Source organism: Platalea leucorodia (assembly GCF_965183815.1).
Source record: "Platalea leucorodia genome assembly, chromosome: 7".
Classification (NCBI taxonomy): domain Eukaryota; kingdom Metazoa; phylum Chordata; class Aves; order Pelecaniformes; family Threskiornithidae; genus Platalea; species Platalea leucorodia.
The window spans coordinates 5,178,106-5,321,311 of NC_138829.1; the positions used below are offsets into that span (position 1 = coordinate 5,178,106).

The 143,206-nt window shown below is 45.4% G+C and overlaps 1 protein-coding gene across 2 annotated transcripts; it reads left to right on the forward strand.

Annotated features, from left to right (window-relative positions):
• Positions 1–23,574: 23,574 nt before the first annotated feature.
• On the forward strand, positions 23,575–110,872 carry PELI2 (pellino E3 ubiquitin protein ligase family member 2). 2 transcript variants are annotated; one of them, XR_014228784.1, is made up of 7 exons: positions 23,599–23,781; positions 50,305–50,434; positions 89,173–89,274; positions 96,801–96,998; positions 97,698–97,886; positions 101,603–104,372; positions 110,812–110,872. XR_014228784.1 is itself a non-coding variant. In XM_082317850.1 (6 exons), the coding sequence occupies exons 1-6, from the start codon at positions 23,705–23,707 to the stop codon at positions 102,167–102,169; spliced, it is 1,263 nt and encodes a 420-aa protein (XP_082173976.1). In that variant the 5' UTR covers positions 23,575–23,704; the 3' UTR covers positions 102,170–106,976. The 2 variants fall into 2 exon arrangements, 1 of the variants encoding a protein (XP_082173976.1); XM_082317850.1 differs by lacking the exon at positions 110,812–110,872 and having other exon boundaries at positions 23,575–23,781; positions 101,603–106,976.
• The last annotated feature ends 32,334 nt before the right edge of the window (positions 110,873–143,206 follow it).

Here is a 143,206-nt window from a genome sequence, read left to right on the forward strand (position 1 = left end):
ACAATTAAAAAAAAAAAGGATTAAAGAAATTCCTTTCTCTCTCTGGAATATTGGAGACTGCAGGCTGTGCCTCTGCCTCTGCGCTCACTCCGGGAGTGGATGGAGCAAAGCCATCCTCTGCTTCCCACTCCAAAATGCAACAGCACGTTCAAGCCTTGACCAAAGAGGCCATTACAAAAGCAAGTCAAAGCCCTGATTTAAACCAGCTTGTTTAAATATTTTTGTGCTCCCTGCGGTTAGATTCCAGACTTTTTACTCCCTAATTACTTTAGCCTAGAAAAAAAGGCAATATGTTGGAGGGTGAAAAGAAAAGCCTGATTCATTGATGAGGGCATGGCACTGCTGAATATAGGGTGCTACAGTTTCCCCAGGAATGCTTTCGGGTCTTAAAATGCCCTGTAGTAAATAAAAACAACCAAGGATTGCCAAGGAGTGGGGGAGATAAAATTGCCTGACCTAACAAGTGACAGGATTCTGTTTGGGTGGGCGGTGTTCAGGTGATACTCCTTGGCTTCAATTAGCAATCAGCTGTGGTTGCTAATGAAAAACCCTTTCGAATTATTTTTGTTCAGGATCCTGAAGGGACTTTAGGTTTCCTGGGCACCCCATTCCCCACACGTCCCTGGCGAGGGGTTGGGAGGACCCTTCCCACCTCGTTTCTCCCCCTGCAGTGGTGGCTGTGCGAGCAGGAGTGGCTCTGGGGCTGTGCTGACTCCGTGGCCGGCTCCAGCTTCACCCACAAATTATTTATAGTCATTACTGGCTTCCCGCTGCAGCCAGCTCCTGGGGTCTTCGGGGCATCTGGTGCTGCAGAGACGCTCAGCAAGCAAAAACCTCCCAGCCTGCTTGCCTTGATGTCCAGACCCTTATTTTCTTGTTTTTTCTGGGTGTGTTTGCAGGAACCCCTTCAAAACCACAAATTTTTATGTCCAGGGAAGAGACTGGGGAGATGTCCCCCATACCCTACATCTCATGGGCACTTGTGTTCTTCTCTTTCGTTGTTGACATCAGGCCTGGCTGAAAGCCCATCATGGCCACGAGCATCTCTCCAGGGCCATGGACCAGTCACAAGATCAATGTTTTTTGCAGAAGACGATTTTTAGGAGGAAGGAGGCAGCTGATGATGGCGTGTGCTCTTTCCAAACAAAGATAAACAAGGGTGCCCCAAATAACTCTGTTCTTGCTGGCGTGGGGTATTTTTAACTAGCAACACGACACAGAAATAACACAGACGGCTGGAAAAGAAGGAACGGCTGCTTTGCTGGGAGAGGGGTTTGCTGCCTTTCATAGGGAAACCAAGAAGCATCGTTTCTGCAGCCCTCTCCCAGCTCTCCAATAGCCGCTCCGTTCCCAGGAGGTGCTACCCACAGTGTGTGCATGAATGTGGTGGATGTTTTTAAATGGCTGCTACAAAGTCATCAAGGTTGCAAGGTCAGGGTTGGGTAAAAGCAGCTCCCAGGAACCTGCTTTTACACCTTGGCCAAGCCCTAAACCGCAAAAGAAATGGTCAATTTGATGGATCCATTTGTCCAGAGATACCTTGGAGATCTGGATGCTCTTCCTAATGCTGCCAGAAAGCATAAAATATAGCTGCGACCCAGTGTCACACCAAGAAATGACCTTTTTGCAACATGCCTGCCTGCAGCCTGCCTTCCCCATCGTGAAGCAGAGCCGAGGCTCCCCTGGACCACGCCAGGAGCGGGGCTGAGCCTGCCTGTGGCAGGGAAAGGGCTCTGGCACATCCTTTATGGTGATGGGGTTTTCTAGCTGCAATAAGAGCCTTTGTGGCTTTGGGGCAATTTATGTACATGCCTGTCAGTTGGCTTTTCCCTTAGTAAAGCGCAGGAAATAAGCTGGGGTAAGGATGGGATGTGCAGTGCATGGGGGAAGTTTTGGAAAGAGACTTAGACCCCTAGGCTATGCAAGGCATGCGGAGGCTGCCAGAGATGTTACATATTCAGGTGGAAAAGCAGGCGTATCCCCATGTAGGTACACGCACACACAGGCATATGGGACATTAAACCTCTCTTGTGCTTGTCAGAGCTTCATTTGTAGAGAGCAGTCAAGAAAAAGAGCAATTATGGAGGAAAATCACAGCCCATGCTCATATAGCAGCCCCGTGATGGGGAAAATCAAGGCTCCGGTCTGGCCGGCCCCTCTCTGTGTTGCTGTGATGTGAGTCAGCTGCTTCCCTCCACCTTCCCCTCCAGGATGAGTAATTCATCCGTGATAACCTTTAACGAGTCCCGAGGACTGTCACAGCTTCGTATTTAAATGCAGCCTTGTGTTTTATTAGCAGAACCCAGGATGGAGACAAAGTGCCAGTATAGGAAATGTGGAGGTGTCTGCTGAGGGTTCAAAGGAGACCCCCCAAGAAATGCATTCAGTTCCTATAGCAGCATCTGCATTCAGTGGGGAGGGAGCCCTGTAACTCAGCCTTGCTAAAATTGCAGCAACTTCCAGTAAATCTTATTTGTGTTTTAATGCTTAAAAGCTCCAGCAGCTCCGGGAGCCCTTGCTGCAGCATTGCAGCACCTGGAGCAAGCCTCTGCCAAGCTGATCCTTGCAGTGCTGGGGCCATGCCTGGAAGGGGAGGTCTGGCTGCAGCCTGTCCCCGGAGCGACCCGGTGGCGGCAGCAATTCGGTCAGAGAGCACGTACCAAAATGCACATTTTTGACTTAAAACTGGTCCCTTGGTTTGCTTAGGCTGTGGAGTCTTTGCAGAATAGGTTGCTTTCTGGTTCTTTTTATTTGGAGAGGTGAGTCCTGGCCTGTGAGTGGGACATTTTGTGTTTCTGGGGTGCAAATAATGACCCCAACTACTATGGGCTGAGTCTGTGGGTGCTGAGATTTCCCTGAGCGGGTCCTGCACCGCAGGCAAGGGTAACGAAACTCATACCAAGCCCTCTCCCTTTTTGACTCACACATGAAGTATCTATACCACATAACCGACGTGCCATAATTGCACTCAGGTTGGTGAATCAGAGAGGCAAGCAATTTATGTCAAGACGACTCCCCCCCTCCTTGCAAATTATAATGTACTATATTGTCATTATAGGATTACGATTATGTCTAATAAGTAGGAATTTTGGGTGCTGGCAGACCTTTAAACTTTACTGCAGTGACTTCTTTGCCTGTCCAGAGGCAAAGGCAAGCGGCGAAGTCATGCGGACAGAGAGGGCTGTGTGGCCACCCGAAAGGAGATGGCTTTTGGAGGTCAGGATGAAAGGAGCCGTTGTGCATGCATGTCTGCTGCCCGGCATGGGAAGGGCTTGGTGGTCAGCAGGGCTCATCATGTGTCGGCTCTGAGCACAGTTGCTGCCCTTTGATTTTGGGACTGAGGGGTTTGTTTGATCTTCTGGGGTAATGCTCAGCCCCGTGTTGGCCATCACGTAGACCAGGGATGCTTTGGGCTTTGAAGTCATGGGGTTTTGCAGAAGTGTGTGATCGCTCAAGGCAGTGCAAGGCCTTTGTTGTGGTCCTCTCTCTGCACAAGGGGCCTAGAAAGATGCTGGTGGTGATGCAGATGATGAAAAAGCAGATGCAAAGAGAGCAGGATAAGACGATAGCCACAGGTGAGCTGTTTTACAACCCCTCCTGCTCGTAGGTGACTTACATGTGCTGGTCGTGTTGTGCCTTTCTCATACGTTACAGGTCCTATGCTGCAAGGGGCTGTCCCCAAAGATGATGGGTGCACATGAGCCGTGTTGCTTGGCCAGTGGCTGGGTGACTCCTCAGCACCTCTCGCTGCCCATGAGCTGTCCTGGTTAGGGAGAACAACGCAGGGGCTATCTGATACATTAAAATATAAAAAGCCTTTTGGGTACCTGGGCAACCGGTTGCCCAGAGCTTCTTACCTAACTCAGTTCCTCCGCTACCTGCAAAACAACCCTGCATGGGTTATTCAAATGTAAAGTTCTTTTTTTGTAGGTACCGAGCAGTTTCAAAATGTGAAATCTCAAAACCCCAATGTCAAATTAAAAAAAAAAAAAAAAGGGAGTGCTTTTTGTAATCTGCTGATTTTTTCAGTGTCACTCTCAAGATTTTGGGGGGGCTTGGTCTATACTTGAACAATTGCAGTTGGTAAGACAGGATCTGAAGGACTATTATCTGTATATTAAATCTCTGGTATTCAGTTATGTGTCATTTGTATGAAAATTGAAGTCACCTTCTCCCTCAGATCTCCTGCTAATAGTATTGTTTTAATTTGGGCTTGTTAATGGGCTGTGTAGTTTAAGGACAAACCCCTTTTGAAGCATTCCCAATCACTTCAAGTCACTCATCAGTGCCAAGGACTGTCCTGCCTTTGCAGAAGGAGGCAGCTGGAAAAAATAGCAGTCTCCAGAGCCGAACTAGAGGTGGATGTCTCCATCTCAAAGAAGGGGTTATGTATGGGTACATTTGAGTGCCCAAGAAATCGGGGATCTGAGCATGCTTGTGAAGATGCAGCATGTCTTTGGGAAAGTCCATCTCCTTGCTGGAACAGCCCTCAAAACCCATGCTGTTGGGGTAAAGAGTTGGGACAAGGGATCAAGTTAGCAATGCCCAGTTTGGCAGCTGATGCTCCAGCTAGGATTTCTTCTCCGGAGATGTTGTGTCCTGGGCTTTTCCTCCTACAGCCTCCCTGATGGTCTGCTGGGCTCCTTGAGCAGCAGAAGGAAGAGGAGGAGGAGAAGGAGGAGGGCTGTCACATAGTGCTTGCTCTTCTGGGGATTTCACAGCACCCGTGCCTGCTCCCCGAGCTTCCTACCACGTCCTTCTGCTCTGCAAAAGGATCTCACTCTCCGTGCTGCTGTCTGGTCTCATTCTTCCCCCATGGCTCCTACATCACTCTTGGAAGAGAGGTTCTACATCTCCTATGGCTTTAATTTATCCACCTTTCACCATGCAAGACACAAGAGCAATGTTAAGCACATGCACACATCTCTGCTAATTTACGGTCCAGCTTGGGAACTCTGTGGCTTCTAGATGTTGCTGAGTGGTTTTGCAAGCAAAATAAATATCATCCCTCCAGGAATTTGGGCTGATAGCTTTATTTTAGGCATTTTTCCCAAGAGGGAAACATAGAATCTACCCTTTAATTCTTTGCTCATACCTGTTCCTTCTGAAAAATGTTGCTCAACTGAGTCATGGGGAGGAGAATACGTCTAGTTGCAGAGTCTGTTCCCACCACTTGGGATTTATGTCACGGACAACGTCATTCCATCAGGACGTAGCTGCTGCGGGCACCTCGCCAGCGAGATACGAAGTTGCATTTATCCTGTTGTGTGCATGCAAAACAGGTATCTTCATGATAAATCCAGTGCCAGTGCCTCACTGGAGGATTTCATTTCTGTGGTAGGAGGAATCTCATTAACACGAACTTCAGAGGAATCCAGCACTGCCAGCCAGAAAACAAATGCAGCAGTGCTGTCGTCATTTATCAAATGGAGAATGACCTTTGCTATCCATTAGGATGAAATGAAAAGCTTTGGGCTTTAACTTTGTTAAAATGCACATGGCTATCTTTTTAGATCTCGGAGTCGGCGCATCGCTGAGATTAATCAAATTGTGCATTTTGCTAGTGCTTAAACAGTATTGTTATATAATTCAATCTCTGCGTGATTTCAAGACAGCAGGCAGAAGAATTACACTGAGCCTGGCTGCGAAATCATCCTGCTGTGGTCAATGGCTGTGGAGGCAGAAGGGGGTTGGAGCCAAGTGCCAACCTAATGTTTTCAAATCGCATCGCTTGGATTCAAGTTACTTTTGGTCAGAATTAAATATATGTGTCTATACAGCTGTGTGCGTATGCTTGGGAGAGCTCAGCTGAAGGAAACGGGTGCATCTCACTCTGGTCTGCTGTAGATCTCCCCGTTGGAAGAGGGTGTAGGGATGTTTTTTTTCTTGTATTTCACTTTGAAAAATGCTGATGTCCCAAGGAAAGGTGGCCATGCTGAAAAGAGGGAGCATAAGGCATTGCTCTGCTGGCATTAGCCATCAGAGAGGGGGCCCACAGAGGGAAGCGGGGCAAGGGGTGGGTGTCTGTGCCTCTGTGCCCCTTCTTCTCTCAGGGGTGGCTGGGGAAGGGGCTGACATGCCAGTGCAGAACACGTCTGGAAAATCCTCTTTCCACCAGCTATTTAAGCAAGAGGCTTCAGGACATGGGTCCCTCCTCTTTGCTCACACCTTGTTGCCAACAGTCATCTACCAACACAAATTCGGCTCTTCCCTAGGAGAAGGACTTGGCTGGATGACCGCATCCAAAGTGTTGCAGTCAACGGCTCAGTGTCCAAATGGAGATCATTTGGTGGTGTCCCTCAAGGGACTGTATTGGGACCATTGCTGTTCAATATCTTTATTAATAACATAGTGGGATTGAGCGCACCCTCAGCAAGTTTGTGGATGACACCAAGCTGAGCGGTGCAGTTGATACACTTTGAGGGAAGGGATGCCATCCAGAGGGACCTTGACAGGCTTGAGGAGTGGGCCCATGTGAATCTCATGAGGTTCAACAAGGCCAAGTGCAAGGTCCTGCACCTGGATTGAGGCAATCCCCAGTATCAGTACAGACTGGTGGATGAATGGATTGAGAGAGAGCATCCCTGCAGAGAAGGACTTGGGGGTGCTGGTGGACAAAAAATTGGACATGAGCAAACAATGTGCGCTCACAGCCCAGAAAGCCAACTGTATGCTGGGCTGCATCAAAAGAAACGTGGCCAGCAGGCTGAGGGAGGTGATTCTCCCCCTCTACTTTGCTCTCGTGAGACCCCACCTGGAGTGCTGTGTCCAGCTCTGGGGTCCTCAGTACGAGGAATAAATGGACCTGTTAGAGCAGGTCCAGAGGACGCCACGAAAATGGTCAGAGGGCTGGAACACCTCTCTTGTGAGGACAGGCTGAAGTAGTTGGGGTTGTTTAGCCTGGAGAAGAGAAGGCTCTGGGGAGACCTTATTGAGGACTTCCTATACATAAAGGGGGCTTATAAGAAAGATGGAAAGAAAATTTTCACCAAGGCCTGTAGTGATAGGGCTAGGGGTAATGGTTTTAAACTAAAAGAGGTTAGATTTAGATTTAAATTAGATCTAAGGAAGAAATTTTTTATCACAAGGGTGGTGAGATACTGGAACAGGTTGCTCAGAGAATTGTGGATGCCCCATCATTGGAAGTGTTGAAGGTCAGGTTGCTTTGAGCAACCTGATCTAGTGAAAGATGTCCCTGCCCATGGCAGGTGGGTTGGACGTAGATGATATTTAAAGGTCCCTCCCGACCGAAACCATGATTTTAAAAACTCACAAATCCTCCTGAGTTCCTTGGCCACCATCACACATAGCCTGCATCCAATGGCTCCTTGTGTGTGTCTGGCAGCTCTTCTTCTCCCTTTCTCCCCACAAGCTCTCCCCCATTTTTTTCTGGTCACAGCGAAGCCCACCTCCACCCTGGCGGTCATGTAGGCTGATAATTTGGAACCATCTGTGGCCTGGACAACTCTTGGTGTTCTCACATCTAAGATGAATCTATTTTTCTGCATAACCCCTCCAGTATTTCTATTTTCCTAGCAATTCATAAGGTGAGCACACTTCTGCCAAGCAATGCAGGCAAGGCAATAAGATGGTGGCTGAAACCTTCTTGTCTTCACCCAGGAGCTGCACCCAACTCTGCCTCCCTGGGTTTTCAGCCATTACTGCTCCCTGGGAGTCGGTTCCTCCCATACAGCCAATCCCATTCCCAGCTGACTTGAGCAAAGGCAGAACAGGCTTGGAGCAAACAAACCCAACCCACAAAGCCCATGCAGCTGTGTGAATTAGGTCTGGTGAAATCAGTTTGAGGTCTCACCTTACAGGCTTCTCCACGTGGTAGAACTGAAAAACTACGATTGGGTCTCTGGTTAGAAAAACTACTGTGTTCATAGGTTGTAACCCAACCTGTATTTATTTCAGCGTAGGTCTGTGCAGATGCAAGCCTAAAAAGATCTTTTTTTTTCCTGCTTAAGGTATCTGCTTTTTTACGAACATAAATTAAATCTAGTTTAGAGCACATGATGTAGCAGGGTCTTGTACTGAAATAGCGGCAAGCTTTGTGTTCCAGCTGGTGTAGCTCAGCTTGCAGATAAGACCGTAACACTTTTGCATGTAGACAAGCCCAGAAGCAAACATATATATACTTGTAGCTCCACTGCAAAAAGCAATGATCATGAGTGGTGGAGCCTTGTAAATCAACTGAGCACCATCGGCTGGTCTGACAATAGCTGGACAAAGAGCCGCCAATACCTCAGTGGAAATCAATCCGTTAATGGACAGGTTTCCTTGTCTGTTCCTAGAGTTAATGCAAGTCTCTGCAAGAGAGAGGATCTAAAACGATTAGCTAGAAATACATCCTCGTTTGACAAGGGTCTTTGGGAAGTGTATCTTTATCTAAAGTTATGTGAACTTCCAGTCTGCCAGTGACATCGATGCAAATCACTGTTAAAGGAAGACTCAATCCTGGATTTTTGTTATATCAAATATCACGGATATCAGTACACAGGATGTGTCTTTTATTTCTGGGTGCTTGTAGTAAGCAGGTTTGGCTCACTCCATTACAAATCCATACGTAAAAGTAATTCCAAGTGTGCACTATGAATACCTGGAGGACTTGCGTGGCACCGGATCCGGCATCTCGCTCAAGCCTGGCTCTCCCCCGGGAATGCCTCTGCTCTGAGAAACTGAGCTACGAGGCTTGAACGAGGAACAAATGACTAAATATTGACTCAGAAAAAACAAAGCTCCCATTTAGATGTAAATGGAAAAGGGGGGGAGGGGGTGGAGAAGGAGGAAGGAAACAGAAATGCATAAAATAAGAGTCTACAAGCAGAATTATCTTGTTGCAGGATCTGTTTTCCAGACTTCCCTTGGTGAGTTATCGGCAACACTCTACATATTTGTGCAGCCGAATAGCTGCGAGGCACAAGTACATTCTCCAGTAGCAAATAATTCCCTTTCCTGATAACATCTTCAGCAGGGCTTGGCTGCAACGTGCAAGTGCAATGGCAAAGATTTTGCTCTGAAGGTGGGGGAGGACCCAGTGTGCTATTTGTCAGGCAGCTCAAATTCAAAGCAAGACTAATATACACACCCAGGAGGGGAGGCTTTCATAGGCACTGAGGTTTTCCCATGGGAGACGGACACATCGGTGGATGGGGGACTTTTAAGCACCTGCCTTCACCCTTTCTACATAGTCTGCATTCAAACAGCGAAGATGATAACCAAGAGGTGATGGGAGCATTTAAGTTCTTAGTGGGCTGATGCCTGGGTACCACAACAAAGCTTTGGAGAAAGCTGGGGAAGAGACACAGGGCAGGAAAATAAGTTTTTTTCATCTTGCTTCCTGGCTGTGTTGTGGATTTGGGTTGCTCCTAGGGTCCTCTAACAGTATCAGCATTTGGACCTGAGATGTGTCAGGTGTTGGTGCTGCCAGAGCCAGGTCCAGACATCAGCCTTTCCCAGGACCCACCAAGTCCAGCTTCACCCAGCTCCCCTCAGCCAGGCCTGTCCACCCTCTCCATTGCTGACTTTGATTATCTGCAAGCGGACTGTAGCCTTACTGGTAACAAAATGAATGTGCTGCATTGCAGATATGAGCATGGACATCAGCGCTGGGCTGCTTCTGAGTTAGAGCAACGGGGAGATCTGGTAGGGAAACCCTCTGAATTTCATTGAATCACAGAACCATAGAACAGTTTCGGCTGGAAAGGGCCTTAAACATCATCTGGTCCCACCCGCCCTGCCATGGGCAGGGACGCCTTCCACTAGATCAGGTTGCTCAAAGCCCCATCCAACCTGGCCTTGAACACTTCCAGGGATGGGGCACCTACCACCTCTCTGGGCAACCTGTTCCACTGCCTCACCACCCTCATGGTGAAGAATTTCTTCCTTAGATCTAACCTAAATCTCCCCTCTTTCAGTTTAAAGCCATTACCCCTTGTCCTATCGCTACGTGCCCATGTAAAAAGTCCCTCTCCAGCTTTCTTGTAGGCCCCCTCAGGTATTGGAAGGCTGCTATAAGGTCTCCCCAGAGCCCTCTCTTCTCCAGGCTGAACAGCCCCAACTTTTAATTTAACAGAGTACTTTCTTCTTTGCCAATAACACAAGATGCACCTTGGTGTGAAGTGTCAACACTTCAGCATTTGCAAAACAGGGTCTGTCAGACCTCCCTGCACGAACGCTAATTGCTTATACGTGGTGAGGCTGTGCAGCCCAACAGAGAGCCCGAGATGATTCTCGTCCTGGCCCAGCTCCTCTGTGACCCGGGTTGTCTATCGGTGCCACCCATCTGCCTTACTTTAGCTGGGGAGTTGTCACCCCTGGGTCTGAGAGTGTGTGGCTCCAGGAAAGGCTACAGCAAGTTGGAGTAGATCAGATCTGGAAAGGTGGAGTTGACCCGACTCCCTGGCCAGCAGAATGAGTGCTCAGCATGTGCCAAATTATGTTAAAACAATGTAATATCCATTGGTTCAGGCTTTTATTTCTCTTCTGTTGGTGTCACTAACAGTAACTGACCAAGACAAAGTGGAACACTTGGAGAGAAGGGTAACTGTGCTTTCAAGGTCAATGGTTTTTCTGAGCTCCAGCAGGATAATAAAGCATGAAGGACCAAAAGTCAAATCTCTGCTACAATGCCCTGAGCCCACGTCGCAAAATCTTGCCACAGGAGTTCCTCAGCCGTTGCCTACATCAGTCCAAGTGCTTGCCCACGTTGGCTTGGCTGCAGATGTGAGGGGTTACGTGTGTCCTACCCCCACCAAGCAGAAACACCCCTTTTTTCTTTTTTTTTTTTTTTCCCACTTGCTGGGAAAATGGGGGTGAGTGCAAGAGTCTGTCATCTGGATGCGTGTGATTCAGTCGCTGCTTTGCGTTGGAGGCACCAAGACACAAGAAAAATCGGTGCAAGAGCTCAGCCAAGGGACCCTGCTCCCAGCAAGCGCTGTTCATGCCCGTTTTGAATTTTCCTGCAGATGAAGAGCATGTTATCCTTGGGGACACAACCCAGAGCTGTGCTTGCAAATTGAAGTCTTGGGCCCCGCACGCTTGCTGGGAAGCAGCGCATTGGCGGTGAAAGCTCGCAGCGTGCTGTGCTTCACGGGGGCACATCTGCAGGGCTTCGCTGCTTGCAAGGGTCTCTTGCTCCACGGCAGGGGAGAATGTGATTTTCCCGTGGTTTTTTTTGGTTGTTTTTTTTTTAGTGGAAGGCTTTACAGGCTGGGATTTGGAAGCTTTCCCAGGTTTTGCAAATAAAACTGTGAGTCTGTCTGTGGTGCGTTGGAAGAGGAATCTCAGGAACGTGGGAGCGTTCTCCCCGGAGCCACTCTGGAGTTTCTCCTCTTGCTGCCTTGAAATAATCCCAAGGTGGTGGTTGTTCTGCACATCTCCATGTGCTAGCAACAAATGAAAAGTGGGACCTAACAGCAATTTTGTTCAAAATAGGCAAAAAAAAAAGCAGGATTAGGCCCTGCAGTTGCAGAACAAAAAGAAGGAAATATTGAGCTCATATTCTACACTGAGTGTAGGACAGAGTTAATACCAGCAGCGATCCCTGCTTCAGCCATTGCAGTTTGTAAAAGACCTCAGTGCATCCTTGTGTCCTGTTTTTAATGTCACCTCACAACGGAGGCTGTCTATCGGGGCAGCTAACCAGCTTCCTAACTCTAATGCGACTTGAGCAAGCCAAGAGATCTTCAATGAGCTGAGATAAAAGGCTATAGCTGTCTCCCAGGCTGTATATATTAAAACGAGAGAGGTTCCTTTCTTGTTGTTCCCCATCTATATGAAGGATATGATGACTAATCATAAAGTTTTACAGAACAAAAGCTTACAGGCATCATATTCCCTATTTTGTGAGTTAGGAGCCGTGGCCAGTTCAGGAATGTGATGAACCCTGAAAAGAAGAAGTTTTATCTTCTTAACCAAGGACTGGAGCCACGCAGTACCGCCAGCAGGATAATCTATTTCCTCCAGGCTGCTGCCTTAAAAATGTCAAGAAGTTAAAGGGATTTGAGTAAAAATAGAAAACGACATCCTGGATGACGAGGGAAGGCTTCGCGTCCGGCGGGGAGCTGAGAAAAGCAGGAAGGCACCAGGCAAATCCCAGCACCGGCAGGGAGCCTGGATCACACAGGGACCTCCGAGCTGGGATGGGAGGAGGGTGAAGAAATCTTGTGGAAAGTAAAAAATCCACCCTGGCCCTTTTTCTGGGGATACACAGGGTTATTTCTGCTTGTTCTTGCTACTCTGGCATGCACGTGGGATCAAAACAAGATGGGGGCCAGGGCTCGGGCTGGCTCCCGGGGCTGGTGGGGTGGGGGTGGAGGGTGAAGCACCTTCTGCTTCCCACAGCAACACCGGCATGCATGGCAAACCCCTTGATTTATTGCACACAGGTCATCTCGGCGAACAGGAGCTCCTGAAATTTCCTTTTGAGTAGCAGGGGATGGGCAATGCCGGCAAGCCCTGGGATGGAGAGAGATGTGGGGCGGTGGCGAGCTGAGCGGTGGCATTTTTCCAGGGCTCGGTGCTGAAATATCGTCTCGGTATAATTGAGTGAAGAAGACTCAGCCTGTCCTCTAACAGCAATTAAACACAACTTTGTGGGTTTGGTGGTTTGCTGCCAAGTGCCAATACAGCTCCATATTAATAGCTTATGACAGGATTATTCTCCCTGTTTTTGGCAGGAAGGAGCTCTTTGGCCTTAATCCTGCTTGTGGCTAAGGGAAGAAACCCAGCACGTCCCCTGTATTTACCAACGGTGTAACTCTTCACTCCCAAATATCGCTTAAATCCCAAATTTTCAGAGATGAGCAGAGTAGAACAACCCTGCATCAATCCAAAAACACCACTGGGCAATGGGGAGATGCAAGGATCCTTCATACACGTCCCAGCCGCCGAGCTCAGGCTTCCCCTGAGATTCCCCTGCGTGACCGTGGGCACCCATCCTCCCCAAAAAATATAATATAAGCTGTCAGGTTGTTAAATTGAGGGCTCTTTAAAAATTTGTTTATACTTGTAGTGAGCTCAGCATTTAAATGCCTGAAAGGGGAAAAAAAAAAAAAAAAAGGAATAGAGCTGGAAATAGAAAAGCAAAAGAAGCAGTAGGTTTAGGAAGACAAAATACTCAGCACACAATCAGGTCAAAACCTCTTTGCGGGGGCATCTGGATGAAGGCTCCCACAGCATTAATCCTTTTTAAAAATCACAGACTCCAGCCAGGGACCTCAGTGGTCACAGAGAATATATTTAAGTGAAAATCTCCAAATTATACATGTAAAGTAGCTCCCTGGGAAGCCCAGCATCCCACCCTTCCCTGCGCTTGCAGCGATGAGGAACCGGCCAAGAGGCTTCAAGGGCTTGATTTTGGGAGAAGCTGAGTTGCCAGCGCTAGCAACTGAGCTTCATTGGAGTTGTGAACTGGCAGCATCGCTGGAAAGAAAAGCAGGGGTTTTCTCCAAGAAGGAATTTTCAAAATTTGTCCCTAATTGTCGAAGTTTCGACTGGATATGTCAGGATTTGCTGGTTTCTGTGTGGGCAGCAGGGCTGGGCTGGCACTGGAGGCTTTTGGACAGACCAGCACTGGGGCTTGGGGAGGACAACAAAGATACGTGTGTGCAAACCACCAAAAACCTCCAGGAAAAATGAGGACAGCCTTGAATTTTTATAAGGAGGTTGGCACAGCCATTGCTTTGTGCTTCCCACGGACCCGCGGACAAAGTCCCTTCTCACTGTTACACATTTGCAAAGAGCAGGAGGGGAAAAAAAAAGTCAAACTTTGTCTCCTTCGCCCTGACGGTGCCAGCCGTGCCCTGTGGGCACAGAGGAGGTGATGGGGTGGCCGGGGTGGAGGTGACACCCCTCAGCACCAAGCTCCTGTCGGTGCATCCATCAGCGCTGCACAGAGCCGATGTGAATTTTGGGAGGCAGAAGGGTTTATCTCGACTTCATGCTGGAAACTGCATGGAGAAACCAGGAGTCAAAGCATGCATAAATAACTACAGGGGAAAAAAAAGAAGCCTAAAAACCCCAAGATGCTTGAGTCGGCTTTAAAGATCTCACATGGCACAAAACAGAGACATCTGCACTTTTTCTGTGTTCCCTTATCTTACCAAAAACACGGAGGGGCATTTACCCACACGCACACAAAGGTTTCTGAGAGGATCCAGGCAAACGCACGCTAAAATATTTAAATGTAGGACCACGCTCAGTCAATGACCTTTGCATAATTAGAAACTCTTTCTGTTTCTGATCATGGAAATGGCCCGTGGCTTCTGCCTTTTTTTTGCTTGCTATGGTCTCCATATGCTCCATTTGCATCCTGAAATTATCGATCGGCTGCGTGTCTCAAATGTAAAGATTTATAAGCAGTGATGGCAGGGTTGGGGGTCCCAGGTGGTGGACTTGCAGGTCACCGAGGTTTTGGCTGCTGCAGATGGGACAAGCAGAGGGTTTAGCTGCATAGGGCCTCACTAATGAGTTGCAAGTTGGGCCAGTTCTTGAAGGAGGAGGCTTCCTATGGCTCTGTTCCCATCTGTTCCCAAAAATCAGGCTAACAAAACACAAAATAACTCCCTGCTCGCACACAGGGCTGTCACAGCCTGTTCTTCCTCGTAAAGATGTCAGCGTGTTCCTACCGTCGGCTTCACCACGTGCCTGGAAATCAGTGGGTTTAACAGCCCGTGGAGAAGAAAACGGTACGCGTCTCTTTTTCTCAGAGCGGGTTTGGGATGTTAGCGGCGTAATCAGCTTGGCAGGGGGCTGTAAATGCGGCCAAAGGGCCACCTTGCATCGCTTTCCCCCTTTGGAGAACCAGAGTCGTAAGACCCCATCCTTCACCTATTAAGTCAATGAGATTTTGCCACAAGCTCTACGGATCCTTACCATCCAGATGTGGATTTATAAGGCTGCTTTTGCTTTCCTGGATATTTCAATTTGATTAAAACATCTGAAATGGGGAGCCCTTCATTCCAGAAGGCAGATGGCGATTTTTATTAGCGAGTGGTTTCCTGTTCTTTCTGTTCCTTTAATAATGTATTTTCTGTTGCTGTAATTGGATGTATGCTATATATATATATATGATTGCTTATGCTTAGCAATGAATTCATGTTGATTTTCTTTCAGCTCATAGGCTTTTTTCATACATCTTCTGTCTCTTAATGGCAACAGCAGGTATATGTGTGCTCTTTTCGTAAAAAAAAAGTCTCACAATCTTTTCATAGCTTCTTCTAGTCTTTCCATACAACATCTTCCCTAATTTAACATAAGTAGTAAATCTCAGCAGCACAGAGCGGTGCCTTTTCCCTGTCCGAAAGGCGAGGAGCTCTCAACATCTTCCAAGATAACTCAGCTCCTTTGTTAAGGAAAGGCATTATCTGATGAAGTACGAGGCATCTTCATCTCCTAACGATTCCAGCGAAAGCCAGTAGCAATCAGGGGGCTACCAAAATTGCATTTCTCAGCCATTACCTTATTGCTGTGAAATACAGTTTCGGCCATCCATCTGCTAAAGAGCCCATAATAATGACAACTCGACCAGCGTCTTGGCTGATCCTGACAATAGCGAGCCTTTCAGTTTACAAAGCTAATGACTTACTAATTACCCATGCTGAGCAGGCGTAGGAGAAGTGAGCACCTATACTCGTCTACATAGCGAAAGCTCCCACGACCGGGAGGAAAGCAGCGCTTTGCACGTTGACTTAACGGGACGTCGCAGGACGTTGTTCCTTTTGCTGCATCTTCCTGACATCTGTGCCCAGCTGGTGGCTGGGTTTTTCGGTGGGGTGCTTGTTGGTTTTTTTTTCTTTTTTTTTTCTCATGCTCAGATTTCAAGGTTTCGAGGGCAGTGACAACCTTTTTTCTGAGTTTATCCATCGCCTCGCTGAAGGCAGCCTGGAAGCCTGCCAGGAGCACCTGGCAATACACTTAGTAAATTATAGTAATGAAAAAAATGTCAAATGCTAGGAGGTAGTTATAAGGCTTCACTGATGTATATACTTTGAAGGCCAAATGCTGCTTTTAACATATTCAGATATGACCCAGCCCTCTTTACTCTAACAACATACAGCGGAGCAAACTGATTAATTGTTAGGTCTTACTGCCGGTGAAGTCTGAACTCCCAAGTAGTTATTAACCGCAGATCCGAGAGTCCTTAGCAAAATGGTGTTTTTCTTCTCTTCTGAAATCATACGTGTGTATCAACGCTGCAAAGGTTGCAAAAGGCAGTGCTGAGGAGTTTGGGGAGATGAGGTGAAGGGCCCCCACCGGCTCAGTGCTTTTGGCCGCGGAGCTGAATCCTGCTTGGGAACGGCATGGGTTGGATCGCGCTGGAGACGTGGAGGATGCTGCTGTAACCCACTGATTATCTGCTGGCTGAATGGGAGCCAGGGGACCGCCTCTCGTTTCTAATATGCAATCATTTCTAAAATGCATTTCATTCTCTGTAGCAGAAATATGTGAAAATGATGTTTAATTTTAAGTGGCTTTGTGGGTGTTGACGCTTTGCTGGTGGGTGAAATACTTCGGCGCCTGCAAATTGGGAAAGTTTTGGGGCTGAGGTTCACAGTGCTGACATAGCAGCGCTCCCATCATCCTGGCGCTCCTTGAGCATCCCCTGAAAAGCAGATTCCTTGCTTAATAAAAAATGGTTGTGTGATACCAGCAGCGAGATGAGGCTTTCGGCACACACAGGGATCAGTGCAATTAGCTGACAAGCCCTCGCAAGAGGAGCCTTTCATACATGGGCTGGCGTAGCGTAAACCAGAGCCAGGCTGAGACCGCGCACCTGAGTTTTGCCAGAGCTTCAGCGCTTGAAAAGCAAAGCTCTTCTCCTACCTTATATCCTGCGGTGATTCGGGTGTTTTCATTATGTTCGATGGGGGAAGTTTGGTTGATTTATGGATTGGCTGAATATCTCTTTGTGGATGGGGACCCAGCCATCTGCTCTCGAAGCTGCTCTCCTGGGAGGTGGGGAGCATCATTGCCAGGGATGGTTCCTGTAGTAGGATAATGTGGTCCAAGCCTGGGGAGCCAATCTCACCAGCTTTGTCTGCTGGGATGAAGGTCAGAGTAGCAGAATTTCCCCTAAATTAGGTAAAAGTAAATTATAGGGAAACTGTCTCCATCCTCTAACTCCCACCACTGAGTTAAGTCTCAAATGGAGACACAATTTAAAAGGAAAAAGGGGCAACATCTTGGAGAGAGAAAGTCCATTTCCAGATGAGCAACAGGGGCGGGGGAGAGCATCCTGCAAAGAGGGACGCAGTGATTTTAGAGGGGACTCAGGTCTGGGCTGCAGGTCCTCGGCAGGGGTTGGAGCTGCGGACGGACCTGGATCCTCCCGGGGAGAGGGCAGGACAGACGATGCTGAGTTTTGGGTTGCCAGTGCTTCTAATTTTGGCAGACTCATACAAAATGTGTTTATTCCCCCTTAGCTATCACAAGTCCTTCAGTAAAGAAGCTGTGAAGGGAGTGCACAGTGCCGGTGCTCCAGGGAAGATGGGTGAGCTATGGGGCACAGGGCAGAGCGCTGGCTCTGCCCCATAGGAAAAGGGATATGGACCATCCACCCAGAATAACCCATATCGCTGGAAAAGATGTACAGAAGCTTCTTGGCATATTTTATTTGTCTTTTAGACTTAGGTTGATCTCTGAGCTGATCTTTCAAGAGAAGGACCTATAGTGACTGTAAAACCTCAGGATGTCTTTCTTGAATGATAATAGCTCAATTAGAGCCAGTCATTAGACAGATATGGCTAAGGTCATCTTCTCTTATGTACTTTACTTGGACATTTTCTTGCTGGGTCCTTCTATAACTCTTTGCAGTCAGCTTAAAATTTTTGGCTTCTCAGCAAACTTTCCCATTAGAAGTCAGCTGCTGGGCCAGGGCCCCACAATACCACAAAATCCCGGCAATAGCCTCTCCCCACTGTGAAAATGAGAGCCTATTTCTAGCCTTTGGTTTCTCTTGTAGTCAGCTGTTAATCCGTGAAGCCCTTTCTTTATCTCATGCTACTTTTATTGCTTTGACAGCTCTTATAGTGGCAAAGCTTTCATGAAACCCAGGTACGTGATACACATTCAATCACCTTCATGATATTCATTGAGGGCTTCAAAGGATGTGAATGCGTTATAAACTTTGACTTCTTTCTGCAAAAGCCCCCTGTTGCCCTTTCCCTGGTGTATCAGATCTGCCAAATGCATCCTTATATGTCCATATTTACCTATACTTGATTGTATTTTCTACTCCCTTGCCTAGTGCAGGTCAGGCCGATTGGACCACAGCTTTTACACTTCCCTCTTCGGAAACCAGTGTCAAGTTTGCTATTTCTCATCCGCTGTGGGCAAACACTGTTAATTATTCATGTTGTTATATTTGAATCTCTTTACAAGTCTTGGGCCCGTGACATCTCCCCCTGGCAATTTGCTCCTTTCTCAATGTACCTGTTTATTCCAAAATCTCTGTTGGTGACACTTGTATTTAAGCAGCTCATCAGACCCATTCCAGATGAAGAGGGTTTTGCTGTGGGAGCCTCCAGCCCCCATTCCCGGTGCAGGCTCATTTACCCGACCCACCAGGGTTTTATTTCACCCAAGACTTCTTTGACATTTCCACTGCTTGCTGGCCCCAGTGAGTCCCTGGTAGACTTTCTGTCTCTGCTATATTTTTACATGCATTTTTATGCCTCTGGCAAACTGTTCTGTGATATCTTTTTCACTTGCCTTATTGTGGTTTTATATTTGTCAGTGTTTAAGCTATATTCTATTTTCCTCATTTAGATGTAGCTTTTTGATGGCTATCTTTTTTGTTCCTAATAGCCTTCTTCACTCGGCCACTTAACTTCTCTGCTTTTAAAAAATCCTTTAGGGTCTTTATTAAGGAGTGTTACATGTTAAGCTAGAGCCCATAACATATCTTTAAGCTGTGGCCACGATACTTGAAACTATTTTATCCTTTTAGCTCTTCCATTTATTTTTTAATGTATTTCCCCTTTCTAAATTTTAGCTGTTACTGTGAATCAAGACCATTACATGGCATGGTGGAAAATTAAGCCAATAGCAAGTCCAAAGCACACAGACAGCTTCCCAAGCATTGGGAAAAAAAAGCAAATCTGTTTTAGCCCAATCTCTGTTAGGCACTGAACTCCCGAAACACAGGATTTGAAAGGGTCCCGAAAACATGCTAAGCTCAGGACTGCATCATTATGAGAATCACATCGGATTTTTCCTGTAGCATATTTATCAAACCTAATTTTAAAACATCTACGGCTCTTTCTTCTGCTGCTTCCACTTGGTGGCTGCTTGGGGGTCTCGGTCAGCTGCGGGCTGGGGACTTTCCAGCCTGAGAGGTTTGCACCCACCCAGGCGATACCGGGTTGATCCTAACCTTGGAGCTGAGACAGTTTTTCTCCTTTCCTTGGGTTTATTCCCCACCCTGGAGCACCAAAGCCAGGCTGCTGCGACCCCAGAGATCAACTTTCCCAGCCCCAATCATTCGCACCGATGGCTGAACATAAACCCGATCCCGTGCCTGGAAACCTTTCTATTAACAGCAATAACATAGAATCACAGAATCATTTAGGTTGGAAAAGATGAAGTCCATGAAGTCCATGAAGTTCAACCGTTAACCCAGCACTGCCAAGCCCACCACTAAACCATGTCCCTAAGCACCACATTTACATCTTTTAAATCCCTCCAGGGATGGGGACTCAGCCCCTGCCCTGGGCAGCCTGGGCCAGGGCCTGACAGCCCTTTCGGTGAAGAAGTTTTTCCTAATATCCAATACAGGGCTGGGGATGGAAACCTTTACTCCTATTTATGAGCCGATCCCATGTACCGTGAGCTTCACATGCAGCGTAAGCCGCAGGTATGATGCGAGGGTTATTTCCATCTTTCAATACTTTCTCTGTCGTTCAAGCCTGGTCCCTAAGCCCTGATTCATAAAAGTGCTGAAGTACTTACTCCTAGTCCAGCACATCTGTAAGTACTTTGTTGAATTAGACTCTTATTAATCTTCGTGTATTTAAAATAACTTTTTATTACATTTTAAAAATAAATGGGCATGTACTATTTCTTCATGTTTGGTATTTTTTCAAACATTGATTTCAAGGCTCTTCTGGCTTGGCTGGATATTCCTCCTCCATCCAGCCAAGCAGCTGCTCACGCTAAACCTGGGAGCAAACTCCCTCTCGCAGCGCCGATGCTGCCGGGAAAGAGCTCCGACAAGTTCTCTGCGATTCCCACTTCCAGGGGGAAAACAACCAAACCTCCCTTCACCGCCCTGAAAAGCCATGCTGAGCCATCCCGAATCCGAGATCGCAAGGCATTTTGAGTTGAAAAATAATGGAATGCAGCTGTGGGTATGTTTCTCAATTATTTCAATGGATTTTGGGAAAAATGCCAGCCAAGTGTTGCTTGCACCACTTGCAAAAGGAATTTTTGGAGCTGGAGGAATTAGCGGTGCTGGGATTTGGGGCTGCAATCTGTGCGGGACAGGGAGCCGTGCAATATGTACAGCAAAGCTGGTCCCTGCTCCTGGCTCTGTTTCACTAGTCAAAAATTTAAAAATTAAAAAATTAAAAGCAGGTTTCCAGTGCTGGGAGCAATAGGTCCTTGGAAATTGCAACGAGAAAACCTACAATTTGGGAAGAAAGCCCCAGCAGCCCTTAAAACACCTCGTGGGGCTGGGGCTGAGCCTCCCTCTTTGCTTGCCAGCCTAAAAAACCCGGTGGGGAGATGCAGAAAGAAGAGACTGCACATGTACAGATGAAGCACATCTCCAAGGAAAAAAAATAATGGATGAACCCAAGTGGCAGGGGTTATCTCACCATCTCCCACCAAAGGTACAGAGCGGGGGGTGCCTGCTCAACCCAGTGCAGCTCATCTGCCATCAGGTGCAATGAACCCCCCATCAATCCTGCTGAGCTCTTTTTTTTCCAGGCCCGCAAATTTATTTTTCAGCAATGCAAAGCAGTGCATTTTCTGCATTTAATATTTTTTTCAGCAATGCAAACTGGTGCATTTTCTGTATTTAATAATTTTTGCATTTCTGTATTTAAATACAGCAAATGCGCTGGTTTGCACGCTGAAAAAAATTGTGCAGGCTTGGCAAAAGGGTGCAGAGCCTTGCACTCAGCAGCCCCGCCATGCAAGGCTCTTTACAATTTTTGCCCGTTCTCCAAAAAGTGTAGTGTTAAAAAAATGAGAAAGTGGGGCAAAGGGGCAAAATGAGATCTTGAAGGTGGTTGCTCCTCCCTCCATCCCGGCGCAGGGCTGGGGGAGCAGCAGAAGGTGCTGTAAATCCGGTCACGTTTATGGGAGGTTTGACTTACCCAGCTGAGCCGAGCTTTTGGGGAGAGTTTTTTGGAAAAGTATTGAAGTTTGTTTATGCCGTGCGAAAGCCGAGCTGCCACGAAGGTCTCGCTTTCGGGGGGAGAAATGGGAGAAGTTGAAGAGGATGCAGCCAGGAGGTTTGTTTTTCACACTGGTTTCGGGGCCGTATTTGTTTTCTTTGACAGTGACTTACAGCCCAGCTTTCTTTTCTATTTTGTTAGGGCAATAAAGAAGATAAATCTGTAATAATTCAGCTCTCTGTCTTTAATAAAATCTTGTCTTCTTCACACAGCCCCTGGGAAGATCTCCATTTTGCAGTCCTGCGAGATTGGCTGGGTTTTTCCATTTCACCTCTTCACCAGAAACGACAGAAAAATAACATTACCGGGAAAATTAATAGCTAAATACAATTTCAGGCAGAGGGAAAGCTTTCGGCAGGAGGAACAGGACTCGATCCTGAGTCTGACCGTGCCGGCCCGGGGGATGTTTTTTGGAGAAGGCCAGGAGCGGTGTGGCGGCCGCTGCAATTACTTTTGTCTTCGCTAACGGGCTCCCGGGTTGGAGACCTCAAATAAGCGGCTAATGAGAATTTCCATCCTCGACGTGGATCGATGTCGAGCTAATCTTTGTTGGTTTTGTGCTTGCGTCGGGTACCGAGGAGAAAAGAAATTAAGCTCCGAGCGGAGGAGGCGGTGGGGGAGACACCGAGGCAGCAGCGGGCTGGGGGGGAAAGTCCTTGGAAGTCACTGTAAAAAGTTTGGGGTTTGAGGTTTTTTTGCACCCTGATGGCTTTTTAGCCTGGTTTTGGACTGCACGAGGCCTTGGTGCCTGGGCACATGCCCCCGGACACCTGCCTGCCCAACAGTTTTTTGACGTGATGACTTATCTCACCCAAAATTTGTGAGAAAGGGAGGGAAAATGGGGTTGTGCTTGAGCGCTGGGGGGGGGTGGGCTTTCAGGGAGGGGCCGTGGGCTCAAGAATACCGTGGTCACCCCGCTTTCATTCCAGACTTTCTCCTTTTTTTTTATTTGGAAAGGATGTTTTTTGAAGGAATAAAGGAGCCCCGGCCCAGCTTGGGAGCAGAGCTGCAAAATGAGTCGGAGCATCGGAAAGCGGCAGCTTTGTAAAGCTCTTCCCGAAGAACGACGGCGGGGGTGGGGGGGCATTTTTGCAGCCTCTGAAGAAGACAACGGAGAGAAGAGGCTGGAAGCTGGGGTCTGCGTCTCCTTCCCCGGCTCGGGATGAGAGACGGGAGAGCAGCCGTTCCTCGGCTACAAGCGCAAGGTGATGGTGGCCTCATCGCTTGAGACCGCCGTGCTGGAGACTGTGGGGAAGGGGTAGGAGGTGGGTGGTGGTCTGGAGCTCCTTGGAGGGAAACCAGAGCAAAACAGCGATCTAGAGCCACAAGGAGGTGATCTAGAACCCCCCCCCCCAGCTGCAGGCAGCCCAGAACCACCCTCCTGGGTAGGAGGTGGCCTGAAGCACCTGGGGATGATCCAGAACCCTGAGGCGATCTAGAACCCCCAGCCCAGATAGGAGGTGACCTGAAGCACCTGGGGATGATCCAGAACCCTGAGGCGATCTAGAACCCCCAGCCCAGGTAGGAGGTGACCTGAAGCACCTGGGGATGATCCAGAACCCTGAGGAGATCTAGAACCCCCAGCCCAGGTAGGAGGTGACACAGACCCCCCCCCCCCCCGGCGATCCAGGACCAGGCCTCCAGGCAGGTTTGGGTCTAAAGCCCCCCCCCGGGATCCAGACACCCCCCAGGGGCAGGAGGTGCTCTAGAACCCCACACAGTGATCCAGTCTCCCAGGTGATCTGGAACCTAAGACACCCGCCTACCCGGGGAAGTGACCTAGAACACACCCCCACCCCCCCCGCGGTCGAGACCCCTCGGTGATCCACAGCGCCCCCCCACCCCGCTGCTCCCGCCGGAGCGCGGCCCCTTTAAGAGCGGCCCCGTCCCCTTTACTCTATGTTTACATAACACAGCGAGGCCGTACCACTCGCGGGAGGTAAAGGGGGGGGGAGAGAGTGTGAAGGAGGGGGCGGAGCCCGCGGCGCGGAGCCCCGCCCCCCGCGCACACGCCCCCTCCGCAGGAGGTGAATGCGAGCGGGAGGGGCGGGGCCAGGCGCGGTGGGGAAGGGAGGCGGGGGAGGGCGCCGCTTTGCTCCTCCCCCCCCGCCGCGGCCAGTTGGTACGGCCCCCTCGGCGCCCCGCCCTCCGCCCGGGGGGTAGTGGCCGTTGTCGGGCGGCCGGCGGCTCAGTGCGGGGCGCAGCGCGGAGCCCGCTCGGGACTCGGGGCTTCCCCCGGCGGCGGATGGGACTGTAGCGGCGGCCCCCAGCGGGTGACTGACTTGGCCGGCGGCCCCATGTTTTCCCCCAGCCAGGAGGAGCACTGCGCGCCGAACAAGGAGCCCGTCAAGTACGGGGAGCTGGTGGTGCTGGGGTGAGCGCTGTGGCGGGGCTCCGGGGAGGGGGGAGCGCGGCGGCGGTGGGGTCCGTCCTGGGAGCGGCGGGAGCGTCCCTTCCCCTCAGCGCCTCTCCCCGCTGAGGTAACGCTCGGAGGGGCGAGACCCCCCCCGCCCCCGGCGGGGCCGCTTCCCGCCTTCCCCCCGCCCGATCGTGAGGGAAGCGGCCGTTGGGTCCCACTCGCGCCTCGCCCCGCGGCGCGGCGGGGGCGGCCGCCGCCTCTCCCCGCCGGCAGCAACTTTTCCCCGCGGGGGGAAGGCGGCTCGGCCCTCCTCCTCCCGCCGCTCCTCCGGCCGGGTTTCTCCCCTCGCTCCGAGAGACGGCGTCCTCCGTGCGGATTGCAGGGGAGATGACTTCGGAATTGGGGCGGGGGGGGGGGAATGAAGCGCTTATATTCAGATTCGTAGTGGGAATGTTTATTTTCTCAGCTTGATACGGATCTTAAAGTAATCCTCTTGGTATTATGTTCTTGCCCTGCTGTTAGAGCTTGCAGCCTTCCCGCTGAACACCGTAGAAGCAGATGAGAGAGAAGCGTCTAAGCCCTGCTTGCGGAGAGCCCTTGTGAACCTTATAAGAGATGCTTAATTTTGATAGTTTAATATGTAGAAACATACGGCTAATGGTATAATTTCTAGTAATAAATACGACAGGAAGGTTTCAAGCCAGCCGTGAAGCTGAACACTTACAGCCTTGCCGCGTTACTCAGCCTCCCCCAGAGTCTGTTACGTATTTGCTGCAAGGTCGTAGAAAACCTTATTCTGGTTCATTAGGGATTTTCTTGGTTTGTTTTGGTCAAGTCATTTCATAAAGAACTGCGTTTGCCTCTGCAGAATAACTATTTTGAATCTCTGGGAGCAGATAAAAAGAGCAGTCAAGAGTGGGTACTCGTGCATCCAATGGTGTACCTTTTTTTCCTTAAGGGATGCTAAATGTTTCTTATCACGAGACTAGGTCAAGATACAGTTACCAAGGAATAAAATACAGCTATTACCATGAACGTGGCATAGCTGGCACTTGAAAGACTTGAATTTAAGTCGACTAACTTGATTTGGGAGAAATATCCATATCAAACTAAATTTAATAAAGAAACGTTCTTGCTGTTTCAGTTGGGGGAATGGAGGGTAACCTCAGCTGTGCAACACTGTCTCTAACAATAAAGTCATAGTATAATGTTGAATTTTTAATTAAATTAGAGTGCATAAATTGATGTTGTGCTGCAGAGGCTTTTTGTGCACAGCTGGAAGCATTTTCCTTTCTGTTGCTTTACTATTTTTAGCAGCAGTTGAAAGTACAGAAGTATGAAATGTTTTGGCTCTGATCTTAACCTAGCAAAGTCTGGTGTGCTTTTCCTTTAATATGGAAATGCATTGATCTCAGCTTATCAGCTCTGCCAGAGGTCTTGATCTTCACTGCTGTGTGTTGAAACATGCCAATAAAATTTAAATAAACTTTATATGACTGAGTTTAGTTTTTATTTGAGTATCAGCTGTTCTCTAAAACTACTGAGGTTACATCTTCTGGGTGTTACATGTACTAAAAAAGCAAACAAATCCTCTTGTCCTTGTGGTACAATTATGAACAAGACATCTGCAAGCGGGCAGCTGAATCTCTCTGGTCGGTATGTGTCTGTGGGCTACACCGAAACAATAGGGCATTGGCTTTCACAGCTTGCGGACACAATGTGCTTGGTGGACGTGATGTAGAAATAGGTAGACGTGATGGAAGCAGTCCAGGAAATGCCATGACTTCAGTAACTACGTTCTCCATTTTTGGACTGAAGATTGGGGTTTTAAGAGTCATTTGACACTTCAGGAGTCGATTACTGCATTTCCTATCAGAGATGTCTTAAATATTGCATGTAGCACCATAAATAATACTAATGTATCTCTTTCTGGTTTTTTTTTTTTTTTGGTGACTCAACATTTGTGACTAGGGACTCTTGGAACAGCTTAAGCATCTGTTCAGTAATCTAAAAAACCAAATTCTTAATACCTGTTTTGTATTAAAATCTTGTAATCTGGAGTTCTATTTAAATAAGACAATGTAAATCTGCTCTCCTCCCCATAGTGAAACTGAGACCTGTGGACTGGCAGAAGCGTAGCATCGCAGGTCTTGTTACAACTGCTTGATTAAAATTGAGAGAGTGACCTCACAGCTGGATTTTTAAAAAAAAAAAAGTTGTTTTGAGACACTGTGTGGTTTAAAAAAAAAAAAAACAGCATTGATTGTGATGTTGATGAATAACTTCTGTCTTGAGCTGTGAGACTTTTAAATTAGATGGTGAAAAGAATGATGGACAAAGGAATTGGAATACCTGGCAAACAGCCGAGAGTCCTGTTTTTAAGATGACAAAACTTTCCCTTTATCTTTTACTCTTACTCTGTCTTAGCAGTATTAAAGTAGGGTGGTTGTATACTTGACCTTTAAATCAAGGGGAAGGCGTTCTTTCGGCAGTAGGTTGTTCTCCCACCAGAACGTGTTCCTATATTGTCTTGCAATAGTTGTGATTGCTTGTCTGCGCATTAACGTGATCAGAGGGTAAAGCCTGAGGCATTGGAAGTCAGTCATTGCAGCAAATACACGTCTAATAACCTTCTCCCAGTAGTCTGTTACGTATTTTCTGTCAGTGATGTGGCAGTGCATGTTTGGTGAAGATTTTGTCGAGGTTTACGTAATCCATCTTGTAGTGAATAAAACCAGTTTATGTAAATCAAGCCAGACAGGTCAAGATGAGAGATCATCTGCTTGATTGTGAATCTGCTTGTGGAATCTGCTTGGGTACATCTGCTCGTAGCATCATCTGCTCACAAAAGGCTATGGATTTCATGGTGAAGCAGAAACATTCATATTATAATTTTTGTTTTTTGGGGGGGGGAAGCACACTTTATTTAAAGTCCCGTCGAAGTAATGGCCCATTATATATTTCTTGGAACATGGGGCTGGAGGGACTTTTGAAGGAGATACTGAATTACCTGAATCGAGTGTCACAGTGTTAGTACGTTGTTTGTCAGTAGCCTTCGTTTGACTGGTCTGGTATCTGGTTAGCGGCTTGAGGTGTATGTCCTCACCCCTTCCTCCCGGTACCCCTTTTTTCCCCTCAACTTTGAATTGCACTCTGAAGAATTTATTCCGGCGTAGTGGCATTCGGGCCAGCGTGGCTTTGTTTGGTGCGCTGGGCGCTGGTCCCTGGCTGCGTGGGGTAGCTTTCACTGAGGCAGGGCTGAATGGCCTGGTGCCGTTAAATCTCTCTTCCTTTGGGACTGCATGATGTCGACGGGCAGCTTTAACTTCTCAGAAAAGTCACTTGATCAAAATGATGTAAGTTGAAGGAGAAATACCAAAAAAACCATAAGTTTTAGTTAATGGTTGAGTTCTCTAGCGATGAAAGGATTTCGTACCTGACATTAGATAACTTTCGGTGTGGTGTATTGCAACCAATTCTAACGAGTTTTGGATGGGGTTTCTGATAGGCGTGTCTGTGTAAGTGTAATATTTCTTACTAGCCAAAGACTTCTGTTAGCTACTCTAAATGAGCAAAGATGCGCAGCCTGGTGTGTCCTCAGCTGAGGAAGACTTTCTCCTGCAGACTTAATGGGTTTTGCAAATCGAATCAATTTTTTTATCTAACTATAGAAAACTAAGTGCTGTCGCTCAGTGCTGTTACAGTGGTCACTTTGAAATCAGTGTCAGCATGTTATGTGTAAATTTTCCAGAGTCAACCATTAAAATAAATGAATCTAACTTACAGGCTGCAGTGCCCAAAGGAGCCACTATGAATTGTTATGTGAGCTTTGTTTATGTGGACTGTTGGACAGCCTCGAATAATCAGGCTGTAGTTCTGCTTAAATTTAACCTTTTGAAAAAAACAGAATAAAATTCTCATCTGTGTTTACAGTGAGAAATTCTACAGTAACTTTGGGGAAGTTGTTCTGATTGATGGACCACGTTATACTTGGAGCAAATTTAGATTGGAAACGTATCTTTTTGTGTTACTCTGAAGGGACCTCCATTTTTGGACTCCTTTTTCTCATACAGGCTTTCTCTGATGGATCAAAGTTGCTCCTTAACTACTACCTCCTTGATGAGCTCAATAAAGTTCCTGAAGCGTTTCCTACTTCTAAGCCACATTTCCAGTTTTTAACTTATCTGTTTGGCTTTTCATGGAACTCTTGTTAATCTTTTGCTGTGCAGTTCAGGAAGAAGCTGATGCAGTTTTGCAGTAGTGTTGACAAATGCAGACACAATAGGGTGTCTCTGCTTGTCCTTGGTGGCTGCTTGCTTCTGTTCATGGACCGAAGGCGGAGGGAAGGTCATCCTAGCTATGGCATGAAACTGGGGACTTATGTTGCACTTGTACAGATTTGCTGTTTGATATCAAGCTGAAGCGTTGTTTAATGATTCTGTAATTTTCTGCGCTATATGGTGTAGATATATTGGTGAAACTGCTCGGATGACTCTGCTTTTGAGCCTTATTTAAAAATGTACTTTAGGCTTCATTTAAGGGAGCATCTACAGCAAATAATGGTAACCACCCGTTAAATACGGTCAAGGTCATGATTGTCTCTGAGAATCATTTGCTTCAACAGTCATAGCTGGAAGGCTGCAGTTCTGGAGACACTGATTTATTTTTTTATTTGGTATTGACAGTGGCTTCTTGGAGACCTTTATGTCTTATGCTTAGTTTATGATGGATCTTATTTGCTTCATACTGAGAATACGTGATCAGTACCAGTTCAGAGCTTGCAAGTAGATTAATCAAACACCAAAAGTATTGTGTCTGAATAGAACATTAACTGCAATGTAGGGGGAAAAAAAATAGTAGAAAGGGTTATATTTGAGGAAAGATTCGTGGATTTTTTTCAGTGAAAGCTTGCGTGCGACTGGGTAGAGCAAAGGTTTTGCTTCATTTAAGCTAAGAAAGAAAACATCCCCAAGTTGGTTCTCCGTGACTATCCTATTCCTTGGAGGACTTTTGACTTTCTCAGAGTGCAGTTTTGTATCCAGCTGTAGGCTTTATTCACAGCATCTCAATACTGATGTAAAATCAGAGAGCAGGGACTTCAAACTCTAGAAGCTAAAATCTATATTTGTTGAAGCAAATCAGAGCATCAAACATCTGCATGTTTAATGCTTGTTATAAAAAGGAAACCGAGTGCATTCTGGAAGTTAAACTGCAATCCCTTTGACACGTACAGGCAGTAAGTCACATATGTAGAAGTGGAAGACTTAATTTTTTTCTTAAAATATGGGAAACAGACTGTTTACTCCGAGTAAACAAGTCTGAGACGTGTGAGACTGCTGCCTTTGACTGATGCACTTCCCTTGTAGACCCAAATAACTGCTCCTTTCCTATCTTGGCAGAATCAGGGATGCATCGTTTTCCATTTTCAGTTGAAATTTATAAATGAGTGGATACTGTGAGAGTCCACTTGACTCTACTTAAAAATATGCATATAAAACTAGAAATTGCTTTCTAGGCTATTAAGATTTTGTTTTTGTTGCTGAAAGCAGCATCTTGTTTAAGCTATTTCATGCTCCATCTTAACAGCAGGCTGTTTTTCAACTGTGATTACAAGGTTGCTTGAGAACAGATTTTTCCTTAAAAGTCCGGAACTTTTTATTATCCAGTTCAAACTAAATTGTGGGTCTTTTATACTCATTTGGTATGGAGTTAATGCTGCTCTCCAACTGGCTTAGTCCTTATTCCTCAGTAGTGATAGCACGTATCGAGTTGATACTTTGAGAAGATGAAACCTCCTTTTCCTGTACTCTAAGCTAATGAGAAGGTGTGTGAGCATAGTACGGCCCTGAGCCTGAGCCAACATGCCTTGCTGAAGGTAGGGTTTATTAGTTCAGAGTACCAGCAGAGAAGTTTTACAACGGTTTGCAAAATACTATAGACATGGCTGTAGGGGACAGCTGTTTAGGTAGGCTGAACCAGCCTTTGTCTTGCATCGTTTTTCTTGTTGGTAGTGTCTGCACATGCTTTGGTTCTCAATTTGTCTTGAGTATCCGTGATGAGTCTGGGTATGAAACCTTCCAAAGGAGACTCCTCTAGCATGTTGTACAGTTGCAGTCTTACCTCATGCTTAGTCGAAGTGCTTTTCATGATGTCATCTAGGTTTGCGTTTGGTTATTTTGCACTGTCATTCTTGTGGCTTATTTGTCCTGTGGTCAGCAAGGCAAGTGAAGTAGAGGAGGATTCAGTCTGAGCTCCCAGCTTGATGCAGAAACTCCAGGTGTGCTTTGTGCTGTCAGATCTTGTTCTGTTTGTACTGTTTGATGGCCTGAATCTCATTTGTGTTGAGGATGCTTTTCCTTTTATCAACAAATATCCTTATGTTTATTCTCACTCTGGCCCAAGGTCACCACTGAAATGCTCACATGTGACTTGTCACAAGCTTAAACCTTGAGGGACAGGAATGGGGATGCCGGCATAGAGAGCATGCCCGGTTCCAGAAAGACTTGTAAGGCAAAGCTGCTCATTTTGTTTGCTTCATAAATACATTACTAAGTGGTGTCATCACATTTTTCACTTTCTCACCTGCATATGCTTGTACTGGGTTGAAGGGGTCCTGCTTTTCTTTTAGATGACTTGTTTCCCTCTTGACAAGACGCAGCTCAGAATTTTATGCCTCCCTTACCTTTGTCTCATATTTTTTTAGATGTTTGCTGGTATAGCTTTATGGAGGTTAGTACTGGGTCTTGGGATCATAGTGTCATTCACATATTTTGGGGGATCAATTCTCTGGCAAACTGTAAGTAACATCTGGGATTAGACTGTTTTAATCCTGTTACTTGGTGGCCTAGAATAGGTCTCGGTCATCATATTGAGCAAATAGTACAGTCAAGAGCAGTAGGGGCTTCCAAAGCAGCAGGTTAGTGTGCTTTGAACGCGGGGGAATGGCTGGAGCAGTGCTGTCCCAGCTCTTCAGCTGTGGTACAGCGTTGTGCATCCTCTCTGGGTGACCAGAGGTGTCCCTTCTGTGATGGCTCCTACATTTAACCTTGTAATGCGACCTCCTGTGCAAGTGCTCTCTCGCTGGGTCTGTGTACTGTAGATGGCTATATAATGGGTGCACTTCTGGCTGTGTGATTTGAAACCAAACAAAGACTGGGGGAGGGTCATGGCGGCAGGCAGTAAGCTGTTTGGGGGGTTTCTTAACATCCGAGTAGGCATTGTGGTGCTGGGAGTTCAGCAGCAAGAGTAACCTGTCTTTGGGTTTGACTGACTCTACAAAATAAACATCTTTCTACTGCCCTTCCCACCAACAGCACTTGTTGGCTGGAGTTAATAGAGCTTAAGATACAAGCAGACAGTCCTTGTAGCAAATCTTTGCGCAGTGAAGCTTCAGCAGCTGTAATATAAACATTCAGTCTTTGAAAACTTGTTACTGAGGGGCTGTGTGTCAGGAGGACATGGGATTTTAATCTGATTAGGTTAGGAATGATATGTGAACAAGGTGACACTGGGCTTGCATTGTCTAGATGTAGCTTTTACTTGTTCTGATTAGCATAACTTCTGTTCCCAGAAATAGCAAGTATCAGCTGTTTTGCACTGCAGTTTTGTTCAGTGTTTCCAAGGCTAGAATGTGAAGTCCTGCGAGTTCAGTCAGAAGTGTGCGTGCAGCTTCGTAGTAGCGGCAGTTATTAGGTGGTGGTGAAGAAAGAGTACTTCAGCTAAAAGCTTTCCTCTGTTTCACAAAAGAAATGTCATATAGATGAAAGATTATAAACAGCAGTTGTGAAAATGGATACAGACAACATCTACAATGCTGAAGAGTTTGTTGTATTAAAAGCAAAGTGGTTTTGAGATGAGCTCAATTTGATTAGGTATGATATGAAGGTGCCGATTGCTGAAGGACCTATTAGGCATGCTTCTGTCAATAGCAATTTGTTTCTCCTGTAGGGAGGGAAAGTAAGCAAGCCTCATTTTGTGCTTCTGGAAGTGATTTACTTTAGGTGGTTTGTTGTTTTTTTTTCTCCTCGTTTAACAATATCATCTTTAATATTGGACTTAAGCACACTGTGTATCCTGACCTCGCCGTAGATAAAACTAGCATGCTTCAAGGAGGATGAACTAGGTATGGGACTGGTCCTAATCTAACGTAGCAGAAGGCTTCCTATGCTAGGGAAGGGTATGAAGGCCACACATGCCCTTAAGAAGTGTTTGGCAATAAAGACCTAATGTTCATCTGTCACATTTATTGCTTGATATATGAACTATGATATAGCTACATTACTGTGTAGCAACTGATTGTATTAAACAGATGAAAGCAGCCAGTTGCACAGCGAGACAAATACTAACTTAAAATGTCAGTTTACTACGCTGCCTCCCCAAAGGAATGGGGAGAAGCAAGAAAAGTTAGAGATAGCTGGCACGTAGTAAGTTAAAAAGGAGAAGGCCAAGAAGCATTGTGGTCTTCTCCTTGAGTATTGTAATGTTAACTGATCCCCGTGGTTGCAAAATTCTCCTTCTTCCTCTTTACAGTCAAGGAATTGAGGACAAAGGAGAAGTGTTGGCATAGTCTTTCTCTCTAACTGACAAACACTTTTGGTAGGCAATCTTCATATTCAACTGTAGTGATGGATTTAGTAGGCTTTCAAATTACTCTTCACCCCCAAATATGTATGCTATCTTTATTTTGGAATCCAGTAAGTTCATAAACTGTCATGAAACAATTTTATTCTTCAAACTGGATGGCTTTAGTAATGCCTGAACAAACAGGGAGGCTTCAAGCTTATGAGGTGTATCCTCTTAGGGCATGTGAATGTCATGGATGAAGACAAAGTGGTACTGACTGTGAAGACAATTAGTCACTGTATGAAAGTAAGCTACACAAATTGAAGCATATAAAAGCTTAAATCTCCTCTTGCATATTACAAATAAACTGGAGACCAAATGTGCAAACTCTCTAGCACGTGCCTTTAGGAAGAGCGAAAGAACTGTTTAGTCTAGACCCAGAAGTTAATGGGCTGAAGCTTTGATATAAGCACAGCTGTATTTTTTCATGTGCAACAGTATGACTTTATTTTGATTGTGGATGTCTGATTTAGTAATGGTGGAGTTGTAGCCTTTGAAACAGGAGTAGTGTGTGTATGTCCTTCTTTCACAGGAAAGACTGTGCTGTTGAAAGACACCAAGAGCTGCACGGTTCCTGCTTGCCTGCACATCCTGTGACAGGGCTCTGTGTCTCACAGGTGACCGTGTTTTTTATGGAACGTGACTAATAAACCAAAATGTCGCTGTATTTCCAACTTGCTTTCCTCCTGTCCGTGCGAGACTTTTGAGAGCAAGTGGCTGTGAAACTCAATATTTGGGTTCGAAAATCATTTCGGCATTGGAGAGGAATCTTTCAGACTAGGTAGGATTCATTATCTTGTAGTTGTCCTAACCTTTCTGCTAACAGACATGTAAGGCCTGCTTGGAATTACTTTCTGGATCTTAAAATTTGCTGGAATAGTTTCCTCGTGCATCAGGGGGTGAGTTTTGAATTCTTGAGTCTAGTGTGTGGCCTTTTGTCGTGGGCTGTGGGCAGAAGTCCTGTTCCAGAACCATGTGTGTGATGGGAGAGGTTACAGCGCCCTGCTGCAGGTCCGTACCCTCTCTGGTTGGTAGAACAGCTGTGGAGACAGAGGATCTCTTCCTAAGAGTGTTCCCTAATCTGATTCTGCCAGAATATTTCATTAAATGAGCTGCGAGTACCTCAGTGGTTTTTGCCAGAAAACTATCAGCAAATTAGGTGAATGGAACAAATTGGCCTTAGGGCAGCTCTATGAGGAGGCAAGCTTTGGTTGACCTGAGCAGCTGAGTAACTTCTTCCATCAGAGCTAAATCTGGAGAAGGAAGTTTGGCAATAGCCAAACGGATGGGTCTTGCATGGTTTTTTTACTCCTCTTTTGTCTTTATCTGGTCTTCACTGGACTAATGAAGAGTCTAAAACACAAAAGATGCCTTTAAACACCTGTGGCAAGCCAGCAGCTCTTGGGATGGTACTGGTGTTCCTGGAGGTTACAGGAACGTGCCTCCAAGGGCAGTGTCTGTGGAAGCTCAAATGCTTTAGTTTTACTGACTCTGGTGAGATTTTTTTTTTTTTTCCTCCCTAGGTAGGATGTCTTGCTGAAGCTGCCAGGGTAGAGATTGCAAGCTGCTCTTTCGTTTTTAGGGATGTGCACTGTAATTTTTTTCCACAATTCCAAAAGCATTTTTTAAATAACCCTTTTTGGTAGCGAGCGCCGGCACCCGTTTAAAGACTTTGACAGAGCTTTCCCAAAAGCTCTAAATAAGTTCCTCCTTTTGCCTTTGAGAGATAAATAAGCCATTTTTTGTAGGATTTTCAGTCTGCTTGCTGTCAGAGCAAAAGAGCCTTAACTTTTGACTTTTGTTTTGTGTCTTACTTTCGATGTTTGAGCACAAAATACTGCTGTTACATTGCTGGCTCAGCCCTGCCTTATCTCTTCGGTTGCACAATCACGCTTCTAGCTGCAATACTTGAGTGCTATATATCTCGTTTTATTGCAAGTTTTGAGTTTCCAGCATGCAGAGGCTGGTGTAATATAGCAAATACCTTTCCATGTAAGGATGCAGGAAGATTACAAAATGTAAAGTACAATTCCCTCTGTAAGCAAAGCTAGGGTTTAAGTGATTAGCAGGGTCTAAGTCAAGCTCAGCATACCCTCTTAGTTTATTATGTGCAATGTGACTTTAAATTCAATTCAGGAATTGGCCTCTGATCATATATTGCTAGTTTGCACCTTAAACTCCTTGGAGGAGATTGGTTTATATTAAGGCTTTACCTAGTGGAAATCTCTCAGCATAGAGAGAACAATTGTAAAATAATACTTTGTTAAATGGTGAGCAGATCTTTCTGTGGCAAAAATGATTTGCTCTTTCTCCTCTGGGCATTTCGTAGCCCGTGCAGTCAGGAAGGAAGGAACTGGATTTGGAGTTGGCTAGATTCCATCTGGAGACTCTCTTCAGACCCAAGCCAGAAGGAGTATGGGGCTGATTTGTAAGTTTGGGGCAGAGATGGCAGCTGAGAAAAAACAGCTGTCTCAGTTTTATGAACTGATGAAATTTGTTATGAATATGTCAGATGGTAAAAGTGTGATGCTTTGTGCTATGTAGAGTTAGAGAAATGCATTAAAGATCAGTTTGTCATGCATAGGTCAAGGGAGCAAAACACTTAGTTGAGTTAAACTAAAGGAAATATTGGTAGATAAGCATGTATGATGCTGTTTAATATCCAGAAAATAAGTGTATTCATTTGTAAAAAAACCAACAGCTCGTTCATTAAAACCAGATGTGCAAAGTGACCTCCCCCCCTCCCCGCCACCATTCTTACTTGTGCATGAACTAAGTGAAGCCTATGTAAGTGACTGTAGGCAGTCTTTTGTTTACTTAAATGAAAGTAACTTCCCACCTATATTCATGACTAAAGAGTGGTCTGGTTAGGGATAATCTAAACTTTTTCATTTTCTTCCTCCTTCCACTCCTAGGTTTTACACATGCTGTTGCTTGTTTTTGGAGAAAGAGGAGTTTTATTTGGTGTACAGACATATGCACAGTGTGACAGCTATTGTCAAAATTAAAAAGAAAAAGTGGTATAGCATGCAGTATTTGACAGGTTATTTTAGCTTCCTGTGGTCTGTTTGTTTTATCTTTCTTTGCTTTAGAAGAAAAAGAAGTCCAGATAATGACTGTTCAGATGTGCAGTTAGTCTTAGCATAAATTAAGGCTAGTTAAAATCTGGAGAAGTTCTGAACAAGTGCCTGTTTCAAACTGGTCATGGTAACTGCTCGTAGCTGCTAGAACTGCTTGTATTTAAGTGGTGTGGGATAAACTGTGTGAGGATCTGATGCCTCTTGGAGACTGTAAAGGGCAGACGTTGGGTAGGGGCAGAGCAAGGTACTTAGTTTTGGGGTGATGACCCAAATTGCTGGAGTGAAGTCAGATGTCTGAGGTAGTTACTGCTCCTGGCCGTCTAGGCAGCCTTCTTGTGGGAGGACACCGCATCCTCAACTCCGCCGGCACGATTAGCTCCCTATTCCAGTCACTTTCCATCTGCCTCTGATGAATGCTCCGTGATTTACAGAAAGATGTAGTGACAGGTGAGGTTGTAGTCTGTAACTGGAAATGAAGTATGTCATTGAACTGATTTTGTTCCAAAGCCTCCCTATGCTGTTTGAGCTCTATTGAGGAGAGGCTGAGATGAATGAGCCCCCCACACCCCCACCTCGTTAGACATCAGGGAATCCATGTGACTGATTCTCACCTCTGAGGAAAAGCTTCATTTGGAGCTGTCACCTTAGTAGGCAAAGAAGGAATCCAACTGCAAGACTTGTACCCAGAGGAAATCATGCTTTGCTGGTTCTCTGGCTTACGAAACGCCTTGGTTTTTGATTGTTCTCTTTTGTCACTACAATTGCTTCACCCCTACTGCCTGCAGTAATGGTGGGATGTCAACTTTGAGTGAATGGGAATGGACACAAACGTTCTGGCACTGCAGCTAACGACGGGGAAGAGGTTTGGATGTAGAAGAATGGTGTAATCCCTAGCGGCAGCCTGGGCCACACCATAAGGTCTGTCACAGGTGTTTGTGAAGAAAACTTCAGTATAGCGAATGTTCATTGTGTTGTATGTACAAGTCGGCACAGTGCCTTGGCATGAAAAATTTTCTGGTTGTTTTTAGGCTACGAGAAAAGCCTTAAGTAAGTGTGCTTCATGAAGCACTCAGTATAGAACGTAAGTCTTGTGGTGATAGATACTCTTGCTTTGGACCAGTTCACCTCTGCTTTTTCAGTGGAAAAAGAGGTCCCTGAAGAATAACTCGGTGTCTGCTTTTCTTGGAAAATGAGATTTTTGGAGGCATTTTGAACACAACTTGAAACTTTGTTTTGGGAATTGCAAATAATGTCCCATGTAGTTTAGCAGCCTCATGCTTTTGCCTCTCATGTATGAACTCAGTTCAGAACTAAGACTAGTATTTGGTGTTACTCAACATAAACATTAAATTTTCTGGATGTGAAAAGTCTCTTTTTCCAAGTGGTTGTAAAATAGCCTAGCTGAGGATTTCTGTCCTTGGCCAAAACCCTGAGAGGAGAAGTTTGTTTGGGATTTGTCCAGACGTGAATGCCTTTCTAGTGGACTTCAGGCTTGTTCTGTTATAATGAGCAGTTCCAGAAGATTTACTTCTGAGTTTTACAAAGACATTGAAACGCGTTGATGGGGTGTGAGTGTTTTCTCTACGTCATTCTTATTTTCTGCTACCCTCCAAGGTGGCAGTGGGATGGCATCTCTCGCCTGAGAGATTTCTAGATAATAGAAGCAAATGCTAATGCTCTTTCCTCTGCTTTTGATAGGGCTGTAGGAGGAAAGTAACACAGTTGTGGGAGACCTTTAAAGATACTCTTATGGGTATAATGCTAACGTATTGACAGAGTAGCAAGGGAATGTGGTCTTTATTTCCTAAAATGCATAGGCAGGATCTTTAGCTGGGCGAGGGAGAAGAGGTAAGAATTTGGGCATCTGCAAAATCCACATAAAAAGGAGATTAGATTATGTGCGTACTTGTGCATCTTCATGCACTGGCAGGGGCGCGGGATGCAAAATTTCTTAGCATCGTACTACTCCCCTATTCAGTTGAAAACAGCGTATCATGGCCAAGGTGCTCTTATGGAGGGTGGTGTCGGGTATAAAAACGTGAGGGCAAAAGGGCATCTCTTGAGCCAGCCAGCTGTAATCGATGACTTGATTTCTGTGTCTCTGAACTAGCTCTGTTCAGACATGCTTTGCTGGGAAATCCACTTCCAATTTCAGTTTTGGGCTCATGAGCTTTATTTCTACAGCTGAATTTCCATTTGGCTTGCAAATGCTACTTCTAAGTCCTGTAATGCTGTTTGGAATTATAGCCTGTACTTTGGGAAACATTGCTTTAAACAGATCCTCTGTTTTCTTGGTCCGGTTTGCCCCATAGGGCTTCCCTGCCTTTAAAATCAAAGAAATCTAGATAAAGAGAAGCATATGGGGTGGCTTGTTTTTGAAAGCTAGTGAACAAAAATAGTAATAGTATGCTGACTGTCTTTGTGGGTTTTGGCTAAGAAAAAGAGCTGGATTTCCAAAGGAAAAAATTTGAGGGAGAACTATATGTGGTTTTAAACTTGTTTTCTGTTCTACAAACCGTTGTGCCACTTGTGCACATTACTTAATATCTGTTGGAATGTATAAATGCAAATTTTATGAAACTTCAGTTTGTGGAGTATGTAACCAGAAGTAGGCAGGCTGGGGTGGCACTGCAAATAAACTAAGTGAAGATGTTTGTCCTGCAAGAAACTTGACCTCTATAGAGCTTTCAGCATGGTTTTAGGGTTTCAATGGTTGCATCTGTATATAAACACAGTCTTGCATAGTTAACTTGCATAAAACGTGTCTTGCTGCATCACTGAGAACGGCATCCCTTCCCGTCTGAAGACAACAGTAGTGCGGAATCTCTTGTTCAGGCAGTCGCTGCAAGAAGCTGTATAGCGAGATTCTTCTAGAGATCAGAATCCCTGAGCATCTAGAAATGAACAACTTCAGGAATACATCACTTCTGTGACTTTGATTCGTTCTCAGTAAGTGCATGCAGGTACCTCATCATTCTTAAATATTTGTGATGGTGTTCTGAGACCTGTAAAGGCTCAGTGTTTATTTGAGGTAACATTTTGGCAAGCCCTCTTAAGGGAAGAAACTGCCCTGAAGTGTAAAACTGAAACACTTTGCTGTCATAAAGCTATGTAGATCTGAATTAGTTTTGCTGATCAGCAGTAAACATTTAACAGCCTTGCAAAATCTTTTCCTGGCTGGAGGTGACTGATTAACTTTGTTATAGATTATGATAAAAGCAAACACCCAAGGTTGCTGTGAATTAGTAAGTTGTCAGGGTGTTTTAAGTCTGAAGAAGATATATCGAAGTCTAGTTCTCTGCATTGCTGCACTGTTAATTTCTGGTTTATGAAGACTTTTTTAAAAAACCCCACAGCTTCAGCTGTGCTGTGATGCTTGTCTACTTGCAGTACACCCACTGATCTGGTAGGTTTCAGGTAGTTCTTTAAAACTGGGTGTGAAGAATAATTTCTCCTGTGTGGTTTTTAGGGCACGTAACACACTTGTTACCAAAGAACAGGCACTGCTTAGCTTCCTCGCTAGCTGTTGTAGCTGTGACGCTGCATCGCTTCGTGGTGCTCTCAGACTTCTGGTGCTGTGCAGTTCTTCCAGCCTTCTGTGTGTTCTTTAGGTCTCACTGGTTTTACTTCTACATATACCTCATAGAATGCCCATTCTTTTATTTTTTTTTATATTGTTTAGAGAATAAGAATTAAAAGCAAGAACCTCTGACAATAACTCACATTGAATACTACATGCTAAATCTAACCATGGGATGATTTTCAGCTGGGCTGGTACATCTGGTCCAAGTAGGCGGTAGGGAAGCAGCCCTCTGAAATAACCTCCATCTGGAAACTTCCAACCTCTAGATCTTGCTGGGTGCTAAAAGGCAGAAAGGTGACTCTCTGGTTTTTCTCTTTACTTACCTGCTCTACACCTGCTTGGAGCAGGCTGTGCGGTAGATTACCTTGCCTTGACTGTTCGTGCCGCTGTAGCAGCCGATGATAATGCAGCACCAGTGATATTAAGGGAGCTGCTGTGTTCAGAGAGGCAGTAATGCTTGCAAGTGCTACGGAGAAGGAAACACAATTCTTTGTTTTCTGTTTTTGAGGCGAACATTTGGGATTCTGTTAAGCAGATTGAACAGGAGCTGTGCATTTGTAAGGCTGTCTTTTCCCTGGGAAACTAAAAGGGATGTTAAACTTAATAGGATTTGACACAGATGTTGCAGGTCAGGATACAGTAGTTGAGCGCTTCACTTTCTATTCAGTACACTGCCTGCTAGATTACCTATATTCACAAAATGGATGCAAATTCTATCTCTTCCTCTGTGCTAAATGATACTGGAATGAACCTGAGAAGATTCTTGTCATGCTTGAGTGTCTGAAAAAGCTGTAAGTAACAGACATGCTGGAACTTCTTGTCTGTGGAATCACAAAAATGATATTACAACTGTGTGTATTTGGAGGATAACTGAAGTTATAAGAAAGCTATCACTTTTTCTTATGAAAATGTGAACTGTCAAATAGTCCTTGATAGTGTTTTGGGGAAAGCATTTGGTTGCTTAGGAAATGAATTGTCTGAATTGTGCATGTTTGTTTTTTGTTTTTTTTTTTTTTTTTTAAAATGGCCCAAATGGTCCTTTGAATCAAATACAGTTTCTCCATAATGTTTAATGTAGTGAAGTTTCAGTTGTAACATGGTGTTATTACCATTCATTCCTCAGACTAAAATTTGAACAGCTTGCTTTTGCACCTTCGAGCATGTATGAAGCACAAATAGCTGGGCTGGGAGCATGTTTAGTATGTCAGGGCAGGTGTGTTTTGAAGTCTCTTGTCCCCTTGTGGTATGTGAAGCTTAATTGGTCTTAATTTTGGAACTTTCAGCCTTTTTTTTTTAACCTGGTATTTAAGAGGAGATTGTAAATTGTTTCCAAACAAAAGTGTGTGGATCCTAAGCCTCTGGTGTTTTGGATAAACAGTCTTCCTCCTTCACTTCTTTCTCTCTTTGCATCCAAACCCAGCTGTGCATAGTACTTTCCTTTGAAAGAGATTTTGTGTTTATCTGACTTCTTTTGAATGCAGTAAAAGCTAGATCTCGCTTTCTATCGTGCCTATCTGTATTTAGTTTAACAAAATGCCGTATCAAACAATTTCAGTGGCATTTGGCTAGATTATAGATAGTTCTCAGATGAACAGCATTTCCTCTATAGTATGAAAGGTTTAGGGTTGGAAAGAAGATTCTCTAAAGATGGTACTTTGCCCACCTCATGCTCTTTTAGCTAGAATAAAAAGCATGCTTTGAAATGAACTTGATTAGTTTATACCCTGTATTTTGCTGTGCACTAGCATTGTTGGTTTTATGCAGTGGTGAATGGTTTTAGTTGACAGCTTTGGAGATGGGCTCAAAGCACTGAATAAAATTGCCTCCTTGTTAAATGAATGCTGGGGGGAGCAGTAAAATGTTGGAAATAAGGATTGTGAAAGAAGTCATTATGTGAAAGAACAGATTCCCTTACCCTTTGCTTTCTAAAAGGAAACCCCCTTGCATTCTGATGCTCTTCTGGCACATTACTTCTATTGGAATTGGTATAATAGTATCTTAAATGTGGGGTTTTGGTGTTTTTTTTTTTTTTCTCTCCTGTTAAAGGTAGCTGCTCTTTTTCCCTACTAGTGTCATGGCTGTGGATGGCTTCTAAGAAATCTGTGTTGTAGGTAAAACTATAATCATTCCTTTCTCTGGCTGTGGTGTTTAACTGGGCTGCCTGTATAGGTTTTCAGCTATTAAGTTGTTTGGAACTGCCAGGTTATTCGACTGCTTTAATTGAAGCTTATCCTGATGCTCTAGTAGTCTGCATCAGTATGTTCCTTCAGGCTCTTCTAGAGTATTAGCTGTTAATCAAACTCTTGTGCTGCTTATATAGTTGTCTTGCAGAAGCCTATGCAGCAAATATCCTCCATTACTGCCTCTTGAAATACCTATTTCCACATTGTCATTAACACATGTAATTGAAGATCTTGAATTTCTTTAATTAAACTAAAGTTGCAATGACATTTGAAACTTCTGCAGAAACTTACATCTTTCAAAAATGGTGGCAAGGGTCTGCTGTCCTTCACACAAGCAGAAGTAACAAATTATTTTCCAGAAAAATAATCTGGGGCAAGTAACAAACCACTTGCTAAGAAAAATATGGTCAAAGAGAATTATAAGTTTTCTATAGTAAGTTCCTCCCACCCCAGAAGAAATATCAGCTAGTTTACATGAGTGTCAAAACTATGCTCAGAGCTGGATTTCGGTCATCGTATGTTACAAGTAGTTAGAGTAATAAAGCCCGACTCCTGGGCCACTCACTTTGAGACTGGTTGCTTTTGCTACTTTGCTTCTGTATTTTCTTGCTCTATAATTTTTTTCCCCCCACATCAGTGAGAAGGAGAGTATCAAAGTAGCAGAGAGGTTTGGGATTTTTGAAGGAAGCTGGATGTGTACTCTAAATAAAGCTGATCAAAAGCAGTTCTTAGACAATTGATTTGTTATTTGCCAGCCAATAGCATCTTTAACTTTTTGTATAGGATGAAGTTAATATAGATCAGGTGTGTATTTTCTTGAATTGCCTGTATTAGGTAAGGTAAACATGCATGAGGATTAGTCAGTTGTATTTTCTATAAATATTCTCCCTAAAACAAACCTGATTTTTTTTTTAATTATTATGTTCCAGTTGTTACGATAGCGGGGTAGTCCTGCGGACAGTGGAGGGAATGTGTGGAGTGGAATAGTTTGAAAAGCAGCCTGTGAATTTATCTGAATGGTAGCGTACCTGTTCCTTTCATCACTTGGCGATGGGAGGGAAATGAGGAGAGGCCATAGCAGCCAGAAATAGGCTTTTCCCCCTCAAAAATATGCTTTTTCCCAGCAAACAAGAAGAGCAACCAGTTCTGTTCCAGAACACCAAGGGAGAAGTAAGGTCACCCTGGAGAACCCCAGTTACTTCACATGTGATTTCTTGCAGTGTTTTCAGTAGATAAGGTTCTACTTAATTTGTATACCTCATGAAGGAGGGAAGTAGGTTCTACCTTATCTGATATGTTGTAGGTGCCTCTGAAAGACTTTTTTTTTTTTTTTCTTCCATGGTGTACATAACCTTTTAGCCATGTGTTCAGCTAATCCACACTTCTGATTCTGATCAGAAAAACGCTGTATGTATTTGAACATAAAAGCACCATAAGCACAGTATACAGCTTTTGGTCAAGCTGACTGCTAGATTCCTAATGGTAGCAGGAGCAATTAGGAGCAACTTTTGAAGGGTAGCTAAAAAAAAAAGAAAAATAACCCCTAATCACTAGCCAGCAATGCAAATCAGGCTTCTCTGAAAAATCTGCCTAATAAGTATAGGGGTTATCAGGTCAGACTGCATTTCAGTGAACCACTGCAGCCTCTTTGAAGGCTCTAGGACTGTACAGGTAGCAGTAAACTAGGCAGGCAGGGCTAAAATTTTTGGTGCTGGGAAGAGACGGCTTGTGGTGAACGCACAGGTTTGATCAGTATGCCAAAGAATATTCCAAAAGTATCGGAGAAGGGAATACTTCCTAAAGTGTTTTATGAGAGTAAAATGACTTCACAGATGCAAGTTGTAAGAACAAACACTTGTCTCAAAAAAAAAAAAAAAGCTGATTATGGCCAGTATTAACTACTCCAACACACCTTTCTCAGGGATGGTCAAGTTCACAGATGCAAAACCATTGCTCTTAATTGGGGAAAGAGAGGAGATCATTTGGGACTTCAGAACTTGCTGGTTTGGATTTTCTTGCTCTGCAGGAAGACTGCTTTATTAAGGTGTGCTACTGGTAGTGATTAGGAAGCATTTATGCTCACAGAGATGTCTTAGCCAGCAGAGTCTGAGGTGGGACTCTCTTTCATTCAAGTCTTCCTTCATGGTTGCATAAACCAAAGGTCTTGAATCAGTGGCTCTTGTTACTCAAAGGATGGAAGCCCTTTGCTTACCCACGAGTTACTCATTGCTATAGTTATTACAGTAACAAAAACTCTACTTAAGGCTACTTTAATTTGCTACTGTAAGTTCTTAAAATGTTTTCCTTCAGAAAGAAAGAAGTCAGATGGGAATCAAATCTTCTAGCACGTGAGCCTGCTGTGAAAAGGAATAGAGAAGAGGTTGTTTGGTGGATTTGGCAGGAGACTTGCTTTGACCTAAATCTCCCTTGCTGCATGCATGGGGAGAGTTTTAACTCTAAAGATGTTGAAACAAGGTAGGGAGGCCTGGATTTTCCAGACTAACTGAAATGGAAATGTCGTGGATGGACTGGATGAAACCCTCGAGTTGGGGATGGACTAGGTGACTCCTTGGAGGTCCATCTAGCTCTGTTTTCTGTCGTTCTGTGATCAGGAAGCAACTGTACACTTTGCCAAAGCTATGTGCGATGCGATGGGGAAAGCGCGCCTTTGCAAGACAGAAGGCAACCTTCTGCTCAGTCTGGGCTTGTTGAGCTCTGACCACTGAAGAATGAGTTTTTCAGTGCCGGGGGATGAGGAGGAAGGGGACAACAGTATCCTCCTTCCAACTTCCAAGGAACTTCAACATTAAATGTTTTTGTTGTAATCTGTTGTAGTCATCTGTGAAGCACTGCGCTGTTCAAGAAGCAGTCTTGCGTTCACTGCCAAAACTTCACCACAGGAACAGACTGATGATTAACCATACCTCTGGTGGTGGAGGCTGCTTCTGAGACAGAAATTGATGCACGTAATAATGGCTGGAGGCAAGCTTAGACTTAAATTCATATTGAGTTAATATCTTTAATACTGATACACAGTACCAGAGAATAGAGTTCAAAGGAGAAAATAAACCAGTGCTGTCCTGTTGGTACAGAAGTACTACTTATCTTTGCTTTTCCTGTCTGGCAACACTTCCCAATGAGATTAAGTTTGAGAATAACTTCACTGTCCTATTTCACTGAAATTCTCAGCTAATTGGCAGACAGCAAGTGCTTGTTTTATCAAGGTCTGATGCAGAAAAATATATTGAATAAATATTGTCTTTAAAAAAAAAAAAAGAAAATCCCAAGCCATCAGGTTGTTTTGCTGAGATAGTACATCACTTCTCCTAGATGCGAAATGAATTGTTCAGTATGATACAAGGCGGCTGGTGTGAAGAGTAAGAAGTACTGGCAGGGCTGTTACATAAAAGGAGACACAAGTTCACTTATTTTGTTGTCAGCGTTGCATATGTTGAAGCTTTCTGTTTGTGTTTAGATATAAACTAGCATGTGGCTTTTTTTCCTTTTAATCTGTGTTCAAGGGAGTAAATGTTGGATGCTTCAGCAGAAGAGGGCTTTCCAGTTAGTCAGGACTTCAGCATACAGTTGTGAAAAGCTCTGGGGCTGGATATTGCGAAGGTGAATAATGTATCTTTAGACTTCTAATGTTGTAGATGTCATGATAACTGTAGACTTACAATACTTCTAAAGGAATCTCTCCTGCCCTCTGTGCCATTTTTCCCTCGCTGCTGATATAAGTGCTTCTGTGGCTTTGCAGCGAATTGGAGAACGAGGAATTGATGTGGTTTAAAATGAAATTTAAAGTATAAATCTGTTTTTGTTTCCCCTTCACATGAACCAGGCCGAGAAGTAGCAGGAACAAAACAGCAAATGAAAGGTGGGACTGCTGCTTTTGGCAGCAGTGTTGGCCCCCACTAGCTCAGTGACGGTAAAAACACGGTGTAAGCACACACTGAATTTTTGATATGTGCTGAGTATATACTACTGAATGATACCAAACATGGAATCAGAATGCACTTAAAAGGAAAAATTCACTCGAGACTGACTTCAGTGAAAGCTGTTGCTAATACTTCTGCAGCTTTGTCGTTTAGCACAGCAAAGGTGTGCTTTCTCTCACCCATTAGAACTATGGTGACTACTGAACTGTAGCCTGTCATCTGTTCAAAGCTAAGCCTGTGAAATGGGACGGTTTGCATCTAAAAATGATGAGGTGTGCAATAGAACTGTTAGCAGTCGGTGAGGAAAGCAAAGTGGAATTACTCCCTTTTGTCCAGAGGAAATATTACCTGTGAAAATTATGGCTTGTTCAGTTTGTAGTCTTTTAGGAGGTAGGTAGCATAGGTATGAAGAAGTATTTAAGTTCTATGATAGTTTGTATTTTCATAGCACTGTGGGCGAAAAAACAATCAGCTACATGCAGCAGCCTCTATGTCTGGTAGCTAGTAGATATTCCCCTTAATTTTGGGGATAAATTCCCTGAGTTGAAGTCTAACTTTTCAAGGGGAGGTCATGGTTTTTAGAGCTCTTGTCCTAAATAACAGAGATCTTGTTTATTCTTTGCCACTGGCTAAGCCTGATTCCTTTTAAAAAAAAACAAAACCAAAATAAAAAAGCTTGTGTAACAAGCCATCCCAGAAATGATTCAAAACTTGTTGATGATCTCTGAAGTAGTCAAGTAGGTTCCTACAAGACTTGTAGAAAATAGGAACTTGCCACAGTGCTTGGACTGTGGGAGGGAGCGTGTGTGGTCTTGCTCTGTAGACAGCCATGAATCCGTGCAGAGGAGAGGCTTTCATTACATATCCCAACCATGGGAAAAACTTAATTGGAGTTTGCAGTTCATTGTATACCAAAGTCCTCAACTGTTTGATGTAAATCTGTAGGAAACTGGCTTTGATAATTATGGTGCCCATCGCCTATGCCAGCACCACTCCCTTATTTGCAAGGAATAGTGCTATCAACAGAGGTAATTACCCCACGAGGTTTCATAATGCTTGTTGTCCTGGTATTGCTGTCACTGAGAAGCTTTTGGAAAAAGTCTAGGGCTGCTATTGCCACATGCGTTGGTCTGGTGCTTTGGAACATCTGGAGAACTTCAGAAGTGCCCTGTAGGTCTGCGTGTGAGCAGGATGGTCTCAGAAATGGTCGTCCTCTCTCTGTGAAATTTGATCTTTTTTCCTTGTTCATTTTATTAGTGGGAAACAACATTTGTTCTAGGCTTTTTGGTGGGGTGGGGGAGAGTTCCAGCTGCAGGTTGTCTTTTGGTAGTGCTGGTTGTCTTGCGAAGCAAAGAGTTGGCATGCTAATGTGCTGGTCCCTAAGCTGTATCAGGCTTCTGGAACTATTGGGAGGGTGCTGGGAGAAGGGAAATGGGCTGATGCTTGTGGAGAGGGGGTGTGAGAGGATTCAACAAGGAGCTTCTGTTCTGTTTATGAAGCTCCTGTTGGCTATGGGGAAGCTTGGAGTCTCCCAGCGTTCAGTGACAGGGAATTTGTGGCCTTATTCCTTATCCCTAAAACTGATAAGATCAGATACTACACTTGATCTTAGCCAAAAGGCCGAGAAGCGATGAGCATCAACTCGGAGATGGAGAAAATCAGTAATGAAGTGAGGAGGAGGAGATGGAACTGGATCGGTCGTGTCTTGAGGGAAAAAAAACCAACAGAAGACTGCGCGGTGGCCCTTGGGACTCCAGAGCACGCAGCCGCAGACCGACCGAAGTGGAAGAACGATGTTCGTGCCTTGTGTGCCTCCTGGCACTGAGAGAATTCAGATCATTCCTTATCCCTCCTCTTCCTTTGCAGTTCCATCCTGCTGCTGCCTGGGAGGAGGCAGCTGTTGTTCAACTGAGCAGTGCCTGGGTGAGCAGTTGAGAAAGAACAGGAGAGGGCTGCTTCGCTTGCGATAGCTCCTTGTGCCTGTGCTTAGAAAAGCTGACTTGGCAAGGTGTGGGTGGACATGCTTGTGTTGCTCCTCCTGAAGGCTGAAACCCACTGCGTCCCGTGCGACGGCTCGGTTTGGAAAGGCAGGGCCTTGCCAAGAAGCGAACGCGGGTCTGCTGCCTCAAGAGCGATCCGAGTTGCACGCTTACCAGGACAGAGGTGCTGGGTGGGTGGGTGCGGGTCCTGTTGTGGCTGACAAGATCCCATGGCATTAATATCGGCTCATTTGGCATGTAGATTGTTTAGGTCGTGGCAGGGAAAGGTGTGGCCCAGGTGCCATGGGGAGGGTTGGTTTGTGGTGAAAAAGTCGAGAGCCCTGGCCTGGGAGAAAATAAAGGCATTTGCTGGCTGTGGAGAGGAAGAAGGCAAGTTCTCTGACACTCATTTTTTCTCCTGTAAAACACATACGTATGCCTTGTAATCGTCCTAGCTCTTTTTACCAGTGTCAGATCAAAATAAAACTTGCGGGTCTATAATTAAAGCATAACAAATAGTAAAACTACCACTCAATTCCTCCTGCCCTTTTGCGCAAACGAAATTTAGAAATTGGCACAAAGAAAACCTTTGTGAAAGCTTGTTGGTGCTAATCAGGATGAATGAATTAAACTTTCACTTTGCTTTTATTTCCTTCCTATTTCAAGTTTCCAAAAGGCATTTTAACCTTGAGTGGCTTCTTTCTTTCTCCTTTTAAAGATAATTAAATCCCACAGAGACCTGAAATGAAACCAAGTAGCCTTTCCCAGTTAGAGTTGTTTTGTGAACATGAGAAAAAACAACCAAAATAACCCCGCTAGCCTGGCTTTAACTTTCAGTGGAACTACTTAAATTCAAATTCACTACTTAACTACTTACATTAAATTCAGTTACACAAATAGAAAAAAACTTTAATTACAGAATATAGAGCTGGTGATGATACTAGTTACATGTTATTTCTGAAGGAGTTACTGCTTTCTTAGGTTTTCAGATAAAAATACTTGTAGAAAGAATGTTGTCTTCAGGCAAGTTGAAACTTGCTGGCATATTCATGGTAATATATTGTCTTTGAAAGAAAGCCTGTGTATATACCTAGGAAGATTCAAGCTGGAGAATCAAATCATTCCTATTTTAAGGGCTGGTATTTAAGTTGCCTGTGGATCGTATCGATACATCTTTCTAGGAACTGGTTTCTTGTGACAAGGATCCACTGTGTTAACTGAGTGCTACTCTTCTTGCGTAAGGTTAGTAACAAGTTCCCAAGATATGAGTAGGCCTGGCATGAAATAATAGTGACTTACTCCTGTTGTTTTTCTGCTGTGTTGGGGAATCTCTTCTAATATTCCAGAAAGATACAGTAGTCTTCCCTATGAAAATGGGAGTGAGAGAGCAAGTTCAGTTGTAGCCCAGCTGAAAAGCTCTTAACTTACTATGTGTCTCTAGCATCATGTATTAAACGTGTATTTAAAAAGTCTGTTTTTATGTTCTGGAGTACTTAAATTTGAGGTTATTTCAATCTTAAATCTGTTCTTGTTTGCGCTCACCAACATTCAGCAGTCCTGCAATTCAGATCGCTGGTATTTAGACACTGTGCATGTGAATTTTTAAACTATTTTTCCACGTGACACCAGGTGATCCTTGCCTGAAGTAAGCAGTAAGGCTTCTGCAGGGCAGCGCTCCGCAGCCTTCACAAGAGACCACTTGCTTTCATCCACTACCATTATCCATTTGCTTGCAAAAGGATACAAGGCTCGGGCTGTAAGAGCAGTTCTATGACAATCATGGAGTAGGAAAAGCAATGCAGTAACCCAGCATCTCTTTTTTTCTTATCGTTACATTCTGTATATGTGACTAACTAGTTTGTGTAACAAGAGAACGCGCTTGGAGAGCCTTGTATCCTTTTGCAAGCAAATGAGCAAGCAGGGAATTTTAACCTGCAGGTGGTGTGGTGGATGTAGAGCTGAACTACTTCGAAGTGTATCTCTAAACAGATAATGAGTTCTCCTAACTTTTTCTTTAACCTCCTGCGCTTTACAAGGAGTTAGTCACCTTTGAATCTTACTCTTCTCCTTTTCAGATTCTTTTCCTGAGTGTGATGTTAGCTTTTAATCAGAAAGGCTGTAGGAGAGGGATATATGTGATCAGTATAGAATAGACCTCACCATGAGACAAATGGGATTTCTAAGTGGAATAATATTTGTAGTTCTTCAGGCAAAAGTCTGAAATCTCTGAGGATCAGGAATGGAAGAGGCTTCCATGCAGTAAAGCAAAGCCCTGAGAGATCTTCATAGCCCAGCTGAGAGTTATCAAGAATGTTAGAGGTGACAGTGCTGTGATGAGAAGCATCTACTTGTCCTAAGTCTTTGGGGTGGGGTGGTGGTGAATTTAATGCTTATGCCTTACAAAGAAATTTCCAGTTGATTCCTTCCCTGGGGAATGGGCTATGTCCCCTTGAGGCTTAAGACATCTCTGAATAATTAATCTGTTGCGTCTGTCCTCAGAGAGAGATGAAAGAACTGTCGAAGGCTACTGTGTTACACCTGATAAAGGAAATCATTAGCAAGCCTTCAGATACACTCACATAAAAACACTTGCATCCTCTTTCCTTAATAATAGATGAAGCCTTTAGGATTAGAGTTTAAAAACAAAAAAGGAAAAAAAAAAAAACCTAAAAAAACCCCCTCGGTGAGTAGAGTAAAATTCCTTCACTTAGTTTGACTTCCCCCTAAATTACTTTGTTTTTCCACATCACACCTGTTCTTCCTCTTGTCTTCTCCGTTCCTGCATGAGATGTGGGGAAGGGGACAGTAAAGACATTTTTAAAACTCCCCATGTGCTGAAATTACAGAGAGGACTTAGGATTTGTTCTCCCAAATTCCTTTAATTCTAGAGGTGAAGAAGTATTTCTGTGGCTGAACAACTCAGTATTTAATTTGTAGTTGATGACTGTATTAATAATGAATAAAATTTCAACCATTGGAGGGAAAGAATGTTTGAATGCTCATAACTCAGGAAACAAAATCTACCATGGTTGTGTTACTTTCTTTGGTTTTGACCATGCATTTGATGACGACAGGATATTGTGACCAAATAGATGCTCTCCTGTATTCCAGATTGGTGGGCTTTTATGCCAAACTTTTGTTGTTTATTTCTAGGTATAATGGATCCCTCCCCAATGGTGACAGAGGACGCAGGAAAAGCAGATTTGCCCTTTATAAGCGACCTAAGGCAAATGGAGTTAAGCCCAGCACTGTTCACGTGATTTCTACTCCCCAGGCATCAAAGGTATGTGACAGTAGGGCATATCCTGTTTTTTCTGATGATCCTGGATGGAGAACATCTCTTGTGTTACTGCTGATCTACCTTGCTGCCTGCTCATTCTGTGGTAGTCAGATGTATTTGTTTTAATGAAAACTCTGCAGTGGATTGTCTTTCTAGGGGTATATATCTTTTTAATTTTAATCCATTTACCTGTTTAAAATAGTCTTGAACCTCAGGTATGAGATAACCTGAGCTTTCTGCCCCTGTTCAAGCAGCTGACTTTGTCAATGTTGACAGTTTTATCTGAGCCATAGAGTAGTCATGTGATGCAAATATAAGAAGTATTTTAATTTCTTTCTAACTGGGCTGTAAGATTGGTATGTCTCTTTCCTCTTCAGAAAGATAACTGACACGATATAAAAAAACTTAGTGATTCCTCTGGGCCTTTCATTTTTGTTGCTAATAATGATGTTGTATATGGTTTCACTTGACGTCTAGTGTAGGTGAAGGAGGAAAAGCAGTAAAGTAAATATATTAACATAGTAATTTAAGGAGGAAAAGTAGTAAAGTTGATATATTAGCATAGTAATATATTAACATATAAAACTCTCGGGTTAAAGTTCTGGTGGTGGAACATATTTCAAGCTGCAAAAAGTCATCCTATCTCTTTTCTCAAACCCTCTTTCCTAGAAGCAAAGAGTGAGTAGAGATCTGGCCAAACTGGATGGGGAGTTCTGTAGTGACACTCACAGAAGTGGATGGTTTGTAAGAGCTGTACATCACTTTCACGAAAAAATATATTGGGGAACGGAGAGAACGTATATCATGCTCAGAACTGTGTCCAGCTCTGGAGCTCTCGGCACAGGAAAGACACGGACCTGTTGGAGCAGGTCCAGAGGAGGCCACGAAAAATCATCAGAGGGCTGGAGCACCTCTCCTGTGAGGACAGGCTGAGAGAGCTGGGGTGGTTCAGCCTGGAGAAGAGAAGGCTGCAGGGAGACCTTATTGCGGCCTTTCAGCACTTACAGGGGACTTAGAAGAAAGATGGGGACAGGCTTTTTGGCAGGGCCAATACCGATAGGACAAGGGGGAATGGTTTTAAAATAAGAGGGTAAATTTAGACTAGATTTAAGGAAGAAATTGTTTACGCTGAGGGTGGTGAAGCGCTGGCACAGGTTGCCCGTAGAGGTGGGAGATGCCCCATCCCTGGAACCATTCAAGGCCAGGTTGGATGGGGCTCTGAGCAACCTGGTCTGGCTGAAGATGTCCCTGCCCATGGCAGGGGGTTGGACTAGGTGGCCTTTAGAGGTCCCTTCCGACCCAAACCATTCTGTGATTCTATAAGTGTATTTTCTAACTTAGACCGAGAGAAGAATATTGTTTAATACATAGTACAGAATTATGTTTTCTTTCATAGTAGATACAATACACAGTATACACCTAAACTTATCAAAATATACAATATCAGAGCTTTTTTTTTAAAGATTGTATAGGGCTTGCATATTGCAGATAAATATGTAGTCTTTTGGATTAAATGTTTCTGTAAATATTTTTCAGTGTTCCTATTCTCAAAATGAAAACATTTGTGAGTTAAATCTTCCTGATGAAATCAACCTTCAAAATAGAATGCCGGTAGTATATGTTTGTATGTTGGTAACTCTGGTTGCTTAAAATGTAACAAATGAAAAAAATGTGGTTTACATAGCTGATGGAAATATACACATGTTCTCACTGGATAATCTTAGGCATTTGGACTGCAGATAGTATTTCAGCATTTGAGTTGCAAAATATTTAAACACCTGGCAGACACCACAAGGTATCTGGTTAATGTTCATCTGCGTTGTTATTGTAGTGCAGATAAAATGTGTGCTGTACAAATTAGTGCCCTTATAAAGATAGCATAGGGTCTGAGACATTAAAGCCCCTCCTTTGAGGATTTGGATTCTTTTGCACTTTCTCTGAACCCTTATAAAAGAGCTTTTGTGTATTTATACTGTTGTCTGGGGCAAGGCTGGTGGACGTGTGCCAGAACAGTGATGCGGTGGATTTCAGTTAGTGCTCTTTTGGATGCACAGAAAGGACGTTTACATTTTAAGACGCTTTTGTAGGCTTTTCTAACATCTTAAACACCAGAGCCTAAATGTGTTTTACTAGGAATGGCTTCTGCATATAACTTCTGTAAATGATTCCAGAAAGACAGGCTAATAGAGAAAAGAGAAAGCTGCTTTGTTCTTAGAAACTAATGTGCAACTTGACCTCAAAAATTTTGGTCTGCTCTCAGTCTTTCAGTCTAACCCTTATTTAGGGAAGGTAAAACAGTGGGAACTAGTGCTGTACAGGATATTAACAAGTTTCCTCCCTTTACATCCTTCCTTCTAGCTTTCCAGATACCAGTTCTATTTTGCTTTGCTTGTCTGTCACTGTGTAAACTGAATCTTTGAATAGAAAGAAACATGTTATTTTCAGAGTACTGATGCTTTTAGGGTGGTGGGTTTAGCAGAGGTGGGTAAAGCACTGGCTGCCTTCATTTGTTTTGTAGCTGCTGTGGCATGGATGCTTGAATAAGGTGCGTAACTGGTTTTGTGCTAATTCCATTAATGCAGCAGCTCAAGAACTGTAGCTGTCACCGATTTTAAGTTAGTGTGTCAGCCTGAAAACTGCAATAGATCGTAAGAGGATGCTTGTCATGTCCCATTGTTCCTGCCATGCAAGTGTCAAGGACAGCTGGAGTAGCAATGGTTTCAGTAGTAAATTTAGCCAAGCTAATTGCATATGAATCAGTGCCTTTTGTTTTTTTTCCCCTGGAGTACTTATTTTTTGCCACTCTGCCTTCTGGAGGTGCCGAAGAAAACTGAAAATTGTTTCGCCTTCTGAGGGTATATGGGTATATTTGGGGGGAAAGCACTGCATGAAGTAATAAGTCTCAAGTTTTTTTTCAGAGTATTGATAAAATATGCATGCATCGCTTCAATGCTATGCACTCGACTTTAAAACCTATTTTATTAACTCTATGCTTAGGCACCATTTGGGGAATTTTCTAGTCTCCTGTTTTACAAAACTCAGGCCATTTGTTTGAGGCAGACTCTTTTCAGCATTGTCAAAACTGGTATTACTGTAAGAAAGGAGGCTTAAAACTCTTATGCTGTCTCTTGTTAGTGTGTAAATGTCAGGGGTGGGGTGGGGTGTAAGACTGTTCATTAACTGTGTATGAACCTTACTCAAGATTTTTAATAAACCCCTTTGCTAGACTACAGAGTTTGTTTCAAAATCATCAAGTCGTGGGAGAGGCCATTCCTTGCGTTGACTTGGGCCTCATGATGAAGAGGAAGACTGTCATCAGTTGTGATCATATGATCTGTGAAAACCTTCCTCTGACCACCAAACTCTTAGGTGTAAGTTCGCTACTAGCTCATCACAACATAGCTAGGATTGCTGATTTTTATTTTCAAGCTATTAGAGATATTTAACAAAATCAAAAATTGTAATGTTTATTTTATTTGGTTGAGTTGTCTTAACTGTTGTTTTCATGCACCATGGTTAATGCTGTGGAACTCAAGTCTAGGTCTGCTGGTGTCCGAGATGATTACAAGGTTTACTTGTGCAGAAATATTCCAGTGAGTGCTGAACTTTGAGTGAGAGAGGGATGTAAGTTTTCAGAATAATCACCTGGGAATGATGGGATGCTCAACTGGAGTTGGGGGGGGGGGGGGGGGGGGAATATGGGAGGTGTTTAAGGTGGGGGTTTTTTTTGGTATTTTGGGGGTTTGTAGGGTTTTTTTGGTGTGGGGTATACATGTCTGACAGGGAAAGAGGTGTCTATAACTGAAACAAAACCAGCTTAGTATCTCTGTAGAACAATATTTGACGACAGTATAGCTTTCTTACAGGTCTTAAGTAGGTGAATAATACGCCCTGTCTAAATAAAACTGTATGATCCCAATTTCTGGCAAGCAAAGATGTTCATCTTCTTGTGCACATCCCATCTGTTGGTTCAATGGACCGTTAGGTTAATACTTTCCCCCTGTGCAAACACAGGTGGATCTTCATTCCTGGTTCCTCCTCTTCATAGCCATCACTAACTCCTTGTTGGAGGCTGGTAGTTGGAGGAGTTCTTTTGGTGGAACCGTGGCGAGAACTCCCCCAGTTCCATGCGAGGGAGTTGCTGGCAGCTGGCCTCAACAATCAGGTTACTGGTGATACTGAACACTCAGGTCATGTAACCCCCGTGACTCTAGGTGCGTATGCATTTAGGTTTCGTTATTGGTTTCTAATGCTTTGGAATTACTTCCATGGCTGTGAAAGTTAGAAAAGTGAAGAAGGAGCTTCACGTGCATTTGAGTTACTTGAAGTATGGCATTAGGAAGCATGAATTGTTGACATTAGCCCTCCAGGATTCCCCAGGATTACTTTGGAAGCATGAATGAATTCTGTTGTAACAGCAGGTATAGTATTTGAGACCTTCCAAAGTATTGAGTCAGTGGGCAAGAGAATATAACGGGCAAGCACTAGAAGTACTCCTTTCTAACAAGGGAATGTTGTGCTTTGATACCTAAGTGCTTGCATTCTTAATACTGACTTGATAGAAGATTGCAAATGTCTCTTGAATTGCTGCAGAGTACAAAACCTCCACCTTTAATAGCTTTTTACGGTGGTATGTCTTGGTATTTATTATACCTGTCCTTCTTGGGATCAAAGTTTTCCTTTGGTAACCTGTGGTAGATAAAGACAACCTATTTTCTCCCCTATAAAATTACTATTTCAAGCTGACTGGGGAAGATCTCTCCGACTTCAAGTCCAGTTACCTGCCGAGTTGGCTTCTGCTTTGTGCTGTCACAACAGCAGCTTGTACAGTCACTGGCTGGGTTCCTGCAGCTCAAATCAAGTTTCATGCTGCTACTGGAGAAGAACAAAATGCAGCCGTACGAATAATTATTAGGCCGGGGAGAGAGCTGCAATTTGTGCTTTGAGTGATGAGAGAAAATGAAAGTGTAGGATTCTTGTGATCAGTTATCTACTGTAGATATTGCATCTGCTTTGACATACTTTTGTGGATTTTGAGTAAAAGGACCAGAAATCCTTTTGGCACTGACAGCTTTTTGGTGTTTGTTCTGGATGAGAGCAGTAGAGCTCAGGTGCTGTCAGGAGGGTACTGTGTCTGTCGGTGGCTTCTCTCTTTCCTATTGGGCTTATTTATGGTGTAATCAGTTCACGGAGCACTAATTTGTTCTGAAGTAACTTAATCACATAGGTATCTTGAGAGTCCCGAGTTGTGCAGAGGCAGCTTTTCCTTGGCTCGTCAGACTGAGTCTACTTGAATAATAGTTCCTCAGCGTAGTGTCCTTTTCTTCTATTAAATGAGCATCATCTTAACGTGCTAAGTCCCTATCCTCTTGCCCTTGCAAGTAGTAGGGAATGGTTAGACAGAAGAAAATGGTTAGACCGATTTCATTAGTAGGGCTTAATAAACAACAACTCTTACTTTGAAGCTCTCCTTCTTGAGCTTTTGGGACCTATTGAGCAGAATGCATGTCAAAGGTTTTGGAAAATCACTTTACAGTGTTTTCTAACAAAAACCAGATGTTTAGTGATGGAAGGGGAATTAAAAATTGCTGAGGACTACAGCAATTTTTTTTTTTATGACTTAACATTGTTTTTTGTTTTCATGCTTTCCCTTCAGAGGGTAGACAAAAGATCAGAAAATGCTTTCCTTGTAAACTCTCTTTAAACTACATCTGCTATAAATCAATATTTAGAGCAGATTCTACTGGAATGTGGGTGCCCTTTGAAAGCAGAGGAAGGTGCAGTGATCGCCAGGGCTAGTGTTGAGAAACTCGGGAGCGTTGCGTTTCCCCATACGCTTCCACTTGGCTTCCCACAGGGAGCCAAGCTGTGTAACCCTCCACCGCACAATATCTGTCAGTTTGCAACCTCCTTCACCCTGTCAGAAATAACCTGGGGGAGTTTAGTCTTGTGGAAATGGAGAACTAGGTAAAGTAGAGACTGTATCTCAGCTGAGTTTCAAATGCTGTAGTGTAAGGTCAGGCGCTGCAAACCTTTGCTGCCCATCAGGGAATGTCCCCAGTTGTTCGTGCCACTGGAAAAGCCACAAATGGGAGTTGTACTGCAGGCAGCAGACCCACTCGTTTCACTGAAAGATAACAATTTCACTACTTTAGCTTCATGTAGCACGACTTGTTTAAAACTAACTTGTTCCGATTTGACTGGTTTCTGCATGCTTCCCCGCCATTCCTCAGGATTCAGAGTGCAAATTTTAGACCGCCTACTGTAAAAGCTCTGTCCTGTTACACATCTATTCGGACTCTTAATTGGCTGGAATGGATCTGATCTTAGAAGTAAGTGCGTGTCTCCTGAGAGCCGGGCTGGTCTGAGCTTCCTAAAAGTTAGGAGAAAACCCGAAACTGGTTTCAAATCAAATGAAGCTGCATGGACTGAGCGTAGTGTTTCTGCCTGCGTGGTGGTACTGCCTTTTGGGCTTGCTGTCGGGGATAACGCATCGTTGCAAGCTGGCATTACTAAGTGAGAACCTCCCTAGAATATTGAAAAGTGACGACAATCTGCTGTCATGTTCCAGGTGTTTGGGTGGGCTGTGCTGCAGCACAATTATGAACAGCCTGATGACTACAGGGGCTTGTGTACAACTGTTAAAGAGTCTGGGACTGTTAGCATCTATAATACAGGAATTCCTAGCTACTGTTTTGGAAACATGCTTCATCACCTCTGTCATGGGGGGACTTTACACAAGTCTGAAGTGCGACTTTCGCATTAGCTTTGAACTGCAAAGCCCCTGTAGAGAGAGACAGTTGGATTCTAGGCTGTGTAGAATGTAGTTTTATAGCCCATATGAGACAGAGCCTGTCCTTGACTGAGACTTGTACCACAGAACTGAAGACATGTTCTGGTGCTATGAAGAGGTGTAAGGCAGCGTGCATCTTATTCTTGTGTTACCCTCTTTCAATGAAATTAAAGGTTCTTAGAGTATTTGTTGCTAATGATACATATATAGGTTGTTTCATGCTCAAAAGAAAGTGTGGTGACAAGAAGAACACAGAACTAATGATGTATGTGCTTTTCCTGTTATCTCAAACTGTAATGTCCAAACAGAATTGTCTTAAATGGATGCAATGCTGTGTTTTGGAAAAATCAGGTAACATATACTCAGTCACAGCAGTATGGAACAGCTTTCCTGGAACAGAGGAGTTGGAACTGCATCAAAGAGTAGATGAGACTCCTATGCTCTAAGGCTTTGTTGAGAGGGGCAATTATTTTGGAAACACAGAAAGCAATTTAAGTTTCATGGTCCAACGTAACTTTTCAAAGAAACAAACAGCTGCCATTCCTGTTTTACAAATTAGAAAATACTTATTTTCCGGAGTGCTTTGAGATGTTGTTGATGGAAAGAACAAAAATCTAAATATTTCTCTGTTTGGGGGACTTTTATGATTACGTCTGTAACATGAGTAATTTTATCTGTTAGCTAAGTGAAGTACTAGAGGGGTGACTGACTTGTGAGACTGCAAGATTCCTCTTTCCACTGTTTGTAGGTCTCTTGTCTGAGACGTGTTTATGCTTTCTTTTAGATGCAGGACTACTTTGTTTGGGGATCCTGCTGTTTTGTTCCTACTCAACACCAAAGACCTCAAAGATTTTAGGAGAAAACAGGGAGTACTTTATCAGGATAATCTCTTTTGAAGGGATGTATCCCCAGCAAAGTGCTTATGGTGATGCTTGATTCACTGAATGCTCCAAGCTCTTTAGCACTGTGTGCAGAAATTCTGTTATCTGTGTTTAGCAGACATAAGAGCAATTCAGAATTCTTTAGCACTACGGCTTTGCTCCTACAAGATCATTATCTTTTTTTGATCATCTCATGAGCTGTCCTTCCATGAAAACAAGATTGCCTAGCCATTGGGTCTGCATCAGTGCTTTGTACTTACGTGACCTCCATGCAAGACTGCGTGTGTTGTGTACAGACTTGTCTTTAAATTCTGCATATGTCTCTTGTCCATAGTGATTCTGCCAGTACTTCAGGAAGTTCTGGACTCTGCAGATGCCTGGTGTGAGATAATGCGTGTGGTAATATATACTTTGGCCTTCTAATTTCAGTAACAGCAGATGCCTATCGCTTTGACTTGAGGAAGCTCGTTAAAGGCCCAGCACTGCCAGCTTGCTCGGTTGTACAGTACTCTCTTTTCCTCCAGCTCCATATCAGTGTGAGCTCGGAGAGATCTCTCCTACACTGAGTTCGCCACAGTCAGGGAATGATGGATGCTTTCTCCTCTGCTTTTTGATATTGGCAAGCGAGGAGGGATATCGGTCCCTGTCAAGCTGCACTGTAGTCATTCGCGTAGTCCCCCGCAACTCTCACTCCTGTGACTACAGGCCTGGCATTTGACTGGTTGCTCATGAGAATGAGACCAGTGCCTTAGCAGTGATCTGTCTTGGACTGGGGTCATCCAGAAGCGTTGCTCTCTCAGCCTTGGATGTTGACTTTTGTGGTTCCAGAGATTTCCCGGGGAGCCATTCCTGTTTTCTAGGTTTAAGATACTGAGACATACTTTTCTTTCTCTTTTGTCCCAACCCAGGGTAAGGAAAGGGGAACCAAAAAACTTTCGTTTATTTAGTTTTCTCTCATGGCTCCCATGTGACCAAAGAAACTTCAGTTCCAGGGCCTGTTGTGTAGTTACCTGTAGCTGCACAATTCTGTTTCTCCTCCCAGATTTCTCAACTGATGGGAGGCTTAGAGGACAAAGCACTCCCAGGTCACAGCTTGGATAGCTCTTGTGTCTAAAACAGTACTCTTCAGCTTCAGTGAGGGACGTTGTTCTCGAGCAGGGGAATCTGAAAAGGACCTGGAACTTCCCTGGTGATATAAACCACATTTTAGGCTTGCTCTGCAGCAAGGCAAACTTCTGGTTTTTATTGCTAGTTAATCTCAAATCTCGGTTAAGTTTAACTGAACAAGTACTTTGTTTTGTAGGATCAGACTTCTTCCAGGAATCCGGACTTTGTGGGACCAGAGCATACACGTTTACATCCCTGATGATCAGGGTGTTTCTGACCCTGTAGCAGCTTGCTTGTTCTCCAGCTCTTTGGGGAATTCTCTATAGAGAAGCTGTTCTTTGGGTAGGGCTTACACCCTCTGAGCATTAGAGCTTCTGTTCCCTTCCCCAGGCAATGCTCTTCCTAAGCAGCTGCTGTTGCTGAAGCTTAATTTCAGCTGAATGAGATTATTCCACCTTTTCCCTCCCTGGCTTTATAAGCTGTGTGCATTCTTGAATAAGTTGTGCTGTCTTCTCATATTGACATGACTAAATTCAGAGGACCAGCAGCTCCCCATCTCTACCACAAATGGCCAAAGGTTTGGTAATCTTCTACCTGTGTTAAGACCTGGTGTGGTCTCGCATTGAAGTGACTGAACCATTCCTAAAGAATGGTTCAGCTCCTGAGGTTGGCCTTAGATACATGTCACCAGCATAATATAACAGTACTGCTGAAATGTCAAGGTGCTGTGCTTGGAAAAAGCTGTCCTTCAGTCCTTGGCTTACGTGCGGACTCCGGGAGATGTTTTTGCACACCTGGGTCTTTGGGTAGCTCTGCTTGGAGTCCCTCGCTGTATGGGTGGACGTAAGCTGATCACAGAGATAACCAACCAGCCTCTCTTTGAAGCTCTTTCCTTCGCAGCATTTTGACTACGCATCTGTTTAACACGCAGTCTCCTCCTCTTCTGGAATTCTGGACTCGGGTAATTAAGGAGACGATGTGGTTGAGAGACGGTGAGGGAGAGGTGTGTTTTTTGTGCTTGAGGTTTGAGTGCTTGGTGAGTGTTATTAAAGCAAAACTTTGTACTGCATGAATGCAAAAAAAGTGCATGAATGGTCAAAAAAAAGTTCAACAATTATGGGCTGTTTTCTCTAGCTTGCACATTTGATGGCTCTGTACTTACATATCCAAACTTTACTAGTTTTGAATTTTCTACAAAGCAGGTTTTGAGGAAATATTGGATAGGACAGTGACTGCAAACCCACAAAAACTGGAAGGAGGACTGAGAGGAAATTGGGGGGGGCTTTGTGGGTTACTTTTGACTGCTAGCCTTCATATAATGACATTTGCTATTATAAACTCAAGACAATAGACTACTGTGTAAGACACACAGAAATTTTTCCTCCTCCCTGTTTTCTTATGCTAGCATTTGGTTTTCTACACCAGTTTCTCGCTGCTTCAGCCCACCAAAGAATCTTCCACTGCTGAAGGTCAGCAATGAGGCAGTGCCTTGGTGGTCCAGGTGGGAGGCAGGCAGGAACAAAGCTGACCTCGCTTCAGCATGGGCAGCTGCTCTTATTTTGTTCCAAATGAAAAGCTGGCCTTGGAAAGCTGGCTTGCGAAACTTCTAATAGCTCCTAAAGTGTTCTTCCTAACTCATCCCTCCCCCTCAAAGCTTTCTCAAATCTTACTGTTTGGTGTTGTGTCACAAAAATTGACTCTATTGCTGCTTGAGTGCAATAAATAAACGGTAAGTCAAAACAAAATGTTTGTAATTTTGTGCAAGAGACAGCCCATGTTAAAATATCTTAAAATATCACTCTGTTATGATCTTGACTGTTACTGGGAAGGTCTAACTCTAGTTTCCTTGGTTAAAAATATCTTGCTTATTTCGTGTTGTATCTTAGTATCTTTGTACTATAGTAGCAGATACTGCTGGAGTTGAGAGTATTACTGTGTCATTATGTGATGCATATAAAAACCAGGACTCTTCCCGAGGAACTTTTTTTTTTCTGGAAATAATAGAAAAGGATTTCATAAAGGAAAGAAGATGCATATCTGTTAAGTCCCTTTGGATATGTGAAATTACCCGAGGTCTCAAGCAGGTTGTGAAAAGGTCAAGCTATTGAGTTAAGGTAGCCCCATTCGTTACTCTAATTCAAAACTTTTCCAGAAGTCTTTGTCACGTACCCGTGTAATGTACGTATTTAGATGATGCAACGTATGTTTTACAGGTATTTTTCTAAACTGGCTTTATGGCTTTTGCCATGGAAGTATTTTAGGGATTGGGGAAAAAAAAAAGCATTCCAATTGTTATTTAAAGAATACTGGTTTTTTTTTTTGAGAGAAAGAAGCTTTAAATCAGTAGATACAAAACTTGTTACAGTAAAATTTGGGTACGGAGTTCATTCAGTAAGTCTAAACAGGAGTATATGTTCTATACCATATGTTTTGTTCCGATATTGGATGTTGGACAACAACTGCTTATTTACAATCCATTATTAAAACCCTTTGGCAGAATGCTTTGCTTCCTGTTTGCTGTGGGGTTTAACATCTGGACCTTCGAGTCCAGACGGCTTTTTCCTGCGGAGTGGGTGAGGAGCATCCCCAAATCCCAACAGATCAACCTGCACCTCCCCTGCAAACCTCTGACATCCAAGTTTATTTCAAATCCTTAGTGCTCTAGGATTAATCTCCTTCTATACCAGTATCTGCATACTTGCTGCTGTCCTGTCTGCTGCTGCTTTAGTTCCAGTTTTCCTCATTTTGTAAACTCCTGATGTGGAACACTGTCTAATGCTTTGGGAAGCCAATGTTTGTGTGATGGCGGTTGTGAAGCAGTGGCATTGCATCACTTGAGGGATTTCCCTTCCTGCAATCTCTTTCTCTCTCCAGATGAAGATGTACTTGCTAAGATGAAAGTAGGGCCCTGGTCTTTCTCTGTGACTGTGTGAGTAAACGCTCAGGAATTCTGTGTAGAAAATGCTCTGATTAAACTTTAGCCATAATGATAAATAAAAATACATATATGCATACCAAATACAGATGAGAAGAGGGAACACCATCATATAGCGTGGCAGTATGAGTGTACTGAGGTTTTTTCAGACTGAAGTAGTAATTTTTTTTTTACTTGGTGGCAGTGAAGGTAACTACATTTAGCCTTAAAAGCACTAAACCACTTTGAAACAGGAGGGTAGAGGCACCCTTCTAGGTCAAAGGGTTGGATGGCTTCAAACAAATCTCTGAAAAGGAGAAGATTTTGGAATGTAACAAACAGTACCTCTGCTTCAGGTAGTATTGCGGGCTATGCAGATGCTGAGAGATGGTAGTTTTGCCTCAACCAGCAAATGTTACAGCTTTCACGAAGCAGCGTAATCCTTTCTGTTCTAGTGTTTGCCACATAATGCTTAGCTGCAGCGTTGACAGCGAGCATTAATGTGAATTAGATGACCTCTAGTACCCAAATAGTCTTGCTCCCAGCTGTAAGTGTAACAATCCTGCCTAGAACAGCTCTGAATAAGCCACTTTGCACTAGATAAAACCAAAACACTACAACAGTGCTCAAAGGTAGATACAGCAGAAGTAGTCCATCTCGTCGGCAGCCTAGCTGTTTCAGCAGCTCTTACGCGTGGCGGTCATGGAAAGGAGTGTCAGGGCCATTAAGGCTGGGCTTGAGTCTGAGGCTGACACACTCGCTGTACGTGTGAAGATGCTGAAGCCCTGTCCGTGCAGGTTTGGTCTGTATGTCAGTGGAGTCTAGAAGGTGGCTCAGCTGAGCAGCACGTGCTTGTTTTAAAGCAAACTGATTTGGTCAAGGCTGCATTGAGTCAGTGGCAGCTTAGACATCTGATGTGTATGGTAGGTCGTACCAATTTAGGTATCTTAATAGCTGATTTAACCCCAGCTGAAGATGACTCCAGGAGGAACTCTAGCAAATTTGGGTATGGTGGATGTTTGACATTTTGGGAGCCTCATGTAATCTGTTGTCCTTCAGTAATTTTTCTGCCAAACACTCAAGCAGTGTCTGCAGAGTCATTTTTATGTACTTCTGCCAAGGTTCAGATACTCTTTGTTCTGAAGTCAAGGAAGTCTTCTTCAAGGAAACGTCATACCCAGAATCGTTTGTTAATCGTGCATAGCTCTGCTCATATTTAGGGCTGGCTTTATTAGCCCTGAATGCTCTGTCTTAAAGGCAGTACTTTCTTGGCTTTCACTTGCCAGCTTGTGAATTGAGTTGTTAGTACGAGTAAAAGTTCATAAATCTCGGATACCTCGAATCTGTCTAACCAGCCTGTTTAGTGTTCCAGGGTTGTCTCAGTCCTCTGTTTCTCAGGCTTGATAAACAGGAAGGAGAGAGCACTTCAAACACTCGTTACAGGTACATAATGTCTCTTCTGTATAGTTTGTATAACTTTTCCCGTTGTATACCAATATGTATTTGAAGGACAATGAAGATAAAAAGTAGGTTTTCTTTAAAATGGAAAACCTCCTCATTTGAATATTAGGGACTCACAGTCTCATTTCAGTGGCTGGCCAAAGTCTTCACATTAATGTGACGTGATGGTTTGCTGCTTATGCACTTTCTTTATTTTGGCGTGGGTTTTTTGTTTATGCATTGGTCTAGATACCACACTCCTGACTAAAATAGGTGAGTAGTGTTAAAGGAAACTTAAAACCTGTTGGGGGGGGAGGGGCATGCAATTTTACAGTTCTCATGTTTTCAACCCCTTTTCCTGAAGTGTCTTGGATACATTTAAATCTGCTTACTTAGTGCCTGCTACCTATAGCCAGCGTGATGCTTGAATGATCTTTCATGCAGACTAGTGGAAGACTTGGAGTGCAATAAGATTCACCTTTGATGGAATTTGGTAACATAACTTTGCGCAGCAGCAAACAATTGCATGCGGAGCGGAAAGGCCAAAAATGCACTAAATGTCTTGGCATTGTCAGTGCCGTATTAATTTAATTTATGATTGTGCCTTTCTGTAGTAGTTCTATATTAATAGTTTGTTGTATTGAGTGTATATTTTGCTTCACGTGGCGGGGGAAAACACCTTGCCTTTAAAATAGGGATTGTGGTGATATTAAAGTGCTTTTGGCAGAAACTGAGATTGGTAGCTTTCCAGGGCAGGTTGTCTTCTCGTCAAGCATGCAGGTTGGTTGGTTGTGTGTGTAAAGAGAGCGAAGGCTTGCTCTCTGTGGTGTTTCGGGTGAATTGCTGCAAAGTTGTTAGGTTGGGAGTCAGTTCCTAACTTTGCTAAGATTTTAAAGCATTAAAAAATGGGGCTGCGGGGGTTGCATTAAACTCTTAAATAATTGACATACAGGATCGGGCTGTGACATAGTTTTGGACGAATGTGTTCTAATAACTTTTTATGAGATGACAACATATAATGTGGAAATAAGCTGATAAAGAAGCTTGCGGTTTGTCTTTTCCCTTATGCATAATCTGCTGTGCATCTTATGAAAACAGATATAATACATAGCTTAAAGAAGTGGGCCTTTGATTTCATGAATTGGTTTGAAAAGATGGGTTAAAGCCCTTCTGTAGTTATTCTCCGTCCCAACACGCCTTCCCTCTCCCATCCCCTGCCAGTTACCCGTCTTGTGCTGCCCCTCTACTCACTGCTCTTTTGTCACTGGGAAGTGAGGGACACCAGGAGTCCTGAGGTTGGTTGGGTTTTTTGTTCTAGTTGGCCTATGACAGGTATCGGTGAGAGGCCTTTGCTGAGCTTTTTAGAAAAACATTGCTGAACATTTTCTTTTTGGAAAGAAAAATGTTAAAACTGTACTCATGGAGTTTTTTAAAGAGAATTTTCCTTCCTATTTTGCATTTAATATATAAAACATATATGCACCGTGCTTAGCACTCACTACTGTTGTAGAGCCTTGTTCCTACTGGAATACATAAAGTAAAAATAGTCTCGTATGCTCAGGAATTGTGAGACTTGATGCGTCCCAGTTTTTGTTTGTACCACTAACACTTGTACCATGTCGATCCATCGCTCCTTGTTGGTAGCATTTGATGTTTATTTTTTCCCTTTTGAGCTGGCAAACCGAGAAACTTGTTTTTGCCGTCGCAAGTTTCTTTCCTTGTCTCTGAACACAAATGATGGCAGTGTAGCAACAGAAAGGGAGGGGATGTCTTGACAGAATATTCACATGTAACCTTAGATCTGGAAAAGATATTTTAATAATCTAAAATGTAGAACTGCAAATTGTTCTCTTAATCGTTTGTTTTCAGTGCCTGTGTTCGTGAAAGTAATTCTGAACACCGCTGCTTCTGGCTTAAATCCTAAAATCTTCGTTGAATCCTAGTTTTGAATCTTCATGAATAAATAGGTCATAACTTTGTAAAGCGGGAAACGGTAGGATTTTATTGCATTTCTGTTTGTTCGTGTTGCTGTGAAGGGGAATCTTGGAGTAATAAACATGCTTCTATAATTAGAATATTAGTTACACTAGATTATCTCTTCATTTTACTATTTCGTACTGAAAATCAGTACTTTGTGCTTTGCTAAGTGAGATGCACAGAGGCAAGCATTAAAAATTACATGTTACAGTTGACTTCAAACTCTTCTGCTGTTTTCATATTTTCCTCGGTGCTGAGGCCTTTTGCTACTGAAGGGAAAATGTAGGATACATGCTGTTCTTTCATAGCTATCATTTCCTCAAAACCATTATTTTGCTTGGAAGCTCGTCTGAGCAGAAAGTGTCAGTCATCTATCTGCGTGTCTAGCTGCAGAACACTGATTTGTGATCTCCTAGTGTCACAAATAAAATGAGTCTTTCCAGATCTGGACAGAATTTCAGCTCGTTTTTCCCATAGCGTTTGCACTGGAGAAGCTTCATAGTAACAACTCGGCTTTTTTCCTCCAGGAGGAATGTCTGTCTTTTGTTCTTACAACTTAAGCGCATTGTTCTTTTATGAATGCCTTCTCCATAAGTGCTGTGTGGGGTTTTTTTGTTTGTTTTTAACAACAAAAAAAATGTTTTTTGCATTAATTTGTGAAATTGCATTTGAACTCCCTAACAGAAGTTACTCAGGTTGATGTGCAGTGATACAAAGCTGCAATTATCTCTCTCTTTGTACTCCCGTGGGGCTTCATTAAAGTGGCTCCTCTTCAGCTGCTTCTGTTTCCCAGCATGGTGAAGTTCAGGATTCATCAGACACAACAAATATCTTTTTGTATGTACTATTTCATTCCTGCAGATGGAACATTTAACCACCCTTTTTTGCTGTTCTTGTAGCAACAGGAGAATCTGTGTGAGTTCTGACAGACCTTCTAGTATTTAAACCTACTCGCTTGATAGCAATGTAGCCAAAGGATCGACTGTTTTGCTCTCTGCTATCAGATAGGGACAATTGCATCTCTGAAATGGCTTTAAACTACTGCATTTCTAATATTACTTAATACAATTTGACAGGCACTTAATACTTTAACTCTTAAAACCTTATGCTATAACAACAATTTCATGATGGGGTAGTGTGCATTTAAGCAGGCTTTCCTGAAGTTTTATATTTGATAATCAACCCTGAGGGCAAGTATTTACTACTTCAGACCTTCCAGGCTGTTAGTTATGCATTGTAGTACCATCGTCCTCTTCAGGTAGTGCTTTGTCTTCTCGTAACGCTTAAACCTTCTTTCATTTGACAATTTTAGCTATCAAATCAAAGTTTGAGCCTCAGTGCAAGACTGTAATAAAGATGCATTGGGTTCTGGACACAAAAACTGTCTGATGTTTATACTTTCCACTGTGTAAGAATGTGTCGGGCACCCAATATTTCAAGACCCATTAAATGATTAAACTCCATATAATTCATACTAGAATTTTTTCTAGGTACAATTAAATGCTCTTTTTTTGCATATTTATTTTAGTGGGGCATAGTTCTTTTTCCATAGTGTATATGGTGATATCATTGCCAGCATTTAAGTGTTGAGCGTAAGTCAGGGGAAATGAGAGTTTATACATGTGTTTGTAGCTCCTTGTTAAGGAGTCTATAATCTTTTGAATTATGTCTATAATCTTTTGAAAGGAATGTGCTTAGGTTGCTATCTGCAATTCACAGTACTCTGTCTATGCCTGGAAAATGAATGTTAACTATTGTTCAATATGTATTTTTAGAAATAGAGGTGATAGGGTGATCCAAAATATTTTTCTTAAAAGAATATGTCAATATATAGATTTGGCACCATGCAAATCTTGGCTTTCTCAGACTCTCTCAGCAAGGAGGAGGGGTAAAAATGCACTGCGACCAGTGAGAATTAAATGTTGTAGTGTTGTGCGTTATTTTTTTTCCATTTCAATGGAAGACGGGAATGCATAAAGGATGACCCTAATTTTTTACAAGTGGGATTGTCATCTGGGTTGAAGACAATTTAGAGCACCCAGGAGAACTGTCTCTGGTAAGCGTGTTCAGCAGCATATGCGAGAAACTCATTCAGTGGGTCCTAGCCCAAAGAAATTCCTCGCTTGCCTACATAATAATGCAAGGGATCTCTGTAAGTCATCACTTCAGAAGAAACTTTCTCTGGCATTTCTGTAACTTGCTGATGACTTGCATAAATGAAATGCTGATATAATAAAGGACACTTTCAGAAAGCGTATGGAGAAGTAGAAAGGGGGAATGTGGTATCCTAAACTGCGTAAGCCTCCTGTTCGGTGAGGAAGGGGGCAGGAGCATGGCGTGAACGCCACGATCTAGTTCCTCATCATTTCAGTTAGATTGGGCCCCTTACAGTGTCTTTTCCTATAGTGGAAGTAATGAGGCATTCTTTAAGTTTGTTAGGAACGTGAGAGAGCCTGGCTGTGTTTCCCTCCCGAAGGTAGGCGGGCAGGATAAAGCTTGCACAGCACCTCTTCAGTGCCTTTTCATCCCTCTTCACACATAGTTGTTGCCTGTATTTGGGGAGAAAAGCAGAACAGTGTGTGTCTATTCACTGGAGGGTTATAAAGTGAGTCCTGGTCTATTGAGTAAGTACTAGAAAAAACACTTTTACATGGGTGTGTTTCCAAGAATCCTAAGTGGCCAAAGAGAGAGAGAGTGAGAGCGCACACTGGCTTGGTAATTGATTGCTGGTATTAGAGCAGTGGGGGAATTCCTGAAGAGCTTTAATGGTCCGCTAAGGGCGTGAAAAGGTAAACTGAATGATTAGGGACCAGAGCCGAATTTCTTATAACTCCACTAGCACTGTATTCCTGTCCTGTACATGCACACAATTCTGTGGGTAATGTGCTTTTGTCAATCTACTGCTTTATACAGGACCTTGGTGTGCAAGCTTGTCTGATTAACTGTGTCAATACCCTGTTGCACATAATCCTAAACACATTATTGTGGTTCAGCTGCCTGCTGATAATAACAGTCGAACTGTGCTGTTACTATGGTGAACGTGAGGAAGCTTACTTGTTTTTAACGGAGAGGGGAAAAAATAACTGCTAGTGTCCCACAGTATTGTGTGATGCTGTGAAGTGAGAATTGTGTACAAGGATGGTACAACAGTTGATTGATGATAACTTGTGCATTGTATTTTCCTTATTCTTTAAGATTATTTTTTTTAGTTAATGATATTCTGGTATAAAAAGTCAAGAAGAGAGAAATGGGAAGGAGGGCTATGTGGTATTAACTTAACCATTGTCAGCTGGTTATGAATTCATTTAAATCCCAAGAAATCATTTGGGAAATATAAATTCCTGAGCTGATTACTGATGGGATTCCATAGAGGTAAGCGACTTGCTGCATTAAATGTATCACATGAAAGAAAATTTAAACACCCCACCCCACCCACCCCACCCCCCAAAAAAAACCCAACCCAAACCCCACAAACTTCATTTGACAAAATTTGTAGCAGTTCAGCTGTCAGAAGGGTAAATAAAATAAAGGTGGCTGCATAGAGTTGTCTAGATGGCTTGGTGACATGGGTTTTTAAAAAAGGCATGCTATTTGTAATCCGACTATAACCAAAATACTAACGAAGCTAAATATTTGGAGGGTTTCAGTATGGTCTATAGCTATTGCAACAGGGACGGTATCTTGGAAACTGGGGTTTTCTGCAATCAGTAAAGAGGAGTAATAGGATTCTTGGCTTGGATGAAAAGGGAGGCAGTGGGAGTAAGGGAACGGTAGCATTGTATCGTCTATGTTGATGAGGCCGCTTAATGAAATACCGCGTGCAGTTCTGCTGTCTAGTTTTCAGAAGGATTTTGAAAAATTGGAGAGGATGCAAACAGGAGTTGCAAAACTAATTTGAAGGAGGGAATAGAGAGGCTCTGACTTGTATAGCATCAAATGAAAACTGGCAGCTTAAACTAGCTCTTCTAAAAGTTACTGCAGCTACTCCAGAAACTGCCATTTCCATGGCAGAAAGTGGCTCACAAATTTGCTTCTGATCTGCAGCAACTGCCTGGCAGTTTTAACTCGCTGCTGCGTGAAAGCTGAAGCTCCATGAAGAGCAGTCTGTTTTGCTTCTCGGAGACTACTGAGCTCTGGTAGTGTGCATCCTGCGGCCGTGAAAATATGGGATACTAAAAGGCATTCTGTTCTAGCAGGAGAATCAATAGCGAGAGCTAGAAGCTGAAGCCAAACCAACTCAAATGGGAAGCCTTTTAGGAGAATAGTGAACTATTGGAGCAAGCTAGTAAGAAAGATGACTTTCTTGATGAAACCAAATTAGCGTGGAGCAGATTGAAAGATCTTAGCCACACATTGTGTTCTTAAAAACCAATATGGGGACAATTGGATGAAATTGGTAGATATCTGGTATGGGGAAAATTTGAGCTGATAAAGAAATCATAATTAAGACTATTAAACACTGAATTACTTAAAGTGCTCTTTTGGAGAAATTAATACTAAGTGCAGAAAGGTATTTGGTTATTCTGAAGCGGCGGTTCACTGCTTTCTTTAAAGTTGGGGGGGGCAAGGTAAATCCTGATGCAGTAACTGGTGTTTTGAGAATGATGGAAAATGCTCTTGAATGTTATAGTAGCCACTGCTTGTGATACATGAAAGTGGATGTGGAGGGTAATGGATGTTGTAAACACAAATTAGGGCTGTTTGTGAGTAAATGCCAAAATTGAGACACTTTTTTTTAGGTGTAGAAAACGACAGTGCTTAGAGAGAGAGAATAGTATCTGTGTGTACGATGTGGATGGAAAACCTGGGAAGCATTAGTCTTGGAAGATTAAAGGAAGATACCGGGTTTATTGCCCATCTGTGATCTGTAGCTTCAGCTCTGTCTGCAGAGGCATCGTATTGCGGAGGAGGAGGTGAAAGCCCAGGCCTTCACGGCTGTGGTGGAGAATCTTTCTCAGCTGTCAGGGCGCTTTGTTCCTGATGCTTCATTAGACAAAGCAGATGCTGTACACCTTCAACAGAGTAGAGATTTAAGAGATTATTTGCTACTCTTATAACGGCTCAATAACAAAATCCGATACCAAAAAATCCTCAAACTGAAGTTTGTATTTAATCTGCAGAATTGTAAATTTGGAGTGATACTGTAAAGTGGTTTATAATCGACTGTACATTTTGGTTTATAGCTTCCGCCATCACTTTAAACCCCTTGTGTTATCCGTACTCGCTGACCTAACTTAACAGTCAGAGGGCAAATCTCTTGAGTGAAAATAATTTTAAATCAGTTGCCGTGTACAGAAACTAAAAGGCCAAAATGAGATAGTTTTGATAAAAGGTGTTCTAAATTACTTATTAAATATAACTATAATAATAGAGGTTGATACAGCAGGATAGATTAATGTAGCTGAAAAAAACCCCTTTTTAGTTGTGAAATGTTCTATGTATTACGTCACTTACTAGGCTTTCTGTTAATGAATGAATGCCATTGTCCCAGAGATTTAATAAAGCATGGGAGAGTCGATGCAAAAATTAGTGTTTTGGTAGGACAAGAAGTGCTGAGACAGTAAGTTGTTCGAAGTCATGTTGTGGGGGGGAGTACGTTCAGTTACTGAGAGAGACTCAAACCCTGCCTTACGTGTTTATAGAACTGAACAGGACTTCCACTACAGTTTTCTGAAGTAATTATTTAAGTAAAGCTAACTATTTGTGTACAATCTGTACATAAATTGAATTTTTGTGTTGGCATTGCACTCTGTGTGGTCTGCATTTCTTGAACAATACTATGTTATTTAGTCTTGTTCTTAAGGATCAGTGAATCTGTACTAGCTTGTTGGGTGGTTGTTACAAAAACTGATAAGCTTTTTTCAGTTATTAAATGTGAATTTGAATACATTCTTCAGCTATATTGACTTTGAAGAGATTCTCTTTTTCTTTGTATTTCCACTTATTATATTTGTTCTAAAAATATGTAAGCTCTTATTTTTTTTATCTGGCATTTGATCTGGATTGCCATTTTTATCTGTTGTCATTAATTAGGTTTCCTGCTGTTTTTTGTAGCTTTACAGTTCATACCTTGTGAAAGAATCAATTGGTTTCGGTGCCGATTCCCACATTAACTATTCTTAAATTACTTTTTTAGCTCAGCAGAGTGGTGGCTGATCGGTTTTCGCAATTTGGTTTTCACGGTCACTGCCTATTCATGATTTTTCTACTGCTGCATTAGATAATCTGATCGTTTGTAGATAGCTGCTTCCGAATTCACTCGTACGCAGTTGACTTCACTTGCCATTTGTACACCCAGCGTGCTGGAATTTGACTAACATTTGACCCAAAGCCATGTGATTTCAATGCTTTTAATCACATACTATATTTTTAGTGTATATATATGTGAGATATATATATATATTTTTTTTTTTTTTCCCCCAAATCATGCAACAACTGTCGTTAGATACTTGGTCAAGAGAACATAAAGGGCAGATAAGTCTGGAGGTGAAGGTGGGTGCAGAAGAAAGGGACAGCGCAAGTGATTCAGACGATTCTGGGAATGCTTTTATGTGGCAGCTCTCTGGAAAGCAGTAATGGGGCTTTTTGGCAGAGGGCTTGCAGATGGGAATCTTTTGCTCTTATCTGCAGTGTAATTTTGATGCTGGAGTCATCAAAGCTCAAACTTTTATGAATGTTGGTCTGTAACGCACAACAGTTAGTATGCATTCATTTTATGTGCCAAAGAAGCTTAAGGTGAAGGCGCAGCTGGAACTTAAACTGGCCACCGCCATTAAAGACAACAAAAAAGTTTTTATAAATATATCAGTGACAAAAGGAGGGCCAGGGAGAATCTCCCTCCTCTGGATGCAGAAGGTAACCTTGCCACGAAGGATGAGGAGAAGGCAGAGGTACTTAATGCCTTTTTTGCCTCAGTCTTTAATAGTCAAGCTAGTCATCCTCGGGTTTTTCAGGCCCCTGAGCTGGGAGATGAAGACAGGATGCAGAGTGAAGTCCCAGTTGTTGAAGAGGTGGCAGTGACTGACCTGCTCCTCCACCTGGATGCGCACAAGTCCATGGGGCCAGATGGGATCCACTCGAGGATACTGAGGGAGCTGGCAGGGGAGCTGGCCAAGCCACTCTCCATCATTTATCAGCAGTCCTGGTCAACCGGGGAGGTCCCAGGTGACTGGAAGCTAGCAAATGTGACGCCCCTCTACAAGAAGGGCTGGAAGGAGGATCCGGGGAACTACAGGCCTGTCAGCCTGACCTTGGTGCCAGGGAAAGTCATGGAACAAATCATCCTGAGTGCCATTATGCGGCACGTGTGGGACAACCAGGGGATCAGGCCCAGCCAGCATGGGTTTATGAAAGGCAGGTCCTGCTTCACTAACCTGGTCTCCTTCTATGACAAGGTGACCGGCTTAGTGGATGAGGGGAAGGCTGTGGATGTTGTCTACTTGGACTTCAGTAAGGCCTTTGACACTGTCTCCCACAGCATTCTCCTGGAGAAGCTGGCTGCTCACGGCTTGGATGGGTGCACTCTGCGCTGGGTTAAAAACTGGCTGGACGGCCGAGCCCAGAGAGTGGTGGTGAATGGAGTCAAATCCAGTTGGCGGCCGGTCACAAGTGGTGTTCCCCAGGGCTCAGTACTGAGACCGGTCCTGTTCAACATCTTCATTGATGATCTGGACAAGGGGATCGAGTGCACCCTCAGTAAGTTTGCAGGTGACACCAAGTTGGGTGGGAGTGTCGATCTGCTGGAGGGTAGGAAGGCCCTGCAGAGGGATCTGGCCAGGCTGGGTGGATGGGCCGGGGCCAACTGTGTGAGGTTCAACAAGGCTCAGTGCTGGGTCCTGCACTTGGGTCACAACAACCCCATGCAGTGCTACAGGCGTGGGGAGGAGCGGCTGGGAGCTGCCTGGCGGGAAAGGCCCTGGGGGTGTTGGTTGACAGCCGCCTGACCATGAGCCAGCAGGGTGCCCAGGTGGCCAAGAGGGCCAATGGCACCCTGGCTTGTATCAGGAATGGTGTGGCCAGCAGGAGCAGGGAGGTGATGGTGCCCCTGCGCTGGGCACTGGTGAGGCCGCCCCTCGAATGCTGTGCTCAGCGCTGGGCCCCGCACCCCAAGGCGGCCATGGAGGGGCTGGAGCGTGGCCAGAGCAGGGCAGCGAGGCTGGGGCAGGGGCTGGAGCACAAGGCTGGGGAGGAGCGGCTGGGGGAGCTGGGGGGGCTCAGCCTGGAGAAGAGGAGGCTGAGGGGAGCCCTCATCGCTCTCTGCAACGGCCTGAAAGGAGGCTGGAGCCGGGGGGGTCGGTCTCTGCTCCCCAGGAACAAGCGATGGGTCGAGAGGGAACGGCCTCAAGCTGCGCCAGGGCAGGTTTGGGTTGGATATTGGGAAAAACTTCTTCACCGAAAGGGTGGTCAGGCCCTGGCCCAGGCTGCCCAGGGAAGTGGTTGAGTCCCCATCCCTGGAGGTATTTAAAGAACGGATAGATACGGTGCTCGAGGACATGGTATAGATGGACTTCGCAGTGCTGGGTTAATGGTTGGACTCAATGATCTTAAAGGTCTTTTCCAACCTTAACGATTCTATGATTCTATGAAAAAACAGTGTAATGTGAATAGTCAACAGGCAGAGCTTCAGACCCAGTTGCGTGGATGAAAGAGGTTGTCCTTCAGACTGCTTCGTTTATCAAAAACGCATGAACTGGTGAGTATCGGCTCGCTCAGCTCACGGATCCGAACAGGTTCGGGAACTTTACGCAAGCTGTTCCATTGGCAACAGTTGTGGTCGCGGGCTGCGAGGAGTGAGTAAGCAGTAATCTCTTCAGCTGTATGCAGAACGTGTAGGTGTCTGTACCAACGCTCTTTAACTGGCAATCTCCAGCTCGCGTGCTGCCTGCAAGGGAAGACAATGAACGTCTCGCCAGCAGTCAAAAAGATTAAACTTGGGGCAAAGTCTTTTGGAAGTTCACAGAGCTGTAACTTGAACGCAGAGTGGTGTCATACCGGGAAGCCTTGCAGGCTCCTCACGCTGCACGTGTGTTCTGCTGCACTGCAAAAGAAGTTAAGAAATGAAATATTGAGGGGGTGTGTTGGGTTTTTTTACCTACTTTTTGGTAAACCTGTAAAATAGTGCATGGTGAGGTGGTTTGACTCTGAAACATGTCAAATATTGCGATTAACACTCTCAGAAATGTATATGTAAATTTATGAATTCTTAAATGTAAGCAATAATCTTGAACCCGTTTATCATCTTTATTACGGGCAGCCTGATAGTACTGAGTGCTAAATTCTCTTAACTGTCACAAGACTGAGAATCGAAGCTCTACCAGGAGAAGAGTTCAACGCAGTGAAGGTTTTCCAACTTGTTAAAACCTGATGTAAACAACTGATTTAAGAACTCAATTAGTTTAAGACACCAAATTAAAAACACGATTTAAATCAGTTAATACTGGGAAACATGATTAATATTAATGTAAAGAACTTGTACCCAGGCGTGCTGGGGGTGGGAGGGGGGAAGGTGCTTAAAGTGCTTTTTACTGTATGTAATTTCATAAACCTGTATTCTCCATATAAATGTAGGCTGCTCTACCCTCAGAAGCACTTGATATTCTATAGCCCTAATTAAAACCGTGCTTTATTTATGCTGTGGGCCTGCTGATGAATGCATTGTGTCATTGTTTAATATTGTTTCTCAGTGTTTATTTGGTTCACTACAAAACCCCAAATCTCATACATCACTGGGTACTAGTCTGTATTTTTCATAGAAATAGTGATGTATCCTGTAATTTTGCTTCTGCAACTCTAGTCTTGTGCTGTACCTTTTAAAAAAAAAAAAAGTCTTTTTGACCATATGTTCAGATAACTTGGACCTTATTACTAAAGGTACATATGGGGAAAAAAAGTGTTAATACAGGATGGAGTTCGGCCTTGCTTATTTCTGAGAGCGCCTGTATGTGTGTTTGGGGGAGGGAGGGAAACAGGTCATATCAACGCTAAAATCATGTTGTATAAAGTGCATAGGTTTTGATGAGCCGTTCTCTTATCTAACGTTACATATGAATATAAAGCAAGTTGCCTGTAAAGCTTGCTTTAAATTTTAATAAACTGCAGAAGAGATAAGTGGTAACTTCTGGATACGAGTGCATCTAGCACAGCCTGCTAAAACCAAATTCCAGTATTATAAATTTAAACCAAATCTTTGTGGCTTGAATTTTTAAGCTGGCATGATAGATTTAAATTTTAGGGACATAAATTTTCCTTCCTCCCCTCTGTCTGAATCAATATTACTGAAAAATGACAGAAGATTTGAATTTGAGAAGACAATGAAAATAACAGGAACTGAGACCAATAGAGGCGACTAATCCTCTAATTACTTTCTCTGAACACTGGGAGTTGTGCTGCAGAATATCCTTCAGTACAATCTAGAGTAAGCTAAATTTATTCCATTCCAAAGCTATAGAGGGAGGGATTTTGCTGCCAACTCAGAATAGTAATGGGCTGCGGTGGTCTTTATCTGATAGAAGTGAAACAGATGTGGCGACTCTGTCAAATGTCTGTCTACAGGCTTGAATTTTCCTGGGTCTTAATTACCCTGTGCTCACCCTTTCACACCCCGGGTTTTGAAATTTAATAATTGATCAGGTAGGTGAGCACCCTGCTCTGGGGGGCAGGCGCTGAGGTGGTGGCATATTTGCAGCAGGGACTGTTTGCGTTGGACTGACCTGTAAAAGTTGGGTTTGGCTCCACTCTGATATCAAAGCTGCTGAGTGGCAGACATGACCCATAGTTTGGCTGAAGTGCTCTCAGACAGTACTTTTGTACTTGCTTTACTCTGTAGTGTACTGCTGATATTGAAATTTTCCCCAATCTGGTATTCCACACTGAAATTAGAAAATAAACAAAGAAGCTGCGGTTAAATACCTGGCTTTCAGTTGAACCTCCCCGTACTATATCGAATGTATTTTGTGAAGCTAGCTGTTAGCTTGGACTGTAAAATTTTTGGAGTGACAGCCAGGGACAAAACATTCTGATAAATGAATCCTGAATTTGGCTGTTAACGCTTTGTTACAGTTCAGGTGGGTGACTGAGAATGGGATACGTACTTGTTGCTTTCTCACAGTCCTCCTCAATTTGCAAGGTGGAGAGGCGGTACTAGTTACTGCGTACTCCCAGAGCCGCGCCATCTCCTGCATAAAGAGATGGTCTGTCTTTCCCCCCCCCCGGATAATTTAAGAAAAAAAAAAGTCTGGGAATCAGGGCCAGACTTGTTTTCAGTTCTGTACAGATTGAGGCGGCACTGGAGGGGCTTGCAGTCAGTTATGGTTTGAAATGAGCTTGGCAACTGCACATAGAGTGAAGAAAGCTCCTTGCTTCCCACGTGTTAGCAAGCTGATTTTTCAACTCCTGTGCAGCAGCATAAATCAGGATTGTATTTTGACTGCTGGTTAGTGTGTTATCTTGTTGACTTAAATCACTTTAGCTCAGTTAAACAGAGTTGAAATAAAGACTGTGTGTGTGTTTTTAAATATACAAACTTGTGTATAAGGAATGTGAGTAAGTTCTGAGCTTTACACAGGATGATGCTTGGTTATATGTATAAATGATAACTGGAAAGACTAAAATACTTTTGTTTACTGTAGACTCATAGGACTTTAAAAACCCCGAAAGTTATCATTTCCAAATGCAAGATGCATACTATTAACTTGCACGTTGTTTCTTCTACTTGAGTATTAGCGTAGCGAGAGCCTGCTGGTCAGACCTACCACCTTCATCCATATCGGAGACAGATCCTACAAATGCACCCTTCTGTGACTTCTGCCCCCAAAATATCTTGCGGTAAGGATGCTCTGTTTGAAAGATGGGCTTAACTTGCTTTTCCTGAGAGCTACCATCAATAGTGTTTGTCCCACTTAGTTCAAGTCCCAGTTGAACTATTCTGCAGGGATTTTTTTTGTTGGTAGTCTCCATGAAGGAAAATGCTACAAAGTCCAATTTGTTGTGCTGACTTTGCAATTTCTGTAGGAATCTCAGACCAGCGGAAAAGAATCTGATTGCTTTGGGGTTTGTTCTGTCGAAGTGTGCTTTCTATCAGGATGCTACTCCAGCTATAGTGTGAAGTCTAGAAAGCAGCTTCTGTCCCTTGTTGGGCTTTATAAAATGTAACTGCTTTTCTCTAAGCACTAAATGGCTTTTTGGCAAGAGGAAGTTCACTTTTTTCCCTCTTGAGAGATTTTTGTGCAGCTGCTTAACAGGTCTGTTAAAGTAACTGTCTGGAGAGTCTTTGGCTGTCTTAATGTAAAATTGATTTGTGTCAGGTTGAATTTATGGTTTCTGGAAGCTACAGAATGATATGCAGCTTCTCATCTTGTTATTATGTGCTCTCCTTTGGCAGGCGGGCTTAGGTTGGTGCTCATGGGTGCTTTGATTCACAGAAGCATTCACTGCTGATGCGCCGAGTGTACAAATCTTTCAGTCTATGTATTGATAGAAGCCCTTGAGGGGACTTTATCACTGTATTTTTTTGTCTGGTTTTTAGTTAAGGATTCTAATTTGTGGCTATTTTGTGTGCTTGGCATATCCAAATACATAAGTGTAGCCAGGCATCTGCTGCTTTTGTTCCTGATGTATATCAATGAATTGTAGACTGTTGGCACCAGAGTGTTCAGCTACAAACACTGTTGCATCCTCCTCTAATTACTGATATTTTTGTGGGAGTATCAAGAGTTTTGGGGGATGTGCTCCAGCTGCAGTGGCAAAATCATGTTTATGCCTTCATGTTTAAATGTATAGGCTTGTAGTCTTCCAGAAGAAATCCTACCCTTAGTGAACTAATGCCAGGCGTTTTGGGGTCAGAAGTTTTGCTTTCAGAAGGTCACGCATCAGGCAAGGTCTTACTGGTCTTCAGCATGTGATCTTAGTACAGTGAACATCATATTCAACATAGCTCTCGGTATAGGAGGCTTTTTTCCAGTCAACCATTTAGTCCCTTTCTCCCTAAAGTGGCTGTAGCTGAACTCTTCTTGTGCCAAGTCTCTTTTAGTAGACTGCTAGTCTCTTCAGCTTCTCTTGCTTTTAAACAAGAAGGTTTCCTAGGCTTCTTGACCATGGAGATGATGAGAACCAGCTCCATTATACGAAGGTAGTAAGCTGTAGTGCTGCCAAAGTCCTAGCAGCATGACCAGGATCTGTAGCTCTCAGCAGAGCTCAGCTGCTTATCTCTTCCTTTTTTCCCTGTTTGCTGTGGACAGAAGACCTTGAATGCCCAGTATATTTATTGTAAGAGGTCTTTTTCCAAAGCAGTATCCTGGCAGGAATATGTTCAACTTTTTGGTCCTACTTTTCTGGGCTGTTTTGCTTCCTTTTCACAAATGGCTATAAATACTCTGCAAAAGCACTTAGTGAACTCGTGGCCGTGTGCATTTTTCTTTTAGATGGTGATATGACTGCATGGTGGGTTGAAGCTGAAACAGGAACAGAGGTGTCTTCCAAAAAATATCTTAATCATTCGGCTGTAATCTGTATTGACAGGTACATGGAAATCTAACCTGTAATACAGCGGGTGGATCTCTATATACTCCACAGTGATCAGCTGAGACAATAAAAAGAGAATACCTGGTGGAGTAAATGAGAACTTGTAGTATGAATTATTTTTCCTTTTTTTTTTTTTTTTACAACATATGAGTAAGTTATTGTTGGCTACTCATAGATTAACTGCAAAATTTAGAGGAATATGCACGTACTGACAGTCTGAAATAATTGTTCAAAAATCAGTTAAGGTCACATATCAAATAGATGAAACTCAGTACAGGACAGTGAGAAACATACGGCTCCTGATTTCCAAAGCAGGTGAAATGTGTCCTCAATGTAGGACTACAACAGGCAACTCCGGAGCCGTTGCAATAGAAAGTGTAGCAGCAACGTGCAGGTGGTAATTTGCCGACAGGAGCGTTCTGGAGTTTGGGGTAAATGATTTATGCTGCGGCTCACTGCTGTATCTGACACTGCCGCAGCTTTGTGTTATGCCTCTGAGCTGTCGCTAGCTCTAGTCCGCTTGGGGCAGGAAATTCAGCAAGCTGACTGAAGGAGGAAAACTACAGACTTGATTTCAAAGATTGATTTCACTTGCAATACAGTGTTACTGAACAGAGACGGAAGAAAATAGAATGGGAAAATGGAAGTTTTAAGGGTTAGAAAAGCTAAAAGGGGAGATTGGGAGGAGAATGATTCACAGGTTAGGTAGGTAAAGTGTTGATTCACAACCACTGAAAGTCTGTGATTTACAAAACAATGCCTGAGCTACTCTATCGTATAGCTGTGCCTGTTAGTATAAACTGGCACCTATTTTGAGCTGCTTTTAATATGTTGAATTATGAAGTGGAACAACTTGGGTTGCTTTACCAGAGCTGTTCAGGAGTCCTAGATACGAGGTAGGACTTGGGTCTAGTAAGTGGCTGCAGCAAAGATGGTTTTGGCCACTACCTTTAATTAGGCATGCAATTAACTGTGTAATTTAGTCAACACCCACTGTGCATTTTGAAGATGTGTTTTGAATACTCGCTTTTGTCTGAGGGGTAGCCTGGTCTACGTTATTCCCTGGAATAACAGCGTGCAGTCTGTCAGTCCTACCTAGCTTTACAGTAGATATACTTGTAGATTGTTGCCTCCTTACTTGTTGCGGTACCCAAAATAGAGAATTATGGGAATGGCATATTTTGATGACTCTTCTGGGGAAAGGGCTGTGTGTGCTGTATTGGCTGGTTGGCTAAAACTGCCCACCAACACAGATTCAGCAAACGGAGAGACCCTTTAACATCTGCCTGTTGAATTGATAAATGGTAAACTGCTTTAGTAGCACAGAACCCCACATGTGCACTTGTAGCAGATGGCTTTGGATGCAAAAGACAAATGTGTTGTCCCTCCTGCCCCCTCCCCTTCAAATCTCCAAGCTCAGTGTGAAAGGGTAAGTAAGAACAAACTTGTGAATGCTTTGAAAGCCATAAAAGCTTGAAGTGTAAATAAACTAGACTGTTTGCTGAAATTGTTTCTGCATAGGCACTGAGCCCGTGTACCATGAGTTTTGGGGGGGTGATTTGCAGTCAGTGGATTGAAGAGAGGTGGCCTGCAAGTTATATGCATCAACTCGTTTACTATGACTGGGATTGCAGACGGTGCCACCTACACCTGGTTTTAAACTGTTTGTTTAAATGTCAAGCGTGTTTTCCAATTACTTGTGCATCTTCAACTTTCCCCCAGTCTGTTTGTTAGAGCTTGGATCATTTAACAAATGAATGAAATAATCTGAAACTAATAAGGATTTTGTAATGTTTTTACAGTTAAATAGTGTTTTTTTTTCAGACTACAAGCATTGCTCTATTCATTTTACCATGCACTGAAGCAAAGGAAGTAGTTTGCCTGTAAATAGTTGCAACATCAGTATATGTATTAAAAATTTTTGTTCAGAAATGCTCACTAAGTGCTGTGTACGAAACTTAATTTCTTTATGATGGCATATTCTTTTACTTTACCTGCATTTGCTGACTCTTGGTCTCTTTTGACCATTTCCTAACACTTATTTAGTTGTCAAGAGAATATTGACAGCTGAAACATTAGAGACACACAAGATCTTAGCATTGGTATTCAAAAAATGTGTGCATAGATGTTGTTGTGGTTCTAACATAGCCACTTGTTTATAAGGAAAGGAAGGAAGAACACTGAAGGATGGGCTTGTGCGGAGCTGTGCAGGAAGCAGATGCAGACTTGCTCAGCAGCTGGGCCTGTGATTCCGGTTGGTACCGTCATTTCAGCCCCTCCTGTGGGCACACCAAGCCTGTAAGGTTTCCACGATAATGTCTCTTATTTTCTTTGCAAAAAGCCAGAGGAAAATGGTATATAATCGCTGTATCGGTAGCCAGAGGTCAGTGTAAATTTTCAGTGTTATTGAAATCTAGTGTTACAGAAGCAGTAATTCTGGTCAGTTACTGCTGGGTTTAAGTTGAGACAGAGGAAAATTGCAAACAGTCTTTAGTTAATGTTATATGAAGTGACATTTGTTAGAATCTGCTGGGAAACTTCCTAAGTGGACACACTTTTCTGATGGCAGGCAAAATGTCAGTGTGTCACTATCATGAGCTTTTGTTGTGTTTTCTTATGGTAACCTAATGTCTGCTGGCTCTGGCAGTCAGCCTGTCCAAAAATCCAGTGGAAATGTGATGTGGTGTTGCTTTAAAAGGATTCCTTCCTTGCTAGCTAAAGCTTCCTTTTTCTCTTAAGTTGCAAGATCTTTTGTCTGATGTCCCTGAGTGTTGCTTGTGTTCTCTTTTTATAAAAGAAATTGAAGGCCGGCAGCCAAGTAAGAAAGCATTTAACTCATGAAGGCACTGCTGTCATTAATTTTAAACACGTCCGTGTGGTGTTGGTCAGCTTGACTACCAACAAAGAAAACTAAAGTGTTCCCATAAATCATTTTATTGTCCTAATCCAACCTAATTACCTAAACTAAAACTCCTATTCTAATGGAGCAGCCCTTCCTGTGAGACATCTGCCTCTTTTCTTAATGGATTTTAGCCTTCACTTCTGCTACAGTGTGAAAGCGTTGGTAACCATAATAATGTTAAGTCCCTCCCGTCATCTTTGGGAAGCTAGCTAGGCACAAGTAAACTGCAAAGCTTAAATTTCCGAATGTAGAGGTTTTTGTTTGGTTGGGTTTTTTTCTTGGAAAAACAGTCAACAAACCAGAAGAAAATGGCAAAATCTCCATTTCTAGAAGTGGATTAGACCTGCTCCCTGCAAACTTGTAAGCAGCAGCCTAAAGGCTGTGCGAATTTTGAGACCTGCTTCTCTAGTTCATTGACGCACTCCTTACACAGAAGGTCTGACTTAGTAGTGTTAAGTTAATGTAGTCATGCTGTGAGCTCTGACCTGTCCTTGAATTCTTGGGCTGAAGATGGCTAAGGGAAACGAGCGACTTTATCAGTGTCAGTGCACGGGAGAGAGCTGCGACACACCAGGAGATGCTCCTAGGTAGGGAACATCTGGCTGAGCGTAGATGTAAAGCCTGTGTAGTAGATAAATGTAAAATCTCTTACTAAAACAGTTAGTATAATTTTTGGGGAAGGAAAAAACCCCACGTGTACATGGCAAGCCTTTTTTCAGGTTTGATCCTGAAGCCAGAATGTTTGCTATACCCTTATGACCGTTGTTGGTCAAAACAGTGGCATGCTTATTACAGAAGACAAATTTTAAGAATATACGCTAGTTCATAACTATGTGCAAAACGGGGGCTTTCAGAGCTCTCAGAGAATAGCCCGTAAAAAAGGAGTGCAAGGGAAATGTGGGTTTTCTTGTTGCACTTGGAGAAATCCAACACTTGTATAGTTAACCTCTTGAAAAGGAATTCCATCCTAGGTCAAATTATTTTACAGGCTTTTTCTATGCTCTTGCAGAAGGGGTGGTCTGCTGCCATTCTGCCTCCTTGTAGCTTGCCGGTCGATAAGGGCATTTCTGGAGATGCGTTTGACACTAATCTGTCATTGTACAACAGGAACCATTTGAAGTTTTTCAGCTGCACTGGTCTGGCTGCTGGTTTCCAGGACAGTAGCCACCTATGCTACCTGTGCTTCAGAGGGAGGCGGCACTCTGGAGTGGTGGCACTCGGTGCAGCGAACGCTGTGTGGTGACAAACCCGATGGTGTGCATCGCTGCCGGTCAGTTGGGCCCATGGCCAATCTGCTGAAGATTTATGGGTTTTTTTTAGTTTTGTGTTCCCTCCGTTTTCTGTATGTTTGCTAAAAAAGCGGAGTACTGAGAAATACTCTTTTGCATATTTGCATATTCTTATTCCCCTTACCTTCAAGGTGTTTTTACATGTGGGGTGAGGGAATTCTACTTTCTTACTTCTTGAAATGGTGGTAAAGCTGATAGCAGATAGGAGAGCAAATAATTCAGGTGGGCTGGGATGTTCCAGGGGCTGGCTGAGTTGCAGCATTGCTGCTGGGAAAGCAGGCTCTGTTTGATCTTGGTTCCTCTGAGACCTGACAGATTTGTAAGCCGTGGCCTTTAGCTGCCGCTTTGATTGCGAATGCACTGGAACGAGGTTTTGTTCTCAAAACGGAGAGAAAGGAGCAAGAATGAAAAGTGCGTGTAAGGAGGCAGGGGAAAAACCAAGGCCAAGTGTAATTCCAGCCAGCGGGAGGGATATAACTGAAAACTTGAGGAGCTACTAGCAAAGCTTTTTTTTTTTTTTTTTTTTTTTTTTTTTAAATTGCTTAGGCCATGGGAGTGTGGGGGTGAGATAGTGGGGCTTCTCAGATGCAGCTCTCTTCACTCCCTGATAACATATGGCAGTTTTGATGACCCTAAATCAGTGGAATGCCTAAATCTCAAGGCAGTGGGAGTGCCACGCAGTTGGGGTAGCTGCGGCATTGACTTGGAGCGATGGGGAGGAGAGGAGCCTTTACCTTAAGATAAACTGGCTCAACACGTAGTGAGGCTTGGAGCTGCTGCACGCTGTCCTTCAACTCGAAAGCCCTGTGGAGATGGATGGATTACTGTGCAAAGGTGAGCTGTGTCTTGGAAAGATGCTGGGGAGATCTGTCCGTGCCACGTGGAGCATGGCACCTCAGGTTTGCCTGGTTGCTTGCATTTGAACTTTCTAAAATCCCTCAGCCCCAGTGTGGACACAGAGTATAGGAGCAAAGTTATTCTGTAAAAATCTCGTGCTGCTGCTGTTTGTTCCCTCTACTCCTCCACAGGGTTTTTGTCATTTAGTCTTCACTTTGCTGTCTGTTTCCTCCCAAGGGAATTACTTGAATTCCGCAGCTTGAGGCAGTTAACCATATAAAACAAACTGTTGTGTAGGCGGCTGAATTAATCTATCCTGTATCTCCCCACCAGCATTCCTACTGGACAAGAGGTGGCGTGTGCTACGGCCAGTCTGGAGCCACATGTTTCAGATTTGTTTGGCAGGCTCAGGCTATATACATGAGCGAGGTTTTTCCAGCACTTGTTTCTCTTGGGAGCTAATTTAGTGGGGCTTTTTTTCCTGTGTTCAATTGCTGATTTTTCATTCAACTTTTAAGAGCCTAAAAGATAGGAGAAAACTGCTCTTAAATTAAGCTGATGTTGGCCCATACACTCAGAAGTTTGGCGGACTCTGAGTACAAGCTTTGAAAATAAAGCACTATTGCTCTGGGGGATCTTGGCAGCCTTGAGGTGGAGGTGAAGAGATAGAAGGAAGGTTTAGTGCCTGGTTTTTGTTCTTTCATGTTTTAGTTCCTGCCTGGAAGGTGGACGTGGTGGTGTCCAGCCTGAAACTCTGAAGTCGTCTGCTAGACCTTATGGTGCTGCCGTACGTCTTGTGAGAGTCAGGGCTCTTCTCACAAGTTCAGTTGCCACAGCAGAGCAATTATGTGACAGCATCCAAGTTTTTTGGGGGGAAATCCTACTGGCAGAAAAAAAAAGTCTGGAAATTTGAATGCTAAAAGCAGTAAAAAGGCAACCCCACTACTTTGGCTGCTACAAACCAATTTTAAGGGGGTTGGGGCAATCAATATCCAGACTTTTTTGGGACTTGTAGTGTGGTTCTGTAGTTCCTCAAGCTGTCAAAATCCTTCATGGTTTTGCCAGTGGCTGCATTCCGCTTACAATACTGTTTTATTAAGATACTTACCTTTCACTTGTCATAGTCATTGTGAATAGTTCATAGTTGTTCTGTTTTGTGTAGTTCCTGAAGTACTGTTACTTTTTTTTTTTACTTGGAAGTGGCCAATTGCTTTGAGACCAGCAATTAAAATGCTTGTAAAATGTCTTTGGGTTGGAGCAACTGTCGGTGCTGAGCAGACTGTGAAAGCACACAAGTTGAAACATTTCTCATCATGTTCTTAGCTTTTTCAAAAAATGATTACACAATTCCAGGAAACGAAATGCAGCATTTCGCACTGAAAGTAACTGGGTTTAAATAGTGGAAAGCAAAGAGGAGAGGAAATAAGGTGAGGAAGAAAAGTTGGGAGGGGAAAAGAACACACACAGAAAAGAAAAAGATTATGTCCTACCCTAATATTTCAGAGGAGGTACTGACCCTGGTCAACCTAATGGGAATTATTAACATACCTAATCCCTAAGTTCTGTAGGCGTAGGAGATGACCTTACTAAGTAATTCTGGAAGTTCTTATGTTTCCCCCCTTCTTTTTTCCATCGGACCTTAAAACTTTCAGTTTTGGGTCTCACCAAAGTTTCCATTTGATCCAGTAGCTTGGCCAACAAGAGCCTGGGGATTTTACCTGGTTGCTGGTGGCCAGTGCTGCACAGACTGGCTGGAGCTGAAACCAGGACCATCGTGTTAATGGTTGCTGATGGGCCTGTCCTCTGTTGTATCTGCAGCTACAACACAGTTTTCTGGAAATGAATGAAAATATTGTGTGTGAAAGCTATTACTTTCTGATGTTTGAAATGATGATATCTGATAATATGAATATAAATTGGTCATTGCTGTATTATGCTTAAAATGCAAGGTGGAAGGGTCTCCTGTTCATCACTTTGTTTCATTTATATTCTAGGAACACCTGAGACCTGGTCAGGGCTTGTGATCCCCTTGTTAGTTGTCAAACATGCATAGAGGGAAAGCTCTTGATACACGCTTGAGACCTACAGTTCAGTGTCCTAGCAGGTCAGAAAGTGTTGGAGACTTCATTTGAATCACATCTCGAGGTGCTCTTGGTTCTTGCACCATACTGTGTGCCAGCACAATGGTTATTACAAAACGCTATAAATTTAAACTGGAAAATTTAGAGTCTGTGTACCGCTGATTACCAAATACGTTTACTTCACTTTTCAGCTGTTGTCACAACTGTTGGAACAAAATCAGCGACACTAGACTTGGCTTGAAGTTTTGTTAAAAGCTTCATTGCAGGAGAAGGTACTGGAAGGGACTGGGAAAGGTCATCTTGCCCAGTGCTTTGCTTCCAGGTATTATCACCTAAGCCTAAATCTTTAGCAGGTGTTAGAGCTGCTAAGAGCTTTCAGCAAGAGACATGTTGTAAAAGTCGTCTCTAATCTGTTGCTGCAAATGCACATGGTTTACAAAAAAAAATTATTTCGTTATGTTTTTTTTTTCAATAGTTCTGTCAAATACTTTTGCTAACCCTTAGTAGGCTTTTAGGATGCACATGGGTGTTTTTAGTCTCTCCAGCATTCAGTAAGACTTTTAATGATTTGTTTATTAATGGATCTGTAGCTTTGGGATCATTTAGACTTTTGCGAGGGATGACAGACAGATGAGCAGAGTATATTTAGTTGCTTAGCTTAATTGTCCCCATCTGTGAATTTCGTAGGTGAAGAGCAGCATGAAGGAATGGAGCTAGTGAGGGAACCTCTTCTAGAAAATTACCCCCCTTAGCAGAAAACTTGGAGAAAGCTTTAATTAACCTATTAATTCAATACTTAAGTGTCTGCAAAATGTTTTCTGAGCAGTAACAGTCATTACCTTTCATAATTGTGTACAGTTATATGGACCTTATATTTACATATATTTCCCTGTTACATGTAGTTTCTCAGCTTGTTTCCCTCTGTCCTGAAGCTTTTACTAGTGCACTTACATTGTACAGCTAGTGCAATTATACTTTGACACCGCTTAATCATTTGAAGTGAGCGTTAGTCTTTAAGCTTGAGAAACGATCATCAGTGCCACAAAAAATTTGTATGTCAAGTCTCGGAGGTTTTGAAAGGCTTTCTGGGCCCTGCCCCTTCTTACGGCTCTCTGGTACGGCAGCTAGGCTCTGTGTTTATCAAGGAAAAACTGTTTATTGCTCTTTCTGAGTTGGGACTGCTCCTGTGTTGGAGCGATGCCTGTTCCGTGAAGTCCCACAGCATTCTCCTGGAGAAGCTGGCTGCTCACGGCTTGGATGGGTGCACTCTGCGCTGGGTTAAAAACTGGCTGGACGGCCGAGCCCAGAGAGTGGTGGTGAACAGAGTCAAATCCAGTTGACGGCCGGTCACGAGTGGTGTTCCCCAGGGCTCAGTGTTGGGGCCGGTCCTGTTCAATATCTTCATTGATGATCTGGATGAGGGGATCGAGGGCACCCTCATAAGTTTGCAGGCGACACCTGGATCGATGGGCCAGGGCCAACTGTGTGAGGTTCAACAAGGCTCAGTGCTGGGTCCTGCACTTGGGTCACAACAACCCCATGCAGCGCTACAGGCGTGGGGAGGAGCGGCTGGGAGCTGCCCGGCGGGAAGGGACCTGGGGGTGTTGGTCGACGGCCAGCTGAACATGAGCCAGCAGTGTGCTCAGGTGGCCAAGAGGGCCAATGGCACCCTGGCTTGTATCAGGAATGGTGTGGCCAGCAGGAGCAGGGAGGTGATGGTGCCCCTGCGCTGGGCACTGGTGAGGCCGCCCCTCGAATGCTGTGCTCAGCGCTGGGCCCCGCACCCCAAGGCGGCCATGGAGGGGCTGGAGCGTGGCCAGAGCAGGGCAGCGAGGCTGGGGCAGGGGCTGGAGCACAAGGCTGGGGAGGAGCGGCTGGGGGAGCTGGGGGGGCTCAGCCTGGAGAAGAGGAGGCTGAGGGGAGCCCTCATCGCTCCCTGCAACGGCCTGAAAGGAGGCTGGAGCCGGGGGGGTCGGTCTCTTCTCCCCAGGAACAAGCGATGGGACGAGAGGGAACGGCCTCAAGCTGCGCCAAGGGAGGTTTGGGTTGGATATTGGGAAAAACTCCTTCACGGAGAGAGGGGTCAGGCCCTGGCCCAGGCTGCCCAGGGAAGTGGTTGAGTCCCCATCCCTGGAGGTATTTAAAAGAAGGGTAGACGTGGTGCTCGAGGACGTGGTTTAGTGGTGGGCTTGGCAGTGATAGGTTAACAGTTGGAGTTGATGATCTTAAGGTCTTTTCCAACCTTAACGATTCTATGATTCTGTACCTGCTGGGCTGGTAAAATGTGCTTGAAAAAGACAACCTAGAGATGTAAACCTGGGAAGTCTTAACAAGTAACGAATTCAGTCCTAGTCAGATACAGTAGAATAACAGGAGTTGTCCTCTTCTAGTCTTGTTTTAAATACTGACATACTACTTAGTCTTTGATGCTATATCCGTATCTATAGAGAATCAGTTTCCTTTGGCAGGTAGTAAAAAGTACCCTTTAATGAGGAAAAGCCGGTTGAAAGTGCTTGCTTTTCATCACAGTTGATATAAAACTGCTAGACTCTATTTGATATACTTAGAAATCTGCTCAAACCTTAATGATATCCCTACCTCTGAAATCCTGGCACTTTTAACTGGAAATCAATTGTATTGCTTGTTTGCTTCAGAAAAACAAATAAACCAAAGAACCCTAAACCCCAGGTCTTTGCTGGGGTGCGAGTTCCTATGAGGCTTAGGAACTTAGTATAATTTCAGAGAGAAAACCAAGTGTTTGGAGTCTTAAACCATGAAAATGGTAGGTATTGGGTACTTTTGAACTAGAAACAAACAAGTGGGATTTTCCGTTAAAAACAAAACAAAAAATCCTATTGTATGTGTTTACCCAGCCTTGTAATAAAATGTTACGATACACTGCTTTTCCTGATCATAATAAAGGTGTTTATATAGTGAAATGAATTTGATTATAATCTTTATGTGGAAGCTGTGTATAATAAACATATTTTTTTATTCAACAGGCGATCAGCTGTAAAGGTCAGCACAGTATCTCTTACACGTTATCCAGAAACCAGACTGTTGTAGTGGAGTATACTCATGATAAAGATACAGACATGTTTCAGGTAAGACTCTATGCAATATATGCATTGTTTTTCAAAAGCAACATATGGAACCACGGTTCTGCATTATATTATTCTGGGTATTTTCTGTGATCTGTGGAGTTCTCATGGTTGAACCCAGTTGCATTAATATTGGGGGCATTTGAAATTTTGCGTTGTCTGCTCTTCTCAAACCAGCACCAGCATCTGTTAATATCCTTACTGCCTTCACTGTACTCTGCTTTTTCTGCAAGGACAGTGTAGCAACTGTACAAATAGTACTAGAAAGAAATGTGTGCTCTGTTTGGATTCATGAACGAGCATAAGAATATACCCCCCACCCTCCAGCTAATCAAGTAGCTGGAGTAAAAAGGAGGTGGATAGGAGCAGGACATGGGATGGGGAAGGAGGAAGGTAAAAGCAAAGGCAGGGAGGAGAATATGGGAGCTGTGCACTAAAGGAGACAACCTGGTGATAGAATGATAAAGACAACTGTTCCTGAAGGGTGTGCAAATATAACAAATGGTGTAGGGGACTGTGCCGAGTTTCTCTAAGCTACCTGCTATGCAACATGTTTTTACTCTCCCATGTATACATTTGTGTTTTTCTGCATCATCTAACGTTCTGGTAACCTAAGTTATTTTCTTGCGCAATGCTTATTTTCATATATATAATCAGAGCAGAAATTCCATACAAACTTAAACTTCAAGCTCAGAGGAAAACAAACATGCACAACCTTTTCCGATCTAGACTAATCGGGTCTGTCTTGTCAGTGACCTCTGTAATTAGAGCATCTTATCATTAATTGTTATCCCTCCTCATTCAGCCTTTCATATTTAGAAGGGTCAAGAGTTGGGTGTTGTTGACAGAAGAGGAAATGGCTCTGTCAAGATGAAAATGTTTTTGCTTCATGTGGCTTCTGTGTTCTGCTCTATATAAAAATTTTCCTATTGTGACTTTGGAACAATTAGGTCTAAATAGGGACTGATAAAAAACAGTCTTGTTCATGTGGTGCTGCATGAATAGGTAGTTAGAAAAGGATCACACGGCCAGAGTGAACTGAAATAGGTTTTTCTATGTTAACTAGTAAAAGGAAAATGTAACCCATCGTTTTGGGTTACCGTGTGATACTTGTTTATCTCTGCAAGATGCTTTTGTGCCTTGAGTAACTCCAGTGAAACTTTTCTGTATGTAAATTTTGAAAAACCATTTTTGAAGAGTTGCAGAATAGCAGCTTTTCTGGTCGTATTGTATAGACGGCGTTTTTCTTGATTGCAGAATGTCCTAGTGGTAGTTACAGCTTTTACTTGGGAGGGGGATATTGATAAGGAATTAGGTAGGTTGAGGTGCTTAGCTGTCACCCTAATGAAATCTAGCGGCCCAAGGTGAGGAGATACAGCATAGGCAAAGCAGTGCTCCACAGACCGCAGTTCAGGTGACCCTTGTCGAAGGCAGTAGGTTAAGAGATCTAATTAAGGATGCTTTGGATCTAAAGCAGGCTTTTGGCTCAGTGAGGAAAAGGCTGGTTAAGCATAGCATAGCCCAGCTAACAACATACTTCCCCTGCTCCCCTTCAGGATCCATCGGTGCTGAGTAGAGGAGGAGTTTGCCCAGGGTGGTGCGCTGAGACAGCTTGGACTGCGCTGCCCGACCCAGAGCCCTGCTGCGCTGCCACGGCTGGCACTGCAGTGCGCATCTCTATTGCCACTTTACAAGCACAGATCCTGCTTTCTCCTGCCAGCAGCTCTCGGGTGCCTGGTGAAATGTCACAAAAGCCCTAATTTTGGCCCATGTACTAATTCACCTGTGAGAGGCTGCTTGTGGTTCAGTTATCTCCCATACGGTTGTAGTTACATGACTGGTTTGGCTTGTAACAGGTCAAACTGTCCCATCTTAATAACAGTAAAACTTCTTGAGGGGAATTTTGTGTTGGTAGTGTGTCTCAGTCCTTCTGGTAGCCCATCAAATGGCTAATGTGTCAGGGTTAAGGCTTCCGTATTGTTAAAATTCCTGGTTTCAGTGCAGTCTTTCTTCTGTCTTGAGATGTGTAGGCTGTCATGCTGTGACTTGATCTCAACTTCATCTCAAGCACTGTGTCCTGGTTCATGTTTCCACTCTCTGTAGCTGTCTTCTGAGAATCGCACTGCAAGCATTGGCCTCGAGGGTCTGATAGCTGTGAAAACGGGAAAAGGAATAGTCTGGTAGACTGTGGCAATATCTTGCTGCTCAAGTGATGCCAGACAGCAGCTGAAGAGGCTTCTATTATTTAGATAAGCCATTAGGTTTTAATTATTCTCAGTAATCTGATTGTAGACAGTCAGAGAAGAGTTACTTGAGGGCTGTTTTGTGCTGCCCTGTGGTACCCGATGGCAAATTCCGCGTTGTCTTTATTGATCCACAGAGTAAAACCGTCCTGTTGATCAAGCATTGCTTGAATAGACAGTTCTTGGAGTTCTTCGCTGTTTTCTTTTCAAATGTGTTTTCCTGGCTTTTGTAGAACACTGCCAAGGATGTGGAAGCTGAAAAGGGAAGCATAATGCCTGGACCACAGGATTATCTTGAGGCCCCTCCTTGGCTGCTGATAACATATATTATCTTGGGCAAATCACTTAGCTTTTTTTTTTTTTTTTTAATCTCAATCTTCCCCTCTGTAAAATGGGATAGTAGGACTGCATGACTTCACTAAGGTAACCATAGTAAGGAATGTGAGAAGCTTAGAATGGCGGTTGTTAGTAACACCTTAGTGGGACCTGAAATAGGGAAGAGGGATGGCAGAGGTCTTTGCTTTCTTGGTCAGGTACCATTTATAACCTGTAAGGGCTGAATCCGTTGGGTTAGAGCTGATTTCCCGTGAAAATGAGGGAGACTCACAGTTTGCAAAAAAGCTGCCACCTTTTGCCTTCTTCCACTTTGAGAGTCTGTTGTCAGTCCTTCTCTTTGAAGGAAAACATGAGATGTGTTGTGTTGGTGACTTGTATTCCGCATTTTTTTTTTTTCCAGAAACAAACTGGAAAATTTTGAAGATTGCAAACCCAGAGTAGCTTCTTATTTTATGCTTTCCAAGCTCATAACGAAGCAGAAGTATGAGTAGACTCTTATCAGAAGTGAGGCACATATGGAAAAAGTGGGGAGACTATACAAGGGGCAGTAAAGAAATTCAGGAGGCATTGAAGAACAGTGTTCAGGCTGTCTAAATACCAATTTTCTTGACATTTTCCGTAATAAAATGAAAATGACCATATTTTCATGCATAGACTTCAGCAGTTAATAAGTGGTTTAAATCACCATGCACATACTCTACCTGTGCCCCCACGCAGACACGCATCACTTGCTAACCATGCAGGTTATGTGCATATTGACTGGCTGCATGATGGAGTTTCATACAGGAGTAGTCCTACCCCCTGTTCTACTAGCTCTTGTCTGAAGATAACATGAAGAGTTATTTATAAGTAAGCATACTCTTAAAAGAGTGTTTGAAAACATTACTTAGAGTGCTAACCAGGCATATTCTTGTTTCTTGAAAGCTGGAAACAATGCAGAAATGGGTGCTCTTGTCTTCCCTGCTTGCTTGTATCCTGCTCAGGCACCTGACAAACATCTCCTGGTGGATCCCTTTAACTAAATGGTTTCACAACCTCCTGCTGCAGGGATTTGAAACTTGCGGGTGTTCAGCTGCTTTGGAAGGTTGTCCTGCACACCTCATATGATTCTGTTCTTGTGCCCTGTACTTGGTTTTGGGAATATGTTTGTGGGGTTTTTTGGGTTTTGGTTTTTTTTTCCTCCCCCCAACTTGTTCTGCTGTGTTGTGTGTGCATTTTCTTTTTTCTTAATGTAATTCTGTAGTGAAATTTGTATACAAATGCTACTCTATAGCTTTGTCTTAGTGACATACAGATCAGATTTCTTCATGCAATAACAAAAAGAATGTCCTAAGTGTTCCATCTGGCATCTCCCAAAATCTATGTGCTGCAGCGTCTATATGCTGCTAAAAATGAAGACTTTCTTCAGAGTTTAGTAACCATTCTGTTGATGATGCATCTGTTGGAGTAGAACCTGTTCCTTCATGGTTTGCTTGGACAAGAATGGGTTGGTTATACCTGTTCGTACCACTACAAGGAACCAAAATCTGTAGCCAGTACCCTAAATAACTGCAAGTTTATACAAGAACCAGGTACATTCAATATGAAGAATTGATTTTTTTTTTTTTTTTTCCCCCCCTGAAGGACAGGCCTTCAGAAGATGCATGGTCCAATTCTCCCTATCATCAGAGTGAAACTCTGTTAAGTCCAGGAATCTGCAGCTGTTAAATTACCTGCTGGCAGGTTGTCTGGTTTTGTGTTGTCTCAGGAGTGAGTATTTTTAATAGCAGTTCTTTGATTGACGGTAGACACTAGCAAATTGATTGACTGCCTGGCTTTTACACAGCTTTTAACAATAACCTGTAGTGTAGACAACAGAAGCTGTCTTACGCATCAGTTAGAAGATTTATGGTTTGTTATTGGAAGTAACTTAATGAAATAATATAGAATATGACACCGTTAACAAGAAGAGTCCCAAAATATAGCCTAAAATTACTGAAAAGAATAAAGGCTTTTGTGCTATAGAGGAAAATGGAAGAAAAATGAGTAATAAAGTCTGTAAAGAGTAGCTTTGAAAAATGGAACTAGGTCTGTAGTGACTGTAGTCTGACTGCAACATCAGATAAGTTAAAATTTTTGGTGGATAAATGTTGGTAGCATCACGTTCTTCATTTGTTCCCGAGACGCTTTCTTTTCTGATGATCTCAAACACAAAATCTTGAATTGATACGGAGCGTGGGGAAATTGCTGTGTTTTGAAGGGCACTTCTTAAAATAATGTTAGTGTTGAAATGTAGCACAATACATGGGACTGATCCACTAGAAGGCTTTTTCAAGAGGAAAAAAAAAAACCAAACCAAAAGATAAACCAAATGCTTAAAATATTTGGTGTTGTATAGACATACTTGTGACACAAATGAGATACATAAATAATTACTTTGTTGCTTAAAATATTACATGTAATTTCAGAGATTTTAAAAAAAACACATAAAAGCTTTGTATATAGATTTTTATGCTTATATCCAAACATACTCGGATTTCATGTTGACTGGTTGGTATGAAGTGAGCAGGACTGGGAGCAACACATGTGTGTTTTGTCATCCTTTAAGGGAAAATAAGGCAGGTTTTTCTCATAATTGCATCTAAAAGCTTTGAGTGAGTGATCTATTTGAGAGACTGCAAAAGGCAAAAAACTTGTTATGAATAAATTTACTTCATGTTCATTATTGATTATCCTTTAAGAGACTTCACATACAGACAGAGGATAGTGAAAAATTATGAATAAGCTTCCTGCTGCTGGTTGGTGCTGAGTCTTAGCAGGAATTGCATTGGATGAGAAATAGAAGCCTGTTAGAAATAATACTGTAAGAGGAAGGAGAATATAGCTTTAAGTTTTAGCTTCAACATGCCAGGTTATATAAACCAGAAATGTCCCATATTAAACAGTTTTTAAACTCTATCTTGGGTATTCTCATAGTCACCACTTTACTTTTGGTGAAAAATTGAAGTGCATGCTTTTGATGAGGCCTGTTTTAGTATTTCCTTGCCACTTCTGCAGTAAGCTCATCACGTTTTATACTCAGGTTGAGACCTGTGATATGGAGAAAGTAACTGGATGTGTCCCTTAAGACGTGAATTTTGACACATATTCGCGTTTAACACTGCAAGTAGAACTGAAAGCAGAAGAGAAGTAGGGGAGAGATGCCTGTAACTGTTGCTATCAGTTCAGTTGTGATGAGGGTTAAGTATTAATAATATCACTTTCCTTGACTCTTGAATAATGTTTCTTTACAGCTAATGTAGTTTGCAGAGGTGTTTGTTAATGATGGAACCATACATGCCTTCCCATAGCTGGCTTTGAAGAGCAAGAAGCTAAGCAGAATGTAACTTCTTGGGGGACAATGAGATCACGTTTAGTGAGAAGGTTATTTTATATAAATGTAGATTCGTGATATTGAAGGTAGTTTTGTGTGAAGAATATTCTTAATTTTCTTCTGTTCGATCATAAGGTGTCTGTAGAATTAATATTCTGTTCCACTCCCTGTTCCTCAGGTCCACTTTCCCGGTTATGCTCAAAGCTGGTGTAACACTAATTTGCCTGTAGAAGTATTGATAAAGTCTTACTGTATGGTTGGCAGTCAGATCCCTCTGTCCATTTTGTAATGAAGTTTTCTGTTCCAGATGCCTAGATGTTTCCAGTTTTAGAATTAAAATTTATAGATGTCAAGATAGAAAAATATTCTTGTCTCCTGATCAGCTGTGTTTTTATTTCTGCTGAAGAAAGCTTTTTCATTTCTTTAGTCATACACACGCATGATTAGGAATAAATTTAATCACATTGTGGGTTTTACCTTAAAACTCTTCTATTCTGGAACTACAAATTCTGAAAACATGGAGGTGGGTAGCTTTTTGTTATGATGTATCAAAATAACCAAGCTCTAGATGTAAAAAAAATTCCTTTATTTTCATGGCAAATTAACTTGGAACTAGAAACGTGAATAAAACTTGCCATTTCAAGCTCGTGTTTTCTTAATTGATAGAATATAGTGGTAAGTAATTTGCTGTGGTTGGATTATGAAATACCAAGGTGCTAGTACTTCCATGCCGTTGACAATACTCTGTCAAACAATTCATTGCAGCTGTGTTGGGCAAGCGTGTACATCAGTTGTAGTAAGTGAAAATTTGTGTCGTCATGTCAGTGATGTTGGCGTGGTTTAACCCCAGCTGGCAGCTCAGCCCCATGGAGCGGCTCGCTCACTCCTTGCCGGTGGGAAGGGGGAGAGAATTGGAAGAGTAAAAGTGAGAAAACTCATGTGTTGAGATAAAGACAGTTTAATAATATGTTTAATAGTTAAAGCAAAAGCCGTGTGCACAAGCAAAGCAAAACAAGGAATTCATTCCCTCCTTCCCATCGGCAGGCGGGTGCTCAGCCATCCCCAGGAAGGCAGGGCTCCATCATGTGCAACGGTGACTTGGAAAGACAAACGCCATCACTCCGAACGTCCCCCTTCCTTCTTCCCCCAGCTCTATATGCTGAGCATGACGCCATACGGTGTGGGAGATCCCTGGGGTCAGTTGGGGTCAGCTGTCCCAGCCGTGTCCCCTCCCAGCTCCTCGTGCCCCCCAGCCTCCTCGCTGGTGGGGTGAGAGGCAGAAAAGGCCTTGACTGTGTGTCAGCACTGCTCAGCAGCAACGAAACCATCCCTGTGTTATCAACACTGTTTCCAGCACAAATCCAAGCCATAGCCCCATGCTAGCTACTAGGAAGAAAATTTACTCTATCCCAGCCAAAACCAGCAGAGCTGTATTTGTGCCTAGGACAAATGTGAAAAGACAGATTAGTCTCTGGTTGGATCTTGCCATCCAAAAATTCAGTAGATATTTTACTGATGTCATCAACATTAACTTGGCAAAATTGATATTTCTATGGCTCTTTCTAATTATGCTATTATCTTAATTTTTTTTTTTGCAGGTTGGGAGATCAACAGAAAGCCCCATAGATTTTGTAGTAACAGATACTATTTCTGGAAGTCAAAATAATGATGAAACCCAGATTACGCAAAGCACCATATCCCGTTTTGCATGCAGGATTGTTTGTGACAGGAGCCCACCATATACCGCAAGGATTTTTGCAGCTGGATTTGACTCTTCTAAAAATATATTTCTTGGTGTAAGTACTACTTATAATTGTTATGTACGAGCAAACTCTGTGTTTTATTCTCTGTTATTTCCAAACCCCAAAATTCCCTTGTACTAGTTGATAACTTATATCGTTGTTAGACTTTTATTACTCCAGTGTTCCAGCTGCAGTGTTAAGTAGAAACTGCGATTTTATGTGCCAGATTTATTACCACCATGGATTCATGGTCATAATTGTCTTTAACAATGAAGCTCTACTTTAGTAACTGTTAGTGGATTTTCTTTAGGTTTGTTCGATGTATTCTTGATACTCATTGTGAATAAGCCGCTGTTGCAGTTCTGAGTGCTGAAGACCGAGGAGCGCATCAGCTGTGTTATGGAAAAGAAAGTGCCTGTTGCAGTGGTTTTCCATTTTGGTAGTCAGGAATATGCTGCTGACCTTTTGAGGCCTTAACTCTTACCTGACCCGCAGTCAGAGGCACTCAACTGAGTTAAAAATATTATTATTTAAGATAGAATAGTAACTGAAGATGCATAAGCAAAAGATGTTACCACTCTGGCACGAGGTATTCTTAAAAATGCTTTTTTTTATAAATCTATGTGTAAGCACTGCTAGCTGGTGAGGAAGTGTTGTGTTTTAGACAGTGCTAGTAAAACTTCAGTATGTAAAACTTTAGTCCATAAACTTTTAGACAAACTTTTTCTTTCCTGGGGTGGTTGTCGCATGCAGGAAAAAGCAGCAAAGTGGAAAAATCCTGATGGCCACATGGATGGCTTGACAACTAATGGGGTGCTGGTCATGCATCCAAAAGGAGGGTTCACTGAGGAGTCTAAACCTGGAGTTTGGCGGGAAATCTCTGTCTGTGGTGATGTGTACACTCTCCGGGAAACCAGATCTGCTCAACAAAGGGGGAAACTGGTAAGTTGAAAGTAACTGGTAACTAAAACAAAACGAGGGATATTTGTTTTCCTGGCATTGAATGGAGGCAGTCATAGGGCGCCTGCCCTATGTAATAGGGTCGTCCCCGGGTAGTGGACACTGAAATCATATAAGTAGATGTGCGTTACAGTAGATTCTGTACTGCTGTGCTGTTTCTGCTTATACAGGAGAACGCTCTCTAAGTTTTCTGCTAATGTCACTTTTGCAACTCAAATAGCATAGAGTGTAAAAGCTAAATAAACATTGCTCTTGAATCTCCACCTCTGAAATGTTCTCCTGGGACATGGGGACATCTGGAAGTTACTGCATGGGGAGCTGTCTTTTGCAGTACTATCTTGAAAGGAAGAGCCCACTTGCATGCAAAACAAGTTTGGATAATGCAGCTTCTGTTTGATTTACCTGCTGCTAGGATAAGAGAAGCCCTGCAAGAAGAGAATATACTGCTAAGTATACTCCTGTTTTATCCTGTGAAGCAGGATGGGCTTTGCCTTTGCCAAAAGTGAGAGATGTCAGCTGCCCCAGGGACCGGTGGCATACATAACCAGGAGGGAGCTGCCTGTGAAAGAATGTGTCCTCTTCTCCATAGAAGATGAAAGGGAATTCCCATAGCGCTCTCGTTCTTTCCCCTTCCCAAGGTCTGTGGAGCCTAGGAGGGAGAGTGCTATCATCACTCTTCCTTCATCCCCCTGCCCTCAAGGAAAAAAAGAAAAGTCAAACAACAACATGTAGAAGTAGCCCAGTGAAGTACAGCCAGCCGTATTTTCACTCGAGCAGATGAGCTTTCCCAGAAGTCCTCTTCGTCTCTGGGTAGGTTAGGATGCTGTGCTGCCTGCAGACCTGGAAAAGCCTCTGTGGTTCACTCCTCCTGCTCTTTGTTAGGATTCAGGGAGTGAGAGGATGTTCAAGGGGCATCTTCACTGACCCTGAAGATGCCCCATCTGTTTTGTAACTTTATCACCCAGCCGCTCGAGTTTAAAGACAGAGAAAGGTGCATGGTGGGGGGGAACATCCTTCTCTTCATGCCAAGGTTGCTTTTCTGCTCCTACCTTAGTTCCCATGAGCTTGATGGTGTTAGAGAGGTGTCCCATATACTCGCACTGAACTGACTTTCCAACTTTGCAGAATACTGACTGCTTAAAGGCGTTAGGAAAATGGAGTTCGAAAATTTTGTTCTGCTTTCCGTAGACAGCCTGCAGTACATAAATTGCTTTGTCACTTTAATGATGGCAGGCAAACATCGCCTCGGGGACTGGGACAGATGATGTTGCAATTGCGCCCTTTGTACGTGGTTAGCAAAGCACCTTTTTAGTGCTGCTAGAGAAAGGCAATACTAAAACAAATAAATTCCCTTCTCTGCATCCAAAATGACTTGAATTCTCATTTAAATAAAATTACATGGCACACTGGTATTGATGTGATCGGTATTCGTTGATTGGGTTCATAAAACCAAATGCACACTGTATAATGAATTGAACACACTGCATACGAGAAAGTGTTTGCTTTGCTGTTTGTGAAGGAATTATCTGAAAAGTGCATCAAATCGGGGCTTCTCTCATCTCTACTTGAAACACTGAATTTTTCTGCTGGAAGTACTTTACACTGGTGACCTTTTATCTGTAGTCTGTAATGTGCCATCTAGGTGTTTTGTGCAAGGATGACCCACAGTTAATTTGTGAATTTAACCTGGATTAAAATGTAAATGCCAAATTGGTTGTCATTCATAGTATTCTTAGGCAGACATGATGATTTCATGCGACCTACTTAATGTTCAGGGTATTTGTTTTGCCCTAGCGGTATTCTCTACACACTTTCTATGTATAAAGCCAGGCAGTAGGTTTGTTTTTCCTCTAATTTCATAAAGAACCTTCTTAATATATATTCATCACTACTAAACTGGTAGCAATAGCACAAGTTGCTTATATGTTTGTGCCATTAAAATAAATTAAAGAATATTTCAAAGTACAACATGTTTGGCATAATCCCTTGAAAATGTTACAAGTATCTGCTTTTAGTCAGATGAGAGAAGCCTTTAGGCAGTGCACATTGGGGCTGTATTTGCGTGGAATACCTCATTAAACAAAGAGCCTAACGAGTTGGGGTGGTTAATTGTTCAGACATTGAGCCCGTGTGGCTTCAGTTGCAGAACTTGCGACTTGAGAAATGCAGCTGGTAATTTGCTCTGCTGTAAGGATAATCTCCGCAAGAACCTGTGCGTGTAGCTAGTATTGCATTTGTCATTTAGCCCTAGCGCATCTGTGGAAGAGTTCCCCTGTTGATGAGGTACGCTGTGGGAGTTCATGCTTCTGCAAAATGCTTTCTGCTTGCCACAAGCCAAAAAACCGGTGGTACCTGAGTGGCAGGACAGCTGGTCTGTCCTGGGTAGCAGTTTTTAGTCCACAAAGGATCTTTTGCTGCGTGAGCAGCCTCTGCCAGTCTACGTGGGCAAAGAATTCCAGGGGAGCAATCTGCTGATACAGCCCCTAGGGAATGGCAAGTTTCCTCTTCTTACTGTGATGACTTTCCTTAAACATGACAAAGGCATACAGAGACTCGCTGTTAGAGAGGAAAAAATCTGCATGCTCAGAGGTAGGGGGTGTTTGTGAATGTTGTGGTCTAACCCCAGTGGGCAACCAAGCACCACACAGCTGCTCCCTCACCCTCCCTGCCCCAGTGGGATGGGGAGAGAATTGGGGGGGGAAAAAGTAAAACTCAAAATTGAGATAAAGACAGCTTAATAGGACAGCAGAGGAAGAGGAAATAATAATAGTAGTAGTGGTAAAAATAAAAGAATATACAAAACAAGTGATGCATAATGCATTTGCTCACCACCCACTGACTGATGCCCAGCCTGTCCCTGAGCAGTGATCCCCCCAGTTTCTATACTGGGCATGATGTTGTGTGGTATGGAGTAGCCCTTGGGCCAGGCTGGGCCAGCTGTCCTGGCTGTGCTCCCTCCCGGCTTCTTGGCCACCTGGCAGAGCATGGGAAGCTGAAAAGTCCTTGACCAGTGTAAGCACTAGTCAAGCTCACTAGTTTAGGTGAGCAACACCTAAACCATCGGTGTGTTATCAACATTATTCTCATCCTAAATCCAAAACACAGCACTATAGCAGCTACTAGGAAGAAAATTAACTCTGTCCCAGCTGAAACCAGCACAGTGAAGAAGTTAGTGGTTACTAATGTAATACCTTTCCCAAAGAATGACAGGCAGGAAGACCGTGTATAATAATTAGTATTGCCATAGTGTGTAACAGGTGCAAATTTTGGACCTGCTGTACAAGCACAGAATCATAGAGTCGCAGAATGGTTTGGGTTGGAAGGGACCTCTAAAGGCCATCCAGTCCAACCCCCTGCACTTGGCAGGGACGTCTTCAACCAGACCAGGTTGCACAGAGCCCCGTCCAGCCTGGCCTTGAATGTGCCCAGGGATGGGGCATCTCCCACCTCTCTGGGCAACCCGTTCCAGTGTTTCAACAATAAGAGACCAATGCTCATTATAATCTTAAATATGGGATAAGAGACAAGAGATGGATCCAGACAAATGGGGTGGCCACAAGGAAACAATAAGACAAAATTAGTTAGCATGCTAAGGGACGGTAACCATTTGGTGAGAAAGACAACATGTTTACAGAACTAACTCAGTTGTCTGTAAAAGCTCTCAGGCTTAACTAGTTATCCTTGTGTTCTCCCACTAGGTAGAAAATGAGACCAACGTCCTACAAGATGGCTCTCTGATTGACCTGTGCGGAGCCACCCTTCTGTGGAGAACGGCAGATGGACTGTTTCACACTCCAACTCAGAAACACATTGAAGCTCTGCGACAGGAGATAAACGCTGCCAGACCACAGTGTCCTGTTGGGTTAAACACTTTAGCATTTCCCAGCATCAACCGTAAAGATGTGGTAGAAGAGAAGCAGCCTTGGGCATACCTCAGCTGCGGTCATGTTCATGGCTATCACAACTGGGGACATCGCAGTGACACAGAAGCCAATGAGCGGGAATGTCCTATGTGCAGAACCATTGGCCCCTATGTGCCTCTTTGGCTTGGTTGTGAAGCAGGCTTTTATGTGGATGCTGGTCCTCCAACTCATGCTTTCACCCCTTGTGGACATGTGTGCTCTGAGAAATCGGCAAAATACTGGTCTCAAATCCCACTGCCTCATGGTACTCATGCATTTCATGCTGCCTGCCCTTTTTGTGCAACACAACTGTCTGGGGAACACAACTGCATCAAGCTAATTTTTCAGGGTCCAATTGACTGATATCACCTTGCAATGACCACAATAACATTTTCTTTAACAATTTACTGTGAAGATTTTGCCACTAACTCTAGATTTTACCTTTTTTTATAATGTTATTAATAGGGTGGTAGGGTGGGGATGGGGAACCGACAAGGAAATTGTGAGGGACTGTGGTGGAATTGGGATACATTGATACCTGGAACTCGACAGATATCAGTGGTGTTGCATGCTCAAAAGCAGCATATTCATGAAGTCTTCTTGGTCAAATTGTAGTATATTTGTAATCTTTTTATTAGTACCCTGGATCAGAAAAAGGTGTCTTAATGCTTTTTTTTAAGCTAAGATTTTTTTAATGGAAAGGTTTTTTTTCTTCGAAACTTTGACAAGCCTTTAAAACCTATTTTTCAAATCTAGAAGGAACATACAGAATGTAACTGTCTTTAATTTGCAATATAATTTAACTTGAATAGTTTCTCAAGGAGCTAATACAGAATGTGTGGACAGCCATAGGTGAATGTTCACTAGAGATAATTGGATATGTAAGAGAAAAATTAGCTGCCTCAATTGTAGAGTATAAAAGCTATTAAAATATCTATTATGATATAACACAGCTGGCCAAAAAGGCATCAAGGATTACTTGAAACTGAGGAAATCCTGTTTGCATTGATTTCCTTTCAGTGTAATAGATATCCACTGTTCATTATGGATGGTATATGGCTGATTCTTTTTTTTCCTTTCTTTTTTCCTCCCTCTGTTTAACCTGCATCTGGTGAAACTGCTTTACTTTTTTACATACTTCGTTCTGGTTTTTAAGCCAATGTTCTGTATATGTGTAGTCTGGCCTTTTTATTTCTGCTTAACTTAGCTTGCCCTAACTGCTCCTTGCATGCCCAGGACCATTGGGTTAATTGAGAGGTAGTGAGCCTTTAAAAACTGCATTAATGAAGGGGCAGTGCCGCAGCAAGACAGAAGGTTTAGGTACAACTTACACAGAACTTATTTACATAGACCTGAATTCAGGAAAGCACTTAGTGTGTGCTTAAATATAAGCCCACGGATGGGACTGTTTAGATTCTCAAGTGCTTCAATGGATTGTGGTTATATGCTGTTATGTTTTGAAATAAAAAAGCAATTAAAAATAAGTTATTTTTTTTTAAGCTCACTTACTAGCCAAAATGCTGTAAGGAGAGCATCGTTTCTAGTTCAGCCGAGTATTTTTGTTCAGTTTTCAACTTGCTGCCATCTGTCACCTTTTTTTGCAGATTGAGATGTGTTTGTATGCATTTTTTTTTTTTTTTCAAATGTTTGCAAATCAAACAACATTCAAATGTAATCAAATATATGCACCAGGGTGGTACATCTGAAGTGGATCACTTGAAATTCCTGACTTTTTAAGAGATCTGATAAATGTTTACTATGGAAATAATTAAATCAGAATTTCATGAGATGTACCCCACCCACTGTTAGCTTCATTTCATACAGAACGATAACTCTTTGATTTGTGTGTTTTGTTTTGGTTTTTTTTTTTTTTTCCTTTTGCTTTCTGTACTCTTGGTATCTGAGGTATCAATCTATCCAGGTTTAAAAAAAAAAAAAAAAAAGAATTTGGGAGAAAATTATAACATCTCTAGATGAAATTGATCATTCAAGCTCAGTTTGTTTAATCAACTATAGCTTTTGGCTATATTTGTGCCCTTTGTATAAATATATAATTTATATGATTTTAATATATGCTGTATATATATACTTGAATTGGCCTGTTCATATTTTGGTTGTAAAATTGTTTTATAGTTAACCTTATAAACATTTTACATGTCCCTTGCCAATGGTGATGGGATGTACTTTGTCTGCTGCTGTTTTTAATATAATTTTGCTGTATAAATGTTCAGCATTTTAATAATTTGAAAATAGCTTTACTTTTCTTTTTACGCTTTTGCTGTTAAAATTATTTTTTTTTCCTGCAGCATTTTCTCTAAAAATCCCAAACTGTACAGTTGTTGTCCCACTCAGTGATCGGAAATAGGATTAATCTTGTTAACCTAAAACTGTATGCTTCTTCCTAGTGCCTTTTCAATGAGATCCTCTTGTGATTCCGTATTCGAGTCCTTACTCCCACAAGACAGCCTTGTGGCTAATCTTCATCAAGAATGGCAGCCCAACCAGATTGGGGAGAAACGCCTTTGGCCTTCAATTCCTTCTCGTGGTTTCTGTCATAAACGTGAAGGTGCCTCTTCCTTGTTTCTATTCAGTACAAGTTCCTCAGGTCCCATATGCATACTGCAGCATTATTTCTATTTAGCATATACCTCATCTGCGAGAGGCAGTCTCACCTCCACCTCGTTCTTATTGGACTCTGTGAAATACTCAGCTTTGTTTCTCACAAGAGATGCTATGAGAACACGCGTTTCAGGAGCCGTTCCTTGTTGAATGAAGGCCACGAGCCGTGTGTTAACGCTGGTGGCCAGAGGTCTTGAGCTCCGTGTACGACAGCTTCGCAGGTCTGGGGTGGCAACTGTTGTGCTGAGCCGAGCCGATCGGGACTTGCATGCGTAGTCTCCCTCTGAGCGTAAACGGATTGTAAAGGCGCAGGTTCCCAGGCTTCTCCGCTATCGAGCTGCTTTACTTTCTTCCTTTGCTGTTGCAGTTTAATGGCTGCTTCGGGGCTTCGTATAGCTACCCCCGGTGCAAAGTGAATGTAGAGGAATCCTCACTGGAGACACCAGCACACCGTCTGGTTGTGGTGTGTTTGGCTTGCATGAAGACTGACTAATGGTTTGTATCCGAGGGAAGTGTCTGAAAAGACTGTGTTTTGAGCAAGATTTTTGTTTCTTTCGGCAATGCTGTATAATACAAGCAATACTGCAGGAAGGAAAACTCCCCTCTTATCTGGGAAACAAACTTCCACAGTTCCTTTGCGTGAATCCAGGTACTTTGCCATTAACCAGTATTCAAATCTAGGGCGAGTCCCGCAGAGCTGGATTTACTGGGAAGGCAGAAATGTGTGCAGCATTATTTTTCTGAAACGCCACTGCCACATACGCTGCTCCGATCAAACGATGGACCCTTTGGCTGCTTATCCCTTCTCTCCTCAGTAAACACACACCTTCACTGGTCTGGTCACTCCATAGGAGAAAGCTTTTTCTGGATATATAAGACCGGTTCTGTTTGGAGTGAGTAAACTTGAGAACCACCCTCAAACTTGTGTTTTGAAAGTGATTTCATTATTTCCGTGTTATGATATTTCTTGCATACCATTTCACATGCTGGCAATGTGTTCCGTAAGGATTTTTTTTCACCTGTTATCATTGATTCTATTTGAATGCTTCAAAACCAGCTTTGAGTGCGAAACTTATAGCTAAAACTATTTTTTCTAGTCTGATCTTAAAAAAAAAAAAAAAAAGTCTGTCATATCCATGCACACTGGAGCTGTAACACTTTCCTTTTTCCTGGCAGCTTCTTGATAGAGTGCTGAACTCTAAATAGATAGGACTGAGTGGTAAGCGTTGCTCTTATTTTGAGTCGTGGTCCAAGTTGTGCAAAAGAATTAGCACGATACTGCATTTTAATCACGAGTTTTGTTCAAGTGTGGTCACTTTGTGCCTCAGGGTACAGTAATAGTACTGTACTGGCAGAGTAGTTAAGGAATTTTTTTTCTTTGTGAGGGTGGGAGAGGGGTTCAGAAAAGACGAAAGCCACTGTCGGGCTGGTTCCAGTAGGGACAGAGCCACCTTGAAGCAAAGGCATGCCAGGAACCCCTCAGAAACGTGATTGTAGCTCTTGCCACTTTCAGGCCTGGTTCGTGCTCTAAAAGGTTCTCCTCAGTTCGTTAGGAAGCTCCGGGATGAAATGGAAAGGCTGCGATCTTCCCCACAAAACACTTTGGTGGTTTAATGGCAATTCCTGGAATTTGAGGGCTGTGCTTGAGAGCCTGACCGGGGAGCGGGGGTGCTGGGTGTATCGTAGCGAGAAACTGCAATCGCAGAACTTATTTATTTTTTAACTCCACACACCATCCAAAACAAGCTGTTGGTTTCAACTGTGGTAACTCCCCCTTTAGTGCCGCTGCAGCAGCTGATGGCTTTGCTCACCATTTTTTCGGTCTTCTGGAAGTAGAAGGAAGCTTCTCTGAGACCATCATGTTTTTGTTCATCCAGCTCACAGTCTTGACACTTTTCTGGGGTCAGAGAACTGTTGGTAGTGATCTGCCCATCGTGAGAACTGGTAGAGGCTTTTAAATGCATTTTTAGGTAGGAAAACTGACCTGGCTTGACTCTTGCTCTTGCTTAAAGTTGAGCTGCAAATACACTTTTGAAACGAGCTGTGCTTGTCCGTTCTCTGTAAAGGAATGCTCTGGCATGGGTGGTGAAGCCTTGTTTTCCCCGAGACCGTTGTTAACGTGCCGCATCGGATGCGAAGTGGAATCGACGCTGTTGGTCGGAGCAGGTAGGAGCAGACGTCTGTACGGCGCTTGAGCCGAATAGGTGTGGACAGCCCAGCTCTTCTGCAGCGTTCTGGCCAAGGATTCCTCCTCCTCCTCCTCCTCGGTTGCTCAGTTTTCAGCCTCTTGTGAGTTCTTGGCTCCTCTAATTTTCTATTTATCTATGTAGTTGCAGGTAAGGCAAGTAAATACAGCTTGGAAAGAAAACAAACAATTAAATAGGTACCTTCGGGCTTGCTTATCTCTTCAAGGAAAATATAAATTGGAGTCGCAAATGTCTTTTACAAGTTTTCTCATTATTCTGATTTTTATAAGCACTCTTCACAAGTCTTCACACTTGGCGTTGTGAATTAAAAGGAAAAACGTAGAAGGCAAGGCTGGTTTTTGAGGGTTGGGGGGTGGAGAGGGGGGAGTTCCTAGGATGAAGCCGCAGTAGTTCTGCCGGCCCTGTGCAAGCCACGTCCCATTGACTGCAGTCTTTGCCTTTTGGTCTCGAAAGCACAGCGGAGTCGGCCTCAGCAGGTCGTAACGACAGAGCTTTGCTTTCTGCGTGGATCAGAGTTTTCATTTATTGGCAGCGGAACAAAAACATGAGTTTGGGCAGCCAAACTACAGGTGAAACTGGTGGCTGTCGAGATTTCCTTTTAACGGGGCATGTTGATACTTCCCTGGCGGGCAGGCCAGTCTCCGAGTCACCGGGAAGTCCCTCCTGGTTCTGGCACGGTGACGAGGGATGGGGATCGCTTTCCTCTTGGATCAAATGCGTGGAGAGCCCCGGGAAGGCTCCTTCGTGCGGCACAGCCGTAGGAAAAGCCTCGCTCGCACAGCGAGCCCTGTCCCTTGGAGAAGTGGTGTTTACCTTTAAGCAGTGTTAGCAGCTGTTAAAACTTCGGGGTATATTTGTAAAATTGGTCTTTTATACACCATGTGAAATGGACTGAACTAATTTCTTTGCTGTTGTACCTGTGGAAGTACAAGCCATTTTACAGGAAAAAAAAAAAAAAACTTAAAAAAAAATTAAAATATTATCTCAGTATTGTCACTGACTCCTTCAGTTTTTTTTCCCCTGCTGGTTGGTTGTCAGGGTTTAACTTTGATTTGCAAAAACACACAAATAACTTCAAAAATAAACAGTTTCTCTTACTCTTTTATCTCCTTTCTTCTGCTCCTCAGCAAACAAAAACCTAAGCCTTTGCTTGAGGATTCTTAAGTATTCAAGGTAGTGGAGTGGATTCAGGTGTGAGTGCCCTGAAATTTCAGTTAATTCACTTCCCTGGGTTTTAAATTGAACTGTTTGTTTTCGGTGCCAACTGCCTTCTTGCGGTGTTAATATAATTGCTAAATAAAAGCAATTTCCAGGAATAATATGCTTTGTGACTCTTAAAATTAATTTCCTTAATGGTAATTCGGTGCTTTGTTTGCATCTGTGTATTCGTCCCTTTTTGTATGCGGTCCCTGTGAGTACATAAGCTTCATTTTTTTGAAATGAGCTAAAATGAATTGTCTGCCTTTTTTGGTAAATAGAAAAAAAAAAAAACCCCACAACCTGTTGGCGTGAGGATGGGAAAGGGAAATACGGATATCTGCAACTTTCTCTCGATGCGCTCGTCTGCCGGCTGGCTGCCGGGCTCCCTAAATACTTCCCAGGGAAGATGCTCCCAGGCGAACGGGAGATGCTTTGGATTATTTGTGTGGGACTGTGTCCGCCGCCCCATAGAAGAGTAAAACCTTTCCTCCGCCACCGTCGCTGTCTTATGTAGGGACCGGCGTCATTTCGGGGCGTCTTAAACGTGCGCCGGACAGGCGCTGTGTAGGTGCGGTCAGACCGCTCGGGCACGGTGGGCTTCTGGGCAGGGACTCCGTGCTTGGAGCAAAGCAGCAGCCGTTCGTACCTGCCCAAGGATGGGGATGGTCCCGTTTCGTTTGAAACCGCTGGAGGCAAGCTAAGAGCAGTGGTTCTGCTGGGGCGTGGGGGGGAGAGGAGTCTGCCGATCCTTGGAGGAGATGATGAGCGTCGGGGCAGGAACAAGGACTGGGAGGGAGGGACGGGGTGCTCGGAGCTGAGGTGGTTGGTGGTGTCCCCCAAGGCCTGGGAGGAGAAGTGATCCTAAAGATCCTAAAGCAGCCTTATGGTACCCCTCAGTAGTAGCCTTTTGTGGGCTTTTTACACAAATTGTGGATTCTGTATCAGTTCTATCGGGCAACACCACGAGTTTGTTTATTAATTTATACCTACAGCTTTCAGTCTGTTCTCAGTTCATTTTATGCAAGACAACAGGGCCAAACATCATCCTAAAGATCCCATTCCCGTGCTACTTTTCTCCTCCTTCTTCCAGCTATCTGATGAAAGACGCCGTGGTCTTTTTTTCACTCCCTGCTGAAGAGAACTTGTATTCTTGCCTCTGTGTTACCTGGCCGTAAAACTTCACTTCGTCCTGCAGCTTGTGCTGCAAAATGATCTTTGTGAGAGGTTTCCAGAGCGTGCGTGATTACTGCTTTTCTTTCCCTTTCAAGGTATTGCTGTATGGATGCATATTTTTAGGAGGAACTTCAGAAATCTCTTTCATGTAGAACTAAGGCAGACAGAAGTTTGACATAGGTGTCTACGCCTGCTATTTCTTTTCTTTTTAACTCACTGAAAACTCATGTCTGAAGGCAGGCGCAGGATGAGGAAATACTTCACGGCAGAAAGGAATTCAATAGAACCCCAATTACACCAGTGCTTAAAATTATATATATGCACGTCTATAATTATACATGTAAAGAAGTACATTTTGCGGAGTATTTGCCTTAAATGCCGTATTCTTAAAACTCTAGCTAAAGCGGGCTGCTGAGGCAGGGGCCCTGGCCTTTGAACTGAGCAGGGAATTTGCCGCTTCTGGTAGAAATGGTCCCCCGCAAGAGCAGCAGGGGATGGCAGGGAAGGGAGAAGGCTGTACTTGAGTCTAAAACTAAACTCGGACTCCCTCAAAATATGGTGAGGCGTTGGGGGCTGCTGCTGCCCTCTCCAAAGAAGCAACTCCCCCTCCACTCCCCAGCCTGGGGTTGAATTGTGGAGCGTGGACGGAGCTGTGCTGGCCGCGGGGCAGCTGAGCCCGCGGACCGGGAAAGGGATGCTGCCAGTGGGATTCGTCACGGATGGTTTCTCTGCGGTCCCGTGCATCGCCTTGGCAAGGCGAGGGAGGTGTGCCACGGGCAGCTCCCGGGCTGCTGAAATCCAGCTGTGGCTCTGCAGCTGGACAGCCAGGTGTGTTAGCAGCGAGAGGAGCTGGGGCTCGGCCTCAGCCCTCAGGGGCTACGTGGGGTTTGCGCCAAGTTGCCTGTCAAGCTAAGACCACACATCCAGCCCAGCAGGCTGGGGAGAGCAGCGAGTAACATCTGGCTGATCTCAGGTCTGTGCCGCATCCCCTCCCCTCTTCGTTTCTCTCTGATTAAATAGAAGTGAGGAGCCAGGGAAGGGGTGGAGGAAGGGGGAATGGGGCCAGAGTAATTCTCCTGATGAGAGGGTCCTGCCGAGGACTGGGCTGAGCTTTGTCCAAGCAGTGTCTGTACAAAGCGGAGTCTCTTCTCGCGTTAGATGTGATTCAGCAAACCCTGCCCGGCTCCGTCCCAGGAGGCTGGTGGGTTCCCCAGCCCTGGGCTCACCTCTGTCCTGCGTCGTAGTCCTGGGAAAACCGCTTTGCTTTTTCTCTCCCATGTACGCATGTATTTTCTTGTCCTGTTTGGAAACCTTGGCTTCCACTGAAATCTTCAGGTCCACGCTGAAAGGCCTGCAGAGTGCTGCCATAGCCGTGCGACGCTACGGGGGCTGTATGGGCGTCGAAAGCCAAAATGTTACCGGAGCCCAGGCGAAGGCAGCAAGTCAACAGGGAGGGCAGGTCTGACTTCTGGCCTTCCCCTGCTGTACCCCTGGGTGGGACGTTTTTCATTTCCCCTTTCCTAGCTAAAGAATAGGAACTTGCAGGGCTCCCCAGCCCTCCTTGGGGGGTTGAAACAACGATTTGAGGGTTTTCTGAAAGAAATCTGGCTTTTGACTAAAGGGTTTTATCCCCCTTTCCCGCAAGCGGAAAATAAATGTTTCCTTTTGGGGGGGGGGGGGGGAATGTTCCCTGCAGAAACCAGTGTCTTCCTTCATGTTTCTCTTCTCCCTTCACCCTCCGTGGACTCCAGGAGCGCTGTCCCTTGGGTAAGATCTGTTTTCTCCTTTTCTCCCCTTTCCCACCAGGACACACCACCCCAGTCCCGCAGTCCGCTGGCCGGGCCCTTCATATCAAGATCCTCCTGCCTTCCCCTGGCTGGGGAGAGCCGTGCTGGCAGGGAGAGTCGGCCCCTCCTTGGGAGGGGAGCCAGGAGGGTCGCTTCAAGCCAGATCAGGAGCGGCTGGGGATTTGAGTGCATGTAACTGAACATGTCTAGACAGCCAGGAGCCTCCAGCGGAGAGAACAGCGAGTTTTACAGGCGGTCCCTGACGTGCAAGGAGAAATCTTCCCTCCCCAACGCACGTGTGGGCCAGATGTTCTGCCTCGCCTTCGCTGCGGTGATCCGCAGGCTCCCGAGCTGCGTGGACAGCAAGCAGCGACGGCGGGCTCCTGCTCTCCTACCCAAGGTGAGGTTCCCCAGGCAGGGACACGCATGCGAGAAAGGGCTCGGGCGCAGGTGGAGCAGCAGGGACCTGCTGCCCGGGCAGAGAGGCGAGGAACATGCGGGGAAGCTGAGAAACTTCGGGTTTGGCCTGTCCAGGCAGGGCTCAGCTCGGCAGCAGTGGGTCTGGTGTGTCCCTGGTAGGGCGGACTCGCTGCAAGCCATCAGGTCAGAAAGTGCGTTTATGCATGGGACTTCCAGCATATGGAAGCGCACAAATATCCAAACCTCTTTTTTTTTCACTTGGATAGACTTTGCAAGTGGAGGAAGAGGAGATTTATATTAAGATCTAAATAATTCATAGCCCTACAGTCAAGAGGCAGTATCTATGGCCTCAGTGGAAGGGTCTCGTGTTTAAGGTATAGGAGCAACTTGCTCGTCTTCATCCTCAGCATTGTCGCATCCAGCTTCCAGAGAAGGCAATTTTTTGTCGGTCTTTGCTCACAAATGCAATGCTCCGCTGCTGTAGATTGCTTTAAACAGAAAAAAATCTGATCTAGGTAAAGTTTTCCCCACTCAGAAAACTTCAACCAGTTTGGTCTGAGTAAACTCTGCAATGAGCATCATCACTGCTCCACCAGCTTCCAAACAGAAGTGTTGGGAGCGGGTTGTGCTGCGGCAACTCTCAGCATTTTAAACTTTATCTCGAACGATGAAATCAATTAAAACACTGAAAACATCTTTAAGGTGACATTTCCAGAAAGATTCAGAGGTTCAAGCCAATGACTCCGCAGTGGTTCTGGTTACTGGAAACATCACGGGTGCCAGCAAATACACCAGAAATTTCCTCGAAAGCCTGAAGTCTTTTCAAGTGACTCACGATGCCAGACGGGCTGGGAAGAGAACCCAGACGCTGTTTGCAGATTTGAAGGACTTGGCATATTTTGTATTCAAGGTCTGCGATTAATAAACACAGAGCCTGCTAGGAAATACGGGCCCGGCCCCTTGTCTCAGCAAATGTAGAGCAATGCCCTGCAGAGGCTGGTGAAACTACTGCGCTACGCTTCTCTGGATCGGGCTTTTTTTTTAAGGGAAGATTTTGGAGACGGATCGCGGGGGGGTTGGCAGGAGTTCTCCGAAGCACGGCTGTGTTTGGCCTGGGAGGATAAAGCATCATTAACGTCACCACGTGTACGGCAGCCCTGTCTGTGCCTCTGGGTCCCCTGTGCTCTACAAGCAAGGATCAAAAGCAGCCCGATCCTGCCCTTCTGAACTGAAGACGTGGTCACGCTGATGGATTTCTCTGAAAAAAAAAAAATCTTGGTTTTGAAGCAAAGAATAAATTCGCAGTGGGAAACCAGAGTAGCTGATGGATGCTGTAGGCCAGGGTTTGCTCCGGCAGCCCTGCCCGATGCACAGGTTTCCTTCGGGACCCTGATCTGCAGAGCATCAAGCAGCACGAACTAATAGCTCCCGGCCCTGCGGCTTCTGTAAACTCTTCTTTCAAGAGGGATGCGACGAGGGTTGAACTCTCACGTCTTCACCTGCTGGTGAAGCCGTACCGGGGTGTAACAGGGGTGGCTCGTGTGTCTCAAAGGTCAGGGTTTAAGTGATTTTTTTGGGGGTTTTTTTGTTTGTTTGGTTGGTTTTTTTTACTAGAATCAGCATTTTCTGCTGTGTTTTTATTCCCGTTGACAGAGTATCACTGTAGGATTATGCACCAACGTTGATCTGCCTCCTGCTTTCCATGTGAGCTGTCCTGAGCCCATGCAGCATAAAAACCCAACGCACCACCACCCTCAAGGACTTGCTCTATATGTTTCTGGTGATCTACTGGTTTCCCAATAAAACAACCTGCGGGCTGTGTTGAAGGGCCGTATGGAAAGGAAAGGGCAGTAACTGCCCCAGTGCCAGCGGCCGGGCACGGCGGGATGCTGCGAGCAGAGGGAATGAGGGGAGATGGACACGTGGATGGGAACCCAGGCAGGATGAGCCACTGTCACCAGGTTTTTGCCAGGGTTTTGGTGTCTCTAGAGGCTTGTGGGGCAGAGCACATCTAGACAGCGCTTTGCTGGTGTGTCTGAAAGCAGATGGATGAGGAGATGGCTGCTGAGAGCCTGTGCCACCTACGATGGTGCCCACTCCTGCTGTGGTGCTGCTCCCCCAGCCTCCCTCCTCAGGGCACCCCTTGGGAGCTCAGCCCCGGAGGGCTCGGGGCTTCGGGGCCACCTTCGATCCACAGGTCTGAGTTACGAGGGATCAAAAACCCAGCCCAGGCTGCTGGGTGCCAGCCTGATTTGAGCTTGCGTCCGACCAACACACCTCTCCCAAGATCGCGTCTCATCTTCATTTTTGAGCCATTTGGAGAGGAATCTCCCGGAGCTTCCCTTGGAGGCTGTCCTGCCATTACTCACCCTCCCCACGAACGATGTGTACCTCCGTATTTTATTAAGTCTGGCCTTGCTTTCAAAACATCCACTTTGAAAACAGGCTATAAGCCCTTCAGCTCTCAGGTTTTTCTTCTTGTTCAGGTGCACCTGAATGATAGTCAAGCCACCGTCAATCTTCTTTCCCATAAGCTTAAGTGGGATGAGAGCCTCGTGAGCCTTTCCACATGGTATTTTCTCTGGCTTTAAAACCGTTTTTCTGCTTTTCTGTGCTTTTTCAAGTTTCTTTACTAGATCTGTGCATGCACTTTCCTGCTGAGCTCCTCAGTGGGATACAGAGATGTAAGATCACATCCCATCTTTGCAACCGCCCTGTTCATGTCTGCAAGGCTCCAGGCAGCTGGTAAGTAATGGGAGTTACTGGTTTTCCTGAGCTGAACCGAGTGGGATTGGGGCTCCCCCACCCCGAAGCCTCCCCTTGCCGCTCCCCGGACTGCGCTCAGCCTGCCAAGCAAGCCCGTTTGCTCCAATAACCATCCTGCCTTCCTCGTTTCTTGACGCTCTGCATGCTCTCAGCAGAGATGTTCAGATGGATTTCCAGCTCGTTAATAGCGAGGTCCCCACGCAGCGGCTCAGCGCTGATCCCCGCTGCGCCCTGGGGGCTCCCCCAAGCCAGAGTCCGGTATTGACCGTGCCGTAAGCCACTTAGCCTGTGTTTATTGATATTTGCAGTCCTGCTTTCAAATGTCAGGGTGTTTGAAGTCGAAAGCCTCCTGGAAATCTCACTGCATTCCCTACAGCATGCTGGGCTGTTAGTAAACCTGAGCATTCTCTCATTAGGAATGAGAGCATGTGTGTTGGATGCTTATTTCCTACACAACCACCCAGTGGAACCAGTTAGTTTTGCATTTCTTTATTCTTTGAGTTGAATCCTGCACAAATGCACGCGGTTTGCCACCTGGGACAGACATCTGGTGGTTACCCCCTTTGCTCCTGGATCCACACCAAACCATCTTTCTATTTTTCTAGAATTTCCTTGCTATCCACAATGAATTAGATATTATTAGCTGCACTCTGGCAGCTGCCGCTTGGCTCCGGGAGGTTTCTTGCCTCTGGTTTTTACAGGAGCGGAGCCGTGATGTGCAGGGATGACTGACAGCTGCTTCCACTAGTACCAGTAAGAAATGCCCTTCTTCACCCAGTCTGTTAGTGCACAAGCATTCTGCACCCAGGCATTTGCTTTTTACTTCCCTATTTTTCTCTCTTTTTTTTTTTTTTTTCCCCCTAGCAATAACATCAAACTATGTATTCCAGGATTTACAAGGTAAAGCTGCTCCTCAGAGAATACTACAGCAGTGATCAAAGTCCCGGTAGCTTTTATTCCCCAGTGATTAGCTGGGTGCTCCCACCGGCCCCGCGCCGTGCCAAGCGACGCATCAGTTTTATTTAATCGGATTATGCAAAGCATTTTGCTGTGCAATGGTGGGATGAGGCAGACATCTGGGACGGTGGCTGGGATTATCTCCGTTGTCGCTCAGATTTGGGGAGCGCTGCAAAGCGCTGCTTGGGGATGGAGAAGCCCATGGGCAGGGCTGGGTGCTGCCAGGGGGGCCCTGGTTCACGCTCTGGGGATGCTCGCTGGGTCGCTGCATGGGGTTTTCCTCTAATTTCCTCAGCAGGAGCAGGAACCAGAGAGTTTATTTTCCTTCTGCCCGGTCCTGGGTGCAGGATGCGGCCATGGGAAATGGGGATTCACCCAGTCTCCCCATCCAGCTCATGGGAGCAGCACTGATTCATTCAGCAGACATCCCTGTTGCTTAAAAGTGCTTTTTTCTAGGTTTTTACCTGCAGGTTTATGGCCGTCTCCTGCTTTTCCAGCAAACCCAAATGCGAATCCAGCAGAGCAATAAGGCACCTGACACACATAAGGTACCCGTCTTGGTCCCTGCCACCGCTCTTGAGCATAGGACGTGGACCTCCGAGGCGCCCCGGGTACCAGACGGGATTTCGGGTGCAGAGGCAGATTCCTGGAGCTTCCCACCAGCTATTGTGGCTTCATCCCGATTCCCCCCCCCCCCCGCTATCTGCTTTGTTTTAAGGATTAACATCTGGAGCTGTGTGAATGTATCAGAATTGCAGCTATCTTTTCATCTTCTTTTTCTTTTTTAAAGCCCATATGGTTGCAGGGGGAAACACAAACCCGAAGAGAAGATACATCAAAGGAAAGCCAAATATAGAACATTAAAAAAAAAAAAAATTAAGACAATTTTGAATAATAGCAATGTATGAGTGAGTTTCTAAAAAATCTGCCAGCTTTGAAGCCAGTCTCATGACTTATGAATATTTAGAGCTGACAGTCCTGGATATAGGCTTTTCCTTGAGCTTATTTGGAAAAGTGGAGCTAAACTCAAGTGCAAAGCTGAGAATGTGATGAGCTCAAAGCAACCCGGCCCGGCAGGGAGTGTTGGAGTTACGTGAACACGGTTTCTTTGGTTTGGGGGGTTTAAGCAGGAGGATGATGGTTCCCCGAGATGCGCTGGGGTTCGGGGAAGCAGCCCACCCCATTAAACCTGCTCCATCGGTCCTTGGAGCATTTCTGGGTAACAGTCCTGAGCTTGGAAAGGGCACGTTGGGGCTGTCTTAGCCGTGGCTGCATCCTTACCTGTCCCAGGAGACCCATGTGGTCTTCCTAAAATGCTGCGAGATGTGAGAAAAGAGCAATCTTGGGGTTTATTTCCCCTTTGGAGCATGGGGGAAGGATGCTTCTGCTTTCAAAGGGTTTGGGGCTTTGGAGAACCAAGACCGTAGGCAGATCTTAATAAAAAGGAAGGGCTGGAGGAGACTGCTGATGAACGGGCTGGATTTCCCTGTTTCCCTGCATATCTCCAGGTTTTGGGTCCAGCAAGCACCCTGGGGCTGGTGTGGGATGCAGTTGTAGGTATCATGTGTCTGATGTTTGTCATGTGAACTCCACCAGGATTAAGCTGCTGGTAGGAATACAGCTAAAGGCATCGCTGGTGAACTTCAAAAATTATTTTTTTCTTTTTAAGGCTGCACTTCTAACGCGGGTGTACGAACATGCAGTGTGTGCAGAGGCCAGACGCTGGGGCCACGGGTGGGTAAGGGTGCAGGAGAGCTTGTGGCTGTTGGAGTCCATGGGGAATTGTTGGCTTGTGCATGGGATACCCAGTGATTTTTGTGCTTCTCCTCTCTTGGTATGCTGTGCTGGTTTGCAAAGCCCTTACTGGGGCATCTTTGAGCGGCTCGGTGAGCTACGGGGACACACAGCACGGTCGAGTCACTATGGGGGACCAGCCCTTGTGTTGTGTGGCTGCTGCACCCACCGTGCACCCTTGAGCCCATGCTACTGGGTGCCCTCCAATGCACCCTGCCGTAACACCCTTACCAGATGTCATTGCACCCACTTGGAGAGAAACCGGGCTCAGAGGCAGCCCCAGACCCTGCACCATGGCATGCAAGATGCTGCAAGACCCTCAGAGCGGCATCGCTTGGCCGGAGCCGTGGCACCGCTCAAAAGCAAAGCTCAGATGCGGCATCCGAGCATCCCCGGCTCTGCAGGTTCCCACCAGCCTGGGCAGAAGAAGAGATGCACCTAGAGATTTTCATCAGAGATTTACTGCTTTCCTCCCCTCGCCGAAGCCACTTTGCTTTTACGGCGAGGGCTGCGAGGGCTTTGTCACGGCCGCACTGTAACTCACGGGAGAGCATCAGCACGATGGAGACGGCAGCCAAAACCACTGCGCTTTCACGTTCAGCTCCTGCAATATATAGTGTTGTGCGGGCGCAGGCGATGCTCTCGCTGTCTAGCACCAGCCAACGCACTGATAGACCCCCCCAAAAAAAAATCCGGAGGGTTTTTTCCCAGTGACTTTCCCAATGGAGCTCAACAAATAAGGAACCGAAGGCGCAGCTCGAGGTCTTGCCGGAGGCTGTTGTGATGAAGGTCCCAGGGTGCTGTGAGAGGGTTGTATTTGCAAGGAAATACTTGCTGTGGTAAATAAAGTGATTGTACATTTTTCCAGATGTGTTTAGGGTTAGGAGGCTAAGAGGAAATTCCTAGCTGAATTTCTGTCTGTGGGATAACGCTGTTTCCATAGCCTTCCCTGCCAAGAATCACTTAATTATGAGTAATTAAAAAAAACAACCCTAAAACAGGGCTTTGATTTGGCTTAAAAATGTTGAGGGATTTGGGGACAGGAAAATTGAATAAGGGAATAAACAAAAACTTGAACCGAGGGCTCTCCTGTGCGGGCGGGCTCGGCAAAGAGGGGGTGCTGGGGGGAGAGGGGATGCTGCTTATCAGAGCAGGGATTTTGGCCGCAGAGCGGTGTCTGGCACGGCACGATGCTGTGCCTGTGCTGGAGCCAGGGATGCTTTTCAGTTCCTTAAATAAGCACAGCTCCTTCTCGCCAGAAGAGTTGTTAATTGTGTCATTTCCCTCTTTATTCTCCCTGGCAGAGCAAAATCTCTGCTTGCTGCAGGGATTTGGGGTCGCTGCGAAGGACCAGGGGCCGCTGGCTCGCCGGTGCATGGAAAGATGCAGCTTTCCCAGGAAAACCTGATGTGTCTGGATGGAGGCTCGTTCTCAGATGAGGTGAAAAACCCAAGCCCTGGAGCATCTGTGGTCAAAATTCTTGGGGATTTATTTATTTTCCCTTCTCTGCCAGGGATTTGAGTATGGACCTTCTAAAGTGCAACACTTAAAGCAGCAAAATGACACCGAAATGTAACTTTATCCCTGAGAAATTAAAGTTTTTGCTCAACCCTCATCTTATAGAAAATGGGGAGGGCTGGTTTTGAGATTTCCATCCCTCAGCTACAAGCCACCGAGGACAACCTGGTTACTTTGAAAAGCTGGGTTGAAAATGTGTTTTGCCGCCTGTTTGCCCTGGAGAGGGGCCGTTGCTCTGAGTCATCCTGGCAGAAAATGGTTTTATTTTGAAAGTGCTTAAAACCCACGCACAGATCTGGGGCTGTTAAACACCTGTGCTGGTTTTTGGGGAGCGGTTCCCTCGGCCGGCGGCTCGGGGCAGCCCGGCGCTGCCTGCGGGCCCTGCCTGCTGCTGCCCCCATGTATCCAGAGGTGCTTTAGCGAAGCGTAAGCCCGAGTGGGATTTTTGTGTGGTGCATCCGTGTTATCCCTATTCCTGTAACTCGGAGACCCACAGCACCAACGGGACAAGGAGGGTTTGCACATGTACACTTAACCTTGCCAGGGCTGTGGTTTTTAGGTCCTGGCAATAACTGCTCCTGTTTCATGTCGGCGTGAGTGCCCTGAACCCCGGACGCAGGTGGATATGCACTTGCAGGGGATGCACGCGTCACGATGATATATGCATTGATGCCGTGCACGTCGAAGCCCGTCGGGGACAACCTCCTGGGCTGACGGCTTTGGAAACGCTCCTGGTTTCATGGGAGAAGGGGAGAGAGCTGGAAGTGATGGAGGGAAAATATGATGTTGAGGGAAATGGGTGGGGGAGGATGGAAAAGGAGGGTCAGGCTGATCCTTTCGCGTGTTTAGGTTATGATAGCCATGAGGGCAATAAAACAAGTGTGAGGTTGGGATGGAGCCCGCGTCCGTAATCTCTTTCCCCAGGGCTTGGTCCACCCATTTGGGTGTGTGGCCTGGCTCCCGTCCAGCCAAGGGGAAAGGTGGGAAGGGGGGTGATGAAAAGTGCTTACACTGATCACATCTCTCCAAACTCAGGGTCCCGGCTGTGTAACTGACCCCCAGCTCCTAGAATAACGTTGCTATTTTGCTTTGGTCATCAAGGGAAAAAAAAAAAAAAAAAAAAAAAAGATCAGACCATAGAGGGACGAGGGATGCTGAGCAAAGCTGTCCCTGTGCCTCTGCATCCCTGTCCTCGCCCGACAGGCGAGTTCATCGGCCGGAGGCGGTAAAGGGAAGGTGATGGGTGTCACCCACTGTCCAGATGGGTGTTTGGGTGTCTTTTACAGAGGGCACGTGATAACATAACATTTATCAGATGAGAAGATGCAGCACAATGTTACCCTGGGCTTCTCGGTAGCTGCCCAGATGCAGCTGCCGGGCTGGAGAGGAGCCAGCGACGGCAGGGAGCCGCACGGCGAGGGCTGGCTGCCTCGCAGAAAGCAAGTTTTACAGCAGACACTGAGCTTTGCCTTATCTGCTTGTGCTAAAGCTGCAATCTTTTTCAAAAGAGACCGAAATCCAACATAACGAGGATCTTTGTGGTTGATGCAAGGTACTTAATGTTCCTATTTAATTAAAATTGGGGCAGAGGTGGGATTGCAAGCAGCCGGGCTGGGATGTGCTGGCCTTACTGGGTGGGGGCAGATGTGCCTGCCTGCCAGGCGCCGGGGGGGCGGGATGCCCATGCACCCACGAAACGCTTCCTTAGCAAACGCGCTGGGGGCACTCGCGTAGGATGCCCGAACCCTGGGGACCGGGGGGGGTACGCAGCCAAATGCCTCCTCTTTGTTTAAACCAGATGTCGAGGCAGAGAAATGTGGGGAAAGCCAAATGTTTCCTGGCCTGATGGGAGACGCTGGTTGAAGTTTGCACTCTGCTTTTGTTCAAACAGCCATGAGATCATCTCAGACACTGATTCAGTCTCTGCCCATCGTCTCTCTAGGACAACCGAGAATAACAGCTTATATCTTCACTCCCTGGCTGTAAAATTCTTTGAAACCTTTTGCAAAAAGCCTGTAGGTTTTGACAATATACTCCTTATGAAAAAAGCCCCAGCGACTGTCTCGAGCAGCCCTGGCTGTGATCTTTAGCTACCTGGGAGAGAGCCATCAGCACGGATGCAGGCTGAATAATAAGGACTCCCGTGGTTGCAGAGGACAGGACAATATATTTTTGCAGGGCAGTAAAACCTGCTCGATGCCAGGCTCTGGCAGGAGCTGGGGCTCTGATCTGCTCCTTCCTCGCCTCCAGGTATGGCACTTCATGGTTTCAGCCCGGCGCCGTGGCTCGGCACAGCACATTCCCCATATCCCAACCTCACAGTGGTTTTTGAGGCGCGAGTGATGCAGAGCAGGGGCTCGCCCGGACCCCGCAGTTTTCAGGCAGCTGTTGAAAGAGACTATTGCAGAGCGCTCAGTTTGTGTTTAATCTCCCCCTCCTATCTAAATCATGGGGGAAGGTTTTATATACGGCTCTGACAGCGCCGAATGGCTCTACTGGAGAGGGATGTGGGGAATTTATAGCGCGCCGACTGCTGCCGGTTAATATGCAGGCGAGGCTCTGAGCGGTGAAGGATTTCTGGGTTTATCGGAAGGGGAGTGCAAATGTAAGGCAGGAGCTGGCTGGGGATCTTCCCAGCTCGGGCGGTGTAACCTGCAGGACCGAAGGCTTTTAGGGCTGACGCGGGGGTATGGGGAGTGCCATGAGGGATGGCCAGGCACCCCGTCCTCTCCTGGGGACTGAGGAGGGCAGGTCCAGGGGGGATGCACAATTTTCTGATGCCAGACAGCTGCCCCGGGAAGGAGCTGCGAGATGAGCTGGGGTTTGGGGGTGGGATTTGATGCTCAGCACCCTAAGAGCTGCATCCCAAGCCTGACCGAGGCTGGATGAAGGTGCAGGACAGGAGCAGAGGGTATCTGCATTTCCCTTTTGCCATCCCAGGCTTTTCCACAGCATCGGCAGTGCCCTGGGTGCTGTGGTCCATCGCCTTAAACCAAAAAAGCAGCCCATTTTTCAGCCCAGCTGGCTTTTCGCAGGTGGAAGGCAAGGTTGATCTTGTCCTGAGCTCAGCAGAGGCTCTTCCCTCCCAGGATCAGCCCTTCCCTGACCACGCTGAAATGCTGGCGCGCTGCTTTCGTGCTGGTGGGGGCTTCCCTGCAGCACCCTGCGCTCTGCACCTCGTCCCCAAACTCTGCCCGCGAGTCCTGCACCCAGATACCGCCTTCGCGGCTGGTTTTTCATTTTAATCTCTTGTACTCTCAGTATCTTTGAGTCTTCACTGGCTTGGAGACGTCTTATTTTTTCTTTCTCTCTCTCTCTTACCCTTCACGCTACCATCAGCTTTCTGAGACGGGAGTTTTATTGGAATAAAAGTAGATTTTTATCTTCCAAGCCTGTTTATTAAACTCTCTCCCTTCTTTCACAGTAAGCTACCACCCACCCTCCCAGACGTTTGTCGATTCAAATCAGGTTTAATCAACTCACAATATTGGACACAGTAAAAATTGGATTTCTGAAAGCCCAATAAAGTTGTGCCACCGCGCTGTGCCGTAGCTCGAGGAGCTCAGATTTCATCACGTCATGTCGGCAGCCACAAGAAACAGCCCATAAGAAACTCATCTACTGTGCTCCAGCAAGCTGCTAAAAATGGATGAAGCCTTTCCTGAAGAAATATTGACTATTAGTATTCTTATTAACATTCTGCTGTCAGAAATGACCAGTGGTAATAAATACGGCTGTATCTTTTCATTGTCCTGCCCATTCATCACTGTCTGGCTGAGCTTCCCTCGGTGCCAGGCGTGCTCCCCGTCGCCACACGTGACCCCTCTCTTCGCCCCGTCTCCTTGCCCAAAAGGAGCCGTTTGCCCTCATGCTGTGACCTTGGTTATTTTTATTATTATTATTATTATTATTATTATTATTATTATTATTATTATTATTATTATTTTCTTTTTTCTTTTTGATGGAGCTAACAACAGAGCAAGAAGGAGCCCCTGAGAACAGCTCGCTCCGTGTCTCCCCCGGCAGAAGGTCCCACGGAGATGGGAAAGGGCAGGATGTGGTCCCGGCGCCCGTGATGCTCCTGCTCACCTGTAATTAGATTTCCATAGTTATAATTAGAGGTATTGGTAGACTTGGATTATCCTCACGTCTTATTTCTTCCCTAATCTTGGGCAAGCTTTAGCACTAGGGTAAATCAAGCTGTATTTTTGCAATTGCTTTGAACTAAGCCTAGCAGAGCTGCCCTTGCCCTGTGCCCTCGTCTCCGTGTGCCGGTGCGAACCTTCCTGGGGCCGCACTGTAAACCTGATCCAGGAACCGATCCGAACTAAACCAGCCCTTTTCTCTTTTCTTTGCAGGCTGGTTTTAATCCCAATGAACTCCCTGATCTGGCCGTGTGCGTCTGCAGGATGGCATCGGTCGTGCATGGGGTCGGAGCAAAGGGAGGAAAACTGCTTTTTTGGGTATTAAAGGGACTGGGATACCAGTGTGAGACAGCAGGTCTGGGCTTGACTCTTTGCCCAGAAGCATTACCTGGATGAGAGCAAATGCCAGCAAAATCCCTGTTTACAAACTCATTTCAAGGCAGGCAAGGGCCCCGTGTCTTGTTTAATTCTGGCAAGGACGTGACTTCCCTCGCTTGCTGCAAAACCAGCCACCGAGGAAGCGCGCAATAGATGATAACGATGTAATTAATGCCGAAGGGGAGCCAATTCACCTATTAACAAATGTTGTTTCTCAACGCGGGGCAAAGGGAGGGTGAATCTACCACTGCAGCCCTGGCAATTTCCCTCCTCCCAAATTCTTCCTGGTGCTCAGTTCCACCACTCCGTTTTGCAGGGATCATGGTGTTTAGCTACGCCGAAGCAGGTGGGATTGCAGGAGCCTGGACCGCTCCTGCCTGCGTGAGAGGGTGAATCCCAAGGAACGATTTATGCATTTAACATCAGTTGATCATAAAGTGGCTGCTGCTCCAGCCTCTTGCCCATGGAGACCAAGTGCCAGGTCCTGCACTTGGGTCACAACAACCCCATGCAAGGCTGCAGGTGTGGGGAGGAGCGGCTGGGAGCTGCCCGGAGGGAAAGGCCCTGGGGGTGTTGGTCGACAGCCGCCTGACCATGAGCCAGCAGTGTGCCCAGGTGGCCAAGAGGGCCAATGGCATCCTGGCTTGTATCAGGAATGGTGTGGCCAGCAGGAGCAGGGAGGTGATGGTGCCCCTGTGCTGGGCACTGGTGAGGCCGCCCCTCGAATGCTGTGCTCAGCGCTGGGCCCCGCACCCCAAGGCGGCCATGGAGGGGCTGGAGCGTGGCCAGAGCAGGGCAGCGAGGCTGGGGCAGGGGCTGGAGCACAAGGCTGGGGAGGAGCGGCTGGGGGAGCTGGGGGGGCTCAGCCTGGAGAAGAGGAGGCTGAGGGGAGCCCTCATCGCTCTCTGCAACGGCCTGAAAGGAGGCTGGAGCCCAGGTGGGGGTTGGTCTCTTCTCCCCAGGAACAAGCGATGGGATGAGGGGAAATGGCCTCAAGCTGCGCCAGGGCAGGTTTGGGTTGGATATTAGGAAGAATTTCTTCACGGGGAGAGTGGTCAGGCATTGGAACAGGCTGCCCGGGGAAGCAGTGCAATCCTTCGTCCCTGGAAGTGTTCAGAAAACGTGTGGGTGCGGTGCTTAGGGACATGGTTTAGAGGTGGACCAGGCAGTTAGGTTAACAGGTTGGACTCGATGACCTCAGAGGTCCTCTCCAACCTTAACGACTCTATGATTCTATGGAGGGATGGCTCTTGGAGGTGAGCAGCTCTGGGCAGGCTCTGCTTTTGGTGCAATCGATGGTGTAATCCCTGGCTGCCTTTTGTCGCAGTTGGTTTGATGGAGATGGAGGCTGCTTTGAGGGCAAGAGATAGTCCCTGGCTGTGGCATGGCTGTACCTTGTCCCACAGGGTCACTGTGCAGAAGGGGTCCCTTGGCCACCTCCTTCCCTAGGCTCTCTGCTCCCTGCAGTGATGCCTCATAAATGCATCTGAAGGCAGAAATCCCCTGCAAAGGGGAGCTCAGCCACCAGCCCCACCCATGGTCACCGTGGCCTTGTCCCCACGAGCGTGGGGCGTGGCGGGAGGGTGGCCGTGCCCTGATGGCAATGCAGGTGAGCAACTGGGAGATAACACAGCCCTTGCTGGTTGCCAAAACCAGCCTCTTCTGATCTTGATAAATTTGTATTAGCATCGCCTCCGCAGCCCGGCGTGCTCCCCCATCCCTGCAGCAGCGCGACGGGCCCCCAGGGAGGGGACACGAGGGCTTTCTCCCATGCGTAGTCCAAGGAGGAGGCAGCATCCCACAGCCCCATGCCCTCCACCTTCTGCTGGGCTGGGAACGAAGGCTGCGGAGCCCAATATTCACCTGTGGATATAAAGACAAGACCTTTTGTGGGTCTGTGCTCATGGAACCAAACCTCGGGGGGGGGTTTGGGCTGGGGCCTCAGCATCACTCGTGCATTTAGCTGTGGGGTGATGGCATCCCTCCCCCAACACACCAAGGTATCTGTGGCCAATGGACCAGCTCAGATGGGGCTTTGCTGCTCTGGAGGAACTAAATACTGCCTGAGCAGCGAGCGAGCTGTCTCTGCTGTTGAAAAGCAGCGTTTTAATCGCTGGGAACCAACACTTACCGGTCAGCCTGAGGTAAAATAATGCCATAAAGGCAAAGCAGTTTGTTTCGGTGGGTGGCTTAAAGCCAAGCAAGGGTTTAGAGCAGGTTTTCTCCCAAGGCATCGGTGGCCATTAATTATCCAGTGACAAAAGCATGGGGACATGGTTGGGGTCCCAATTTCCCCCTCGTGTTCTGTCTTGGTGGGGCCAATGGAGCTATTCCTGCCGGACATCTCCAGCAAACCCTCCCTGGCTCCCCTCCCAGGTCTGGAAATTAAATCTGAGCAATTTTCAGGTGTCCCGACCCACCCGGCGCAGAAACCGGCTGCTCCGAAATAAATCAGCCGCGGCGCGGAGGCAAGGTGATACGAGCGGGGAGATTGGATTAAGGAGCGAAGGTGGACAAGACAGATGGTGGGGTGGGAAGGGATGAAATGGGCTGGTGGAAATCGAAAGGGAAAAGATGACAAGGACGCCAGGCTCACTAAAAAAGACAAAGTGCTGAGATTTTCCTGCGGGGAGCCGGGAGAAAAGCAAAATGCTGAGGAACGTGTTGCATTGCTGCCGTTGTTGGTTGCTTTAGGGATGAGATGGGCTTTGCTGGGCAGAGCTCTGTGGGACCTGTCCCCACCATGGTCCCAGCCCAGCAGGACTAGTTTTAATTTTTTAATTAAGTAGTACTATAGCCCATATATTACATCTGTTTTGAATGGCTCCGTTGTGAATTAAGGTCAAAATACAATTTCTAAATTCTCAAGCTAGGATGTAGGATTAGCTTTATTGATCTTCTGCATGACTTGTAGGAGCCCCCATCATTATTTTGACAGTTTTCTCATACAGTAATAGGCTTCCTTTTAGATAATTACAGTAACTATGTTCAATTTCAGTCTTCTGTAGGACTTTTCCTTAGATAATCACACTTAGATCATGTTTCTTTCTTTAGTCATATATATGCAATAAACTTTGCATAACAGCACTAATTATTGTAACACTGTAATTTTAAGGCTTACCAAAACAAGTTCAAGGATTAATTATACAAGAAAACTTTCATCTTTAACATCTGTTGCAATACTCATTTTATAAGTAATGAACATCTACTCTAGGGAAACAAAAAGCAGAATAGGTAATGTTAATATATAGCAAAAGTTATTTATATTTGTTAAGTTTTATACCTGTTTCTCACCCTAGCGCATCCCCGGCGGGTCACGGAGGGGTCCCCAAGGGCTGCCAGAGAAAGTGCTGCCGTCTCCTTCACCCAGCCAAGCTCCGTGGGTGTTTGAGACCATTAATTAGGCTTTGCCATCAGTAACGAAGACAGGTTCCTCCTCCACAGCAAGCACGGGCAGATGCTTATAGCTGATGCTGCATCCACCTCCAGGGTCAGAAACACCTCTGCATCTCCCAGACTGGAGCGATCTCTCCCTCCGGTCCCCAGTCATTAAAAGGAAATTAATTTTACCGGGCACTGAAGTAAGTAAAGTCTCTGATTTCTGATCTGTTATGACTGTTAACCAGCTAGATCTCACTTTAATAGCTTATTTAAAGCACTGGGCCTCTGACAGCCCGGGTGATGGATGGAGCTGTCAGTGTCTGCTTCGTTTGGAGAGGAGAGGAACATCTCTTAAACTAGAAGCTCTATAAATCAAAAGGATGAAAATCAGCAAGTGCATTTTTCTGGACAGGGGCGTCCTTCTCCCTGCGGATTGTAACAGGCACTAAATTGAGGTTGGATTTATCGGGTCTGAAACCCCTTTCGACAGGCGCTTTTGCAGCTGGAATGGAAGAGAGCGGGCATGGAGCGGCGAAGCCGGGCGGCAGCCGAACCAAGCGCCGTCTCCTTCACAAGCTCCAGCCTCGGAGCCCCCGATCGCGCTCGCCAGCAGCCCCTCAATGGCAATTTCAGAGCAACTGCTCATGGGTACAAGGCACCTCTGCTTTTCCCCATGGTCAATGCTCCCAAAATCCCGCCTGCTCCCTGGAGACACGAGGGTTCATCCTGCCTGCGATGCCTGGAGGTTTGGCAGCGCTGGACCCATCACACTGCTGTTCATGGGAAAGCAGTGGCGTAAAGCTTCGCACGGGGAGATGACCCTGCATCTTCCCTTGCTGGGGAAAACACAGACCCCTCATTCAACCCATGGAGCCCAAGCAGAAAGCAAACTCTTGGGTTTTTCCAGCGTTGACACAAAACCACCATCATATGGCACGAGGTTGAGCAATATATCTTGTGACCACCTTCAAATATTAGCAGGGCAGATCATTATTGCTTTGGGCTCTGCCAGATTTGAGACCCCGGTAGCATTAGAGCCTTTTATTGTGTGTTTTCAAGGCTGCCTTTCCCACGAAGCTGATGGACGGGAGCAGAACAACCCCCACCCCACCCCCCAGATGTGTTATTCGCAGTGTCTTAGTTTTGTTTAATATTGAAAGACGTTTAAAACGTGGCTCTGACCTAGATTGGGAGCTCTTCAGGGGAAGGCTGTCACTGGCACAGGCGGGTTGGGGAGCAGCCGGCGGAGGCAGGGCTTGTGCCTCGCCGAGGAATGCTGCTGCGATAAAATAATCATTTAGGGCTGGGAATTAACCCACTTAATCAGCGGCGCCCTTGGTTTGCTCCTCGGCGAGTGCTCAGAGGTGATTTGAGGTGTGTTGCTCCTGCTCAGCCCTGGCAGTCCCTCTTGCTGCTCCCATCCTTGTCTTGTTTCCAGGATTGCAAAATGTTTGGACCTTTTCCTTCTTTTCCTTCTTTTCCTTTTTTTCCCTTTCCCTTTTCCTTCTCCTTCTCCTTTTCCTTCTCCTTTTCCTTCTCCTTTTCCTTCTCCTTCTCCTTCTCCTTCTCCTTTTTTCCTTTTCCTTTTCCTTTTCCTTTTCCTTTTTTCTTTTTCCCTTTTTTCTTCTCCTTCTCCTTTTTTCCCTTTCCCTTTGCTCCCTTTCCCTTTGCTCCCTTTCACTTTTTCCCCTTTTTTTCCTTTTCCCTTTTTTCCCTTTCCCTTTCCCTTGCTTTGCTGGGGCTCCACTTCAGCACCCCCAGCTCTGCTGTAACCACCCTGCCCTACCACGCCAGCCAAGCCTTTTGGACTCAAAGGCCGGACCGTTTTTGAAAGCACACCTAAGATGCTCTTTCTAGGTCAAAATTTGCATTTTTAAACACTTCCCAACATGAAAGGGCGCCTTTAAAAAATTCAGAAGTGCGGTCACGTTGCCCTAGGACGGGTGTCTATAATTGCCTTTAAAAAAATATGAATTTTACTTTTTCTTCTCAAAAACCATAAGCGTGCACCCGGCTGCTGCAGGGCTGCCAGGGCTGTTGCCTTGGGGGACGTGTAAGCCGTCCCCCCTTCGATTTGTGCCAAGGATGCATGGAGGGTGTTTCAGGGGTTCCCCTAAGGGGAGCCAGCGGTGGGGAAGGGGCGCAGGGCGCAGGTGGGGCTCCCCCCCAAACCCCTTTGCACAGCCGCGACGTCTCACACCAACGCAGGGCTTCACCTTGGAGGCTCGTGATGTGCAAACCCAGTTCGGCTCCCAGTGCAAATCTCCCGGTCGATCACAGCAGAGGTTTGGGTCCGACATACAAACCCCGTGATGCTCCCGCAGCTCTTCCAGGCTCGTCTTAAATCACTTGGACCTTTCCTTTTTGGAAGGAGGAGGTATTTTGTGCCGTCGCGATGGCAGAGCGCATCTCCCTGCCCATCAGTTCTGGGGTTTCACACCAGAGCTGTTGAAGGGAAAGGGAAAACTAGTGAACCACATAATTAGTTTTTGCTTCAGTGATTAATATCGCTTGCAAACAGGTAATCACAGCCTGAGCAGGCTCCTTCACAGTGCTTTTCCTAATGAATGAATGTAACTGGCTGGTCCTTTGCCTTTTAGTATGAATACAAACGGAGGCAGCTGCCGCCGGAATAAATAGAGCATCTTGCAGTGAGAGCAGACCTCTTCATTCAGGATCAGAAACTCCCTGATATTCCCCAGTAGCTCCTCACTGCCGCCTGATCTTAAGCCATCCCCTCGCAAACCCCCAGCCCAGCATCCTCCCATCGCCGACGACACGCGGCCGCGATATTGGCCCTTCCAGCCTTCCCTGCAAATTGATAATTCCAGTTTGCTTTCAACACGCAGCAATCAGCCTGAAGAATCGTATTTGCTGGTAGGAGCAGGGGTAGCAATTGAGCGCGGGAGTGAGCGGGCTGGCTCGCTCGGCATGCGGGAGAGGCATTTGTACTTAAGTAATTGGATAGCGGCGGCATATAAAATCGTAATGGCTCTGTAATCTTGTCGTACAATAATCCCGTGCGCGGCCGCGGAGCGCGGCTCCCCCCGACCCCCAAGCAGAGCGCTGCCCTCGTTTAAATGTGATTTAACGAGGCTGGAAGAGCAAGCTCTGATTGCTCTTGTTTGTACAGGCAGGTGGTGCAGCCGCTGCTGCGGAATAATAATCATTTTGGGGAATGTTACTCCGGGGATGAGTGGAGGAGCTCGGTGTCGGGATGAGGCCCAGGATCAGCCCCGGCGTGTCCCCAGACGGGATGGAGGGCGATGCAGCTTGGTGGTCCATGCTGCAGTCCCCATGCCAGGAGCCTGGGGCTTCTCTTTTTCTCTTTTCCCCCCTTTTTTTTTTTACAGCCTGAGCAGTTTTCCAGGCCAGTTGTCCTCAGGAGCTGAAGAACTGCCTCTTCCCATTGATATTTTGGGTGCTGAATTTCCATGTACAGGCTGTGCCTCTCTTTACACACCCTGGTTATTGGTAATGGGGGTCACAACTCAGTGAAGCTGGGGACACGGATGACCCTATTGCTATAATATCCAGGCACTTCTCGTGTACTTAAAAATAGAAACACCAATAATGATCTGTCTCTCTATCAAGCCCGGAGGGGAAGTAGCTTGATTAGCTTATAGATCTTCTCATTTACATGCGAGTGACCGCGGTGTCCAGGGAAGGGGATGGAGGAGGTGGGGATGCTCAGGGAGAAATGGGGGACCAGCCGTGAGGGAAGACCTCCTGGCCGCATCCGTGAGTTGTGGTGTGGGTGTCCAGATGTGTCCCCAAAATGCCCTCAGAGGCTGGTTTTCGGCAGGGCGGCTGGCACGGAGCTGATGGATGAGCGGGGGCCTTTGGGGTGCTGTGCCAGGCTGTGTCACCGTGATCGGTAGCAGGGAGATGGGGAAATATGAATAGGGAGAAGGATGAAAAATGCAGGAGTCCGTGAGCTGTGGCTGTTCAGTGTCAGCTCACGATGTGTGATACGTGGTGTGGGTCCACCTGCAATGCTTTCGCCCTTGTGGCCCTGCACCCAAACCCAAGGTCCCCAGGGAAACCCTGTGGGTTAATGCTGGGGCTGCTCCCAGCTCGCTGCTTTTTTATGTAACCAGGGAAAAGTCGCTTCATCTCCCTTCCCAAAAACCAAGCCGATAACACGGAGCAGATTAACATTCAAGGCCGGGTTGGACGGGGCTCTGAGCAACCTGATCTGGTTGAAGATGTCCCTGCTCGTGGCAGGGGGATGGACTGGATGGCCTTTACAGGTGCCTTCCAACCCAAACCATTCTGTGATTCCATGATTCCATGATTATTTTGCAGCCTGCGGCCACTGCCCTCTTCAATCCAAATAAAACCCCAAATCGGTGCAAGTGGGAAAGGAAGAGGTGAAGGCACTTGGGTCCCAGCCAGCCAGCAAGCGGGTCGGTGTGGAGGTCGCAGGCATTTGCTGGCATGGATTTAACATATGGATTAGCTGCGGGTTGGTGTGTTCAGCTGGTGGGAGTCAACCCTATAGAAACTGGGAGCAGAACGGGGCAGCGGTGCTGCCCGCTGCACCAGCCGGCAGCTGCCGGGAACGCGTAGGATACAGCAAATATGTCTCCCAATGGTCGGGGAGGGACTGGCTACGTTTTAAAAAAGTGATTTATGCTCTAATCGTTCTTGAAGCTTCATTATTCCAAGCATTAGTGTGTCTGAGCCAGTGGCCTTATTTGTTAATGCACTGAAAGCGGCAGCAGATGTGCTATTTTTCATCTGTGACCCGATCAGCTCGCTGATTCATCTACTTCCATTTTCATTTCCCTGTCATTGATTTATTAATGATGTCTTACTTATCTGGGGCTCTTTTGGAGGGCTCCTATGGCCAAGCCCCCAGAGAGATGCTGGAGGAGCCCTCTCTCCTCCCCAAATATCCCGTTTTTCAAACCATATTCATCCTCATCACTCCAGCGATTAGATGCTTTAATCATTTAGTAACTGAAACAACCTCTGCGGCTTGTACAATTTGTGGATAATTTGTCTGCTGAGAGAGCAACCCCCCTCTTTCCCACCGCAGACGGGGTACCCCATCCTCCAGGGATGTATTTGGGCACAGGGGGATATGGGGGCTCCATCCAGGAGCTCCACGGGATGCAGAGGGGAGATGTCCAGGCTGAGAAAATGGACTGGTTTTCTTGCTTTTCTTTTCTCTCCGGGTTGGTCCAACCTGGAATAATCTCAGGGGCAGAATTTGTGCAAGAAGCTCAATTTCCCCTTTACTTTGAAAAGCTGGTAAGGAGTCTGATCAAACTGTGGGGAGCTTATATGGATTTTTCTTGGACAAGCAAGTCCTTTCTGCACTGCCTATTTGACCTGGGCTGTGCTGGATCCATGAGAAATTATTTATTTTCTGCCTTCTATTCTGAAAAATGTCTTTATTCCCACATCTCTCCTAACAGCAAGCCTGGAGCAGGTTATTGGTTTGCCTTTGCTGTGTAAGGGGATTCTCCTCTTGCCTCCGTCCCATTAATGAATGTCTTCTGGACAAGCCACCAAGCAGAGGGACCTGCGGTGACCTGGGAAAAAAGCGACGGCCACCCTGTCCCGTGTTGTCCCCAGGGATGTCTGTCCACGGCCACTGCCAGGCTCTTGGCATCCAGCAACTCTCGGCCTTTTTCCTCCCAAAACCTTTTTTCACTTGGCATCATGCTTTGCTGAGCCGCCCAGAGTAAACCCGTGTCCAAAAAGCCCTTCGTACTGAAAAGTGTCTTTTTGCTGAGCGACTCTGACCTTCGGGGCTTTTCAGAAACCCAACTCTGCCATTAAATACACACATAAAACTCCTGGATTTGGGGAAGGTCATTCCAAGTTTATTCACAGATCCTCTGTGCTTGTATTCAGCCAGCCCTAAAGCATCATCCCTCATACGATACCAAGATGCCCCTGCAAATTGCTCCTTGCTCCCACCTTTCCTGCTGGGAACTCCTGGGAAATACTGTCTGTTTCCAGCTGCTTGGCTGAATCCCTGGAGGAACCGACTTTTGCTTCTGGGGCTATTTGAGGGATTTACGGGGTTGTTCAAGTAACTGATTCCTGAGCCTCAGATGGGCCAGCGATCCATCCGATCGCTGCTTTTATTTCCAGCCTAGTTAACTCCTTGGCTTTTTGCAGGATAGTTGGCTTGTTATACAGTATCTTGGCCTTTACTGGAAATGTGGCTTAGCCCCCTTTTTTTTTTTTTTTCAGGAAAAATAAAGTTTCCTGGGTTTTTTTTTTTCCCCTTTGCATCCTTCTCACATGATGAATTTTAGGCGCTGATAAGGGACTTGCAGGATTACAGACAGCAGGTCTGTGTTACATTATTGGCACTATAGACAAGCCCTTGCTGCTTTTATAAATGTAAGTACCTTTCCAAATCAATAAATCAACATTAACATTGCTTTAAATTGGTACAACACGTCGAGGGAGTTTGCTGGGTAATTCTTTTTCTTCCTGATTAATTTACTTTGTCTGTGTAAAATTCAGAGACTTCAGGGGCAGATCCTCATCTCGATGGCCTGGATTTTTCACCAACGCCATCTCCGAATGCTCGCTTGGATGTAGCCCAGCTTCAGCTGGCCACTGCGAGAGGAAAAAAATGATCTTGTGGTTTTGTTCTCTTTCAGAAAGGAAAATATCCAGTGCCACAAACAGGGATAAAACCCTTCCCCAAACCCTCTGGGAGCAATAGCTTGGGAGGTGCTATTCTCTTCCCCTGAGCTACACATGCCCGCTTTCTAAGACTGCCCAAATCTGCATTGAAATGGAAGAAAGGAGCTCAGTGTTTCGGCCAGGGCTGGGGATAATGCACATTTTGAATCGCCTGGGGAGTGCGATGCACCCCACCTGCTTCTCCCCCACAATTAGGGCCGCTGAGCTAAAGCCACTTGCTTGGAAATGCCCCAAAGACATGTTTGCACATTGACACAGTCCATTACCCCTATCTCTGCCGGTTTTATTGTCACTATTTATTAAAGACTCTGGAAATGTGCAAAGCTGCCTCTTTCTGCAAGGAAAAGGCCTTTTATGGGCTCGGGGGAGACCGAAACCCCAGCCACTCGCATGAAAAATCACTGCCCCCCCACTCCGAGGGGTCAGGTAGCCGAGACCTGCTCCTCTGGGCACATGAACCTGATTTATGCCCTTGGTAGGAAACTTTCCCAGCTTCTTTTTTTCCTCGAACATTTTGAAAACAAAGCAGCCGAGCACCTCAACCCCTGAGCCCTCAGTTCATCTTCCCTCGTGCGGGGTGAAACACAGCCGTTGCATCGGGGCCCCTCGCTTCAGCACATGTCCCCTCCGCATGGTCCCTTATTAGCGGGGCACGGATTAACCTCACATCTTTTAAAATTTTCTTGCCCACAAGCAGTTTGCAACCTCATGGCTTCAGCCTCTCCATCCCTCCAAAGTTAGGGTCTCCTTCTGGCTTCCCCCTGTATTTTCTCTCCCAGCATTTTTGCATCTGGGATTTGGGCTAGAAATGCCTTTTTTCCCCTCTCTCTCTTTCTTTCTTTTCGTTTTCTTTTTTTTTTCTGCTTGCTCACAGCATCCTAATAGCTTGGTGTACAGATTTGGGAAAAGCCAGGCAGTGATGTGGCGGCTTGGGCTGCCCTCTCTTGGCATTGCTGCATGTTGCACAGGGCAAAATCACCAGCCAGAAAAAAATCTCTCCATAGCATCTTCCCCGCTACATCTGCCTCCCTTGCAATGCTTGATGAGAAAGGCTGGTTTAAAGCTCTTCTATCCTCCGCTTTCATTACATGGTGGTCAGGTTCCCAGCTCCCTCTTTTAAGGTCAGGGACCATATTGCGACTCTGTGATTCGGGCACATCTGTCTGCCAGCTTCCTTAATGAACCTTTTCAATCTCGCTTTTGGCCCTACAGTAGCTCCGAAACAGCCCTTGGGGGAGTAATTAAGGATTTTTTTCACAACATTTGTGAATGTGACCTCCTGCTTCCCCCCCGACGGTGGAAATCACTGCAGTGCACATGTGATAAGGCACGAAATCCCCCTGAGTCATGAGGGCACGCTGCTCGATAGCGCTTGGCAAGTCCTGCGACTCCTTCTTGGCAGGCAGGCTGCTGAATCTCATCAGCGAGACGGAGAAAGGTCACAGCCGAAGGTTATAGGCAATCTTTTTCTTTTTTTTTTTTAAATATAAATTTGGATAATATTGATCTCGTTAACTTGCTTATCTGCAGCTTGCTGGTTTTTCACTTTGCAAGGTACAGGGTGGCTCCGGCAGGAATATTTGGGTGGGGGCACATGGTGCCAGACCCCAGCCTGGCCCGGGAAAGGGCTGTTGCCCAGGTTTGGAGACTGTGGTCAGCTCGTCTGTGTTTTTCTCTGTAGTATCTGCAGTCTGTTGTGGGTTTTTTGCTATGAGGGTTTTGCATTTGCAGAGAAGGGATTGGGGGGGATGCTGCTTGCAGGGGGCATCTGGGTCACTCCCTGTGCTGCCGTGCCAGTAATATGGTAGGCAGCTGGGGATCAGCATCTTTCCTTGGGCTCTGGAGCAAAACCAGCTGAGGGTTGAGCCAAAAAAAAATGCCTTTTGCTGAAGGAAAGACTTTCTAGACTCACTCATGGTCAAGCACCCTCCGGTTACCAGGGCCTGAAGCTGCCACTCCCCGCAGGGTGCGGGTATGGGTGCGCCAGGCGTTTGCAGAAGTGGTACCGGGAAAAAAAACCCACAAAGCCACGTCATCTTTCTGACCTGTTTTGTAAAACAGCCCTTTGGTTTCTAGGCACCCCTATCTCCGAGGGGCCAAAGGACACACTGCTCTCTGTCCCCGTGTTTGTCACGCAGACCTGATAAAATAGCTCTTGATTGCTAATTTCTCTGCTGGGTTTTTCTCTGAGGCTCTTATCGGGATGGTAGATAAGACAATGTGAGACTGAGCGAGTGGATATGTCAGATAAAAAAAATAAATACTGTGCCTTACAAGTCCCCTCGTGCATCCACAAATTTGCTGCAGCAACAGCAAAGCAGCCTTTTTCCCTTCTCCAATTTTTTTACAAAGTAATGGTCTGTTCCTGATGGGAAAAAAATCAGAAAGCTGGGGCTGAAAACATTGTTGTTTATGAAAATACCCATTAAAAGGCTGCTCTCCGACTCCTGCCCAGCGGGGCTGGGCCCGGGGCTGAAGGCGCTCGTTGGCAGAGGACTGCATTGCAGTTTACAGCCGGCTCCCGGCAGCCGGGCCATGTTCCAGTGCTTCGGACAGAGCAGCGGCTGCACATCACCCCGCTGCCATCCCAGCCTGGCGGCCACGTCCCCTCTGCCGCAGGCTGCGCACCCAGCCCTGGGGAAAAGGACCCCCAGCATCTCCTGAACAGCGTCCATGAAGCTGAAAAGCCGTGGGGATTTCTTAACTCACACCTGGGACTTAGCAGAGCATCCCTCTTTGGCCAGCTGGTTTTAGGGAATTAGCTGTTTTGCTGCCGTCGGGTCTCTGGGGATGAGGGTACTTGGGGTGTGTCGGTGCCAGTGACACCAGAACGCTGTGGGATCCAGACTGGTTAGCCCAAAATCATGTCTGGAGGTGGAGCATTGCTTTTCCTCCTGTAAATTGCTTCCAAAAGTCAGGCTTACAGCCGGGTATTCCAATCATCCCACATTGCGCCCCACCACCACAAATTGAATGTTTCCCCTAATCTGTACTATAAAAAAGTGATGTTTTCCCTGTGTTTTTTCCCAGCAGATGACTTCTCTGGGTGGAGCAAGGAGGTGACCTTCATGGATCGGTGGAGCTGCTGCCTGCGGGAGCCGTGCCCAGCCCTCTGCCCCCACCACCTGGTGCTCAGCACCATCCGGTGCTCCTGGGTAGCCTCTTCTCTTCCAGCCTCAGCTTGGGACGGGGGTAGAGCTGCTTTGGGATCAACCCCAAAAGTGCTCTGGAGGCCGCGGTCAGCAATGCACCCAGGATAACGCTGACAACCTAAAGCTTTTTTCCAAAATACCTTCATATTCGCTGCCAATGTCCAATATTGGCTGCCGCCCTGTAATGCACAACACGAGCAAAACCCTCTGGTCTGCAGAAGGGACCTGAGGTTGGTCCTGCGGCCTTGGAGGGTGCAGGGAAGCCGCCTCCATCCCCGAGCGCTGCTGCCATCTAATGCCCAAGCCCCGATGGAGCAGGGATGCTCGGGCACGCTACGGCCAGAGCCTGCCGCCCAGCAGCACCCGGGAAAAAACCACAAAACACCTTCTGGGCACTAAGAAAGAAAAAGAATGACCCTCTTTCTTTAAGGGGTGTTGTTTCCATAGGTAAATGATGCTCATTTCCCAAGCGCCACCCTGAAGAACCTTACGGATAACTGCGAGTAGTGGAGCATCCGAGGGCTGCAGGAAAACCTGGGATGCTTTTTAGTTACAGGTTGGTCTTTTTGGCTGAGCACACACAAAACTTGCAGGAAAACAACCTTCCAGCTCATTATAGCCAGGACTCTGCTCCTGCCAAAACTGCTTCCCCTCGGCCTTTTTCTGCCGTAGAGGTAAAGGAGTTCATAGAATCATAGAATCTTTGAGGTTGGAAAAGACCCTTAAGATCATCGAGTCCAACTGTTAACCCAGCACTGCCAAGCCCACCACTAAACCATGGCCCTAAGCACCACGTCTACCCTTCTTTTAAATACCTCCAGAGATGGGGACTCAGCCCCTGCCCTGGGCAGCCTGGGCCAGGGCCTGACAGCCCTTTCCGTGAAGAACCTTTTCCTAATACCCAACCCAAACCTGCCCTGGCGCAGCTTGAGGCCGTTTCCTCTCATCCTATCGCTTGTTACTGGGGAGAAGAGACCTGGGTAGCCGGGATGATGGGCTGGTGGGGAGGTCTGCAGAAGGACAGGGGAGTTTCTTCATGTCAAACCTTATGGGTTCATTAATCTCTGTATTTCAGTGGTGTTGCTGTCTGTAATGACTTTTTATTTATTTAGTAGTCTTCAAAGTATTCAGCAGCAGGTTTCTTACTCTGCATCACTCTGCAGAGGGTTATTTTTTCCATATGGCTTTATATTCACAATTATCGCTCACCCAAATGCGTGAGTGCATGTGAAATGGATTAAAAACTGGCTTTTGTCCTGCCCAAAGAATAACTCCAGTCCCGGGACTAGGAGGAATGGTGAGACCCTCAAAGTGGTGTCTATTTTATCTCCTGAGGGTCTTCCAAGGGATTTTGATGATTTCACCAGTGGCGACTTTAAGTTTCTTCCTGTTGTTGGTAAGGGATGCAGAGGGCAGGAGGTCTGGTGGCTGAACACAAGTTAAGGCAGCGTTTGGAGGTCACAACATTTGGGGTTCCCTCTGTCTTTTGGAAAGGTGCTGCTCAGCGCCAGGATCCTGGGGGGTGAGGAGGGCAGAGATGAAGGGTGCTGGTGCATCCAAGGCTGATGGCCCATGTGATCATGGGACCCAATCAAGGAGCTTCATAATGACTATGCCAGAAATCAAGGCTTGATTTTATTTAGTTACCAAAAAGAAGTTTACCTCTGTGCAGGTCACGATGCTCCTGATGGGAGCTCCTGGGCCTCCTGCCAGCCAGTGCGACCCCAGTTTGACAACAAAGCTCATGCAACTGGGCATGGAACCGGTGCGTGGCCTCCAGGCTTTGTGTCAGGTAGGAGAAAAGATTTTTTCCTTTATTTTTCCTTTACCACTGGAAAGTCCTCACCTGCACACACACATTTTGTGGTCACAGGACATCCATCCACTGTCTCCGGCTCTTCTTTTGTAGCCGTTACCTCCTGCAAGGAAACCATTTCTTGCTGGTTTTTAGCCTTGCCCTCTGCTTTCGATCAGACCAATATTAGAGATTTTCACCAAAGTTTGAAAAGCAGATGCTTATAATTTGGGGATGAAGGGTCATTGCAAAGGCATGGTCAACTGGAGACCCCTGTCCTCTGCAAGGACATGGTCACGCTGTGGTCTCCAGCAAAGGGGACCTTCGAGAGAAGGCAGCTGTGTTTGCAAAGAGCAGTAGAGATCGAACTGGGAAACTTTCTGCCCTGGTGCTCAGTGGGGTCTGGCCAAGGCTCCCTGGTACCCTGTCTTCTCCCACTGTGCCGGCAGGCTCCTGGCCGAAGCCATTGCTCTGTGCAAGGAGATTAGGTAATACCGGCTCTGTGTTTGGGGTCTGAGTGCTTCTTTCAATTTAGCTTAACTCAGTGAGGAATTGACTTAAACTAGATTGATATAAGCCACTCTTAAAAGATTTAAGCCCCATCGTAAGAGGATGTGCTCACGGTTTTACACTGTATTAACCCAGGCATTTGAATAACAGCTCCAGGCTAGGTCTATACTTGTTTTTTATACCAAATTATTGCAGTTCTGGCCTGCCTGTTTTTTTAATTAAATCAGAGAAAAATGTTAATGTGGATTCACTTACACTGATGGGAAATTATCTTACAGAGGGCTAACTTTGGGAGTCATCTAGCTTTCCCAAGAGTGCGGACAAGGAGGGTTGCATGCTCAAAGGGAAGAAGGTTTGTAACCCAGGTAGTGCTTAATGTATTTTAGTCAGCAGGGAGAAGAGAGGAACAAAAATTTCAATTAAAAAAAAATTAAACCCCTTCACTTCTTCCTGTGGCCAGCAGCCTCCAAGAAGGAGGGAGGGCAGAGATGGCCCCACTCGCGGGGCAGAACCAGGACACTTGGCTGGCCTGGAGCAGTAAATCCCAGGGTGGTGGTTTCCCTGCGGTTTCCCACTCTAAACCCAGTGATTTTGGCTAACGTGTTCGTTTTTATGATATGCCCGTCGCTGTTGCCCCGCTCACAGCTCTGGCTGACGGGAGATGTTGGTCCCACGTCAGGCCGGACACCCGCGAAAGCAGAGCTCAGCTGCAAAACAAGTTTTGGCTAATCCCTCTCCTAGCACAGTGTATTGCTCGCACGTATACGCCGCTGCTCTCTAATAGTATTAATAATTCTCCCTTTATTTCTCACTCAAACACTCCTGGCAGGATCATCCAATTTAAATCACAGCTTCTCTAGTTAGCATGTGTCACCACGAGAGGGCAATAAATCATCTAATTACAATGATGGAGCCGGTGTCTTTTCACAAAGCCACCCATGATGAACTTAAATGGATTTTAAACATTAATATAATAGGCATTTAGTAAAGAATGGGAAGGAAAAAAGAACATTTTAAACAAGCCAGCAGGTTCCCCTGAATGTATTTGGGATGCGGGGCTTGGATTGGCCACCAAAACCATCCTGATGTGCAGCGAGATGCCGGAATTAAAACCAGGGAAGGGAGTCCTGCCTCTTTGAGATGCTAATTCAGGTAAAAGCTCATTTTGAGGAGTGCAGACGTACTGACCCTAATGATTCAGAGCTATATGGAGAGCTAATGGAGGGTTACTAACTTCAAAGCATATCAATCTCATAAAAAGTGAAAGAAGATGGTTCCTTACTTGACTGTCCTGAGGGATGTCTGGGGGCTGACTGGCCCCTTCCCGAGCTGGCCGCTGGCTCCACGTGCCGAAATGTTCTGCCACTTCCATTGCTGGGGCTTGGCCCTACGAAAGCCAAGGAAAAGCCACTTTATCCCCCAGGCTGATGCTGTCAGGAACGGGGACGGAAAGTCTTGTGCTCTAACCCATGGCCACTCTAACCCAGGGGAGTATTTTTGCTGTAAAATGGTCCCACTCTTTGCTTTTTCCCCTAGGGTGATGCAGCAGGGACCTGGTGGGCATTTTGTGGCTCCTGTTGGCAAGTCCCCAAATGAGCAGATGTTTCCCACCTCTCATGAGATGGGTGCTTGGGGTGACCTTGGCTGGTCGCTGGTTGTGAGCTGCCGGAGGAGGGAGGGTGGAAGATGTCCCTGAATCACCCAACTTCAGCAAAATTTTGTCTTGGCATTCACTGGTCTCTGATGGGAGTCCCACATCCTCAATGTCCTCATGTTCCCAGTCTTCCCAGCTCCTAAAAAGCATCAGCTTAGGGACACAGAGTCTGGTTACAACTCATTACTTCGCTGGGACCCAGGAGGCAGACAAGTCTCCCTTTTATCCCCACTCATGGGGAAGTCCCAAATTCTGTCTTGGCCTCGTCTCAGCCATGTCCTGGGGCAATAGGGCATCTACCCATGGGGCAGGATCATCTGTTCAGGAGGTTTGGGGGTTTTTAAGGGCTGCAGTACAAGATGTCCCTGGCATATTCGGGTCATTTAATCTCTTCCGTTTGCCTTCTCGTGCTTGGTCGGGTGAGACACCAAGCTGGTATGAGACACCTGCCTGCTGTGGAGCTTGGAGAGGGGGAGAGATCAGAGCTTTTGTACAGGAATCCAAAATGACCCTGAAGAACCGAGGTCAGAAATGAGCAGACACAAGTCCTCAAGGCCCAGGGCTTCTGGGTGCAGTTAGGAGGGAAAAATTGGACACACGAGTGTAAAATAGAGAAGAGGTGGGGAAGCAGCAGCATGGGGGGGCCAGGTTGTGAAAGCAGAGCAAATCGCAGCCTAAGGCCAATGTGGCACTAAAGAAAAACTTAATTGGGGGATTTATTATACAGAGTCACATGTGAGCCCTGGTAGGGAGCTGTTCTGCCTCGTGTGCTCCTACCAGGCATGAGGGGAAGCCCCATGTCCAGATTGGGGCTTCAAAACATTGTAAGCAATTTGGACAGAGTCCAGAGGGGAGGAACAGAAGTGATCCTGGGCCATGGCTGGTGAGGGAAGATGGGCTACAAGCCTCCCAGAGCAGGAGTTGGCCCTCCTGTTCCCTGGGGAAAGGTCAAAGCAGCAGCCACTGCACTTGAGGCAAAACTCGTTTGAGTTGGAAGAGCAATGACATGATGAAGGGACCATGCGGAGCCTCCGTCTTGGAGCTTTCCAGGACAGGGAGCTCCTGGGGAGGGACTGAGTCACTCAGACTGAGTCATTGCCCAGCACCGACTTCGTGGCCACCAGGAGCAAAGCAAGACTAACGGGAGTGTTATTAGCTCCATCCTGGTGCCGGAGCTGGAAAGGACTGGGAAATGCTGCTTGCCATCACCTCTGGAGGTCCCCTGCAGCTCCGCGTGTGCCTGAGCCCTGTTGCTTTGTATTCCTTCAAGAACAAGGCTCCTGATTAGCCTGAAACCACAAGAAAAAGCAAGGAAGCCAATGTTAATCTGCCAACGAGACCTACAGTGCAGCTGGTGCTTCAATGCTCTCAAGAAGAGAGATGCTGCAGGCAGGAGAAGGCTTCAGGACAGGACATATCTGCTGTAAGTAGTTATCAGAGAGCAAAGGAAGCCCATGCTACAGGTTCTTTTGCAAAATAAGGGGCTGGCAAGAGCTGAGGTCACGTCTTTTTACACCAAGTCCTAATGTAAGGTTTAATGAGATGGTCGTTATGGGTTCATGTATAGATTTATCCTCCGTGCGGCATCGCGCACGTCTGGATCATCAAGGAGGGCACCTGGGTCCTTCTGGTAGCAGTTTTCAGCGTCTTTCACTTGCATGAGCAATGGGATGGGGGAGGACAGCGCAGTGGTGGGGCTGCTGGACACCCTGACAATTTGTTTTCAGAAGTCCTGGACTAATATTTCCCAGGCTTTCCCCCAGATTGACACTGCGAAGGCTGCAAGGGCGAGCGAGTTCAGTCCTGAATGCAGCGTGAAACAGAGGAGGAGGACACAGAGACACAGAGCAAAGCCAAGTTCTGTGCTGATTTTCATAACTAATAAAGATCCAGTATGAATATGAGATTGAAAGACCTCAAAGCTGATTAAATCTGTTTGATATTTGAGGGTTTCCTCCCTCCCCTTTGTTAAAGGACAGTCTCCTCCTTCAAAGTGAGTGATGGTCTAAAGTCGTAATGCCGATTATTGCTGAGATTCTCACACCAATGCAGCGGGGGGGGGGGGGTGGGGGGGTGGAAATAAAAATCCCTGTAGGGTAGTTTAAAGTCGGCGTGAGTAGTGTGTAATCTACCCAACAGGATTGATCCAGGTCAGGCATTAAAGGCTAAAATGGATTAAACAAAAGACATTCCCCTTGTAACAAGAAGGAAAAACTTCAAAGGTGGGATTTGTTCTTGTTATGACAAAGGAAGTGGATTTACCAAGTGCCTGGGGGCACACCCCTCCGCGGCTTTCAATTTGCTCGAGTTGCTATGAAGAAACAGGACAAAATGCGTGGGGGTTTTCGCCGCGCGCTTCGGTGCTGCCGGAGCCCTCCCTGGGGTAGGAACGTTGGGTTAAGAGGATCGGCTTGGCACTGCTTTTTCTTGTTTTGTTTTGTTCGCTCTTTAAGGGGAAAAAAAGAAGAAAAGCGAGGGGTGAAAAGCAACAAAAGGCGAGGAGAAGGGGAGGGTTGGTGGCACGTCAGAGGGAAATGTGATGGTTGAGGGTGGCAGGAACGGGTGGGACAAGTGCAGGCAGAGATGAGATGGGATGGGGAATGGGCCCTTCAAAGCAAAGAAAGACCAGATTGTCCCAGCCAGGGGTGAACGGTGGTGTGAGGGCTGAAAAAGGGGCCAATCCTGCTTTAAATACCAGCCACTGTCCTCATGGAGATGCCTTTTTCCTCCTGTTCCTCACTGGTCACAGCATGGGCAACGCTGGTGCAGGTCATCCCCGGCCAGTGGAAATGCAGCTGTGGGCTGGCACGTCCCCAGTTCTCTGCCTACGGTGAGGAAAGGGGACCTCCAGGCAAACAAATCTCGCCAGGTCTCCAGGTGAGCATTACAGCCGCTTGCTTTTACGAGACTTGCACCCTGCCGTGGAGGGATTATTGGTTTCTTCTTGTTCTTGAACCCACTCCAGAGCAAAGCTAATTCTCCTCCCTGGCTGAGAAAAAGGCACAGTGGCAGTAGGCATGGTGGCAGCAAGGCATGGTGGCAACAAGGCATGGTGGCAGTGAGCCCTGCTGCCTACAACACTGCTCCCTCCATCTTCTCCATGTCCTGCTACCACCACAGAGGACCTGCTGTGACTCTGGCACCAAACATCTGTGTGACTTGCTGAGGAAGCCCATAACACCCCAAACTTTTCCCAGCACTATGCTTCTACAAAGCCTAAAATGCACCTTTGTGGCTGGTGCATCCAGGTCTGGAGCATCTCAAGC

Coding starts and splice junctions, on each gene's coding strand:
- PELI2 (XM_082317850.1), top strand. CDS start 23,705: ATGTTTTCCCCCAGCCAGGAGGAGCACTGCGCGCCGAACAAGGAGCCC. Junction 50,435..89,172: donor CTACTCCCCAGGCATCAAAG/GTATGTGACAGT, acceptor TTTATTCAACAG/GCGATCAGCTGTAAAGGTCA. Junction 89,275..96,800: donor AAGATACAGACATGTTTCAG/GTAAGACTCTAT, acceptor TTTTTTTTGCAG/GTTGGGAGATCAACAGAAAG.